Raw genomic sequence first — 144,179 nt, forward strand, 5'->3', positions numbered from 1 at the left:
AATATGAAGAAACAGTGATGACTGCCTATTCCACATCCAGGCAAAATCTACTGCAATATGGTGCCATATTTTGGGGTATTTCAAGTCTAGCAAAACACTCGTATAATATTCAAAAACGAGCAATTAGAAATGTAAAAGGGGTTGCACCTAGGGAGTCCTGTAAGAAAATATTCAAAGAATTGAAAGTTATAACTCTTCCATTTTTGAAATCCCATCCCCAAATTTTTGTTCTGAACAGTGATACCATGACTATGAAACTAGAAACAGAACTGACTTTTACAGAGAAGTACGTAAGAAAGCTCAATATTGTAAAAGTGTAACATGTTGTTGTTGTGGTCTTCAGTCCTGAGACTGGTTTGATGCAGCTCTCCATGCTTCTCTATCCTGTGCAAGCTTCTTCATCTCCCAGTTCCTACCGCAACCTACATCCTTCTGAATCTGCTTAGTGTATTCATCTCTTGGTCTCCTTCTACGATTTTTACCCTCCATGCTCCCCCTCCAACACTAAATTGGTGATCCCTTGATGCCTTGATGCCTCAGAACATGTCCTACCAACCGATCCCTTCTTCTGGTCAAGTTGTGCCACAAACTTCTCTTCTCCTCAATCCTATTCAATACCTCCTCATTAGTTATATGATCTACCCAACTAATCTTCAGCATTCTTCTGTAGCACCACATTTCGAAAGCTTCTATTTTCTTCTTATCGAAACTATTTAGCGTCCATGTTTCACTTCCATACATGGCTACACTCCATACAAATACTTTCAGAAATAACTTCCTGACACTTAAATCTATACTCGATGTTAACAAATTTCTCTTCTTCAGAAACGCTTCCCTTGCCATTGCCAGTCTACATTTTATATCCTCTCTACTTCGACCATCATCAGTTATTTTGCTCCCCAAATAGCAAAACTCCTTTACTACTTTAAGTGTCTCATTTCCTAACCTAATTCCCTCAGCATCACCTGACTTAATCTGATTACATTCCATTATCCTCGTTTTGCTTTTGTTGATGTTCATCTTACATCCTCCTTTCAAGACACTGTCCATTCCATTCAACTGCTCTTCCAAGTCCTTTGCTGTCTCTGACAGAATTACAATGTCATCGGCGAACCTCAACATTTTTATTTCTTCTCCATGGATTTTAATACATACTCTGAATTTTTGTTTCGTTTCCTTTACTGCTTGCTCAATATACAGATTGAATAACATCGGGGAGAGGCTACAACCCTGTCTTACTCCCTTCCCAACCACTGCTTCCCTTTGATGTCCCTCGACACTTATAACTGCCATCTGGTTTCTGTACAAATTGTAAATAGCTTTTCGCTCCCTGTATTTTACCCCTGCCACCTTTAAAATTTGAAAGAGAGTATTATAGTCAACATTGTCAAAAGCTTTCTCTAAGTCTACAAATGCTAGAAACATAGGATTGTCTTTCCTTAATCTTTCTTCTAAGATAAGTCGTAAGGTCAGTATTGCCTCATGTGTTCCACTATTTCTACGGAATCCAAACTGTTCTTCCCTGAGATTGGCTTCTACTAGTTTTTCCATTCGTCTGTAAATAATTCGTGTTAGTATTTTGCAGCTGTGGCTTATTAAACTGATTGCTCAGTAATTTTCACATCTGTCAACACCTGCTTTCTTTGGGATTGGGATTGGGATTATTATATTCTTCTTGAAGTCTGAGGGTATTTCGCCTGTATCATACATATTGCTCACCAGATGGTAGAGTTTTGTCAGGACTGGCTCTCCCAAGGCTGTCATTAGTTCCAATGGAAAGTTGTCTACTCCGGGGGCCTTGTTTCGACTCAGGTCTTTCAGTCCTCTGTCAAACTCTTCACGCAATATCATATCTCCCATTTCATCTTCATCTACATCCTCTTCCATTTCCATAATATTGTCCTCAAGTACATCGCCCTTGTATGGACCCTCTATATACTCCTTCCACCTTTCTGCTTTCCCTTCTTTGCTTAGAACTGGGTTTCCATCTGAGCTCTTGATGTTCATACAAGTGGTTCTTTTATCTCCAAAGGTCTCTTTAATTTTCCTGTAAGCAGTATCTATCTTACTCCTAGTGAGATAACCCTCTTCATCCTTACATATGTCCTCTAGCCATCCCTGCTTAGCCATTTTGCACTACCTGTCGATCTCGTTTTTGAGACGTTTATATTCCTTTTTGTCTCCTTCATTTACTGCATTTTTATATTTTCTCCTTTCATCAATTAAATTCAATATTTCTTCTGTTACCCAAGGATTTCTACTAGCCCTTGCCTTTTTACCTATTTGATCCCCAGCTGCCTTCACTACTTCATCCCTCAAAGCTACCCATTCTTCTTCTACTGTATTTCTTACCCCTCCCCCCATTCCTGTCAATTGTTCCCTTATGCTCTCCCTAAAACTCTGTACAACCTCTGGTTCTTTCAGTTTATCCAGGTCCCATCTCCTTAAATTCCCACCTTTTGCAGTTTCTTCAGTTTTAATCTACAGGTCATAACCAATACATTGTGGTCAGAGTCCATATCTGCCCCTGGAAATGTCTTACAATTTAAAACCTGGTTCCTAAATCTCTGTCTTACCATTATATAATCTATCTGATACCTTTTAGAATCTCCAGGGTTCTTCCATGTATACAACCTTCTTTCATGATTCTTAAACCAAGTGTTAGGTATGATTAAGTTGTGCTCTGCGCAAAATTCGACCAGGAGGCTTCCTCTTTCATTTCTTAGCCCCAATCCATATTCACCTATTACGTTTCCTTCTCTCCCTTTTCCTACTACCGAATTCCAGTCATCCATGACTACTAAATTTTCGTCACCCTTCACTATCTGAATAATTTCTTTTATTTCATCATACATTTCTTCAATTTCTTCATCATCTGCAGACCTAGTTGGCATATAAACTTGTACTACTGTAGTAGGTGTGGGCTTCGTATCTATCTTGGCCACAATAATGCATTCACTATGCTGTTGGTAGTAGCTTACCCGCATTCCTATTTTCCTATTCATTATTAAACCTACTCCTGCATTACCCCTATTTGACTTTGTGTTTATAACCCTGTAGTCACCTGACCAAAAGTCTTGTTCCTCCTGCCACCGAACTTCACTAATTCCCACTATATCTAACTTTAACCTATCCATTTCCCTTTTTAAACGCCAGTTTTCTTTCTCCTGATAACGACATCCTCTTGAGTAGTCCCCACCCAGAGATCCGAATGGGGGACTATTTTACCTCCGAAATATTTTACCCAAGAGGACGCCATCATCATTTAATCATACAGTAAAGCTGCATGCCCTCGGGAAAAATTACGGCCATAGTTTCCCCTTGCTTTCAGCCGTTCGCAGTACCAGCACAGCAAGGCCGTTTTGATTATTTTTACAAGGCCAGATCAGTCAATCATCCAGACTGTTGCCCTTGCAACTACTGAAAAGGCTGCTGCCCCTCTTCAGGAACCACACGTTTGTCTGGCCTCTCAACAAATACCCCTCCATTGTGGTTGCAGCTACAGTACGGCTATCTGTATCGCTGAGGCACGCAAGCCTCCCCACCAACGGCAAGGTCCATGGTTCATGGGAAGGAAGTGTAACATATCATCCTAAAATTCTTTTTAGTGCCCTCCTCTTGAGAATTAAAAAGATACCAAAGCTGTACATTTTTAAAAATGAGCTTAAGAAAATGCTTATAAGTGAAAGCTTTTACAGTGTTGATAAGTACATGAATTTGAGGGCATCCATTATTTAAGTTAAATGTAGCCACATGTCACAGAAACACTGATTTAATGTAAACTTAGAATTTGTTTGGTTTATGTATTTGGTTATCTGCATGATTTGTATACAGACATTATTATTTAAATTTGTTTGTATCAATATGTGGCAAGTTCTGTATTATTGAATGTGATAAAATGGATTATCAATAAATATCAGTCACATCAAGGAACTGGTAGATTAGATTATACATACTTTTCATTCCAAGAAAGCCATATTTGAAAACAACAGCTGACAATAAACTAGTTATAGCATCAGTCAAATAAAATAAATAAAACTGATAAAAATTACCATAATCAGAAGCATAAGTATACAAAAGCAATTAAAGTAAAAATAAAACTTATTTATTTTAGACTGAAAACACCAACATTTAAAAAAGAAGGCAAAAATCTCCCCCCAAATTATTGACCAGTATCCAATATTTCCACAATTTGCAAGATATTTGAAATTCATATAGCAATATCAACTAACTGTAAGTGATCATTATGAAGAAAGTTATCTCCCATCAAAGAATTACTCTCGTGATAGACAGGGAAAAAATACTGCTTCAGCAGTTCTTGATGTTGCTTCATGTGACAAGTAAAACCTTTGCCCTTATTCCTTAGATTGCAATACTTGAGAAACTTGAATTTTGTGGGGTACTGGTACCATATATAATAAATCAATAAAATTATTATTGCTTAATGCTTAAGTAACAGAAATAATAGGGGTTTCGTGAGAAACAGTCATTCTCTGATGAAAATTATTGAGACAGAGGAACCACAGAGATAAGTCCTTGGACCATTCTTTTTTTATAAATGCAATTGTTCCTCTATTTTTATTTTTTATATTGTATTTTAATCATCTCATAAAATACATTCTATAGATCATATGATCGTATTGTACAGGAGACACGTCAATTTTCATGCTATCATGTTCCACATTCTGTGATCTGCTTTGCAGCTGCCACAACAATAATTACCACCCATAAGGATAAGATTATTAAAACAAATATCACTAGAATCAATAATTGCTACAGCAAACAGCAAACTTCTGTGTAGTAACCCAGGTAAAAAAATTGTCTTCTGTTAGGCCTACCTAATGACATATAAAATAAAACAGTTAAACTTCTGGATTTCTTATTGACTTCAAATTGCCTGGGGATAACACGTCAATCACATTTGCAAAATGATATCAATGGTAATGTAACTAAGGTAGAAATTGAGAAATGTTGTAACTTTCAAATATCTAAGACCAACATATTTTGGACTGTTTCTAGTCTCAGAGTTCTTATGGATTGTTGGTATGGAGGCATTCTACACATATGACATACAGTATTGAAAATGAAAAAGTAATGAGAGAAATGGAATGGCTAAACCAAGCGATCACTGTCAGCCTCTGTTTAGAAAGTTTAATACACTCGCAGATGTAATCCTTTACATATATATCTCATCAATAACAGACTTTTTTGATTTGAAGGTTGTGAACATATTATGTTAAAATTGAAAATGTATGTATCTATGTGATCAATAACTGTATATGACTGTAATTATGTAGAAGAGATGAAGCCTGCTCTGGTGTTGGGCCTGTTTGTTGTCAATGACAAATAAAGAATCATACTATATTTGGTAGATTCTTCTGGTGTATAGAGTCAGTGGTTCGGAATCGTGATCAAATATTAGTAACATTTATTTGCTCTTTGAACATTTTGTACAGTGTTATAGCCAAGTCAGTTCTAATACACAGAATGTAGATATTATCACAGGTAAACAAATTTGTGTGTATTAATAATTACTTATACAATCACATACAGACACTATTTCACTTACATCACTTTACTCACACAATCATTACTGCTCATCCCCAAGCTCATTTTGATAACTTGCTGGGTATCCAACTGCAACTGATAGACTCAAAACAGAGAAACAGCAGCAGAAATATTCTTTGTATGGAGGACAAACCTGTACAGATCTGAATACTACGGTATATATATTCTTCATACTGTAGAAACTGTTAGGTATCAGCACCTTTCAACTTTCCATTAAAAATGCGTTATTTCTTTACCTATGCAAGGAATGCACTGAAGACCATTTTAGATTTATGGTGCATACTTTTCGCTATATAATCTAGCTATGTAACTTACTTAGAGTATGAAATTCAGCCTTATTAAATGGATGGGTTGTAATCTTCTTGCATAATATCTTATTTGCACCCACTTTCAATATATTTTGTTCATAATTTGGACTGACACCATACGAATTTCAGAGCTGTGATGATTTATAATCTTTTATTAGTTATGACTTCGCTAAAATCTCCCATGTCTTACTACTGATGACATGTTATTATCTACATTAAGTGTGCCGGTTTGCATTTTACAATACCTGTTTATGATTTCTGTCTATTGTAGGCTCGATTGATTTGATAAATGAGAATGTAAGAGCTAACGGTAATAACAGTAATGGTTATCGAAATGGCAATGGTGTCAGTCAGGCAATGCCACCGCACAGCAGTACGAGGCGCATTTGAAAAGTCCGTGCAAAAATAAAACCTACTTACGTGTTTGGGGTAAACCTTTTTTATTTTTCGACATAGTATCCTTTTAGACTTATACACTTCGTCCAAAGCTGTTGTAATTTGTTGATCCCTTTCAAATAATAGGAACGTCCAAATCTGCAAAATAGCTATTAGTTGCTGCAATCACCTACTTGTTTGAATAAAATCTTTTTCCCACCAGCCATTTCTTCAGATTGGGGAACAAACAGTAGTCCGAGGGAGCCAAGTCAGGACAATAGGGGGGGGGGGGGGGGCTGTGAGACGAGTTGGAATCCTATTTCAATTAATTTTGCGACCCCTACTGCTGAGATGTGTGCTGGTGCACTCTCGCGATGGAAAAGGACCTTTTTGCGGGCCAATTGATGGCGTTTTTCTTGCTGCTCGGTTTTCAAACGGTTCAGTAATGATGAATAATATGCACCTGTAATAGTTTTACCATTTTTCAGATGGTCGATGAGGTTTACCCCTTGTGAATCCCAAAAGACAGTCGCCATGACCTTTCCGGCCGAAGGAATGGTACACAACTTTTTTGGTGCAGATTCTCCATTCGGTAATCCATTCTTTAGATCATTCTTTGGTCTCTGGAGTATAGTAATGTGTCCATGTTTCATCCACAGTGACGATTCTTCTTGAATCCTGCTGATTCTTCCTGAACAGCAGTAAACAATCCTTGCAACACTTCACACGATTCTGTTTTTGGTCAAGCGTGAGCAATTGCGGAACCCACCTTGCGTACAGCTTTCTCATGTCCAAACGTTTATGCAAAATATTATATACCCATTCATTCGAGATGCCCACAACACTATCAATCTCACGCACCTTAACTCTTCTGTCATCCATCACCTTATCATGGTTTTTATCAATGATTTCTGGATTCATAACCTCCACTGGGTGTCTAGAGTGTTCTGCATCAATTGTGCACATATGGCCACTCCAAAAATTTGGAAATCACTTAGAAACTGTTATAATCTAAGGTGCAGAGTCACCGTAATGTTTATCAAGTTTCTCTTTAGTCTCCTGAGGCGTTTTGACTTTCATAAAGAAACGTTTAATCACCACATGAAGTTCTTTTTCGTCCATTTTTTGACAGTACTCGACTTCCTTGATTCACATGAATGCCAAACACAAAGAAATAGAGCAATATGGCTGAATCTGGGTGTGCGTTGTTTCAAAGATGGTACTAACTAAACATGACCTTGATATGCACCGGTGGTGCCATCTCTCAAATTTTGCACAGACTTTTCAAACGCCCCTCGTACAAGAACAGTCATCAGTCATCAGCTATCAGCTGATGCTCGTACCGACTTTGTTGCTCCCTCGCTGGCTCCTCAAATGTCATGTGATGGACTCTCAAATGGTAATTCTCCAAATTATGAAAATACATATACCATCCCGGTTATCAAACTAGTGGAAAACATTCGTGGAGTAACATAATCAATGGTATTTTAAGCAACAGCATCAGCCATGGTTTAATGCAAAATATACCAATTCTAGTAATCAGTAACATTCTAATAAAAGGAATCAGCCACATGAGAGAAATCAAAGTCCTGTGGTCAATGTTATTGAGGTCACAGAGAAGGCATGACATATAACTGAGAGTTTATCAAACTAAACTTGGCCTCATAAGCCCCAGTGATGGCCATGGAATTAAGTGGTGGCAGTTTAAATCCAACAGGTAAAGTTTTTGAGATATAATGATTGTACTGACATCCAAGACAAATTGACAGACTATTCCAACTATTATTTTGCTTGATGCTGGAGCTATGGTTAATATAATGCCTCGATACTTGTTATATGAAATCAGTAATGTTAAAGAATTACATACCTACCTTGTGCAAAACTGCACAGTTGGTGTTGTAGGTGGTAAGTCTAAACGCATCCAAGTATAAACACAGACATAAATGAAAGGAATGTGGTGATGGAGTGTATTTTTTGTGTGGTTAGGGGATAAAATATGTACTATCATTCTTGAGTTTCTTTAGGAGAGAAATGCTAAAACTTACCTACAAATATATGTGAAAATTGTGATGTGGATTTGGTTGGGATGAACAGACATCATGGCAAGTTTCACTGAAATATACAGATAAAGCTTATACAAACCAAAGAGTTGCTAATTAATAACCTCTTTGAAGATGATGTTTCAACATATGAGGATAACAATGTTATTTGTAACAAAGTATTGGAATCTACTGGAATTTCTCAACAACCTCAAGAACTTAAAGAGTTACTATCAAAATACACGTATGTATTTGACAAAAATTCAGTACATTATAGAAAATAAACCCCATGAAACTTACTTTGAGAGTACATCCTCCATTCCATGGTTGAAGCAGGAGGCAGTTAACCTTCACTCTCCCCTCACTGTAGTCTCCTATTAGCATTAGAAATCAGCCACAGGAGAGAAATCGAAGTCCTGTGTCAATGTTACTGAGGTAACAGAAGAGGCATGACATATAATTGAGTTTGTCAAACTAAACTTGACCTCATAATCCCCAATGATGGCCAAAAATTGGGAGGCAGCATGTATGCCTAGTGCTGAGTATTCAAGCTGTCAATCAGATTTTTGTACCTGTGTGATTGCACCCAGAAAACCTGGAATGACAACTGCAAAAATTCCATGAAGTTAAGTTCCTGTCCAGTATTGATCTCGGGTATTAATACTGGCAGTTACCACTTTAGAAGGAATCCAGAAAATATATGGCCTTTATACACCTTTAAAAAAATTGGATGGAAATCATTAAATGTGATGGACGTAACAGAAAAACAAATAGTTACAGTTTCAAAAAAAAAAAAAAAAAGTATGATTTAGTCATGATAAACATCTTTACAAACTTAGCAGGTCAGTAACCCAATGGTCCACTTCTGGCCCTTATGCAAGCTTTTTGTGATGAAGCAAGCTGGGATAGTTTTACTTCCCCTCTTGTTTTGCCATCTACCTCCTTAAAATTCATTTTTTCTTGTCTGCCTAATTAAAATTAACACTAATAGTCTGAAATGATCTATTTTGCTCTCTTCAAAAACATGTTAGCAAAGACAACCCTTAATTAATTCCATAGTAATTAACATTTTAGTCAAAAGTATTGTTTGCATAACGATATTTGTTAATTTTATGATTTAAACAAAAACTCCGCTTAACTTTTGTAGTAGAATAAACTGTTAAAAAGAACCAATTTTTTGATGTATTCAGTTAATTTAATGAATTAAGTTGTAATTGTAATTTCTGTAAATTAAACTTCAAACAATGTTTAGTTTCAGCACCTATTATTGTGAGGATGTATAAGGACCCAATTTTTGGTTCCTAGACTGTCAGTCCACGGCTGAGTTTCAGACGAGAAACATGTGTTGGTCAGAACAACAACAATGCATCAATGTAACTGTGAAGTAAGTGTAACACAATTGGGCTGTGTTAAAACAATGACAGTGTCTGCTCCATACGTACCTTTCTACTATTCAAGAAAAGTGAACTTTGTGGTTAGGTTGTACTGCTTGTAGATGTTCAGTAGTAAACTATTCTAGCAGTTTGTGAAGGTTTGGCTGCAAACTATTAATAAGGCTTATGGAAAGTTAAAACAAATGTGCACTGGCCATATAAAACTGAATATTATTGGAGGGTTGTGAAAAGTGAAATGACTGTGAAACACAAATATGTACTTGTCAGCTACTTCATTTACAAAAGATAGTACTGCACATCTATCCCCAACTTTTTCAGCCAGTATGTTGACACCAAGGACAACAAATGAAGAATAAAAGAAGGCAAAACCACTACGAGTTCTTCAGCTTGCCATTGATTTATAGAGTTGCTGGATGTCCTGAGGGATATCATGCCAAATTCTGTACAATTGGTGTATGAGATTATCAATATCCAGATATAATGGCAGGACCTAGTCAATAATGCTCCAAACATTCTAAATTAGGAGAGACCGGCGATCTTCCAAGTCCTGCGGTCAATGTTATTGAAGTCACATAGGAGGCATGACATGTAATTGCGAGTTTGTCAAACTAAACTTGGCCTCATAAGCCCCAATGATGGCCATGAAATGGGGTGGTGGCAGGTACACCTAGTGTTGGGTGCTAAAGCTGCCAATTAAATTTTTCTACGTATATGAATGCATCGAGTAAACCTGGAATGACAACTACAAAAATGCCATGGAGTTAAGTCACTGTCCAGTATTGATCTCAGTTACTGATACTGGCATGTACCACTTTTCAAGGAATCCAGAAAATATATGGCATTTATATGCCTTAACAAAAATTGGATGGAAATCATTAGATGTGATGGACATAACAGAAAAACAAATAGTTACAATTTCAGAAAAAATGGATGATTTACTCATGATAAACAGCTTTACAAACTGAGCAGGTCAGTAACCCATTGGTCCACCTCTAGCCCTTGTGCAAGCAGTTCTTCTGCTTGGCATTGATTTACAGAGTTGCTGGATGTCCTCCTGAGGGATATCATGCCAAATTCTGTACAATTGGTGTGTCAGATCATCAAAATCCAGAGATGATTGGAGGACCCAGCCAAACTGGAACAAACATATTAATCATGTCTGTAAGAAACTGAGCTCTGTCATATTCTTAATGATGCAGTTATCACAGTATTCAGACAATAACCTTCTGTGTACAGTGTATCATGGACTTTTCGAACCATACTTACAGTATGGAGTGACTGTGTGGGGAAGCTCAAACAAACAAGACCATTTTAAGAAGAAAGACCTCTGAAATGTGCAGAAACAGTTTCAAGAAGTTAGGTATCTTAACTTTTTCATTCTTGTATACATACAAAGCAATAATGTACATCACAAAAGGTAGTGAGGACTGGATTATAAATGCTAGTGTACACATCCACAATACAAGAAGAAAGAATGAAGTACGGAACTTACCCCACCAACTGGCAATGCTGGTATCAGACTACTAAGAAGTTTGCCTAAAAACCTGCAAGACAGTGTACTTGACAATGACTTTCCAAAGAAACTTAAAGACTATCTCATTGAAAAAGAGTTTTACAGTGTTGCAGAATACTTATGCCATTAAATTTGTATATATTGTTATTCATTATCAATGATGTAAAAATGTAAGATAAAGGGGCAGAAAAATAAGTGATAATGAATCCGATATTACATGTACATTTACTGTACACAGTGTAACCTTACAGGATCAAATAAAATTCGATTCAATTCAATTCAATTCAATAACGCTCCAAACACTCTCAATTCAGGAGAGATTGGTGATCCTCCTGGCCAAAGTGGGGCTTGGGAATCAAGAAGACAAGAAGAAGGAACTCTTGCTATGCTACAGGTGGGCATTATTTTGCTGAAATGTAAGTGCAGGTTGGCTTGGCATAAAGAGCAACAAAACAAGGCACATACTGCTGCACTGTAAGCGTGACAGAGATGACAACCAAATGGTTCCTGGAATGAAAATAAAGGGCACTCCAGACCCTCAATCCTCGTCGTCAGGCTGCATGTTGGGTGAGAGTCAGGTTGTATCCTACTGTCATAATGTGCGTTTCCAGACATACCCATGGCCTGGTATCTCATTGACTGGAGTAGAATTATCTTCAACGATGAGTCCAACTTTGAAATGAGGCCCAATGAACAGTAAATTCCAACCTGATTGTCACCCATTACATGGCCCAAAAACCAGGAGTGATGGTCATTTCATTTCACAACAGAGTCCCTTTCATTGTCATCCATGGCACCCATAGCACAGTCATACATTTTATACCCCATGTTATTGCTCTTCATGGCAAGGCATCACAGGCTTAGATTTCACCAAGATAATGCCCACCCATATACAGTGAGAATTTCTACTGCTTGCCTTTGTACTTGCCAAACCTACCGTTGCCAGTAAGGAAACTGGATATCTCCCCAACTGAGATTATGTAGAAGATGGCATTATGGGCAGGGCCCTCCACCCACTCAGTTTATGGTCTAACATGCCATCTGGATAGGATTTGGCACAGTATCTCCTAGGACATCCAACAACTGTATCAATCAATGCCAAGCCAAATAACTGCTTGCATAATGGTCAGAAGTGGAACAATGTGTTATTGACTCGCTCAATTTATGAAGCTATTTCTCTTACATAAATCATATAGTTTTTTCTGAAAGTGTAACTATTTATTTGTCTGTGCATGCGACGTTTATGTACAGATAAATAAATGGTTACACGTACATCACATTTATCAATTTCTATACCATTTGGAAAATTCCTTCTTAGTGAGGCTTTTTTTTTTTTAAGATTGTATCTGCTGAGAGATCTTATCAATACTGTGTGCTACCTTTTGGCCTAAATGTCAGTCCTGGAGTTCTCGTGACTGCTCTTGGACCTGGCTTCTAAAATTACACTATATGCTAATGATATTCTGATATAAACCCATGTGTCGTAGGAACACCTGGAATTGTTAGAATGGACACTGTAGAAATTCCTGCCTGCCATTGTTATTGTCAGCCTACCAAAATCTAAATTTGGTAGAGATGAAATTAAATTTCTGTGGCACAAGATTTCCCGTGAGGGAATAACCCTGAATCCTGATAAAGTAAATGCTATAGGAAATTTTCCAGTTCCTCAAACCAAAAGACAATTAAAAGCTAACTAACTAACTATGCTCATTCTTTAGGCATTTCATTCCATATCCACTGTTGAACAGTGCTCCATTGTCAAGCCTGTTAAGGAAAAATGAGTTATAGTCTTGTATGAAACAGTGTCAAGAAGATTTTGAACCTATGAAATAATACTTTGACACATTCTGACATATTATATCATCCCAATATGACAGAAGATTATTGTATTGTCTCTGATGCCTCATTTTCAGGCCTAGCAGCATGTCTTTTCCAACCTTATGGTAAGAAAGGCGAAAAAGTGAGATTAGGATAATCAGTTTTACTAGTTGAACTTTATCAGAATCTGAACATGGGTGTTCAGGCACCGAATTGGAAACCTTGATTGTGATCCGGACCTTTAAAAAGTTTAATTATCATCTTTTTGGCAGGCATGTGAAGGTCTACTGTGATTACCAAGCTTTAAGTTTATTATTGTCCTGTAAATTTTTGCACCATAGTCTGACATGCTGGAGTTGTTCTTGCAGTTTTATGATTTTTGAAATAATACATTTAAAAGGAAAAGACAAGTAACAGTTGATGCCTTATTACAACTTCCAAAATGTCTGCCAGAATTTGAGTACCTTGTGGAACAAACCTCAAAATTTAAAATCATGTTAATGTAGGACATTAACTACAGGTAATACTCTTAGGATATTGTAGAAATGTGAAAGAATTTCAAGACAGTGATCTCAGATGGGAAAAGTTAACGTTACTCCTCATACAAGAAAACATTAATGAAGTACGACAGCACTATAATCTTCATAAAAAGTGTGTTGTTTCTTAGAAGAAATGTTCTCACTGATATACAGTGTGTTGATATACCTGTTATGTGTCAGGATGCTCTGATTTGGCAAACACACTATGCATGGGGACACTGTGGTACAAGTAAATGTTGCAAGAAGCTTACCTTGTACTGCTAGCATCCTAACATGTTTTTACGTGCTATTCAAATACTAAAAACTTCTCTAATTTGCAAGACATCATTCAATCATACTGCCAACGGCAGATCACTGAAGTTAAGCACTGTTGGGCTGGGCTAACACTTGGATGGGTGACCATCTGGTCTGCTGAGTGCTGTGGGCAAGCAGGGTGCACTCAGCCCTTGTGAGGCAAAATGAGGAGCTACTTGATTGAGAAGTAGCAGCTCCAGTCTCGAAAACTGACATGCGGCTGGGAGAGCGGTGTGCTGACCGCATGCCCCTTCATATCCAAATCCAGTGAAGCCTATGGGCTGAGTATGACACGGTACCCTTGGGCCTTCATGGCGTGTTCTAAGTATGTTACATTTTATGCAGTGAAGTTAACTGCTGCTGCCCCAACAGTTAAATGCATTGTGAATGACTGTGGTTAAGCCTACCATAATATTGTCAGAAATCAAATTCAGCACATCAAATTTTACTTGTAAAAAATGAAAAAAGTTTTGTTAGATCAACAAATTCAGGAAATACTAATCTCAAAATTTAATCCCCAAGCTAATCCCATAGCTGGATTTTTTGATAATTCAACAGGTCTATGAAACTATTTGCAGCTATAAACAAACCAAATGGGTAGAATTCTTGGGCATATTTGATCAAATAGTGAATATTCTTTCTCTGTATTCTAAGCTATACACACAACTCTTTTGTGGATATGTGAGTAGCGAGCACGGGACCATGAGCTAGTGTGGCCCACTGGTAACGGCCAGGCCCAGGGAGGAGTGGTTACCCGAGCTGGTACCTTCTGAAAGTGCCGATTGGTCCCTCCGTCCGTTTCTTGGGGGGTGTGACCTGAGGTGTGAACAATCACCTAAGGCAGGAGTGCACTCAAAGAGGGCCCCCACAAGGTAGGAGCGCGCCATCGGAGACGCCGGTAATCATGGGGGATACTTCTACAATGGTTTCCTCATCACCTATTATGTCTGCTCACAAGTGAAAGTTAAATGAGTCCAGCCATGGACAACCATCAGTTCCACAGTTCCTAGTTGTTTCTCGGTCCGACGAAGGTCAAGACTTCTCCACAGTCAACCCTTTCATTATTCAGAAAGGTGTCGACGCAGTTGCAGGGCCTGTAAAGTCTTGTTCCCGATTACTAAATGGCACCTTGTTGTTAGAAACAGTCAGTGCTCTCCAGGCACAAAAATTGCTGCGTACTTCACTGCGACATACCTTCCCTGTCCAGGTGGAAGCACACCACACTTTAAATTCATCACGTGGGGTGGTGTATACAGGCTCCCTCGACGGATTGTCCGATGAGGAAATTCAAAACTACCTGTCTGAGCAGGGCGTATGGCTGTTCATCGAGTCATGAAAAGGGTTGACAAGGACTTGGTTCCAACCTGTACTGTCTTCCTGACATTTGACAGAGCTCAACTCCATTGAGCATAAAAGCGGACTATGAGATAATTTCCGTTCGCCCTTACATCCCAAACCGTACGCGTTGCTATATCGGTGGCAGCGGTTCAGTCATACCAGCTAGTCATGTTCCAATCCGGCCAAATGCGTTATGTGTGGCAAGGATGCTCATGAGGGTGCTTGTTGTAACATTATGTGATTGCCTTATCATTTTAAATCATTCACTAATCGAGCAGTCGCTCGGCAACAGCTACAGTTAGCAAATAATGTTGCGAGAATGTAAAAGGTGAACGACCTGTGACGTAACTTGTTTATTGTCGAAGCGCCGTCAGAGATGCAGTGAGTTATTGACTTTGAAAACCGCGGCGCGAAAAACGGACAGAAGAAGAACACTTTTACATATTCTCGATGAACAGTTACTCATTCTGCTCTTGTCTCTTGTAACTTGTGTCGGATGCGCATGTATTGGCGCCGTATTATTATTATCGTTAAAAATAATATTATTTTAGTGTAACGTAAAAGTGCAATACTGCATAGCAGTAAATTTATTGTGCGACGTGTATGTGAAAACGTCAAAGGAATTATTGCCATTACGAGAAGAGAAGTGCCAGTCAAAACGGCATCCATGTTAAAGTTCTGCATTGTAGTGTAAGTTCATCTATTAATTGCCATATATTCAGATTTATATGGAATTGGTGTATGGACTATTTATTTAATATAGAATGTATGTCTCATTCCTTCATTAAGTTATTTAATTTTCTTTATGTTTCTGCCAAATAGAGAGTTCACAGTCACGAATTCTTTCGTCGAAATCGGACGGAAGTTGTATGCGGCGAAATATTTTCTCCGCGCCTCATTCTACTAGTAAATGCATGTTAAACTACGGTCCCTTAGGAAATTCATGTTGAGCTATCCAAAAGTAATTATATTTTGAATAGGCATTTACTCTCCTCTGCAATGCAACTTCCGACTGATCAGACGATCCAACAAGAGGCAGCCGCACACGGTCGGCGTTCGCAAATATATTTCCACCGCTGATTATAGCTGTATGTTGCAGCACAAAAGAAACATATTGTTATAATTAGCGACTACGAAAGGGGAAGTTTATAACGTATGTTTATGTATACACATTACGTAAACATATCGTTATATTGTCCACCTCTATCCCATCGTTGCATCAACTGTATAGGTGACCACGCTGCTTCCTCTAGAGATTGCCCCATTTTCAAAGATGAACGGCTCATTCAGGAAATCAGAGTGAAGGAAAATGTGTCGACCTTTGCTGCTCGAATGTTATTCGCCAATCGAAAGGCCACTGTGCCTCACGCAGGTAAATACAGCACTGTCCTTGCCTCTCCTCGGCGTACAAAGGAGGCAGCCATGCAGACTTGTGATCTCATCTTTAGTGCCACGGTCGTCAGATCGGCCAGCGCAAAGATCGCCCGTTCAATCTCCCCACTATCACCTGCTCACTCTATGGCTCACCCTTCATCGGGTTCTGCTAAATCATGAGTCCCAAAATCAGACATCTGGACTTCCAAAAAAGAGCCTACTCCTGAAGATTTTTTACGTACCCCAACTTCACAACCATCGATTCCTCCCTCATCTTAACATCCTGGTTCCAAGAAGGCTAATAAGAAACCCAGTTCCTCTGCTTCTCCACCACGGCGTGTGTCATCTATAGCACCACCCGGTGGTAACTGCCCTCGGCCGTCTTCTGTGTCGCCAAGGCGCACTGCTGGCTGCCGATCAATCGGCCGATAGCTGGTGGCAGGAGCTGCTCCCGAACAACCTATGGATCAGGATCTTCTGCCTTCGGCCGAATGCCGTTCCATGCTGTCGGCCGCCGGCTCTGAGCAGACGTTGAGTTGAGAGCAACCTTGGTCACATTCTTCCCTTTTCTGTCCACCCTATGTCGATTATCCATTGGAATATCTGCGGCAATCGAGCCCAATCCCCTTAAACAGTTCCTTCCAAGCTGCTGTTGTCCGTCTTTCCCTTTCTGGATACACCTTCTCTCTTTGTACTGTATACATTCCATCGTCCACACCGATGGCAAGAGCTGATCTCCTTTCATCTTCTTGGTCAGCTTCCACCCCCCTATTTGCTGGTTGGAGACTGCAATGCCCATCACCCACTTTGGGGATCTCTGCGTTCTTGTCCGCGCGGCTCACTATTGATAGAAGTCTTCCACCAAGCGGATCTTGTTTGCCTCAATGCTTGGGACCCTACATTTTTGTCTGCCTCCACGACAAATTTCTCTCATTTGGACCTTTCGGTCGCTACTGCTCCGCTAGCTCGAAGCTTTGAATGGTTCGCTCTTGCTGATATACACTTGAGTGACCACTTTCCACGTGTCCTTAGTTGCAACACAACTGCTTTATATGCGCCAGAGACGCTGGAAGTTTGCCCAAGCTGACTGGACACTTTCTTCATCTCTAGTGACATTCGATGACCGTCACTTTCCTAGTGTCGACGATGAGGTCACTCATATTACAGAAGTTATGCTTACAGCTGCGGAACGTTCAATACCTCGCACCTCCGATTTGCCCCGGCGCCCCCCCCCCCCCCTCCCCCTCAGTTCCTTGGCGGAACGAGGCATGCCGTGACGCAATACATGAGCGGCGACGTGCTCTTCGTGTTTTCCGCCACCATCCTACTTTGGCCAACTGTATCCGCTATGAGCAGTTCCGTGTGTGATGCCGTCGCGTCATCCGCGATAGCAAAAAGGCAAGCTGGGACTTCTTCACTAGCGCTCTTAACACCTTCACTCCCTCCTCAGAAGTATGGCGTCGAATTCGATGGTTATCTCGCCGATCTCTGGGCTCATTGTCGCGCATGATAGCTTAGTGGACCCCGTCGCAATTTCATTGGGACAACACTTTGCTGAGATTTCGAGCTCTTCAAATTACCCACCAGCTTTTCTCCCGAAGAAACGTGCAGCGGAAGTGCGACCTCTTGCTTTCTCGTCTCAAAATCGCGAAAGCTATAATACTGTTTTCGCTATGCGGGAACTCCAACACGCACTCACTTCTTCTCGCTCTTTCGCCCCAGGACCGGATGGTATCCACATCCAAATGTTGCAGCATTTATCATACCATAGTCTGCGCTATTTCCTTCGCCTTTATAATTGAATTTGGACCGACAGTACTTTTCCCTGAAGATGGCGGGAAGCTATCGTCATTCCTGTTCCGAAACCTGGAAAGGACAAACATCTCCCCTCTAGCTATCGCCCCATTTCTCTCACGAGTAGTGTATGTAAGGTTTTGGAGCGTATGGTGAATTGCCATTTAGCCTGGTGGCTGGTGTCCCGAAGTCTTTTAAAACCTGCCCAATGCAGTTTCCGGAAACATCGTTCTGCCGTTGACCATCTTGTTTCTCTCTCTACTTATATCACGAACAATTTTCACAGGAAGCGGCAAACTGTAGAAATACTTTTTGATCTGGAGAGAGCATACGATACCTGTTGGAGGACAGCCATCCTCCGCACACTGTTGTCTTGGGGTTTTCGAGATCAGCTGCCCCTTTTTCTTCGTGAATTTATGGTAGAACGCACATTTAAAGTGCGGGTGAACACTACTCTCTCCCGTACTTTCTCCCAAGAAAACGGAACACCCCAGAGCTCCATGCTAATTGTTGTACTGTTTGCCATTGCCATAAATCCAATTATGGGTTGTCTCCTTCCCGATGTCTCGGGCTCCCTCTTTGTGGACGATTTTGCGATAAACTACAGCTCTCAACGGACCAGCCTTCTTGAACGACGCCTTCAAGGGTGTCTCAATCACCTCCACTCTTGGAGCATCGAAACCGACTTCCGCTTTTCTCCCAGTAAGACCATTTTTGTCAATTTTTGGCGCTGTACGGAGTATCCTCCACCTTCCTTATAGCTAGGCCCTGTCAACCTTCCATTCTCGGATGTCACTAAATTTTTGGGTCTTATGTTCGACAGAAAACTGTGCTGGTACTCCCACACTTTCTATCTCTCGGCTTGCTGTCTGTGATTCCTCAACACCATCTGTGTCCTGAATGGTACCTCCTGGGGAGCGGACCGAGTGGTCCTTCTCCGCCTCTATCGCATCTTAGTGAGCTCGAAATTGGAGTATGGAAGCACAGTTTACTCCTCTGCTCGGCCGTCTATTCTTCAGCTTCTCGACTCTGTCCACCACCGTGGATTACGCTTAGCGTTTGGAGCTTTTTACACCAGCCCTGTGGAAAGCCTTTATGCTGAGACTGCTGAACCTCCGCTGTCCAGTCGGCGAGCTGTCCTTCTGAGTCATTATGCTAGCTATCAGTCTTCAATGCCTGCTAATCCAGCCCATGACACTTTTTTCGACGCCTCCTTGGATTTAGTGTGTGCAGGCCGCCCTTCCTCTCTGTTACCACTGGGAGTCCACTCTCATCAACTGCTACGTTCACTTTCCTTCCACTTTCCTAAAACTTACTTGACAACTTGAGGTACAGCACCGCCTTGGCTCCGGCCCCGGACATGCCTGCTCCGTGACCTTTGTCAGTTTCCAAAGGATAGTACCCTTTCACTTGTTTATAGTTGGGCATTTGCTGCTCTATGCGCACAAATGAAGGATGCCACATTTATTTACACTTATGACTCAAAAACATCATTTGGTGTTGGGAGTGCCTATATTGTTAATGACACCCCTAATCGATTTCGCCATCCCGACCAGTGTTCGGTTTTTACTGCCCGACCAATGTTCGGTTTTTACTGCGGAACTTTACACTGTTTACACTGCTCTCCAGGCTGTCCAATACATCCGGCGCCATTAGCGGATGCAGTATGTTATATGCTCCGATTCGCTCAGCTCTCTCCTCAGTCTCCAAGCTCTCTACCTTGTCCATCCTCTGGCCCACCGGATTCAGGACTGCCTCCACTTGCTCCACTTGGGGGACGTCTCTGTGGCGTTCCTCTGGATCCTGGAGCATGTTGGTATCTGTGGAAATGAGGTGGCCGATATAGCGGCCAAAGCTTCAGTCTCTCTTCTGCAGCCTGCTGTTCGCATGGTTCCCTTCACTGATCTGCAGAGTGTTTTATGTCATCGTGTTGCTCTTCTATGGCACGCACATTGATCGACACTTCCCAATAATAAAGTGCGGGGCGTGAAATCTCTTGCCTGTGCTTGGACCTCTTCCTCCCGAACTCGTCGTCGGGAGGAGGTAATTTTAACTAGACTCCGGAGAGGGCACTGTCTTTATAGCCACCGACATCTTTTAAGTGGCGATCCTCCCCCACAATGTCCCCACTGCTCTCAACTGTGGACGGTGAAACACCTTTTACTTGAGTGCCCCATTTTACTCCCTTACGCACCTGTCTGCTGCTGTCGCCTGATATATCTTCCATTTTAGCAAATGACACGCGCTCAGCCGATCGCGTTCTCGAGTTTATTAGTCTCAGTGAGATGACGTCAGTCATTTGAAGCTCTTTTTGGGGACAAACAACCCCCGTTTTATAGTGGTTTTTAAGCTTTCCTTCTGTTTTTAATTTCCCCACTTTTTTGAGTTTCGCTCGCTCCCATTGCTGCTGGTTTCCAGTTTGCTTAATGTCCGTAACAGTTTTTCGCCCGAAAACCATAAAAAAACTGATCTAGTAGCTCAGGAAAAAGAAAGGAATGAAGAGGGTGTATGTGACCCGGGACAACCGGGAGTTCAGGGAAAAACCCGGGAATTGTTTCATCCAGGAAAAAACCCGGGAATTTTTTAGAATTCCTGGAATTTTTCATTGTTTTAGTTTTCAGTTAAATTTTTGTAATTTTGACTGGTAAGAACCGTTACTCTAACAAAGAATATTACTTTATCCCGCTACTCCAGAATAATACTTCAACAATAAAACATAAACGAGAGAAAAGAAAGGAAAATAACTTAAATTGTCAAGGAAATGCGTTATATACAACAACGACAGTCAGTCCTCATGCAAAGCGTCTACCAACAGCAAAATGTGTCAAAGGCTTTAGGAAGACTATGCAGTGCTTCAAAACAAATTGCCTCTGAAGAAGCGTGAAGTCAGAACTGTTTACATTGGATTCGTGTTAGCAGTTACGAGCAGACTCATGCGTATACGCAATTGAGTCGCGTTTGAGTCGTAGAGTCTCTCCCGCAACAAGCGGCTAGGTGCTACCGGGAAAAAGGGACGTCAAATTCGTATTCTTGAGGAACAAAACCTTGTTTAACAAAGCGCCTAGCATCCAACGCATGTTGATCTATCGATCATTAAAATGATTTTGAAACGCATCCCTGTTGGTTTTTTTAACATTTTTGAACACATTTTAAAATGATTTCTGAATGAATTATGGAAGAATAAGACGATTCAAAATTTATATAAGAATTTCATAATGCTGCTTTTCGATCTCTTGCTTGAGAACTGGTGTGTATGAATGAAGTGTGAAACTATTTCCTAACGTAAAGCTTTTTGCCTGTAGAAGGCCCTCATAGCGATTTGATATTGGTACGTCATCAATTATATTCTGTCGTGTTATAAAAATTAACATTTGTGCCGAAACAGTCTCGCTTATTTGGTGTTTGATACAAAATTGCTGCAATATTAGAAAGGTCTATTTTGTTTTCTCTAGCAGACAGTGACAAAACAGACGTTATCAGATCGAGAAACCTTACCAGTCTTGGGTGTTATTCGTATTAACAGCTTTTTCAGTATTAGATAACGAAATTCCGATTTTTCATGAAGCAAAATGTTTGCCGAACCTTGGTGAGGTAGTAGATTCTTTCCTAGAAAGGAAAGCACGCCATGTAAAGCTGTAGCAAGATCAGAGAGAAAAAAGTTCTAGGAGCTCAAGATTGAAGAAATGTGTTCTTGCTTGCTTGTCTCCTGTCTATATTGGTTTTATGTATCCTATATTTAATTTTATGTCACACAAAACAGCAAGTTACTAGCTAATAGGTAATAAAGAGTGCAAATTTTCTGAAGAGTTCTTATTCTTCCGATTACAAATAATAGCATCCGCTGTTAATGACGAGATATTTAAAAAAAGAACAAAAGAAAGAAAGAGGGGCATGCTGTCAAACCGACCGACTGAGAGCAGGAGAGGCACCACAGGACATTTCAATCTCCACTGTTCCCCAATGTACTGAATATAGTTTGATGGCATCGAATACAAAATATATACGTTTCAATTCCACAGAGCGAAATACTGTGACGTGCGATAGGAAAATGCTGTATGAAGAGGCGTGGAACTGCACTTTGGCATACTTAAGAGCAAATAACAAGTCTTGCATTTTCTCGAAAACATATGTTTTATGTTTGACTTTTCAGAAAGATGTGCGCTACAAGATGCACTTATTTTTGAAAATTCGTTTTTTTTATATTTTTTTTAAGTATTGACCCGGTTCGCAAATATCGTGAATCCGGAGCTGATGCGCAGAGCATCCTGAGTTATAGTGGGTAGTCTCCACGTGACCTGTGTTTACGTTTGGTGATTTGCTGTTTCCACTTCGTTTACTCTCACTTCAAATTAAAACAAAACGGATATATATGGCCGGGAGTTATCAAGTGAATTAAAATACATTCACATAATTACGGAAGGCTAAAATACGTTATTAGTTTCAGGTTTTATTTTATTTCCACTTTTCTGACAGTCAAGCATTAATCGCCTTGCAAAAACAATGAAGTAATTTTTGTCTGTTTGCTAAAGAAATTTGGCTTTTACTAACCTTTTCCGCAGAGACAGTCAATGTATTTGAAACGAAATGTTTAATTCCACAGCACTAGCTAGTTTCAAGTGTTTGCTGCATTTCACATGCACGTTTTCATCTTCTAGCACGTATGGCATTGTGCCACAATAAAGAACCAAACATGATATAATACAGTACTGGTGCTCCAAGTAATTTACACCCCGAAAACCACACTGAAAAGCTTAATATCAGGTCGAGGTCTACTTCATTGGGAATTTGGACACACGAATGTGCACTTTTATAAGTTGCAGTTGAAATGTGGACATTTTAGTATGGTTCACGAAATTCTGATGTTCTTGGAGTATCCTGTGATGTCTTGCTGCTTTTACGACATAATGTAAGGTCTTTTCAGGTCTTACGTGTACGTACATACGGGCTTCCTACGTCATGGTAGCTGAGCAAGCGGGGGTGTCGCCTGTTACCTGGCGCTCTCTGGCAACTGCTGAAACGAACCTATTTCTAACAGGTCGCGGAAAAATATTGCGAATGCTAGTTTGAAAAGCGTTACTTTCAAAGTAAATATCCTTTTACGTAAGTTGAACTATGCGGGAGAATGTACCATGAATTTTTTAAATCACAGAGCGTTTGACTCTCATTTAAAAATGAACTCTTTCATGACGAGCCATTTAGAAGAATTTCGAACCCTGAAGATCAGACATTTATGTCATTATTAAAAATTTTACTGGCACATTCGTGATATATATCTTAAAGTGTAACTCGCGCCAAAAATATCAACATTATATGCGAAAGATTAGCTTCTCTTGCAGCTTAGTAACCCTAGAGACCAATATTATACGTGAAAGTTTTGCTTTTCTTGTAGTAACACTGTGTATATTAATTTAAACTATTAACTTGTGTGTTACCGCTACTTAACAATGATGTTGCTGTTGGCTGACTACATCACGCGTACTATGCTCTGAATATTCGCTGTCATCGGCTGACGAGATCACATGACATGAGCTATCACTGGCTTACAAAAGCGCATCGTTATTTCGATTTCAATTATTCGGAAAGTAGCATGCGGTGTGTGATGGAATTCCAATGTATACTTTCGTAATACGAAAATACTCAGCGTATATGTTGCTGCACATTAAAGATATTTCCAAAACGTGTCTTTTTCCCTGAGTTTGGTTTTCTAAAGTGCCGGGAAATTCTACGCCTGTGTGTAAAACCATAACCATTCAAAAGACTGAAAAGTGTTGCACTTCCGAGGGAACATATACTGTCACTTAAGACGGAAAAAGTGTGTTTTTACCTGGGAGAAAGTGTATTTTTAACAGGGAAATCCGGTAATTTTTTTCCTTGACCGCGTATACACCTCGTATGCACCGTAATTCAGTACCTCCACATGCTTCGACTTGAAATTTCATCAGTTCTTTAAAGTTAACTTTAAAGCTTATATTAACCAAACGATCAGGCGTACTATGGGAAACGTTGGAAGATATTCCAGTGGGAAATCTTTCCACCACCAGTTCACTACATCTGATAGGTTTTTTTTCCAAACCCAGCCCTTACAGTAATTTCCATCAATATAGAAGTTACTATATTGTCTGTAAATTGCTGCCTATCGGCTATACATGTATGTTATGTTCTGGACACTAGTAAATAAATAAAAAAGCTGATGATATTCTGGGATCTTTTGAGAAAACAGATGCCCTCAAGATATGTTCTGCCTCCCAAAAAATATTATTTGCTAAGAAAATGACAATTTTTTTCGGTTTCGTCTTGCTCTTTTCAATCTGTATGTGTCCATTTGATTTTCAATGGATTTCTTGGGGTTTTTGTAAGGAAGTTGTTAGCACGTTCTAAAGCTTGCTCATATACAGTGTGTTGCTGTGACATTCTAAGCTACCGTCTTTTCCTAGTAACTTACAGAATTTTGTTGGGGATACGATCACTAGTGTGTTTAGCTTCATTCCTCTGTGGTGACCACCCTTAACCCATTAAGTACCAGTGTCCCATTTTGAGGACAGAGCACATATTTATTTATAAATGCACAACAAATTATTAATTTGCAACTATTACTGTTCTACGTCATTTGTTGATGCTTTTTATAGCAAATGTATGCTTACAGGAAATTAAAAGCAGTAAATCCTACCATTAATTGATTATTGAATGCTAAGGCACACTTTTCGTTATTGCAGGTATTTACTTTAGCGACAATTTAGTAGTATTTGAAATATATGGCAAAGAACTTTTTGTGATTATTTATGGTCAACAATGTGTCTTTTAAACTACTTGCTTTATTTGCTCAATTGGAGTTATAGTCATTGTTATACAAGTTGGTGTACTCGAAATAGGACACTGGGACTTGGTGTTATCATTCCAGTTATTTGTATTGGTGCACGTACGAATATGAAACTCTGCAACTGCTTGTCAATTGATGAAATGATAGTCAAATACTATGGACGATGTGGGCTGAAACAGTTTATCCGAGGCGAGCCTATTAGATTTGGCTATAAGTTGTGGTCTCTTTGTGGAGCAAGTGGCTACTATTTCAAATTTTATTTATACTGTGGAAAGGATTCAGAAGATACTGCAAGGGATGACCTACTATTGGGATCAAGAGTAGTCCTAAACATTCTGGCCTGCATTGAAAAACCCGAGAATCATTGTGTGTACTTTGACAATTTCTTCACTAGTAGAGATCTTCTGATTCATCTGAGAAATTTGGGTTTTCGAGCAACTGGGACTGTTAGAGAGAATCGAGTTGGTGACTGTCCACTACTGAGCAGCAACGAACTGAAAAAAGACAATTCGAGGAAACTATGACTACCAGTTCTATAGGAATGGTGAAGTCTTATTTGTTCGATGGCACGACGACAGATGCGTTACATTTGGTACAAATTTTGACGAAGTTGAACTTTTGGGAGCAGCTACGCGGTACAGTAGACAAGCAAGTAAGAAGCCACAAGTGCAAAAATCTGCCGTTTTGAAGTGGTATAACGCGTACATGGGAAGTGTTGACCACCACGACTGTTTAGTTGGGAAATATGCGACGGTAATTAGAGGGAAAAATGCTACTGGATCCTGTTTGCACGTATGTTGCAAATGGCCCTCGTAAATGCCTGGCTCTTCTACAGACTAGTACATGGGAAAAGAGCACTGGATTTACGACGTGTTGTTGCAGTTACATACCTGAAATTGGACACTGGAAGACCGAATAATGGACGTCCAATGGAATACCCATCAAGTCAGTTGAGAGTGATACCAAACATCAGGTTTGATGGAATTGGTCATATGATTGACAAAAGAAGCACGCAAAGAAGATGTGTAAGAGCTAAATGCAACGGGAAACCAAAAACATATTGTGTTAAATGACGTGTAACACTGTGTGTGAAATGTTTTGTACTATTTTACAAGAAATAAATAGTTAAGACTTGAATACAGTTTAGTATCTATATGATACTGTTTGACCCCAGCGTCCCATTTTGAGGACGGCCATTATACCAACATGTATAAATATTCTTTGGCTGTTTTTGTACTTATTGTGGTTCATATACTATGTACATTGTAATTAAGGAATAAAAGATTCAATTTTTAAAAAAAATTAATTTGGGACCTAATGGGTTAAGAGCAAGTGCAAAGGACATACTTTGCAAAATAGGTCTGACCATGATTTGTATTTATCAATGTGGTCTTTTTTCAAATATTGTTTTTCAACCTTCCATCCCTTATTGTGATGAGAATATGGAAATTTATATTCATGAGGTGGTTTCCAGTGATTTTAGTGTCGTGGCAAGTACTCTGGCTGAAGAAGACTTAGCTCCAATATACAGAGTGGTCCAAAAAAATGTATCCACTGTTTAAAAGTCCATAACTGGCAAACTAATTGACGGAGTCGTCTCATTTTTGGTGAAACTGTTGCTTTAAGTCCAACTTAAAGATATCACTGTAGGTGTTCGAAATGGTCACCATTGACATCCACACACAAACGATGCCGCCGAGCTGCAGCACGAACTACTGACTGCACATGAATGTACGATGGATTCTCAAAGTTCATCCAATGTGCGTGGCTTTTGTCGATAAACGACATCCTTTAGTGTTCCATCAGGTAAAAGTCCAGAGGAGTTACGTCTGGGGAACGTGGTGGATACTCCACAGCACCTCTACAGCCTATCCACCTCCCTGGTATATTCTCGTCGAGATACACCCTAACACGATTTTGGTTGTGGGCTGGGGCACCATCTTGTTGAAAGTAAACTCTTCTGTCTCCATACAAGTCTCGGATGGCAGGTAAAATGGATGTCTGAAGCTTCTGAAGGTCCGTCTCACCGGTAACTGTGCCGTCAAAGAAGAATGGCCCAATCAAGCCCCGGTAAGACAATCCACACCACACATTTACTCCTGGAAAATTCACGGCTTTGTCTACATGGACGTTCGGATTTTCGGTGGCCCAGTAGATGCAATTGTAGCGATTTACTGTACCACTGAGTTTGAACTGTGCCTCATCAGACCACACAATCATCTCTGCAAACTCTTCATCGTTGTGCACCATGTTAGTAAACCACTCGCAGTACTCCACTCTACGATCTGGGTCGTCCTCGTTCATTGCGTGTAGCAATCGTGGTATGTAGCACTTCCACTTTGCTGTCTTCGAAATTCGCCGAACATTTGAGCGACTGACTCGTTTCACGGGCACACTTCTGTGGTGAGCGAGTGAATTGTTTTAACACAAGATGGGAGTTAGCTGGACTTGTTACTGTTACAGGTCGTCCAGATCGTTGTTTGTGTACATGTTTCACACTGCCTTCGGCTTAAAAAAAAAAAAAATGGTTCAAATGGCTCTGAGCACTATGGGACTCAACTGCTGTGGTCATTAGTCCCCTAGAACTTAGAACTACTGAAACCTAACTAACCTAAGGACATCACACACATCCATGCCCGAGGCAGGATTCCAACCTGCGACTGTAGCAGTCGCACGGTTCCGGACTGCGCGCCTAGCCTTCGGCTTCAAATTTGTCTCTAATGACTGACTTCCTTTCATCGAATGTTAAGCTTTGCGCCAGCCATGTTTACTCGAGTAATTAGGTGCAACTAAGAACAAAACACTGACTATATGGCGACTGTCATCTGACAAAATAAAACAACGCAATACAACGCTTGTTTGGCGATTGCCGGAACTACAAACTATTACACTACCAAAGATGAGACAACTCTGTCAATTAGTTTGCCAGTTATCGACTTTTAAACAGTGGGTACATTTTTTTTTGGTCCCCTTTGTATAGACCAATATCATTTTCATAATTGTGTGTGTGTGTGTGTGTGTGTGTGTGTGTGTGTGTGTGTGTGTGTGCACTCAATGTCGAGGTCATCAGTGCCCTGACACACATTAAAAGAAATGAATGTGGACAAACTTAGTAAAATGGAAGCATACATGCAAAGGAAGCGGGAAAAGATGAAAAATGCTGTATAAGAAAATAAAAGGTAAGGAAAACGAGGACATGGCGTCAAGGATGCCACGGGAAATTGTCACTGGCTGACCACTTACGTAAAATAATGGTGTGCCAGTCACCCAGTGACAAATTAAGACCCTCTCCCTAAAATCTTGGTAAAAGCAGTGGACAGGGCACAGAACTTCTTCAACCACATTAATTTGAGTATTTCCTAAAAGAGATGGCAGATCCGCTGGCAAGTCATAGTTAATGCTTGATGCTGAAGTATAATACGTCAGTAATGAAGCCGAAGAGCAGCTGATCTGACCATCTTGGTTCTGCGATGTTTTGTTCGTTCAAGACCATGAATCCTCAAATGCTCATCTGGTCTGGAACCTGAGAAGTACAGCATACGTAGCACTAAAATAATAAGTAATGCTTTTAACTCTTTCGCCATACAGGCATATATATATATATATATATATATATATATATATATATATATATAAGAAAAGGAAATTACCAAAAGACCGGAAAAGTTCATGCAAGATACCTCTGTTTTACCAAGTATATGCATCTGTATTTGTGACGCATATGTAAAAAAAATCACATATACAGGTCACACTAAAGGATGCACTGTATTATATATACTGGGATCAGAATAACAAAGTGATTGACATCTAGCGGCTACTGTAGCCAGTTGCAGACGATGCACGCAGCTGGTATCGTATGTAAACAGTTGTGGTCTGTTTCATTGAGTGTTATGTTTCTCTGTGTGGCGAGTTAATTTTGCACTGCAGAATGTCCGAAGCCTGCAGTGGATGTGTGCAACAAAGAACCGACGACGTATCACCGACGCGCAAATCACCCAATGCGGTGTCACCTGCAATAGGACTTGCACCTGGCAGCCGAACTTACCGGACAGGGCCTCCCGGCCAACAATGACATACGATTTCATTTTTATCACCCCGTACCATGATCAACTGTGCTTTGCTGTCGATCAGTTCTGATGCAGGAATAGATGTTCAGATATTCAAGGAAATATAAAGGTATACTATTGTAAAAATATGAGTCAAGATAGATGTAACGGAACTTGAATAGCGTATTTGCCTCTATTGGTTACGGTAGAGAGATCGATCTTTCGGTCCTGTCTGTATATTTATATATATAATATTGCATGAATAAAAGGCTGGGCGAGTGTAAAGCTATCGTTAAAAACGGACGCCGCGCGATTTGTTACGATTTGGTCGGTCATAATGATAATAACATGCTTTTGAATACAATTAAAATATAACGGGGGTACCTGTTTAGTGTTATTGGAAATAGTATGTAGTAAATTAATGAGTAAGGTAGCCGATCCTGGAAAACTGGGCATTTTGAGGTGTTTTGCTTTATATGGACGAAGCCGATGATGCGGCGTCATTTTTTTCGTTTACTCTTAGAAATAAACAAGTAAAGAAGTGCTAATCTGTGCGTAGTGAAAAAATATAGGGGCGAGTTTTAAATAACTACGGTATACAATCAGAGTAAAAAAAGGACATTTACTTACACGAAATCGCGGATAGCGAAGTGTGGTCATTAAATTGAGTACACCTACAGGGCGGTCAATTCCGGGATAAATCTATACGCATCTCACAAGGGACGCGGTATTGGGACCGTTTTTTTTTTAATTATTATTATTATATCGCGGAGAGCGGGTTCCAATTTATGAAAAGGAGAAAAACGTTAACTTTTACGCGAACTCTTAATAATTGCGGATCGGAGAGAAAAGTGTGTAATTGTCTTACGCCTAACAAACATTCGTGGAGGCGGTGGCTAAACTAGAAGAGTCAATTACAAAATACTGTATCATTATCATTGACTGTCGGTGTCATGCAACCAAAACTGTTCATCAAAGGGTTTCGATGGAACTTTTGGGAGTTAGGGTTCAGGCACTCGCGTATACTCCACATCAGAGTATGAATGAGTGGTGAATGCGAAATAAAACTGTGAACAAAGTTACGTTAAATAAAACAGAAGAAACAAGACAGTTTGGTCGTATCTGTTATTATTCCATGAACTGTAACATTTCTTATCGTTATACGAAGCCTTTATAGTCGGTCGTTTTGATAATTTGGTTCGAAGAGATCAGAGTTAAGTTTCGGGGACCTGGTCAAGAGGGGGGTAGCTCGTAGATCCTAACTACTGCAACTATTCTGGAATCAGGTGCTACCGTGGCCGTTGTGTGTTGTCAATGACTTAAGGTTACCATATCTGATGCTCTAAGATCGACGCGCCTTTTCACTTGGTATAACGGTGCCTCACGGCAACAACGACAATGCCGACGACGAAGGAAGATACGGTACACTATTATTCACTCAAGAGGACTCACTACATTAACAAATTTGTCTATCCGCGAAAGATCACTTTTCACTGCCTAAATGAATACAGTAAAACCTAATTTAGTTTCATCAATTAGTTTATCACTGAAAATGGTGGGTGAACATAAAACACTTCGTATTAACCAAGTAAAACGACTGATGCACAACTTCTCTGTAATTTCAAATTTAACTTTACAGTCGCAGCGTCATAAACAGTCCACCATGAAGAACGTGTAAAAATTTGCCGTGCAACACAACACCTTTTGACAGCAATCCTCGGTGTTTGCTTCGAATTGCAGGCTTCAGCCTGGCAGTAAGCATCTCACTGTAACGTACACCGTTTATTGTTGTGCCCCTTTCCCCATAATGTTCCAGTACTGGACCTTGTGCGTCCCAAAAACCATAAGCATCAGTTTTTCTGTGGACGGCTGGGTCTTGAACTTTTTCTTGCACAACGAATTTGGATGTTTCCATTCCATACTATGCCGTTTACTTTCCAGCTCGTAATGGTGGATCCATGTTTCATCACCAGTAATGATCCTGTCTAAGAAGTTGTCCCCTTTGTTACCACAGCTATCCAAATGATTTTTACACATGTCCAAGCGCGTTTGTTTATGCACCTGTGTGAGTTGTGATGGGACCCATCTTGCACAAACCTCATGAAACCCAAGTTTGTCGTGAATGATTTCGTAGGCACAGCCATGACCAATTTGCAGACAATGTGCCACTTCGTCAATAGTTAACCGTCTGTCTAAGAGAACCATTTAATGTGAATGCTCAATGGTTTCTTCATTTGTGGCGGTAAACCGTCGTCCGGCTCCTTCATCGTGCGTAACACTTGTGCGACCATTTCGGAATTTTTCAGTCCATTCGTAGACACTAGACTTGGCAACTGTTTCTATGTTTCAGTACAGTGTATCGATACGTGGAACTGTTTCAGTGTTTCGGAACGGTTGTGGTTCACTGTTTCGAAACAATGGTGTTTCGTTCCGCCCTTGTCTCGGATAACCGGACCAGATTCGATCTCGAGCCAGACACATAAACTGTATCGTTGTTTCAAAATAAAGTTGTTTCAGTCCACCTGTACTCGGAACGGACTAATTGTAGCGAAACAGTGATGTTTCATTCCGCTCTGTGTCGTACGAGATTCGGGCTCGGCACAGGTACTCAAACACAACATAACACTTCATGGAACACTTATAAGAGTGTCGAAATCTTTTTGACAAGCAATAGCATGAAGCTTAAGATATCGGAAAATAAAGCTGACTGTCCTATTACGAAATGGCGTAACATCTGCTTTATAAACACTAACCAAACAATAAAACAACGCCTACTATTCACATCCAAAATAATAAATATGTGAAAATCATTCAGTTAAATTACACTTTTGTATAACATACGCTTCTCTGTTCATGTACAGTAACCATATTAAGAAACGTAAAAAAAGGCGTAGGGTGATAGTTATTAGACATATACATAAATTAGATGTAGGTATAATTGCAAGCAATCTGTTTGACACATCATTGGTAGTGTAATGGTGAACGGAAAGGGCTGGGAAGCAGCGTGAATTTATAGTAACGGTTCAAAATACCTTAAAAGACAATTTTTTTCTGTTATATTTTGTTATTTATTCGAATTATTTGGCGTTATTTGTGAGTCTATAGTCACTGTGCCTATTATCCACAATGATTCCCTTTATGTGAATGGAAATTAGCAGGATGGGTATATTACCCATACTAATGGAATGTGGGAATCCCAGTAGCATATCCGTTGTTTCTGCAGTTTGCTCCCACCTCCAGTTCCGTTCGTGGTGGTTCTTCTGTCTTCAGCTATGGCTGTCCTCAGCCAATTGAAAAGTATGAAAGTAAAAGGACACGAAAGCAGTGAATTTGGTGCAGGAAATACGAAACTGCCAAGACGCCTAAGTGACAGTTTCATACTTTCTGCGATATGATTAGCGCTCTCGCACCTCATTTGTGTTTATATGGACGTACTTGTACAGTAGACATTCAAGACGATAAAATGTGTAGGTTTATTAGATTACAAAAAAAAAAGAAAAAACAGTTTCACTGTTTCGAAACAGCCTATCGAAACATTACATTGTACTGTTTCATTTGTTTCGAAACAGTTACGTGTTTCAGTTTGCCCATCTGTAGTAGACACTATTGTGGCAAATCACTGTTCCCTACTGTACTGAAAGTCTTCGATGAATTTCGGCTCCTGATGCGCCTTCCGACCACAAAAAACGTATCACTGAATGTTGCTCTTTTTTGGTGCAAATGGGCAATTGCGCAGCCGTGATTAATAGCACGGAAGCGAGAACGAAACTAACCTAGCAGCTTGAAAATTGTAAAGATATAACAACAAATAAATAAAGCATGTGTCATCAATGTAAAACGGTAATACTACCAAAATATAACTAAATTTCAGATAATTAACTTACCCTCATAATTTAGGAACAAAAAGCACTGGTCAACATAATATGCAGGGAGTCGCATGTTGCTTCTGTTTTTTACAGAAGAAAGATGTTATTTTAGAAACTCGTTTCGTGTCGCACAAAACTGAAAAACTCCACGCTGCCAAGACAAACGTCCCCTTCTCACTGAGCTATGCCTGGTGAAACTTGTTTCCACTAGTGGCCTTCACGTGACGCCACTCAGTGGCGCATTTGACAGGCCAAGCCTCGGATTGCCTCCTATGAAAAATCGGCACGCGACTTCCGGCACCAACAAAGCTGCTGGCGGTAGCATCAAAAGCTGAGTGCAGCAACAGGGCAACTGTTCTAAATGGCGGCGTACCACGCTTTGCTGTTTGAGCTCTCGGGCGCTGCAGAGAAGCACTTCTTGGTGGTGTCACGTGAAGGCACCCAACTTGTTTGGACATGCTCATGAATTCTGGGCAAGAAGTCTAACAATAGTGCAATGACAACAATAGGGACAAAGCAGATAATTTCCAAGGGAAGCACGAAGCATGCTGCTGTGGGGGAAGCCAATTTGGCAATCGCATTTCGAACAGGAGAGGGATCAAAAGTCACTAGTAGGTAACACAGTCTCTCTACCACACAAAGTAAGGTGGCTTGGGGAATACTGAATTAAATGATAAAATCCACTGACCAAGACTCTAAAATTTTCATGCATGGCGCAGATTACAAAAATTACCGTTTAATTTTAATTTAGTTTCCACTCCCGGGGGGTGGGGGTGGGTGGGTGGGGGGGGGGGGGGGGTGTAGGGGGTCAACCCCTCATCCCTTTAATCTATCCTTGATTTGAGATGGATCACAAGGATGGTGTTGAACTGTATTTCAAGCCTGATGAAGCTTTTATGCAGAAGAATCTGAGAAATCATTTTACATTTTCCAACCACATTAATTTTCCCGAAACAAGTCACTGAAGACAATTATTTGCCACTTTCATCTGTCTCCACTGTACTGTAAAGCTGTAATATTTTGACAGAGATAAACTGAACACTGCTTGGAACCTACAAGGAAATTTAAGAAGACAAGAACATTGCCTGCTTAGCTCCTTTAAAATCACATGTATACCTTTGTCTTACTCCTAGTGTGTGTCATCACCAGAGCTTCAGCAAATAGCAGATCATTTTCGATCACGTGACCAAGTCTTGAAATTTAATGGTTTTTAAGATTTAATAATTTAAAAATTACACATTTTATGAGAATGATTAAAATTGTATTTGAATGTTGTAATCATTCAAAATAACAACAATGAAAACCATGTATTTAACATAGGAAAATTGCATAATTAAGGTGACGTATCATAGGGGGTACAAAGTTGGGCATGAAAGTTCTCTCAGGTGTTATGAAGAAGAAAGGCACACTGGAAAATACAAGTGACTGGTTACATTGTTTTATTGAACAAGTGTGATGATCAGTAATTAAAAACCATTTAAATCCAGCACTTAAACACTTACTGGTATTCAACCACTTATCTGAGTGAAAGGTAAATATATTGTGCAGATAATTACATTACTGGCTGTGCCCATGCACACAAACGTATTTACATCTGACAGCCTCTGAAAAGTAGCACATGTAGTATTCATGGACATGAAGTATTATACACATTTATGCATTGGTACTTCAATTCCACAGTTCAATCTTTCTCTAGCCATCAATGTAAACAAGTCTGCAACCAAGTTCGCACCCCCAGATCTTCAGTGCAGTCTGTTCCTAGTGGAAACATTTGATCGTTTTGACATTATTATTTTAAGCTACATTTTTTTATCATCTGCCAGCACTGCTACTGTCATTCCAATATTTGCATTTTATTGAGGGGCAATAAATAACTTTATGTTTAGCTTTCCATCCATTTTAATGAACAGGTGTTTTAAGTTTGTTTTTGGAACAAAGTGTCAAAACACTCAATGGCACAGTAACAGAAGAAATCGTATGACTGGATGAAAAGTGAATCCCAAGATAAATTCAATGTAATATATCATATCTAAAAAGATACTTCATATTCTGAGACTACAATGAAGAAATTCAAAGGAAATTAATGGCCGATGACAAATATACCTTGCAAAAGATAATAAATAAAAAAAACAGCTGTAGATTACCAGCATGTAGTCATATTTACATGTGTAATGTAAATGTAAAATGACTCATTCCACATAATTACAATTAATTGTGTAAATGTCCAAATGACCCACAGAACATGAAACTAACTACAGCCAATACAGCCACATAGATCAGTTTCATCTGACTGAAACACTGATGAATGAGAAAACAATTGACTGGCCAGTCAGCTGTTAAAACCAGTCACTACTAGAAGAATCACTACTAGAAGAATGCAACTTCTTGTTCTATTTTTGCCACTGTTGACAGCTCCAACCAAACCCAAACTTGAGATATCACATTCTCCACTTGCAATTTTCTGACTTACAAAACAAAAATTTTTGTCATGTAGGAGTAATATGTCATCCCTTCATATTACTGGTTAAAATGGATCATCAGGGAAAAAATAAAAATAAAATAATAACGAATTAATTTATCAATTTTTGGGTATATTTTTTAATCAATACTCATATATACATATCAAAAGGAGATTTATATGAATATATGTTATTTTAGGTTTGTAGCAAAATTACGTAGGCCAGGCGACAATGGAAATCACTCAACTTCAACCAATCCTGCATCTGCTTCTGCCTCATCATCTTCATCAAATTCTGCATCCTCCTCTACTGTTGCCTCTTGGTACTGCTGATACTCACTAATCAGGTCATTCATATTTGATTCAGCCTCTGTAAACTCCATCTCATCCATACCTTCACCTGTGTACCAGTGGAGGAAAGCCTTCCGTTTGAACATAGTTGAAAACTGCTCTCCCACACGTTTGAAAAGTTCTTGAATGGCAGTAGAATTTCCAATAAATGTGGCAGACATTTTTAGTCCGCGAGGTGGTATATCACAAACTGCAGTTTTAACATTGTTTGGGATCCACTCAGCAAAATAGCTGCTATTCTTATTCTGAATGTTCAACATTTGCTCATCCACCTGGAACATAAATTATACGAATGAGTTAATATGCATTGCTTGTCCTAAATACTATGAATTTGTTCTCAACAACTGGAAGAGTACTCAAAATACCATCACATCCTCTGAATTTATTATCAGCATCTCCAGAATCCAAAGAAACCAAAACACTTTGTTAACTGATTCACCAAGAGACTTAATCACAGAAAAGTTTGTCCTTTCCAAAGGCCTCATTTTCAGCTCCAAACAAAATTTGAAATGTGTTGGATGTGTCCACAATTTACTCTGCTTCACACAGTCCACACAGATGAGATCTAGCATGGAACATTGCCTCTTCCAGTTCATACCTCCACCCACCAATGATCGCCTTCCACCCAAGCACTCCTTGTTGCCTTTCAGGAATTTCTTATCACCAACCTGGCCTTAACTTCCCTAGCTACGCCCTTTCGTAATACCCCATATCTGTCAGCAGAGAAAATCATTACTATCCACATTCTTGAAACAGTTGTTTAAAACATCCTTCCTGCAAATAAATGCTCCACAATGAACCACAGTGGCTACTGAAAAAACCTCTGCCATCTGTCTGACTACTACTTATAAGCCTGGCCACAGTGATACCATCTCAGAAGCCAACACAACTTCACTTTCTACGCAAATCTCTAGGCTTGTCCCAGAATCTTCCCCCACCTAATTCATCTCCCTCCTCACTTCAGCCACCACCATCATACATAACCTTTTTTTAACCAGCAAAGCTGCCCCCATTGTACTTTGTTAGTGTGTTCCTTAGAAAGAATTGCAGCCCTCATTAACCAGTACCTCCACAAAACCATTTCCTGCAGCTTAACTTCCTATATCTTGGGTGTGAGCCACTTTCTTCATCACCCCTCTACCATCCACACCCCATATACACACGATTCCTTACTTTTCATAGTTGACGCCATGCAATGTGGCAGACCAAGAGACACAATATTGAAGTGACTGATACCACATATAGTAAATCACCTGATCCATTCTCTTTTGTTTAGATATATGCAATTCATGTTATTTGTTAATTCATTTATGTTAACTGCTTGTTGAAATATCATTAATTGCAAGTATATCTTGTTAGGTATGCAAGAACTAGTTGACAGCTATGTAAACGCTACTGTATTTACTAAATCATGCCTAACTTGTGATGAGGGCCATACTTACCACTCAAAAGTAAATAACGCTGTAACATAAATGTTAGCAAAGCTAAAGTCCAGTAATTATTTCATCAATTAAGAAGTGATATGTGAGTATTGTTAAAGTCATTAATATTTTAAGTTTGAAATGTAAATACCATATTTTCTATTATTATGAGTAATCAGTTTTGTCTCCCACTGTACTCCACTTAAGTACACCCACTCCCTGTTCTGTTAGTGCCCCATTTCTTTCTGATCCAACACCTATAGTTCCTTAGTTTGAAATGTATTAACAATACTGCTCTGGTCTGGAAATTAACTGTTGTATATAAGGTAACTATGTGACCATTTTTGACTGTCAAAATTTATTTTGTTAATGACTATTATTGTGCTCATAGTTCAACAGTTTTATAGGGCAGAACAGGTACAGTATTTCTCTAACTAAAAAGAAAAATTTACTCTTCACCAATGAAAGGGAAAGTAAACAGAAAATCATCAGCAAACCTTGAAATTTGGTGCATTTTTGGTGCAAATTTCAAACTTATGGTTATTCATTGTCTGAAGAATACATCTAACAGAGAAGCCGTCAAAAAGTATGGTTTGGATTAATTTAATGTGTAATGTTTGACAGCATTAGAGAACAAGCTGCTGCAAATTGCTGCTGATCACGTAAATCCTACAGAAGGACAAAAGCTGGGAAATAACCTGAGTTTGAAGTTAAGGTTCTATCCTTCATACATGATAAAAGAAAGATGAAATAGCTAGCTCTTGATAAATAATCCAGTTAAAGTCCTTGAAAGTTGTGAAAACCTTAAACATCCCAGAAAAAGAATTCCATGGGAGTATTGTTAGTTTTATGTTCCCTGGATAATGACTGATCATAAAGATGTGCAACAAGTTGTTTTACATTCACATTATACAATCATATGTAAATGTGGCTGCATTTACATGGTGATAAACTGGTGTTGCAGATTAACACACAGAAGTAAACTCTCTATCCAATTAAATACATCACTAACATAGACTGCCAAAAGGCTTTACCAAAAAACTGATCAACTTCCAGGAGCACATAATCTAAATGTGGAAGCATTCTTATCATCTTTACCAGTCAGGAAACACTGAAAAGACATTACCATTAATCCTCATACTCTGATCAGCTGTTGTCCCACTCTCCATCTGAAATTGAAGATAGATATACAAAAGTTGCCCAGGGTTAGTGATTCACTGCCAGGAAACTGGCTGGATGACAAAAGAGTTAATGATGGGCTAGCTAGTTACTGTTTGGAATCACAGACCTAGTGAACTGCTCACTAAGAGAGTTATGCAAGTGTTGGATGCATTTAAAATTCACCACAAACTGAAGTAAAGAATACAGCTACTGTACTAAAGACAGACCTAGGCATTATAATTGTAGATATGACATCAAAACTGCAGGTATTTGAAGTTGTCGTAAACAAACCATTTAAACCTTCTCCAAAAATGTTGTTCCAACTGGCTTTTAGATCATGCTGTCACTCCACCTGACATGATTAAAAAGCCAGGAGGCAGCGTTGTATGTGAGTGGATTCTCTCGATGTGGTGTACATCAGTTTCAATCATCAAAGGGTTCAATAAGTGATGCATGTCCAACTTCTTGATTGGTAATGAGGCTGACATACTTTGGGAAAAGAATGACAAAAATACTGGCAGTGGTGAAATAAATACAAATAACATTAATAGTGACATCAATAAAGACTGTGATTAGAAGTGTGATTTATCTACATAGTAACATTAAAAAATGTGATTCTGAGTATTCGTATTGTGAACAGTTAATAAATGGGTAATGTGGAAAATTTTCCTCCACTGAGTTTCTCATTTTACCTCCTTCAAAATTTAGAGTGCAGCTTATATTCAAATGCAGCTTTACTTTGTAAGCTCCAAGGGGGGACATTGCCCGAAAGCTTAGCAGTAATTTCAATCCATAATGGAGAATGGGTCAAATGAAGATCAGCGAGAAAATTCTGAAGTGCTGTAGTTCATCAGTGAAAGGAGCATAGTAAAACAAACTTGAGTCTATTTAGATCTGTCTGATTTTGGAAATATTGAGGCACTGAACCATGTGGTGAGCCATTACCTTCACTTCTCCCATGATTTATTACCCACTGGTTTGGGTAATGAGATAATTATACAAGACAAAGTACATAGATAAAAGCTAAACAAAAATCCGAATTCATGCCTTCTCAGGGAATATTTCAATTAAATTATGTCCATAATTGCATTAAGATCACTTTGTCTTCTGCCATAAATTAAGCATGTTTTTTCAAAGATTAACATTTTGTTCTGGAATACTGCATAACACCTAAGGACATTTTTGCAAATGCTAGGAAGACTTAGGTAAATGTACATTTTCTACTGACCAAGACCATCACACAAAAAACTATCAAAACTGTTAATACAGAATGATGAATCCTCCAAGCCATAATAACATAAAATCTAGCATTGAATAACTATGAGATACAAAGGCCTGATCCTTAGTACCCAGAGACCCTGGCCATGTGTGTGTGAATGTGTATGAGTTGTCTATTTCTGAAGGAGAGTTTTGAAAGTAGAAATATTCCTTGTGTTCTATTTCATTGTACCTGTCTGCAACTCAACACCTTCTCTATGTCGTGAGCAGCAATCTATCCTTAGCTATTATTGTTTTCCAAGTTAGTAACATTTATCCAGTGTCTTTAGTTGGTAATTCGTAGAAGTACAGGATTAGCCTAAATGATTCATCGGGTTTCAAAGTACTGTTTGTCTACAAGTATACAATGTGCAAAGATGGGTGATACATGAAAAGTTAGTTATCCAGCTCTCCCAATACATTCAGTAGAATGTTTTCATCAATGTGCAGGGAAACAGGTGGGTGAATGTCTGTCACAGCAGCAGTGATGCATTCCTGCAGTTCTCCAAGTGAGCGTTGGTAGCGGGAGGTTACATAAATTGTCCTTAAAGTGAAGATGTGAAGAAATCACATCAATGTGGTATGGCAACATTCCAAACTGTTTTATGTGCAATGCTTAATCACGGCTTGCACAAACAGTCTGTTTTTGTGAACTGCACACAAAGCTCTTTCTCACACACTCCAGTTTTCTCCGAGGCATATGGGTGCCCTGTGCTTTTACCTTTACATGGAGAGCCAGTGTCACAAAACTGGCAAAACCAACGCAAAATGCTCTGGTGGCCAGGTGCAGCATACGAAAGCACGCTGAACACTCATAAGCAACAAACTCTTCACATATTCTAACACACACAAACTCTTCTCCTGCATTGGCACCATCCTGTACAAGGCCGTCACAGGCCTGGCATCTAGCAGAGGCTGTGTGGCGTGGACTGGGCGTTTTTTAGGTTAGAAGGCCTCGGGAAAGTGCGGGATGGGCTGCAATGTCAAAGGGTGCTTGGCAATTACAGGACGTGCTTGGATCAAGGAACAGTCGGAATTATAGTTGTAAATTGTTGTAGTTGCGCTGGAAAAGTCCCTGAGCTTCAAGCGCTAAGAGAAAGCACAGAAGCTGATATTGTTATAGGTACAGAAAGCTGGCTAAAGCCTGAAATAAGTTCTGCAGAAATTTTTATGAAGTCTCAGACGGTGTTCAGGAAAGATAGATTAGGCAGAATTGGTGGTGGAGTGTTTGTGTCTGTCAGTAGTGGTTTATCTTGTAATGAAGTCGAAGTAGATACTCCGTGCGAATTGGTATGGGTGGAGGTTATACTTAACAGCCGAATTAAGTTAATAATTGGCTCCTTCTACCGACCCCCAGACTCCGATGATACAGTTGCGGAACAGTTCAGAGAAAGTTTGAGTCTTGTAACAAATAAATACCCCACTCATACGGTTATAGTTGGTGGGGACTTCAACCTGCCCTCGGTATGTTGGCAAAAATACTTGTTCAAAACTGGTGGTAGGCAGAAAACGTCTTCCGAGATTGTCCTAAATGCTTTCTCCGAAAATTATTTCGAGCAGTTAGTCCACGAACCCACGCGAATTGTAAATGGCTGCGAAAACACACTTGACCTCTTAGCCACAAACAATCCAGAGCTGATAGAGAGCTTCATGACTGATACAGGGATTAGTGATCACAAGGTCATTGTAGCTAGGCTCAATACCATTTCTTCCAAATCCATCAGAAACAAACGCAAAATAATTTTATTTAAAAAAGCGGATAAAGTGCCACTAGAAGCCTTCTTAAAAGACAATTTCCATTCCTTCCGAACTGACTATGCGAATGTAGACGAGATGTGGCTCAAATTCAAAGATATAGTAGCAACAGCAATTGAGATATTCATACCTCATAAATTGGTAAGAGATGGAACGGATCCCCCGTGGTACACAAAAAAGGTCCGAACGCTGTTGCAGAAGCAACGGAAAAAGCATGCGAAGTTCAGAAGAACGCGAAATCCCGAAGATGGGCTAAAATTTACAGACGCGCGAAATTTGGCTCGTACTTCGATGCGAGATGCCTTTAATAGGTTCCACAACGAAACATTGTCTCGAAATTTGGTGGAAAATCCGAAGAAATTCTGGTCGTATGTAAAGTACACAAGCGGCAAGACGCAGTCAATACCTTCGCTGCGCAGTGCCAATGGTACTGTTATCGACGACTGTGCCGCTAAAGCGGAGTTATTGAACGCAGTTTTCCGAAATTCCTGCACCAGGGAAGACGAATGGAATATTCCAGAATTTGAAACACGAACATCTGCTAGCATGAGTCTCTTAGAAGTAGATACCTTAGGGGTTGCGAAGCAACTCAAATCGCTTGATACGGGCAAGTCTTCAGGTCCAGATTGTATACCGATTAGGTTCCTTTCAGATTACGCTGATACTATAGCTCCCTACTTAGCACTCATATACAACCGCTCGCTCACCGATAGATCTGTACCTACAGATTGGAAAATTGCGCAGGTCGCACCAGTGTTCAAGAAGGGTAGTAGGAGTAATCCATTTAACTACAGACCTATATCATTGACGTTGGTTTGCAGTAGGGTTTTGGAGCATATTCTGTATTCAAACATTATGAATCACCTCGAAGGGAACGATCTATTGACACGTAATCAGCATGGCTTCAGAAAACATCGCTCTTGTGCAACGCAGCTAGCTCTTTATTTGCACGAAGTAATGGCCGCTATCGACAGGGGATCTCAAGTTGATTCCGTATTTCTAGATTTCCGGAAAGCTTTTGACACAGTTCCTCACAAGCGACTTCTAATCAAGCTGCGGAGCTATGGGGTATCGTCTCAGTTGTGCGACTGGATTCGTGATTTCCTGTCAGGAAGGTCGCAGTTCGTAGAAGTAGACGGCAAGTCATCGAGTAAAACTGAAGTGATACCAGGTGTTCCCCAGGGAAGCGTCCTGGGACCTCTGCTGTTCCTGATCTATATAAATGACCTGGGTGACAATCTGAGCAGTTCTCTTAGACTGTTCGCAGATGATGCTGTAATTTACCGTCTAGTAAGGTCATCCGAAGACCAGTATCAGTTGCAAAGCGATTTAGAAAAGATTGCTGTATGGTGTGTCAGGTGGCAGTTGACGCTAAATAACGAAAAGTGTGAGATGATCCACATGAGTTCCAAAAGAAATCCGTTGGAATTCGATTACTCAATAAATAGTACAATTCTCAAGGCTGTCAATTCAACTAAGTACCTGGGTGTTAAAATTACGAACAACTTCAGTTGGAAGGACCACATAGATAATATTGTTGGGAAGGCGAGCCAAAGGTTGCGTTTCATTGGCAGGACACTTAGAAGATGCAACAAGTCCACTAAAGAGACAGCTTACACTACACTCGTTCGTCCTCTGTTAGAATATAGCTGTGCGGTGTGGGATCCTTACCAGGTGGGATTGACGGAGGACATCGAAAGGGTGCAAAACAGGGCAGCTCGTTTTGTATTATCACATTATAGGGGAGAGAGTGTGGCAGATATGGTACATGAGTTGGGATGGAAGTCATTACAGCATAGACGTTTTTCGTCGTGGCGAGACCTTTTTACGAAATTTCAGTCACCAACTTTCTCTTCCGAATGCGAAAATATTTTGTTGAGCCCAACCTACATAGGTAGGAATGATCATCAAAATAAAATAAGAGAAATCAGAGCTCGAACAGAAAGGTTTAGGTGTTCGTTTTTCCCGCTCGCTGTTTGGGAGTGGAATAGTAGAAAGTTAGTATGATTGTGGTTCGATGAACCCTCTGCCAAGCACTTAAATGTGAATTGCAGAGTAGTCATGTAGATGTAGATGTAGATGTAGCATACACGTGAGCCATGAGCCAAGTTTTTTAAACTTGGTGAATGTCTCTATCTTTACGTGTATCACCTGTCTTTGTATATTGTACTGTCAATACACAGTGCTTTGAACCCAATGAATCATTTAAGCTAAATATGTATATGATAGTACAACTGTACAGATTTTGTAATGGGGAGTGTAAGGGTCAAAAGTGGGATCAGAGAGAAAATTCTGATGTGTTGTTTATCAGTGAAAGTGACAATCTATAAAAACTTAGCTCATTCATTTTAAATCCATCTATAGTTGCTTGTAAAGGGGGGTGGGGGGGCAAGAGGGGCACTTTCAACCACCCACCCCAGTGAAATCTGGTGTACAAAGTTTTTATTATGTTAACAGAATCTTCCATTGGTTCTTGGTAGAACAACATCATAATAAATGATAAGCACCCGTTTTCTTTTGTTCTACATTATTAGTTTTGTTATGTAACTCGTTTTTGGCTTACAAGACCATCTTCAGGCATTTACTGAGTATTCTCACCAAAGAAGTTACAATGTTTGCAAGCAACATTGGAAGAGAAGTAATACATTTAGACGGAAGCAGAAAACTTATAGTAAGTAATATCTTTGAGAGTGTGGTGGTAATGCAATGAAGAAGAAAAAAATTGAAGTAAATACACTACAGGGCATTAAAATTGCTACCAAGAAGAAATGCAGATGATAAACGGGTATTCATTGGACAAATATATTATACTGGAACTGACATGTGATTACATTTTCATGCAATTTGGGTGCATAGATCCTGAGAAATCAGTACCCAGAACCACCACCTCGGGCCATAATAACGGTCTTGATAGGCCTGGGCAGTGAGTGAAACAGAGCTTCGATGGCGTGTACAGGTACAGCTGACCATGCAGATTCAACATACCACAGTTCATCAAAAGTAGTGACTGGCATATTGCGACGAGCCAGTTGTTCGGCCACCATTGACCAGACATTTTCAATTGGTGAGAGATCTGGAGAATGTGCTGGCCAGCGCAGCATTTGATAAAGCAAATTTTTATATAGCCACATAACAATAATTTGCCACTCCTTTGTATATTATCTTAGGCAGACCACACCAATGCTCATCACTGAGGTTTGCTGAATAATTTTAATCACTGATTTCATCATATCACAAAGGTCAAAAGAGGCTAGACTGACCACAGAGAATGCAACGTGTTCATCTTTTGTCGAATAGATGAAACTATTGCCAGCAAGTACAGAAACATGACAGAATAGGTAGTAACCTATATGAAAAGCAGCCTTTTCTTAGGTTAAGAAAGATTGCAGCACAAGCAGCATGAAGTACTTGTGCCATTTTTGAAGGAATCATATAAACAAGAAAGTGATAGAACATCTGAAGATGTTATGAAACCTCAAAATGCAAAAAAAATGGTATTTTGTTTTGCATATTATTAATATACAACCTGAATAGCAAGGGTCCAACACATTTCCCTAAGGCATGCCTGAAGTTAGCTCTACATTTGATTAAGGTGATGGTCATTAGAACAGACCAACTTTAGACTGCATGCTTTGCTCAAGTTGTGTCACCTAAATTGCTTATACATTGATTTATCTTTCATACTCACAAGAGAATAACTCTGTGGAAATCCACTGTCATGCACTAATACTAATTATTATTTTGCACTTGAATAATGTTGTGGTCAACAATAAAAAAATGCTTATTTCAGAAGAAAATTTCCTAGTGGAAGAACTCATTTATAAAGCAAAATGTGTACTGTTAGGTGTTCAGATCCTAAAATCAAACTGACATGATGTTTCAGTGTTCCACATGACTGCCATCTTCAAATATTAAGCTGAAACACTGAGACAATGTCCATAACTTGTGTATGCCAGCTGCCGTCAGTGCAGCTCTTCTATAAAGAGCACATGCAGTGCCATTGTTGGTGAATGGTAGAAGAAGTGACATCGCAGCAAGACAGTTGTCACAAAAATCTGCTGCCCACTGCATCATAAGCTTTGTGAAGGGATTCAAGGCCATACTGGGTTCAACACCTTGTTTGATGGGAACCCCTTTGTCTCGTTTTATGAGATTATCTGATACTGGAACTCTCTCACCTTCCTAAGGACACTGTTTCAAAACTGAGATATGTCAGCAACTATCTGTGAGCCATTGTCCTTCATTTAGATGGTTCTCATCTGTGACAGATTTATCTAGTTATTGAAGTCTTGGTTGTTGACTATGCTCTATAAAGAATCTAGGCTTTCATGACCGGATGACATTGCTGCTGGTAAAATTTTCACGGTATAAGGCCATGGTCCATAAAACTCTTCTGTTTCTAATGTTTTATACAGGACTGTGTTGAACATCTTCAGAGCATTGTTCTTTTGTAGAGTCAGTATGACTCAATGGAGGAGCAACACCTCTGAAGATGTAGAGCCCAGTACTGGATGAAATGTTAGGAACAGCAGAGTTTTGTGGACCAAGACCTTATATCCCAAAAGGTTTACTAGCAGCTATGTTCTACACATCCATACTGAACCACATGTCTGTTTCATGAAAGTTTTGCCATAGGAACAAGGAATTTATACACACTGGCTTCCTTAGTTATAAATCATCGTTGAGCAAGGTCTTAGAAACCTCTAAGCTTAGCTGGCATACAGAAAAATGACCTGATGTTTAACTTTTTAAAAATTCTCTCAACTTTGATGGACATGCCTCCAGTATAAGGAAGATAAGCAACTGTGTTACATCCAAGTTCTGGTGATAATCCAACCCCCAAGGCACATCAAATCTGCTTATTAGAGTGACCATTTTACTTGACCACAGATTTCAGGTGTTCAATTTCTTTTGCCAAGTCATTAAGATTTGGAGATAGCATATACTCTTTGTGTCACAAATCTACACACACTGACCAGAATCTACATCCTATGAGTTTTAATGCACTACATCAGTGCAGTGAGCTTGCATGTCCATTTTGCTACTGGAAAGCACTGACAGCTTCTGGTGCAAGTGCCATGGATGTTCTGTGGCATGGATAGGGGCAACGGTTCTGGCATTTCAGTAGTTGAGTTTAGCATCTGAAGATGTGACCAGATGGAATACTGAAATACACCAGCTTGATTTTACGATCTGGCTACAGACTTGACAGGCATACCATTGCTTTTTTTTGTTTTTTGTTTTTTTTTTGTTTTGTTTTGTTTTTTTTTTTTTTTCCACTGATATACATGTGTTTGTGGTAATACTATAAGCTAGAAATAAATTAACTAATGCTAGCTTGAAATTTAAGAAAGAAAATAATTTTCTGGTTAATAGACAACTATTGTATGCTGTGTAAATTAAGTAACAAAAAAGCTGTATTCAGTGAGCAATACACAGATTCTTAAATGGTAAAGTCTATAACCTCAAAGGAAGTCATACAGGAAACATCACTAAAATTTGTCAAATCACTGTTCATGGTCATTATACTTTTGGGGTAACTTATCAGATCTCAATTTACAGAGAATACAGAGATCAAACTTGTTCTTAGTCTTTTGCAAAGTACACCGTGTGATCAAAAGTATACGGAAACTTGGCTACTGGTTCATGGTGCCCTCCATCAGTAATGCTGGAATTCAGCCCATCTTAGCCTTGACGACAGCTTACACTCTCGCAGGTATACATTCAGTCAAGTGCTAGAAGGTTTCTTGGGGAATGGCAGCTCATTCTTCATGAAGTGCTGCACTGAGGAGAGGTACTGATGTCAGTCGGTGAGGCCTAGCATAAAGACAGCGTTCCAAAACATCCCAAATGTGTTCTATAGGATTCAGGTCAGGACTGTTTGCAGATCAGTCCATGACAGGGATGTTATTGTCGTGTAACCACTCCGCCACAGGCCGTGCATTATGAACAGCTACTTGTTCATGTTGGACGATGCAATCACCATCCCCGAATTGCTCTTCAACAGTGAGAAGCAACATCAATGTAGGCCTGTGCTGTGATAGTGCCATGCAAACAACAAGGGGTGCAAGCCCTCTCCATGAAAAACATGACCAAGCCATAACATCACCACCTTCAAATTTTACTGTTGCCACTACATACTCTGGCAGATGATGTTCACCAGGCATTCGCCATACCCACACCTTTCCATCAGATTGCCACATTGTGAACCATGATTCGTCACTCCATACAACGTTTTCTCTTCCAATGTTTACACTCCTTACACCAGGTGAGGTGTCATTTGGCACTTACCAGTGTGATATGTGGCTTATGAGCAGCAGCTCAACCATTTAATCCAAGTTTTCTCACCTCCCACCTATCTGTCATAGCACTTGCAGTGCATCCTGATACAGTTTGTAATTCCTGTGTGATGGTCTGGATAGATGTCTGCCTATTACGCATTACAGCCCTCTTCATCGGTAGTCTGTCAGTCAACAGATGAGGTCGGCCTGTATGCTTTTGTGCTGCGCGTGTCCCTTCATGTTTCCACTTCGCTAACACATCAGAAACAGTGGACCTAGGGATGTTTTAGGAGTGCGAAAATCTCATGTACAGACTATGACACAACTAACACCCAATCAGCTGACCATGTTTGAAGTCCGTGACTACTGCGGAGCACTCCAGTCTGCTCTCTCATGATGTCTAATGACTACTGAGGTGGGTGATACACAGTATCTGGCAGTAGGTGGCAGCACAATGCAACTAATATAAAAAAACGTACATTTTTGGCAGTGTCCGGGTACTCTCCATCACATAGTCTATATGTAACCAGGAGAATTTGTAAAATTTTAACCATCGCAATTGTTGTGATAACTGTTTATTAGCTGTTCACTACTGGCAAGTGTTCTTGAGCCTATTATGGAAAACTGACAAAAAAATTACATCAGTATTCGTCAAATATTACTTTTTATACAAGTGTGTCCTTTCACAAGAAGACCCCAAAATTACTTTGTTTACACAAGGAATTTCCTTCAATTGTATAAAAAACTACCATCTCACATAAAATGTAAGGTATCTTACCTCTTTCATGGACATGCGCCCTCTGAAGATGGCTGCCACTGTAAGATATCGTCCATGTCGAGGATCACAAGCAGTCATCATATTCTTTGAATCAAACATCTGCTGCGTGAGTTCTGGTACAGTAAGAGATCGGTATTGTTGAGACCCACGTGATGTCAATGGAGCAAAGCCAGGAATGAAGAAATGTAAGCGAGGAAATGGCACCATGTTAACAGCTAGTTTGCGAAGGTCAGCATTTAATTGTCCTGGAAACCTAGAGCCAAATGGTAATTAGTTAATAGACAAACATCTAGAAGTAATTTGCCTATACTAACTATAAAATATATGTACAAAAATTCTGTAAGGTTGAAACACTAGAATAAGATTATAATTATCAGCAGACAAACATCCGAAACCAGTATAGCCTACACTAGTTGTAAAATAGGTCTGAAACACTATGATAAAATTAAGTTGATCTGAAATCTTTTATTGCCTAATATCGGAAAGGGAAAGTTGTTATTTGACATTGTCAAATTGGTTAACAGGTGATCTATTATGTTACAATGTGTAGATAAAAAATACCAGGTCAAGATAGCTAAAATTCCTTTTACTGATGATCAGTTTCAGCTCATTAACAAGTCATCTTCAAATCAATAAAAATTACTATTTAATTCAGTGTGTACGAGCCACCAGGTATTACACATAGCCAAAAGCTGTTGAAATGAATCGCTCAAGTTTGGTGACTGATACACACTGAATTAAATAATAATTTTTATTGGTCTGATGATGGCACACCAATGCGCTGAAATTAGTACTCAATAAAGGAATGTGAGTGGCCTTCACAATTTTTATCCACACAGTCAGGGAGATTGCAGGAAAGTGCCAAACTGTGTGCATGACACCAAGAGCAGTTCAGCTCAATAGATTACGACAATGTGTAATGCCCAATGGCTGATACACACTGAAGTACATAATAATTTTCACTGATGTGAAGAAGGCTCATCAATGTCTGAAACTAACAATCAATAAAGGAATTTTAGCAATCTCGACCTATGATTTTTATCCACATATTATAAAGAAAATTTATTGTGAATGTAACAAAGCAAGAAAGTACAGATGTCAAATAGATTCAAAGAATACCTAGGGTTCCATTGATAAATAATAATAGTAACAATAATAATAACAATAATTGGGAACTTCATCATACAGGGTCCTAGAGGTTCCGAGGTTGCCTGTCACAAGCCAGGATAAAGAGGAGTGATGGAGAAATAACATCTCTTAAAAACCCTTGGTTCAGCTGGCCCAGCTGATAGCGCCATGTAAGGGCCCCCTGCCATTGTTACAGTGAATACTTAAAAGGCAACAAATACAGAGAAGATGAACTTCTGGATGACAGAGGAGACAGACTTCTGGACGACGGAGCTGTTGAAAGAGGCAGCCGCTTATCCAAGGTTAAAATGGATTGAGGGCATGAAGGTTCCACGTGTTAGTGGCGGTTTTGTTCCACATGTTAGTGATGGATGAATCAGTAACACTCCAGGCTAACAACATGGTCTTATATCAGGAATTCAGGGATGACTCTGGATTCCATGCTATCAACAATTTGCAACTTCATATCATAAAATGCAAAGTTTTCACAATGGATGTTCTACCTCAGGTGGTAACTCTGATAAGGAAACCATCATTACATCTTGTAATGCATTGGGACCTAGGATTCTGGTAAGTCCCAACATTTGTGGTGGGGATGATCTATATTGAAAAACCTTCAAAGTTCGAGAAGAGATTTCTAGTTTGAAACATAAAATTCTCTTCTGAAAATTAAGAAACAAAAGGAACTAGAATTATTTTCACAAAATAATCATACAGAAATTTTAGCAATGCAGGAAACAAGATTCTTAGATGAGAATGTAGTTGATACACAACATTACAGGATTTATAAAGGGAAACTAGTAGTAAGAATAATGAAAAACAGGCCAGTGTTTGGAACAGCCTTTCATACAAACAAAAAAATGTAGGTAGTATAACAGAATTTATGATGAAATCAGAAAGAATGTCCTTGTTGACAATAAAATGCAATGATAACAGCTATACCCTTGTAAATGCCTTGCACCTATAAATGATGTTAATGGATGAAATCTGCAGAAAATAAATCGATTTTGGGACCTTTTGGAATCTATAATCTCCAACATACTTAAAAACAAAGTTTAAATATTTCTCGGTGACTTCAATGTGAAAGTTGGTAACATAAAGAAAATAAGAATATTGTAGACAAATATCCAGCACACCTTAAAAACAAAGAGAAATGCTGAAAGACTGATCAATACATATAAAATGTTCCAGTTGAAACTGATGTCCACACATTTTCAAAAACTACCAAGTAAATCCAAAACTTAGGAGAATTTCAACTGGGTCTCATAGCTATATCTAAAAGGAATATCATGGAAATTGTAATGTTAATGTTGTATTGTACTGTTTCTTTATTGATCCGCTCAATCATTCAATATACAGATTGTATTACATGATATGGGACAAGTCAAATAGATGTTAGCCGGCCACTGTAGCCGAGCGGTTCTAGGCACTTCAGTCTGGAACCGCGGTGCTGCTATGGTTGCAGGTTCAAATCCTGCCTCGGACATGGATGTGTGTGATGTCCTTGGGTTAGTTAGGTTTAAGTAGTTCTAAGTTCTAGGGGACTGATGACCTCAGGTGTTAAGTCCCATAGTGCTTAGAGCCATTTGAACCATTTTGACCCTTCTGGCTTGTCAGGTCCACCTCGTGGGGCAGGAATTGAGGAACTGTTAGACTCTGGTATTGTGCTAACATCATCAGACAGTGCTATCCACCTGTTACCACGTGGCTCATAAAGATATATGGAGACTGCAGGGCTCTGAACTCTCGTATGACATCAAACAGATACCTCATTCCCAATACTCAAAATGTTACCTACACATTAGCTGGTGCTTCAATTTTCAGTGTGCTTGACTGTCAGAAGGCATAGTTACAGATCCCAATAGCATCAGAAGATATGTCCAAATCTGCCATTATTACACTGTTTGGACAATATGCATTTCTGTTCTTGGCATTTGGGTTGAAGAATGCTGTCCATACTTGGCAGCAGTTCATCAACAGAGCCCTCAGTAAGTTCCCATTCTGCTGTATTTGTATGACATCCGCATTTTCCCCTCTTTGACTGAACTGTACGAAGAGCACCTACAACTGATCTTCAAAGGACTTGAGACATTAGGATTAGTCATCGACAGGGATAAGTGAAAGTTACACAGACACCAAATTGTCTTTCTCAGCCAGTCAGTGAAGCAGGACAGTGTTCATCATCCCACCCAACAATATACAGATTTTATCAAATAGATGCTACAACCAACAATATTTCATGAACTACAGAGATTCCTAGGGATGATAACTTTTACTTTCACTGTACTCCACTGGAAGCCAAGATTCAGCCCTGCTGACTCATGCCTTAGCCGGTGAGAATGCTCATAGCAAAACAACCACTGCAGTCGGCCAACGATACCCAAAATGCTTTTGATTCAATCAAACATTGCCTCCACCAAGTTGTTACATTGGCACACCTACTACCTTCAGTACATTTGTCTGTAAAGGTGGACACCAGCAAAACTACTGTCAGTGCAGTCTTACAACAAATGTTAGGCAACCAACAACAGCTCATTTGATCCCCTTGACATTTCTGTTATCTGAACTACATCAAGCAATTCACAATGGTGCTGAAAATGTAGTTTCTGACCTTGTCTCTCATATCAGCATGCTGAGTACCACCATACACTTTGGTGCAATGGCTTAGGTATATAAGGATAATCAACAGGTCGCAGAATGGCAGCATCACCAACATGATGTTGGACCAAGTACAGACTCCTGGTGCAGATATGCACCTGTGTTGCAGTGCCCCACGATATAAGATATGTCCTCTAGCCCTCCACCAAGTTTCTGCCACACTTTCTTCAAGCATGACAAATTAGCAATACATAAAGAAAGGTTACAGCACATCCACTCAGACTTCGTGGGACCTCTACCCGAAATGAACAGTATCATTGTACAACATCAACCTTAGACAGAGTAACCACTGGTTAGAGGCAGTTCCACTCATGGGTATGACAGCCAGCACTACTGTGCTGACATTCCTACAAATGTGGATCACATGTTTTGACTGCTTACATCAATTTCTATGGAGTAAGGATGCCAAAATGAATCACACCTGTTTACTAAGTTATGCAGATTATGTGGTGTTCAACGATTTAGAACAATGACATACAACCCACAAAGTAATGCCCTTGTTGAATTTTGGCACTGCACTCATAAGGCAGTACGTATGTGCCATTCCGGCCCGTAGATGGAAGCACTCTCTCAAGTTCTGCTTGTTATATGAGCAGCCTACAAAGAGAATTTACAGTCATCCTTGGCAGAAGCTTTGTATGGTAAATGTCTCGCTCTTCATACAGATTTCATGGCTCCAGTTCCACCTCTGGCCAACATACCAAGTTGCCAGCATCAGTTTGATGGGTAAAACAATATATTGCCTATGTCCATATACCTCCATTTCAGACTGACGGTTTGACATGCCCATAGGGCATTGAAGGATTTTGAGCAGATTATAATTTGAAATGACACTATCCAGGCAGCTCTGCAACCACCTTATTCTGCACCACAACGGTCCTATGAGAAGCCTTCCACTATTTCCATCCAATGTTTGAAACTGGTGTGGGAGCTACATGATCCATAGATAGGTGAGGTACTTCCAATCCTTCGAGAATACCCGCGACACGTCAGGTACACCATAAGATGTGTCTCAGTGCTGCTGTTCCCTTGCACAGATAGGTGATTCATCACCACTCTCCCCTACTGTATGATCTCTACTTCTACATCTGTAGTATCCATGTCAGAGGGTACATCCCATTGTACCAGCTATTAGAGTTTCTTCCTGTTCCATTCGCGTATGGAGCAGGGGAAGAATGATTGTTTCAGTGCCTCTGTGCGTGCAGTAATTATTCTATTCTTACCTTTATGAGCCCTATGTGAGCAATACATCCCAAAATCAGGGAATATGTAAGGCAGGCTTCTTAACTTTCACCACTACAAGATAATAAAGGAAGTAAAGAACTATCTTGATCAGAAACTTCCTGGCAGATTAAAACTGTGTGCCCGACCGAGACTCGAACTCGGGATCTTTGCCTTTCGCGGGCAAGTGCTCTACCATCTGAGCTACCGAAGCACGACTCACGCCCGGTACTCACAGCTTTTACTTCTGCCAGTACCTCGTCTCCTACCTTCCAAACTTTACAGAAGCTCTCCTGCGAACCATGCAGAACTAGCACTCCTGAAAGAAAGGATATTGCGGAGACATGGCTTAGCCACAGCCTGGGGGATGTTTCCAGAATGAGATTTTCACTCTGCAGCGGAGTGTGCGCTGATATGAAACTTCCTGGCAGATTAAAACTGTGTGCCCGACCAAGACTCGAACTCGGGACCTTTTCCTTTCGCGGGCAAGTGCTCTACCATCTGAGCTACCAAAGCACGACTCTCGCCCGGTGCTCACAGCTTTTACTTCTGCCAGTACCTCGTCTCCTACCTTCCAAACTTTACAGAAGCTCTCCTACCGGGCGTGAGTCGTGCTTCGGTAGCTCAGATGGTAGAGCACTTGCCCGCGAAAGGCAAAGGTCCCGAGTTCGAGTCTCGGTCGGGCACACAGTTTTAATCTGCCAGGAAGTTTCATATCAGCGCACACTCCACTGCAGAGTGAATATCTCATTCTGGAAACATCCCCCAGGCTGTGGCTAAGCCATGTCTCCGCAATATCCTTTCTTTCAGGAGTGCTAGTTCTGCATGGTTCGCAGGAGAGCTTCTGTAAAGTTTGGAAGGTAGGAGACGAGGTACTGGCAGAAATAAAAGCTGTGAGTACCGGGCGTGAGTCGTGCTTCGGTAGCTCAGATGGTAGAGCACTTGCCTGCGAAAGGCAAAGGTCCCGAGTTCGAGTCTCGGTCGGGCACACAGTTTTAATCTGCCAGGAAGTTTCATATCAGCGCACACTCCGCTGCAGAGTGAAAATCTCATTCTGGAAACATCCCCCAGGCTGTGGGTAAGCCATCTCTCCGCAATATCCTTTCTTTCAGGAGTGCTAGTTCTGCATGGTTCGCAGGAGAGCTTCTGTAAAGTTTGGAAGGTAGGAGACGAGGTACTGGCAGAAGTAAAAGCTGTGAGTACCGGGCGTGAGTCGTGCTTCGGTAGCTCAGATGGTAGAGCACTTGCCCGCGAAAGGCAAAGGTCCCGAGTTCGAGTCTCGGTCGGGCACACAGTTTTAATCTGCCAGGAAGTTTCATATCAGCGCACACTCCGCTGCAGAGTGAAAATCTCATTCTGGAAACATCCCCCAGGCTGTGGCTAAGCCATGTCTCCGCAATATCCTTTCTTTCAGGAGTGCTATTTCTGCATGGTTCGCAGGAGAGCTTCTGTAAAGTTTGGAAGGTAGGAGACGAGGTACTGGCAGAAGTAAAAGCTGTGAGTACCGGGCGTGAGTCGTGCTTCGGTAGCTCAGATGGTAGAGCACATGCCTGCGAAAGGCAAAGGTCCCAAGTTCGAGTCTCGGTCGGGCACACAGTTTTAATCTGCCAGGAAGTTTCATATCAGCGCACACTCCGCTGCAGAGTGAAAATCTCATTCTGGAAACATCCCCCAGGCTGTGGGTAAGCCATCTCTCCGCAATATCCTTTCTTTCAGGAGTGCTAGTTCTGCATGGTTCGCAGGAGAGCTTCTGTAAAGTTTGGAAGGTAGGAGACGAGGTACTGGCAGAAGTAAAAGCTGTGAGTACCGGGCGTGAGTCGTGCTTCGGTAGCTCAGATGGTAGAGCACTTTCCCGCGAAAGGCAAAGGTCCCGAGTTCGAGTCTCGGTCGGGCACACAGTTTTAATCTGCCAGGAAGTTCCATATCAGCGCACACTCCACTGCAGAGTGAAAATCTCATTCTGGAAACATCCCCCAGGCTGTGGCTAAGCCATGTCTCCGCAATATCCTTTCTTTCAGGAGTGCTAGTTCTGCATGGTTCGCAGGAGAGCTTCTGTAAAGTTTGGAAGGTAGGAGACGAGGTACTGGCAGAAATAAAAGCTGTGAGTACCGGGCGTGAGTCGTGCTTCGGTAACTCAGATGGTAGAGCACTTGCCCGTGAAAGGCAAAGGTCCCGAGTTCGAGTCTCGGTCGGGCACACAGTTTTAATCTGCCAGGAAGTTTCATATCAGCGCACACTCCACTGCAGAGTGAAAATCTCATTCTGGTATCTTGATCAGAGTTAAATACGGTAAGGCAAGTGTTGGCAGAATGAAATAATATGTCTGTGTGTTTGTGTGTTTGTGTGTTTTTGTGTGTGTGTGTGTGTGTGTGTGTGTGTGTGTGTGTGTGTGTGTGTGTGTGTGTGTGTTTATGACAGAGACAACAGTAGTTGCTGAAAGTTATTCAGAACTGAGTTGTAGGTTTAATAAAAAGGAACATGTGCTGGCTGATGGCTGCGATGTCCACAGTAATGTACGGAAAACTAAAGTATATTGTGCTCAATATGAAACATGAGCAATTTTGTTCTCTTGTAAGCAGAACGGATACAGGAAGATGCAACAAGGACAAAGACAGCAGAAGACAAAAGAAACAGCAGAAGACAAAAGAAACAGCAGAAGACAAAAAGAAACAACTTCTAACACAAAGAAATGTCAACCTTGAGACCAGAAAAAGATGCATGGGAAGCTATGTTTGGAAACTAACACTATTTGGGTGAGCAATGTAGACAATGAGGAAGACAGATATTGAACAATTAAAAGCCCTAGTAATGTGATGTTACAGGAGACTGTTCATAATCAGATAGACTAACTGAGTAGGATTGTTAACTGAGTAATGAATGAAGAATCCTGTGATATGACAACTAGACAGAATGAATCGAAAGGAGAGAGTGGTGGGAGCACACATTAAGAGATGGATTGTTGCTGAAAAATGAAGTTGTGGGAATTGTGAAAGTGAAATAATCACAGGAAAGGTCTGTATATGAATAAATGAGACAGATAACCGATGGTGCTGAATGCAGTAGTTATGATAAAGGGCCATTCCATGCCAAGTGGTCTAATATCGAGAAATGTTCCCACATGACCATCATGGATTTTGATGAAATTTTGTATGAATATTCACACATGTTCTCAATGAAGCCTGGTAAAGCTTCAGTTTCAGAAATTCAATACTTGCAGAGATATAGTCACTTGTTTGAAACTATAGCACAGCTTCCAATAGTGCATCCTTGAATTTTCAGCAACTTTGAGATGAGATATCTCTGTAAGTATTTGCATGAAAGAAACAAAACTTGGCCATCTTCTACAACTTTTAGAGCTCTTTAAAGTAAAATATTAAGAAAAGGATTTCTGAGCAATTTTCACATACATAATTTAAAGCAAATTTGGGCGAAAAAATAACTGTTTAAAAAAATGGGAACTTTAGTTTTTTATATCTCCAAAAGGAATTGTGAGATGTACATGAAACTTTGCACACCATAACTCACCAACACAAGGTCTTAGAATACAAAATTTCATTCTCCTATTGCTTTCCATTATTTCACAAATCTAGGGTAAATTTGAAAATTTTTCAAAAAGTCCTAAAAATGGGTATTTTTAGTCAATTTTTTCAAAAAAGGTGTTTTCTCCAAACTCTTCTAAACTATGGTCATTAGAAAGAGCATATTCTAATCTAGAAAAGTGGATTTGGTTTTGCAATGCAAGCATATAAGGCCCTAAAAAGTAGCATCATCAAAGAGGCGCACTGGAAGTTTGAACACATTTTTCTGACACTCAAATTATACCTGAAACATTTTATTATGCCTAATAAATTTTTATTAGTGCCTTGAATAATTGAAATAAAAAGATCTGGTAAATAGGCAATGAGACTGTCAGAAAAACTTGAAAACTATGAGAAATAGCCCTTCTGCTTTTATCGCAAGTGTTCATCTGCATAACTCTCTTCTCATTTGTAAAAAAAAAAAAAAAGAAAAAAAGGGGAGAGAGAGAGAGAGAGAGAGAGAGAGAGAGAGAGAGAGAGAGATCATAAAGAATTCAATGAATACTAGCTTCATATTTTTTGTACTTCTCAAAATTATAAATATTTACAAGTAGGAAATGAAGACCTAATTTTTGGATTCAATTGTATAAAACATTTTCCCAAAAAGAATCGGTTTGCTTGAATCATGCATCAAGTGATTTAAATTTTCCAATCAATATTGCACAGATTTTAATACCTAGGTGTTTTAAACTGTGAATTTTTGTCTTAAAATTATTAGGGAAACGTGTGAAATTGGTTGGTTAAACATCTAAGAGCTTTGATTTTGTATTTAATCACTACTAACTTGGTAAATACGTAACCACTAGTTCCACAGAGAAGATTCACAAGATTCTCTGTTTATGGAAAATATAATGGCAACAATTACTTTAACAATCAGATTGTTTCATTATTGTGAGCCTTGTTTGAACAATCAGTATTTCAGTGGTGTGTTTGCAGCATAGTGAGTGAGTTCTCTTGACTGAGTGTGGCTCGTTAAGTGATTCGTAAGACCATCAAAGTTTGTAATCTAATTTACAAAAAACTGTTTTGATTGTGTTTTTATAGCATATATCTCTTATTAGATTTTTTCATTGGTATTATATATCGTGTATAATTTCATTCAGTAGCAATCTGTCTGAAATTTAAGCAGATTATAATTTGCACTTAGAGGCCAAATACATTATTTAGTTAATGATGGATGCAGAAGGGAACAGCATACCTTCCTGCTCAATTGGGCAAGGAGATAGTGGAACAAAGTGTCATGTCACTTTCTTTGCCAAAAAAGTTGCTTTAAAATGGTTTGCAGATTATAGTGATGAGGGAAAAGAGTTGTTGGTCCGACGTTCTGAAGCAAATCTAGACAATACCTCTGAAGGTTGCCTACACCATGAAGCCCTGTTATTGACACAATATGAGAGGTTGCAAAAAAATGCTTCAATCCATTTGAGAAGGTGAATCATAATGTTAAGGTAGGAATTCACACTCTTGATATTGAAACAGCTTATAAGGCTTCTGATACGTTGAAGAAGCAGCTTGTTAATAACATAAAGCAAGGTCAGAAAATTTGCCCGGCTTGCAGGACTACCTTAAATAAACAATTGGACGAAGCTTTATCAGCCTCATCATCACATTCTGATGAGGACTTTACACCAAAAGAAGAATTAAATAATAGCTTATTGTCTATCAATATTTCACCCGTGAAGAGAACAGTAAGCTACAAAGATAAGCCCCAATATGTGAAAAAGAAAATTCAAAGGGCTCAAAATGTGATTAAAAACAGAATTGTAAATGCAATGGGAGTAAACCTACAAATTGAAGATGCTAGTGAAATTAAGGAATGTGAAAACTGTGCAGACTATGCACATTTGCTGACTGAACTGAAAGCCAAGATACAGAATGCAATTCATAAAGAACAGATGCAAATGTTAACCTTGGCACCTGTAAGTTGGACAGTCAGATAAACAGCAGCTCAGTTTGGCATGTGCGAAAGAATGCTCAGAAGTTTAAGGCAGAGAAGGGCATTTTGGCACTTCCCGAAAATAGGCAAAGCAGGAATTTACCAGCAGAAGTTGCTAGTAGAGTGCGAAATTTTTTTGAAGATAATGAGTATAGTAGGGTGTGCCCTGGAAAAAAGATAGTGTTTCAGTTAGACTTTTAGACAGAAAGACATACATGCAGAAAAGATTGTCACTTTGCAATTTACGGGAAATATATATTATCTATAAGAATATAAATGGTCCAGAAATAGGGTTCTCAAAGTTTTGTGAACTTAAGACCCAAATGGTGTGTAACAGTAGGATCAGCTGGAATGCACACAGTTTACATCTGTGCAATTCACCAAAATGTTAAGCTTATGCTTAGTGGAGCTGGTATACGTGAAAATTATGAGATTCTCAGCAAGGCAGTTTGTTGTTTGAACTCTAAAACAGTGCATGCAACATTGCTGTGAAAGGTGTCCTGGGCCTGAAGCTATAGCATCTAAAACTGCCAGCCATTTCCTAGATCATGAGCCACAGGGAGTTATTGTGTTTAAGCAATGGATACATACTGATCGGGCCACACTGGACACGAAGCAAATGGTAGTGGATGAATTTATTGAAGATGTAAAAAATAAAATGTGAAATCTGTCATTACATTACAAAGCATCAAAGCTTGCATCTTAAAGGCCTTAAATCATCACTTTTTACCTATTGATGAAACAACAATTCAGGTCAGCAGAGTTTCAAATGATTGTTCATCTTTTATAGCTAAAATGGGTAACAGTAATGAAGGAGGCATATTAATGTCTGCTCTCCAACCAGGACAATATGTTGCATGCATCTATGAAAACGTGTGGTGGATTGGGAATATCTGTGAGACCTCCACAGGGCAAAGGTATGCATTAATAAACTTTATGCACCCACATGGTCCAGCAAATTCATTTTATTGGCCACCAAGAAATGACAAGTGCTGGGTTCCGGAACACCACATTATTGCAGTTATTCCAGCTCCATTAGTGAATTCATTGGGCCGACAATACACCATTCCTCTTGATATTCATCAGAAAATTAATGTAGCATATCAAAAATAGGTTAGAGGAAACAATCTAAGGAACCCAAGAGTGCCTTCTAATTTTACACAGGGCACTTAAATAATTTTACTATCAGGCTTGGGAACCTGTGTAAAGAAACCCTTAACAGGCTTGGGGTCGTGTGGTAAAGAAACCCACCTGTGGTTGTTGTTGCTAAGCTATCGGGCGTGGCCCCTATGGCAATGGGAATGCTGGTTTTCTCAGGTGAAATAAAACTAGCAGTGGTTAAGCCACCATGGACCATAGCAACTCATTTATACACTTCTTTTCCATTAGTAAGCTGGTGTTGTTCATTAAACAGGCAACTAATAATTAGATGATTATGCAAATAAATTTTACAATTTACATTCATTCTTAATAATTGTGGTGTGTGTGTGTGTGTGTGTGTGTGTGTGTGAGAGAGAGAGAGAGAGAGAGAGAGAGAGAGAGATAGAGAGAGAGGGGGGGGGTAACAATTAAGAAATAACATTGTTTCTATTTTTATTCTTTTGCTATTCGGACTTACGCTAGGTCCTATTCATCATCAGGACTTCTTATTTCACTTATCCCAGACATTAATAAACATGTATAAGGCAAAATAAAAGATTTCAGGTATAATTTGAGTGCTTTCTAGCTAGTTTAGAATATGCTCTTTCTAATGACCATAGTTTAGAAGAGTTTGGAGAAGACACTTTTTTTGAAAAATTTGACTAAAAATACACATTTTTAGCACTTTTTGAAAATCGTCAACTTTACCCTAGATTTGTGAAATAATGGAAAGCAATAGGAGAATGAAATTTTATATTCTAAGACCTGGTGTTGGTGAGTTATGGTGTGCAATGTTTCATGTACATCCCACAAATACTTTTGGAGATATAAAAAACTACATTTCGCATTTTTTTTAAACACACAGCCTTGCTGTTTTGGTACTGCGAATGGCTGAAAGCAAGGGGAAACTACAGCCGTAATTTTTCCTGAGGGCATTCAGCTTTATTGTATGATTAAATGAAAACTTTGAGGTTCACCAATGACATTGTAGTTCTGTCAGAGACAGCAAAGGACTTGGAAGAGCAGTTCAACAGAATGGACAGTGTCTTGAAAGGAGGATATAAGACGAACATCAATAAAAGCAAAACGAGGATAATGGAATGTAGTTGAATTAAATCTGGTGATGCTGAGGGAATTAGATTAGGAAATGAGACACTTAAAGTAGTAAAGGAGTTTTGCTATTTGGGGAGCAAAATAACTGATGATGGTCGAAGTAGAGAGGATATAAAATGTAGACTGGCAATGGCAAGGAAAGCGTTTCTGAAGAAGAGAAATTTGTTAACATCAAGTATCGATTTAAGTGTCAGGAAGTCGGTTCTGAAATATTTCTAAACTAAATTGATGGTGTTACAGGATGTCTTGACGTTAGAAAAGTGGCATAAAAGTATTGAAAAATCTAAACCCCCAGGTGTTCACAGAAAGACGTTTACCCCCGCAAAAGCCTTCTTACAAAATTTCAGGAGGCCAGTTTCAGTGAAAAATGAGGAAAATGTACTGCAGCTACCATACATACATCATCCAGAGAGATCATCAAGTTAAAATTGGATGTATACTATTTTCCTGAGAACTACACTGCAGAGCTAAATAAACTGGTACACCTACCTAATACCATGTAGTGCCCCCACAAACATGCAGAAGTGTGCAACACAATGTTGCATGGACTCGACTAATGTGTGAAGCAATGCCAGAGGGAAATGACTTCATGTATGAGGGGGTGGAGACCTCTTCTCAACTGAATGTTGCAAGGCATCTCATATATGCTCAATAATGTTCATGCCTGGGAAGTTTAGTGGCCAGCCGAAGTGTTTAAACTAAGAAGAGTGTTCCTGGACCCACCCTGTAGCAATACTGGATGTGTGGGGTGTTGCATTGTCCTGCTGGAATTGCCAAAGTCCATCGGAATTCACATTGAGCATGATTAGATGCAGGTGGTCACACAGGATACTTACGTATGTGTCACCTGTCAAAGTCGTATCTAGACGCATCAGGGGTCTCATTTCACTCCAACTCCACACGCCCCACACCATTGCAGAACTTGCACCTGCTTGAACAGTCCCCTGCTGACATACAGGGTCCATGGATTCATGAGGAGGTCTCCAAACATGTACATGTCCATCTGCTCAACACAATTTGAAATGAGACTTGTCCAGTCAGGCAACATGCTTTCAATCAGCAGCAGGCCAATGTCAAGTGTTGACGGGCCCATTCGATACGTAAAGCTTTGTGTCGTGCAGTCATCAAGGGTACATGAGCGGGCCTGGCTCTGAAAGTCCATATCGATGACGTTTCATTGAATTGTTCACATGCTGACACTTGCAGATAGCTCAGCAGTGAAATCTGCAGCAATTTGCCGAAGAGTTGCACTTCTGTCACGTTGAATGATTCTCTTCCATCATCATTGGTCCCATTCTTGCAAGATCTTTTTCCAGCCGCAGCAGTGTCAGAGATTTGATGTTTTACTGGTTTCCTGGTATTCATGGTACACTTGTGAAATGGTCATACAGGAAAATCCCCACTTCATTGCTACCTCAGAGACGATGTGTCCCATCGCTTGTGCGCCGACTATAACACCATGTTCAAACTCAATTACATCTTGATAACCTGTCATCGTAGTAGCAGTAAACATTCTTCCAACTGTGACAGATACTTACCATCTTACTTAGGTGTTGCTGACTACACTGTCATTTTCTGCCTGTTAACATATCTCTGTATTTGAAGAAGCATGCCTATATCAGTTTCTTTGGCCCTTCAGTGTATATAAGCAGTCATGCTTCCCTTGTTTTAGCTGTGAATGGGACATGAAAAAACCTGTACAGAAAAATATTTCAGTTTCTGACTGATTTCAGGATATACAGCATTGAGCTGAAGAGTGAAGACAGGTGTTGGGTAAAAGCTGAATGATGTTATCATGTACAATATGACATGTACAGTGCTACATTTCTCAATACTAATGCATCATTCTACAGCAATAATCAATGTTTGGAGTTCATTCACTTGTCTTGGCTATTATTCCACACAGGCCACCCCAAGATTTATTCATAGAAAGAACTTGCCCCCCTTCTAACAGCCGTGTGTACCACAAGTTTCTAGAGGAACGGAAGGTTCCAAATGTGGAAGAGCGCACAGGTAGTCCCAGTCTTCAAGAAGGTTCATCGAGCAGATGCACAAAACTATAGACCTATATCTCTGATGTTGAGCTGTTGTAGAATTTTAGAACATGTTTTTTGCTCAAGTATCATGTTGTTTTTGGAAACCCAGAGTCTACTCTGTAGGAATCAACATGGATTCCGGAAACAGTGATCATGTGAGACCCAACTCACTTTATTTGTTCATGAGACCCAGAAAATATTAGATACAGGCTCCCAGGTAGATGCTATTTTTCTTGACTTCCGGAAGGCGTTCGATACAGTTCCGCACTGTCGCCTGATAAACAAAGTAAGAGCCTACGGAATATCAGACCAGCTGTGTGGCTGGATTGAAGAGTTTTTAGCAAACAGAACACAGCATGTTGTTATCAATGGAGAGACATCTACAGATGTTAAAGCAACCTCTGGCGTGCCACAGGGGAGTGTTATGGGACCATTGCTCTTCACAATATATATAAATGACCTAGTAGATAATGTCAGAAGTTCCATGCGGCTTTTCATGGATGATGCTGTAGTATACAGAGAAGTTGCAGCATTAGAAAATTGTAGAGAAATGCAGGAAGATCTGCAGCAAATAGGCACTTGGTTCAGGGAGTGGCAACTGACCCTTAACATAGACAAATGTAATGTACTGCGAATACATAGAAAGAAGGATCCTTTATTGTATGATTACATGATAGCAGAACAAACACTGGTAGCAGTTACTTCTGTAAAATATCTGGGAGTATGCATGCGGAATGATTTGAAGTGGAATGATCATATAAAATTAATTGTTGGTAAGGCGGGTACCAGGTTGAGATTCATTGTGAGAGTCCTTAGAAAATGTAGTCCATCAACAAAGGAGGTGGCTTACAAAACACTCGTTCGACCTATACTTGAGTATTGCTCATCAGTGTGGGATCCGTACCAGATCGGGTTGACGGAGGAGATAGAGAAGATCCAAAGAAGAGCGGCGTGTTTCGTCACAGGGTTATTTGGTAACCGTGATGTTACGGAGATGTTTAGCAAACTCAAGTGGCAGACTCTGCAAGAGAGGCGCTCTGCATCACGATGTAGCTTGCTGTCCAGGTTTCGAGAGGGTGCATTTCTGGGTGAGGTATCGAATATATTGCTTCCGCCTACTTATACCTCCTGAGGAGATCACGAATGTAAAATTAGAGAGATTCAAGTGTGCACAGAGGCTTTCAGACAGTCGTTCTTCCCGCGAACCATACGCGACTGGAACAGAAAAGGGAGGTAATGACAGTGGCACGTAAAGTGCCCTCCGCCACACACCGTTGGGTGGCTAGCGGAGTATAAATGTAGATGTAGATGTAGGTGATCATCCCGTAGATAACATTGAAAGGTAGGTGTTCATCCTTTAGATAACACTGGAGTTTTTCTATGTCATTGATTGTATTAGACTTAACTGATTCCTTTCCTGATAGAGAAGCTAGTTTCTCTATCACTGTCAATTTATCATGCTGGAGACCCATACAGTGTGACTGATCATTGTAGAAGCAGTAATACAACCTTTTTTGTGTCATCAGACTGTGAAAAAGTGTTAATAGAAAATGTCACCTACACTTGTCTTCAAGTACTTCGAGTTTCTTCAGAAATTCTGGTCTTTGTGTGGTGCAGTTGCCACCATGACTTGATGTCTGGCATTTCATTAGCAGCAACCTCTCTAACAAGAAATTTATCTCTTCAGGCTTTCCCGGCGAGATCTTGACATGTGGAACAATCGGGTCTACTGCCGGATATTTGTGTCACTGTGGCACAATATTTCGGCCACGTAACTCATTGCCTTCTTCAGGGTGCTACCTGAGACTGCACCTGAAGAAGGCAATGAGTTACGTGGCCGAAATATTGTGCCAGAGCGACACAAACATCCGGCAGTAGACCTGATTTTTCCACATGTCAAGAAATTTATCTGTTTCAAAATTGTAAGAACCATCACGGTGACATCATATAAAGTAAGCAATCTGCCGTGTTTCCTTAATTTCCTTTTTACAATGCCAAAATTCCTGTCACAGGGTAAAAAGCTGTATTCTCTCACTAGATATTAATGTAGAAATTTATTGACTTTCCCAGAATTGGTTAGGTAAAACAGAAATCTGCTGAGAATATGACTGAGAAGAAAGAAAGTATTTGTGTGGTATACTATTGGCAACAGTCGCCTTATTACAAATAATTGTTAAGCACTATTGGCACCCTAAATTGCAATATATGTTTAACAACATGCTTAACAAAGTTAATGCACAGCAGTCAAAACAACTGCAGCATGTTGTTTCGTAGTGAACAGTGATGGTAATGCTACCTATGCTAAATAATATGCAGCATCATCAGTACAGCTTTCTAAGCTTTATTTATAAAGGGTCATGACTAACAACTGAAGCCTCTTTACTTTTAAAAGGAGATGAGTCATCAACTGATGCCTCTATAAAAATAATATTGTTCTTCATAATCCTATAGGATGCACACACTCTGACACACAGATACCTCTTTAATGGAGTTATAAATGTAGTATCCGAAGCAATGCTAAGCTCAAAATCACCAAATAATGGACTAAAGCTCTTTTAAAAATATTCAGTTCATTGATACACACAATGGAAAATCCAGGCTCAAATAACAGTATCATGAACTGGCTAAAGTGCTACTCACCATGTAGAGAAGTAAGTCGTGGACAGGCACAACAAAGAGACTGCTATATGTTTAAGCTTTGTGCCAGAAGGTCTTCTTCTAAAGTAGAAAACACAGATATTCGAACAAGCTCAACTCACACACACACACACACACACACACACACACACACACACACACACACACACACACACACACACACACACACACGACCAGTCTCTGACTACAGAGGCCCGGACTCAGTGGCCAAGGACAGTGGTGTGCTTTTGTGAATATGTATGTGTTTTCTACTTTAATACAAGGCCTTTTAGCCAAAAGCTTAAATGTATAGCAGTCTTTTTGTTGTGCCTACCTGCAATTCATTGTCTCCTGTATATGGTAAGCAGCAATCTGCCCCTTTCATAATATTATCTAATCATTTGTTCTTCACATGTTGTGATATTTTCAGTACTATGAAAAGGAAAGATGCTACTCACCACGTAGCAGACATGCTGAGTCACAGATAGGCACAACTAATATTGTTACATTCCATCCTGGATTTTCCATTGTAGTGATATTTTCTTTGCCTGTAATTGGCTCGTAAGTGTTCTGGCATTATCAAACCATCAGAGTGTAGCTGTGGATCTTCCCCAAAGAATATATGTCTTTTCATGAGTATACATGAACTTGTGCAATTTTCACATCTGAGAACTACTGGAGAGTCAGCATTTCATTGGCTGTGATTCTTCCAGCATTACATTGCATATTGGTTGCTGATAGTATACTCAAAACTTTTTCACAGCATGAGCATACCCACAATCCAAGCCAGTGGGCATTCATGTTACTTTTCTCTTAGGGGTAGAAGAAATTAAGCACAATTTTTTATAAAATAAAACTTGAAACTGTTGAAGAACTCTTTCATAATCACAAAATGAACAACTTCTACCACTTTATAATAGAAATCTACTACCTAAAACGTATTTAACTGAGAGAGTACTACAGTTTCTCTGCACCAAAATGCCAACAGCCTGTCCAATATATAAACAAAAAAATTACACAGATAAAGTTACACTGGTGCATTACTGTGCATCGTGTACGAACAAAACAAATTTGAATTCATATCAACGCCATCTCTGTGCCACTCATTTGCTTTCTTGTGGAGCAGTCCAAAATGTGTTAGGATTGAACTATTTCCACAAGACCGAGACTTTTGTTTCTTAGGCTGCACCGTGAGGGAAGCCACTATCCTCAAGTTTATCCTGATACATTGAGACACGCTAGATGCTACCTAGTTTCAGCAATGGTGTGACAGTGAACTTGGAGAGGATGAAAAAATCAGCCAACCAGTTGCAAATAAACCTTTATTGGAATTCTTGACATTGGACCTTATTACATTGGATGCTCATTAAGTACATTGAATAAAGACAAAAAGCTCGTCATGTTTGACAACCTTCTTATGAACACAAATAACCATAAACCGTGAATAGGACTGCAACGCTATTATATTATTTGTGTGCATATAAAAGTGTAGGGGTCACAAGTCATGGCTTATTATTATGTGTCCTCAAGATGAATGATGAATATGACATGACCCATTTGGCTTTATTCAGTATATTTAATCAGCAACTGACGAACAAGGTCCATTACACCTTCTGAAGCAGACAATTTTAAAATTGTTGAAACCTAGATCAAGCATTCCAATAAAAATTTATTTACAACTTACTGATTTTTTTCAACCTTTCCAAATGAGCTATTTTATTTTGTGATATTTGAACTTATTTTATTTTGTGACATTTGAAGAATCTTTTGTTAAAAGTAATTGCAGGGGAAGAACAGTGTCAATGGGAAGTACTAAACTACAGGTGAAATGACAGGGATGGGACCAGCTGGTCAGTCACAGCAGGTGTATTAAATTATGCTTATCTGCAGTGTGGTGCTCAGTCCTGTCCTACAAGGGTTTCTGTAGATGTCTCAGGATCATACTTAGAGTCTGAGCAGGTGGTGCTCAGGGAAGGAATATCAGGTGCTCCCTTGAATGCCCGGAGCTTTGGCAATTTGTGCCATTTATGCATTACTTAGGATGACAGGCAACCCAAAATCTTGAGTATCAATATATGCTTGTTTCCTATCCAGTGGCAGATCCAAATACGCAAGTTCATTCGTTTTCTGCTTGGCTCCTGTGGAGAGGTGAGGGGACCTGCCAGTGCTGGTAGTAACTATGACTCCCTTCAGTTGGCCACAACAGTATTTATTAGGTAAAATTGGAAAAAAATAGTTCACAAAAAAGCAGTGCTGTTAGACCTTGTGATGTACATCCTCAGAAGTTTTTCTAGTATATAGGATAACATTTTGTAAATACATACCTTAGGCATGTAGTAACACCAGACATTGCAGCAGATACTAAATGGTTTAAATCTCCATACGTTGGTGTCGTCAGTTTTAATGTACGGAAACAGATGTCGTAGAGGGCCTCATTATCTATGCAGTATGTCTCGTCTGAATTCTCAACCAGCTGGTGAACTGAGAGAGTAGCATTGTAAGGTTCCACAACCGTGTCAGACACCTGCAGAGCAATAACAATGAACCTCATTAGTTGCAACACTGAATGACACTTGGACTCCTGTAAGGCTCAAGAAGTAGTAGTAGTAGTGGTGGCAGTAGTATAGTAGTAGCTTCTTCATCCATAGATCTCTTTTTACAAGGATATAGGACATCTCAAAGTGTTTACAAGATTAGACCAATCTAAAATAAGCTAATTTGTATAAACATACATTTATAGTCATCTAGGTGGACACACTCATTAGATTTACTCCTGGTATACAATACTTTTTTTTTACAAATAACTTATTAAATAATTTAATGCCACACTGTTCACTCATATCTCACTGTCAGTCACTGCACACACTATACACACATCATTTCATAACACTTAACTTAAATGTTAAAATGTTTTAGAATGTAAAATAAATAACTAAAATTTACCAGTCTTGGAACCATTATTACAATATTATTATGCTGAGTGAGTCAGCAAAGCGGTTTACTATTATTTGTGAAGAGAGTTTTAAATTTTCAGTCCACCATTTTAAAATAATTTTTTGGCATATTAAGTCGCTGCAGTAGAATGACGACATGCTTCACACAAAAACAGTCACAGACATTTCCCTCCTCCATTGTTGTCCAAGTCTCAAATACCGTCCATTTCGACTAGACAATAAACTCAACATTTACATAGATACTCAGGAAATCAACATAATGCATGGTAGAGGCTACGTTTAACACTATTTGTCCACTTCCAAATGAATACATTATTAACACACAATTTGTACACTCCCCATCTCTCTGGTGTGCTTCTCGCTGAGATTTGATTTGATTTGATTTTGTGTTCCATAGGTCCAACTGTGTTGGGTTCACAAGGACATGGAATGAGTCAGTTTTATACTAATATAATGTGATACTCTTATAGCACATATAGACATGTGAGCACATAATTATATAAAAATTTATACAGTAAATTCTTTGAGCAGCAATACAGGAAAAAGACGATACATATTTTCTTATGATCATTGAAGCACTGTGGAAAAACATATAGAGTACACACAGATACAGAGCTCAAGTTAAATAACATTCTTAGTGGTGTTATGTCAACTTGTATCATATTAAAATTTTACAATTTATTAATTTAAAAATTCATATAGACTGTACAAAGCTTTTTCTAGCATAAATATTTTTAGTGCTTTCTTAAACTTATGCTTGCTATGAATCTCTGACTTTATATCAGGAGGAAGAGCGTTGAAGAGTTCTGTTCCAGTGTAGTGGACACCATTTTGCGTCAAGCTCAAATTTCTATGCTCGCTGTATATGTCATTCTTCCTCACTCATGATAATTACTGTTTGGTTGAAATATCTCTATATTTTTACACACAAAACACATGAGAGAAAAAATATATTGGCATGTAGTTGTGTATATTTTAAGTTTTCAAAAGCTATTTCTACACGAGTCTCTTGGGCGCAATCCACATATAACTCGTAAAGCTCGCTTCTGAGCAATGAACATTAAGTTTGCTTCTGAGCAATGAACACTTTCCTTGCTAATGGCTAGTTACCACAAAAAATAATACCATACTCAACAAGTGAGTGAAAATAGCCATAGTATGCCACTTTTGCAGTGTTAGGTTCAACATGTGTAGTGACAAACCGTAAAGCATACATAGCAGAGCTAAGCCTCTTGCAGACATCTATAATACGAAGGTCACTCCAAAAGAAATGCGCACTATTTTTTTTTAAATCCATCTTTCATTCTACATGTTTGAAAGTCTTACAGTGTGTAGATACATCCTTGGAAAAATATTTTCATTTCTCCAAATAATTTCTATCCCTCTCAACTGCCTTACGCCATCTTGGAACCAGAGCCTGTATACCCGCACGCTAAAATTCTGGACCAACCTGTTGGAGCCACTGTTTGGCAGCGTGCACAAGGGAGTCATCATCTTCAAACCTTGTTCCACGAAGAGAGTGTTTCAGTTTCCCAGAGAGATGATAGTCACATGGAGCCAGGTCAGGACTGTAAGGCAGGTGTTTCAGTGTTGTCCATCCAAGTTTTGCAATCGCTTCCATGGTTTTTTGACTGACATGTGGCCATGCCCATGCATTATCATGCAACAGCAAAACAGCCTGCTTTTGCCGATGTGGTCGAACATGACACAGTCAAGCTTGAAGTTTCTTCAGTGTCATCACATACACATCAGAATTTATGGTGGTTCCAGTTGGCATGATGTCCACAAGCAAGAGTTCTTTGGAATCGAAAAACACCATAGCCATAACTTTTCCAGCAGAAGCTATGTTCTTGAATCCTTTTTTTTTTTTTTTTTTTTTTTTTTTTTTTTTTTTTTTTTTTTTTTTTTTTTTTTTTGATGAATTTACATGATGCCACTCGATTGACTGCCCCTTTGTCTCTTCCCTCTTCATCTCTGGTGAAAAATTATGGAGCCATGTTTCATCACCTGTCACAATTCATCCAAACTTTTTTTAACACCAACACTTCCGTCCCCTATTCCAACATAGCGTGACAATTCACTCACTGTGATGCGTTTGTCAGCAGTCACCAATTCGTTAACTCTTTGCACATTGTCTGGAGTGTGTGCAGTACGAAGCCTGCCACTGCGAGGACAATCCTCAATATTGCCGTGCCCGCTTTCATTACATAACCTGCTTGCCCACCAACTAACTGTACTGTGATCGACAGCAGCATCTCCATACATCTTTTCCAACCTCTTGTGGATGTTTCCCACTGTCTCATTTTCACAGCACAGAAATTCTATGACAGCACGTTGCTTCTGACGAACGTCAAGTGTAGCAGCCATCTCTAACACGTGCTTTGACGGTGCCAGTCACGGGACAGGTTGAACTAAGTTTGAAAACAAGCAGGAAGGATGTATCTACACACTGTAAAACTTTCACACATGCAGAATGAAAACTGTATTTTTACAAAAATAGTGGGCATTTCTTTTGGAGTGACCCTTGAATGTTAAGACCAGTTTATTTTCTTATCAATGTGCACTGCAAGAAACTTTGTTGTTTCCATTCTTTCTATTGGCTGATTACCACATCACACACTTATCACTCTCACTTTTTCTGTTTTTGTACAGAACTAAATAAAGCTGGTCATACTGGAATTTAATGAGAGACCATTCACCTTGAACCATTTAACCACGAGAGACCATTCACCTTGAAGCAATTAACCACATCTGAGAGTATGTTATTAATGGATTCCTCAAGATTACTATCTGTTCTACTGCTCATAAAAATTGTGGTATCATCAGCAAATAAAGTAAATTTATACAACAGGCTTGTATATGATGGTAGATCATTTATAAAAATCAGGAATAATAATGGCCCAAGAATTGAGCTCCGAGGCACTCCACATGTAATGGAACTCGATTCAGAATGTGAGGAAATTTCACATACTCCATCTGAGCTATTGAAGACAACTTTTTGTTTTCTGTCTTGGAGATACGACTGAAGCCAATTGCCTGTAACACCACTTATTCCTACTAATTTTGCTTTTTGCAAGAGAATATGGTGATCAACACAGTCAAACACTTTAGACAAATCACAGAAGACACCAAGTGCTAGCATTTTTTTCATTAAGGGTTTCTAGGACTTCATTTGCAAGTGCATCTTCTGTTGAACAGCCCTTTTGAAAGCCAAACTGGCTCTTGCTGAGATCTCCATTCTTCATGAGATGATCAGTAATTCTTACATGTATTAGCTTTTATAGAATTTTATAGAAAGCTGTCAGCAAAGAGATAGGTCGACAGTTAGTTCTGTTTTATCATCCTTTTTGTGCAGGGGCTTCACAATGGCATACCTAAGTCTACTGGGAACAACACCTTTCTGAAGGGAAGCATTGAAAATATGACAGAGAATGCCCATTATCCACACACAAGACTATTTCAGTAAATGACTAGAAATATTATCAACCCCTGCAGTGTTCTTACTTTTTAGAGAGATGATGATTTTTTTGAATGTCATCTACAGTGACAGGATTAAGGTACATTTCTGAAATTGTGTTTGAAGATACAGCTCGACAAAGCTGACCACATTTGAAGTCCGTCAGGTCTGCGGAGTGCCCCATTCTGCTCTCTCACCATGTCAATGACTACTGAAAAAACCTATGTTTTTGGAGGTGTCCGGATACTTTTGATCACATAGTGTACATTTTTTAAATTGATGACTTAATTTCAGATTTTTAAATACAAACTGTCACTTTTCGGAAGTGTTTTGTCACAAGAAATATTGATCGCCATTTGTTGCTTTTCTTGGAATTAATGTAATGTAGTTTCAGAGTATGAATCATTCTTGTATATGCTGTGTATTGCACTGAATTAATCTTGATCACCTTTTACCCAGTCATATGATTGATTCTATCCCCACGCCACAATGAACATATCGATACAGACACAAAGTTCACTTTTAAGTAAACACTTGTTCATATACATGGATGAAAAACATAACTGAAAGCTACTTATTGGCTCTAAATAAAAAACAGATATCGGAAAGACAAGAAGGGTGATTACTGGAGATACCAAGAGTGCAGTCAACAATAAAAATTTAACAGTGCCTAAATGAGTGAATGTTTCCACTCAGGACTGAATACTCCAAGGATCGAGCGACTCCAGTTATCGCTTCCAGTGGTTGGCAGTGTTAGAACGTGGGCTCAGAGTATCTACAGTGATGGCTGGAGAGAGATGGCCTTAATTATGAAATTGAAGTATGAATGTGTGAATGTCAGTTGTGCATCTTCTTGCTCGTTAAATGGTATACCTGCTAATTTTCAGAGTTATAAAATGCAAACAGTTTTGTGTGCTTGGGTATGATTTCAAATGGCTCCAAGCACTATGGGACTTATCTAAGATTATCAGTCCCCTAGACTTAGAACTACTTAAATCTAAGGACATCACACACATCCATGCCCAACGCAGGATTCGAACCTGGGACCACAGCAGCAGCGCGGTTCCTGACTGAAGCACCTAGAACCACTTGGCACAGTGGCCTGCAGGTATGATTTGTACATACTTAGCTGGTAACGTAATTTCTTACTCGCTGCATTAGCTTCCACAAGAATACATACCTGAATAAGTGTTTAAGGGTTAAATTCAAATGATTTTTAATTATCAGACACCTTCGTCTCTGTTACGGCGTATCGACAAGCGACGGCACGAAGACAAGAATGCAAGAGCAGAGAAGGCTGTGAGACGACGTTAGCCAATAGCCTGCTACCTAGGACGGCGCCACGACAGGAGTGGCCCCTGTCCGAAGAGAATATAAGCGCTGCTCCTGCCAGCCTCGGCCGCACAGTACTAGAAGTACTATACGGACACTAGCTTTGTTTGAATTGTTGTATAGCTATCTAAGAAGGCAGCATCCTTACGGCACCCTATAGCTGGCGAGTGGGCAGGACCCCACAGTACCCTTTCAACAAAACGAAATGTAAACAGTTTCAAAAATTTGGCAATGTTCCCTTCTTTTTTCATGCACGTGAACTTTGTGCTCAGCTTTGACCCTGAACGACACATCAGCATCATTAATTACATCATAGCGAATAGAAAAGACATTGCTCACATCGCCATCGAAAGGCGTCCTCAATATTCTTATGCAGGTGGAAAATATAGTCGAGGTAAAACTCCGTGAGGACGTTTTATGGGGCGACATTTTTTATGATTGCCTCAATAGTTTGGACCACATAAATGTTGAAATATCTAACGTCGGATGCTCCGAATGTCATGTGATGGACGTCGTTCCAAAGCTGATTCTTCATCATATGAAATGCTGGTTTTTCACTGGTATTAAACAAATTCGAAGTCATCAAAAACTTCCAAGACTGCCCGGAAACTTTCCAAACTAGCTGACAACTGATGTCTACTGAGGTAATTTAATTAAATCCATCTAATTTTCATATGATTACTTGAATTTTATGAATGAATAAGTTCGTGTGCAGCGTTTGGCGTAATAACATGTATTTACGTGGGTCACAAGCGGAGCAACTGACATCTCGCGGCGGAACCTGTGAACTAGCGGAGGCAACAAACTTTTTCTTCTAGTCGCTATGGTCACATATTAATTGAATGTGGAGCAAATTAATATGCAGCATTATATTAGCCAGTTTTAATAAATGAAAAGGATAATTAGTCTAATCAACACATAATAATTAAATGAATCTGTAAGATGCTTATTTCAACTTTGGCGTACGCCGTAAGACATCTTCACCCATGCCTAGGTTAGATAAACCCTCTTGGGATATGTGTACCCAGTGTCCTTAGCACTGCTTTAGCTCACCTAATTAAAGCGCTACAGACTGATTTCACTCAGAAGAATAAAGGAATGGATAGCTGGAAACACTACAGAGTGAAAGCCATGACTTCGAATGAGACAGAACTGTAGACCGAGGGGAAATAGGTTAGTCTTATCCACGGCCGGTTTAAGGTCCAAGCTGAGAGGGGCGTTAGAGGCTCCGTAACTGGAAGGTTTCTACACAAATGTATAGCAGTAACGACTGCTGAGATGGGCGTCCACTTGCAAGATTTGTATACAGTGCGTATCAATTAGTAGCGAAAACGGGGTTTCGACGTGTTACAGGTATGTGATTGCTGCACTTGAGAAACCATTAGGCAGCGGGTGGTCAGCCACGCAACCATCACTCCTAAAGCCGGCCGCGGTGGTCTCGCGGTTCTAGGCGCGCAGTCCGGAACCGTGCGACTGCTACGGTCGCAGGTTCGAATCCTGCCTCGGGCATGGATGTGTGTGATGTCCTTAGGTTAGTTAGGTTTAAGTAGTTCTAGGGGACTAATGACCACAGCAGTTGAGTCCCATAGTGCTCAGAACCATTTGAACCATCACTCCTGAATCCGATTTTCGTAAACCGTGTTCCAAGTATCGCTAGTGGTTGGTCATGCACTTTAATTCTGAAGTGCGGCCTGAATTCCTCTTCCACAGTCTGTTATTCCCTGCCATGTAAACGCTATACTGTTTTTGAAACGTCCTTGCTTTAAAAAATGTCGGGTAATCTCGGCGGAATGAGTTTGTGCAACCAAGAAGAAGAACTACAGTATAACTTGCTCAAATCGGCACGTGTATAATTCGGAGATCTGCTCGAATTGTACAAGTATTTCAGTACCGACGCATTCAGTGCACTTTTATATGCTAACTTTTTGTACAAAGCGGAACGTGGAAACGGAAAGCAAATCTTAGAACATACTTAATAATTCATTGTATAATGTGGAAAAGAGCCTATGCAGTACTACTGTATTACAATTCATGAGTTATTCAATTCATTAGTTATTCACGACTCTACAAGGACGTTACTTTTAATACATCTGTTAAGACGCACAAAACCAGGAAAAGAGGTCCAGCGCAGCGCTGCGCTACTGGTGTGGACCTAAAACCTAAAATCGCGCCGCTCTGTGCAACAACGAATAAGTTACGCTCAGTGTCGGTACAGTACATCAGTTCGTTTCGTTCGCCAGCGCCCTATTTGTCGGCTTTCTTGTTTTCTTCATTATTGACGCATCTCGTTTTCCTAATTATTGGAAATTGTTGCGTCTCCACCAACAATCTACTCCAACGTGCGCAGTGAAAAAGGTGGTATTGTTCCGTTAAACAATGGGTTTACCCGGCAATGCCATTATTTTCTGCCAGTTTCAGTTGACTAGCAGTTTAACCTTTAACTGGGGAGGTGAACATTCATAACGTAACTAGGGACGTGGGGTGTTCACAGCACCCTACATGAATACGATACTGAGGTTTCGATTTTTTTCTTAAATTGTTTATTATACAGTAAACATTGCATTTAGTCTTTTATTAATTCATTTAAGTACAGTTTTAATCACTAAGGTACACGAATAATTATCCGTAACTGATAAATCAATAACCTGTGTGAAATGGTTTCAAAAGTTCGTATACATACTGTTTTTCAAATTAATCAAACAAGAAAAGCTTCAACCATTTTAAAATTATAGAGAGATATTAACAGACAAAGCAACAGACGTATTTATATAACTTAAAACAATCATTCTTGTCAAAAGCCTAGAGAAAAATCACGTTTCAACGCTGAACATTTTCATCATCACTGAAAGAAGATTCTGAATTGATACATTTACTGCAGATGTTCTTCATATGATTTAAAAACCAAAATTGGTTACAGTTGCAACAGAAGAACTTGATTTTTGTCAGCATTTCTTGGACAAACTGTGCATCTTCCTGATGTGGGTTTATTACTTTGAACTGCTGGAATAAACTCTTCCATATTTGAGATCTTAGCCGCCTTCAGCCGGATGGATCTTGGTACAACCCAGTTTGAAGCTCTTTTTAAAACCTGAGGATGCACAAGCTCCTGCCCCACCTGTCTTATAAATTGCCTTCTTTCCGCAGCAAAACTGGGGATGTTGCTCTTCATTATAATTTGAGCATTAATGCAAGCAGTATCTACCATCCGAAAGAACACTGCTAATGACCATCGTTTTGTTCTTCTTACTACGGTGTATGTTGCAGACATCTTGTCAACTGCATCATCTCCGCCTTTTGTAAGGTTTTAGAAGGTAATGATCTCAAGTTTCTTTCTGTCTCCTGTTGTAGTGTCAATACTCTTGGAATTTGGATACATTGTCGACATCAGTATAACATTTTTACCTTTTTTAGGAACACAAGTCCCCTTTGTAAGCAAAAATTGTATTTGCAGTTTCTCTCCCTTTTATGACAGTCAATTCAGTAGAGGCTGAGGCTTATTTTTGCTTATTGTGCCAACAAGTGTTAGCCGCTTTTTCAGTAATTCTTCAGCGAGCAAGATAGTAGAGTACCAGTTATCTGTGGGTATATTTCGTCCAGTTCCTTGAAGCCCCTCAGTAAGCCTCAAAACGACGTCTTTACCTGAATTAGTAACTTGGAAAGGCCCTTCAGACTGTTTTCCCTCATACACTTCCATCTGAGATGGATACCAAGTCCTTGCATCACGTAATGTCTGCATTTTTATTCCGTATTTAGCTGGTTTGCTACGAAATTACACCAAAAAGGGATATTTACCTCTAAAGGGAACCTGTTATTCATCAAGTATGGCATAAGGCTGTATGCATTTCACTGTTTTCGTTGAATAAGGTGAATACTTGCCGTACTGCAGCTCTTTCATCCAGTTCCTTACGTTGCCCTCTATCATGAATATTATCAAATCTCTAACACCTCATAAGGAACAAAAATCTGTCCAGTGACATAGTAGTGTGAAATATTTCTACTCCTAGTCCTTGCGAAGAAAACAGATCTTGTAAAATCATTTTAACTGCTCTATAAGAACCAGCAATTATAAATAGTCTAATGAAAGATCAAATTTCTATTACATCTGTTTTCCGGCATCTATTTTTGTTCTTGTAGAAGGCCTCAAAGCGATCAATATAAATGTTGGTGCACTCTTCTATTGAGCGAATTATTTGCTCATTTATGAACACATCAAAGCATTCTACAGCAGTCTTGTAGTCTTTAGCAATTAGCTTGGTACCAGGATGCTGAGTTACTATATTTTTCTTCCTTGTTCTGACATTATTAGGCTTGAGGGTGTTGTGAACACCACACATCACCAGTTAAAGGTTAAGATGCTGTAACATGATGTGGAACAAACGGTATGTGTCGTTAACACTAGCGAAACGATTAATGTAATCGAGGCGAGTGAAAAAGACAAACTCTCTGTGCGCGAAATTATGTTGCGTTCCAAATGCGGTAAAACACAAATTTATGAAAACTTTAAGAAACAAGGATAAGATTCGGGATGAATGGATGAAAGAGAACGGGCAGATGAAAAGAAAGACGAAGATGACCGGAAATGAAGAAATTAACGAAATAGTGTGGGAATGGTTCGTAAGTGCGCGGGTAAAAATCTTACCTCAACCTGGACAAATGTTGCAGAGTGAGGCTCTGAAAGTCGCTAAAGAGCTTGGAATTATGGAGTTTATGGCATCCACAGGATGGCTGGATAGCTTCAATTCTAGGCACAACATCGTGAGGAATGAAGTGTTTGGGGAAGCTAAGGATGTGCTAGAAAGTGTAGCAACAGAATGGGAGAGAATACTGCCTAACTTATTAGTGAATTATGACCCGAAAGACTTGTTCAGTGCCAATGAAAAGGGACTGTTTTATCGTGCGCTGCCTTCAATATCGCTAGCAGCTCAAGGTGATAAGTGCAACGGCGGAAAAATGTCCGATGACTCACTGTACTGCTGTGTGCAAACATGTTAAGTGAAATGGAGAAGCCACTGGTGACTGGAAAGGCGGCAAAACCGCGTTGTTTCAAATACATAGACGCCAATACGCTTCCAGCTACATGGCGAAGTTATAAAAAGTCATGGATGGTGAGTGGTCTTATGGAAAAATGGCTGTGCTCTTTCAATGCCAAAACGAAAAAAGGAAATCGCCAAGTTCTCCTTTTCCTAGACAATGCAACCTACCACCCGAAAGTAACGTTATCAAACGTGAAATTGGCTTCGTTCCCTCCATGTTCAACCAGCCTCACATAACCCATGGACCAGGGGGTTATTTACACATCTAAGTGAAATTATAGGCTATTACTGATGCAATCTCTTATTCTTAATTGTTGAAGAAGCCGAAAGTGCGTTAGCTCTTGCACGGTCGGTTCCTGTCCTGGGTGCAGTAAATTGGATTGGCTTGGCTGTAAAGGAAATAAAACTCGAAACTGTCACTAAGTGCTTCAACAAAGCGGGGTTTGGGGGTCAAGAACAAGACTTCTGTGACCATCGAAGTTCAAGAAAATGCAGGAGCAATTGCTGACTTAATGAAAATGCGAAACATTTCATGTACTGCAAATAATTACATTCGATGTGATGTCTTTCTGTCAACTCACTCCACTTTCACTTGAGCAACAGGTTTAATAGAAAGCCGCAACAAAGAGGATGATGAAGAAACAAAGGAAGAAGAGGAGCAAAATGATGTCCCTAGAAAAACTAATACGCCTGAAGAATCTATTGCATGCATAAACGATGTTATGCAATTTGCAGCAGATACAAATTCTCCCAACTCGTTGGGACTATTGTATGGTGCAAAAAATTGCCTAGAAAATAAAAATTAACATCGGCTGACCGCTTGGTAAGAGTGCGTCCGAGCCCCCTTTTTTTTGCGGTATCAAGGAGGTTACGTTAGGTTAGAATCTGTCAGGGTGGTAAGTAACCTTTTTGGGCGGGATGGATGCCACGACGCCTCTATGCCTGGAGATAGAGTGCTGCACTGTGGCCTTCGCCCGTAAGTAGACGCCGAATGCATCTGAATGAGCTGTATCTATCTCGAAAAGAACGTAGCGAGTGCTGTGCACTTTTCCCCAGTTATTGGAATAACCAGACAAATTTTAATATACACTGAAGAGTCAAAGAAACTGTTACACCTGCCTAATATCGTGTAGGGTTCCGCGAGCTCGCAGAAGTGCCACAGCACGATATGGCATAGACTCGACTAATGTCTGAAGTAGTGCTAGATGGAACTGACACCATGAATCCTGCAGGCTGTCCATAAATCCGTAAGAGTACGAGGGGGTGGAGATCTCTTCTGAACAGCACGTTGGAAATCATCCCAGGTATGCTCAATAATGTCTGGGGTGCTCGATGGCCAGCAGAAGTGTTTAAACTCAGAAGAGTGTTTCTGGAGCCACTCTGTAGCAATTCTGGACGAGTGAGTTGGTCGCATTGTCCTGCTGGAATTGCCCGAGTCCGTCGGAATGCACAATACGCATGAGTGGATGCAGGTGATCAGACAGGATGCTTACGTATGTATCTAGACGCATCAGGGGTCCCATATCATTCAACTCCATACGCCCCACACCATTACAGAACCTGTACCTGCTTGAACAGTCCCCTGCTGACATGCAGGGTCCATGGATTCATGAGGTTTTCTCCATACCCGTGCACGTCCATCCGCTCGATACAATTGGGAACAAGACTCTTCCGACAAGGCAACATGTTTTCAGTCATGAACAGTCCAATGTCAGTGTTCACAGGTCCAGGCGAGGCGTAAAGCTTTGTGTCGTGCAGTCATCAAGGATACACGAGTGCTCTTTGGCTCCGAAAGCTCATATCGATAATGTTTCGTTGAATGATTCGCACACTGACACCTGTTGATGGCGCAGCCTTGAAATCTGCAGCAGTCTGCGGCAGGGTTGCACTTCTGTCACATTTTTTTGGGTATGGATTCAGGGCGCAAAACTGTTACGATCATAAGCGCCCATTCCATTAGCAATGGAAGAGAAACTCAGAAAAGAGGGAAACTAAAAACGGAAGGAAATCTTAGAAGACTACTATTGAAGAAGGGGGGGGGGGGGTTGTTGTCCCCCAAAAAGAGCTTCAAATGACCGATGTCATCTCACTGATACTGATAAACTCAAGGACGTGATCAGCTGAGCGCGTGTCATCTGCAGGAAGGGAAGATATATCAGGCGACAGCTGTAACCGGGCGCGTAGATTAAAATAGGGGTGCTGAAGTTAAAGGTGTCTCACCGTCCACGGTTGAGACCAGTGGAGACAAAGTGAGGGAGGATCGTCACTTAAAAGATGTAGATGGCTAAAAAGACAGTACCCTATCTGGAGTCTAGTTAAAATTACCTCCTCCCGGCGACGAACTCGGGAGGAAGAGGTCCAAGCACAGGGAAAAGGTTTTACGTCCCGTAATTTATTATCGGGAAGCGTAGAACAATATGTGTGCCATAAAAGAGCGCAGATGGAGGAACTGCTGGAACTAGATGATATTTGGTGAATGGACTGGTCTGACCGTTCCCCCGATTTTAATTCCATCGAGCATCTATGGGATGCGGTAGAGACGTACTGCTGAACGTCCACATACACTAACGACCATTCTGCAGTTGACCGCACTGGTGGAGAAATGGCACGCCATACCACAAGAACTCCTTACCAACCTTGTGCCAGCATGGGTGCACGTTGCAGACCACACACACGCACTGCTGTCCTGTCTGTGGTGATCGCACACGCATTAAGAACCATGTACCGCCTTTTGTAATGACTGGGGGAGCATCATTAATTGCGGTGACTTAGTGCTGTTATTGTCTTTGAATACGAGGGGCCCGTGGAAAGTCCGAGAGATGGCATCACCGGCGCATATCGAGGTCATGTTTAGTTAGCAGCATCTTTGGAAAGAACGCACACCAAGTTACAGCCATATTGGTCTATTTCTTTGTTTATGGCGTTCGTGTGAATCGAGGACGTCGAGTGATTGTCAAAAAATGGACGAAAAAGGATTTCGTGTGGTGATTAAACATTACTTTATGAAAGTCAAAACGCCTCAGGAGACTAAATAGAAGTGATGAAAATTACGGTGACTTTGCACCTTCGAATAGAACAGTTTTTAGTGGTTTCAAAATTTTCGGAGTGGCCATATGGGCACAAGTGAAGCTGAACCTTGTGGACGCCCTGTGGAGGTTACGACTCCAGAAATCACTGATAAAATGGATGACAGAAGAGTTAAAGTGCGTGACATTGCTAGTGCTGTGGGCACCTGGAATGAACGGGTACATAATATTTTGCATAAACATTTGGACATGAGAAAGCTGTCCGCAAGGTGGGTTCCGCGATTGCTCACGCTTGACCAAAAAAGGAATTGTGTGAAGTGTTGCAAGGATTGTTCAGGAAGAATCCGCAGGATTCAAGAAGAATCGTCACTGTGGATGAAACATGGACACATTACTATACTCCTGAGACCAAACAACAATCTAAACAATGGGTTACCAAGGGAGAATCTGCACTGAAAAAGGCAAAGACCATTCCTTCAGCCAGAAAGGTTATAGCGACTGTCTTTTGGGATTCGCAAGAGACAACCCTCATCGACTATCTGGAAAAGAATAAAACTATTACAAGTGCAAATTATTCATCCTTATTGGACCGTTTGAAAACCGAGCTGCAAGAAAACCGCCGGTTATTGGACAGCAAAAACGTCCTTTTCCACCACGACAATGCACCAGCACACACCTCAGCAGTTTTGGTCGCAAAATTAATGGAACTAAGATTCCAACTCGTTTCACATCCACCCTATTCTCCAGACTTTGTTCCCCAATTTGAAGAAATGGCTGGCGGGACAAAGAATTTAATCAAACGAGGAGGTGATTGCAGCAGCTAATAGTTATTTAGCAGACTTAGACAATTCCTATTATTCGGAAGGGATCAACAAATTAGAACAGCGTTGGACGAAGTGTATAAGTCTAAAAGGAGACTACGTCGAAAAATAAAAACGGTTTACCCCAAACACGTAAGTAGTTGTTATTTTTGCACGGACTTTTAAAACGCCCCTCGTAAAAGTGTCATCTGTAGCCGCGTTTAGCGGCCGCGCGTTTTGAGGTGCCACGTCACGGATTGCGCGGCCCCTCCCGCCGGAGGTTAGAATCCTCCCTCAGGCATGGGTGTGTGTGTTGTTCTTAGCGTAAGTTAGTTTAAATAGTGTGTAAGTCTAGGGATTTGGTCCCTTAGGAATTCACACACATTTGAACACTATTTTTTTGCATCTCTATTTGTCTCCTCGCGTATTTCTGTCAATTACCTTCCATCAATTACTTTCTGTAACATACTGTAGCAGTTTTTTCTATGTATGGCTCGAGTTTCATCGAAGCAAGTTGCAAACATGTTTTACAAACCAGTGCAGATTCAAGCTATAGTTGAGGAGAAACACAGGCGGTAAAAAAATTTAAAAAATGGAAGTTATCATTACGATGTAGTCTGAACTAAAGTTTTGTGCATCATAGTTGTGAATACTTAGTACTTGACGGTTATAACTGACATCACTGCTAATGTAGGAACACTAGCCTCTTCACAATAGAATGACAAGACCTCATCGGCTTGATTGTGAGCAAGTCAAGCAATCTCGTGCTATTCCTGCAGCTCCTGAGGCTGACGGTTGTGATCCATAGCTTGATGATTAGTCCTAGATTAGATTGAACGCATCATTCCTTCTTTATATGTTTGTGGCGAGGTTGATTAACACTAGCCTCTTCATGTTACAGTTGCCACCAAGGTAATGGTGAAGCTGCCATCAACACGAAGGTTGGTTTTAACACCACATTGATTCACTAGGCTTGCTTCTATTAGACGTGGTATGCACGTTGCCTTCCTCTAATCTTTGAGCTGACTTGCCGTCCGATGGTGGCCGAGCGGTTCTGGCGCTACAGTCTGGAACCGCGCGATCGCTACGGTCGCAGTTTCGAATCCTACCTCGGGCATGGATGTGTGTGATGTCCTGAGGTTTAAGTAGTTCTAAGTTCTAGGGGACTGATGGCCTCAGCAGTTGAGTCCCGTAGTGCTCAGAGCTATAGTTGTTGTTGTCTTCAGTCCTGAGACTGGTTTGATGCAGCTCTCCATGCTACTCCATCCTGTGCAAGCTTCTTCATCTCCCAGTACCTACTGCAACCTACATGCTTTTGAATCTGCTTAGTGTATCCATCTCTTGGTCTCCCTCTACGATTTTTACCCTCCACGCTGCCCTCCAATACTAAATTGGTGATCCCTTGATGCCTCAGAACATGTCCTACGAACCGATCCCTTCTTCTGGTCAAGTTGTGCCACAAAGATTCTCTTCTCCCCAATCCTATTCAATACTTCCTCATTAGTTATGTGATCTACCCATCTAATCTTCAGCATTCTTCTGTAGCACCACATTTCGAAAGCTTCTATTCTCTTCTTGTCCAAACTATTTATCGTCCATGTTTCACTTCCATACATGGCTACACTCCATACAAATACTTTGAGAAATGGCTTCTTGACAATTAAATCTATACTCAATGTTAACAAATTCCTCTTCTTCAGAAACGCTTTCCTTGCCATTGCCAGTCTACATTTTATATCCTCTCTACTTCGACCATCATCAGTTATTTTGCTTCCCAAATAGCAAAACTCCTTTACTACTTTAAGAGTCTCATTTCCTAATCTAATTCCCTCAGCATCACCCGACTTAATTCGACTACATTCCATTATCCTCGTTTCGCTTTTGTTGATGTTCATCTTACATCCTCCTTTCAAGACACTGTCCATTCCATTCAACTGCTCTCCCAAGTCCTTTGCTGTCTCTGACAGAATTACAATGTCATCGGCGAACCTCAAAGTTTTTATTTCTTCTCCATGGATTTTAATACCTACTCCGAATTTTTCTTTTGTTTCGTTTACTGCTTGCTCAATATACAGATTGAATAACATCGGGGAGAGGCTGCAACCCTGTCTTATTCCCTTCCCAACCATTGCTTCCCTTTCATGTCCCTCGACTCTTATAACTGCCATCTGGTTTCTGTACAAATTGTAAATAGCCTTTCGCTCCCTGTATTTTATTCCTGCCACCTTTAGAATTTGAAAGAGAGTATTCCAGTCAACATTGTCAAAAGTTTTCTCTAAGTCTACAAATGCTAGAAACGTAGGTCTGCCTTTCCTTAATCTTTCTTCTAAGATAAGTCGTAAGGTCAGTATTCCCTCACGTGTTCCAGTATTTCTACGGAATCCAAACTGATCTTCCCCGAGGTCGGCTTCCACTAGTTTTTTTTTTTTTTTTTTTTTTTTTTTTTTTTTTTTTTTTTAGCTGACTTACCCATTTAGTTGTATGAGGACCTACAGTTTAACGCGGATTCCGAACTACGGTTAAGTTGGCATTTTCCACATCAACAAACGCTGCCAGAAGTGAAAAGTTGCAGATTATAGTCCTTGGACTGACTAGGGTATTACCGAAGACCTCTGGATCAGTAGCCTGGAACTTTAAAAGAGCCACCGACTGACATGTGCTATTAAGTAGTGAAAAATGCTACCGTCTAAACAGAAACCTTCGGTGAGGGTGGGTGTGGGATTGGTTGGGGACGTTTCCGACAGTTTGGGCCGCCGTGAATGTAGAGCTTAACTTGAAATGGTCTTAGGAGCTGACCTTAGGCGATGGCACGACGCTGAAGGTGTTCATAATGCGGTCGGGGTACTCCTCCCTGATCTTGGCAATGAGCAGCGTCCCCATGCCGGAGCCGGTGCCGCCGCCCAGAGAGTGGGTCAGCTGGAAGCCCTGGAGGCAGTCGCAGTTCTCCGCCTCCTTCCGGACCACTTCCAGCACGGACTCCAGCAGCTCGGCGCCTTCTGTGTAGTGACCCTTCGCCCAGTTGTTGCCCGCGCCGCTCTGTCCGAACACGAAGTTGTCCGGACGGAAGAGCTGGCCGAAGGGGCCAGACCGTACTGAGTCCATCGTTCCAGGTTCCAAGTCCACAAGAATGGCACGTGGCACGTACTTTCCTCCTGCGGTAACACAGGCAAAAATGCTGTATAGTGAAAAAGAATTCTCTTACCAATAGTAGTATATCTTTAACGAGCTAAAATTATATTTCGTTCAGAACTGAATTATCATTAGCCAACTACGTAAAGAGAAATTTTACTAAATATTCACAAAAGGTTGGCACTACATTTTACGTCGAAGATTCCCCTTGGCTTAATAATGCTTTGACAAGCGGTAAACTAAAACGTCCTACCGCCGCCTAGGGGAAGTAAATGCTCGTCTTAGTAAAGTACACTCCTGGAAATTGAAATAAGAACACCGTGAATTCATTGTCCCAGGAAGGGGAAACTTTATTGACACATTCCTGGGGTCAGATACACCACATGATCACACTGACAGAACCACAGGCACATAGACACAGGCAACAGAGCATGCACAGAGCATGCACAATGTCGGCACTAATACTGTGTATATCCACCATTCGCAGCAATGCAGGCTGCTATTCTCCCATGGAGACGATCGTACAGATGCTGGATGTAGTCCTGTGGAATGGCTTGCCCTGCCATTTCCACCTGGCGCCTCAGTTGGACCAGCGTTCGTGCTGGACGTGCAGACCGCGTGAGACGACGCTTCATCCAGTCCCAAACATGCTCAATGGGGGACAGATCCGGAGATCTTGCTGGCCAGGGTAGTTGACTTACACCTTCTAGAGCACGTTGGGTGGCACGGGATACATGCGGACGTGCATTGTCCTGTTGGAACAGCAAGTTCCCTTGCCGGTCTAGGAATGGTAGAACGATGGGTTCGATGACGGTTTGGATGTACCGTGCACTATTCAGTGTCCCCTCGACGATGGAGACCTCACGCCCCACGTGTTGAGCAATTCGGCGGTACGTCCACCCGGCCTCCCGCATGCCCACCATACGCCCTCGCTCAAAGTCCGTCAACTGCACATACGGTTCACGTCCACGCTGTCGCGCCATGCTACCAGTGTTAAAGACTGCGATGGAGCTCCGTATGTCACGGCAAACTGGCTGACACTGACGGCGGCGCTGCACAAATCCTGTGCAGCTAGCGCCATTCGACGGCCAACACCGCGGTTCCTGGTGTGTCCGCTGTGCCGTGCGTGTGATCATTGCTTGTACAGCCCTCTCGCAATGTCCGGAGCAAGTATGGTGGGTCTGACACACCGGTGTCAATGTGTTCTTTTTTCCATTTCCAGGAGTGTATAAGGGGGGAACTCAGTCGTGTCCTTCTAAAAGGTAATGGGGTCTAGGAGGATGTTCGATACGAGTTGTTGGCTTTGTTGAGTGCCGTAATTCCATGGTGTCACGTCACCGTTTGGTGTATATCTTCACAGTTTAGAGAAGAAGGAAGGTCAGCGTTGGTCGTAACATTGATGGTTTATTGACAGCAAAATCGATTTTCAATCACATAATGATCATCTTGAGTGCTGTGGTGTACAAATTAAACTCATAGGCACAGGTATCGAGTTATTATCAGTAATCAAAGCTAAGAAACGATCACGGTTTGTTGAGTGTTGCAAAGCCAGATAACGTGAAAGAAAAAAAGGAAGAAAAACTGGGTGTTGTGACACTATTCTGTAGCTTAGCCCGACCTCTAGATAGCAGTTTGGTAGTGATAATTGAAAAACCTGGTTGTGGTCACAATCTGATCTGATCTGAAGTTTCGGCCGAGATCTAGGTTAGGTTGCAAGGTAACAATTTGATCGTGAGTTGGCGAACCCAAAGAAGTTGATACTGAGAAAACCTGGTTTTGGTGACAGACTAACCTGTAGCTTAGCACATTTGAGGCGGAAAAACCGACGACTCATATCGAACGTTCCTCTATATCCAGGAATTATGCCTACTTTTGTCTTGATCACTTTAAGTGAACTAGAGGAAGACTAAATTTGTTCTTGGATGCTAGTTTAGCGGGCTTGCAGCTGCATTATATAGCAAACTTACAGAGCAGCGCGATTGTTAAATCGTCTATTATATAAATTAAGGGCAATAATTTAATCCTTAATGATAGTGTCGTGCATGTTGAAGCAAACTACAGAAAAATGTATTCCATATAAAAATTGTTCGGGTTTTGAGATTGGCATGTATTTATGCTTCATAATATTTCTCTGGCTTTAGAGGCCAAATCTGTCAAATGCAATAGCTCCGGAAACATTATAAGTCCTAAACAAGACGCTGTGTGCAATTTTAATAAAGCACTATAACCAAAGGAATACTCAACGAAGGGCTGAAGACGGAAGCTGCCCCCTCCCCCTAAAAAGAGAAAATGTTCGCAAATCAAACTCGCTTCTTGCCCTGCCGAACAACCAGACCTATAATTTCCGTACCACTTGAAAACCAAGGCATATAATGGATGCTGAATAGCCATACCCTGAGCCATCTCTCGTGAAATCATATACTTATTACATCACAAATGAAAAATAATATTGTCCATACTCATACTCACTATTCATGTCCCAAAAGAACCTGGAGCTAACAAACAATCGAATAAGCAAACTTTCAATAATAAAATTTCTGAAGTTCAATTTTTTTGTGAAATATCAAAATCCATCGAAATTAGGCCAAAATCAGGCGCTCAGGCAGGGAAATGGACTATCTCGATTTTCATTCAATTGCGTTTTGGAGAAAGTAAAACGAGTGGAGAAAAAGAGCAGAACAAGAGGGAATAAATAAAGTGAAACTTGGAAGAAAGAATTTGGGAACCTTCAATCTGACTGCTTAATTTTCGCTCATCGTTTAGCAATCTTAGATGAGGACCTACCATAAGTAACAAAGTGATAAACATACTCCAAGTAGCAGAAAAAAGTAGCAGGAACAGCTAGCTCACAAATTTCGTTTGACAAAATTGTACACATGACCAACGGGTTAAGGCTGCACCAAAGTATGTGGAATCATAATATATAGACTAATAATCCAGCCAAACTGTCTAGACAAAGCAGCTACCATAAATAGAGACATAAAAGACTGAAATTTCATTTCACTTAACAAAGCACATTTACAACAGATATTCCTCGTCTACTAAAACAAAACTGAGGAACTACAATGTGATGATTAAAACGGGTGTCTAAGTCTCCGAATGCCTTACCATGAACAAAGCCTACATATGGAGAAGAAATAGAAAAGAATAATTCGAAAATGTTTGGGTCCAAAGTACGAAAATGGGATTTGACAACTGAGAAGCACCAACGGAGTGTATGAAAAACTGGGAATAGATACTCTGAGAGGGTGGAGAATTACATTTAAGGGTCACTGAAAAAGAATGGATAACAAGCGACTGACAAACAAATCCAAATTCTTTCACAAAATCCGAATTTCATGGTTTATAGAAATTAAGAAAGATATACAGGAGTTGGAAATAACAGACAGACTAAGAAATAGAAAACAAACATAAATTCAGGAAGAAGAAACAAAAAAATCAAGGGTTTCCAGGAGAAGAAACAAAAGAACAGAAGAAATACATGGGCAGAAGAAAGAACAACAGAGAGCAAGAGTGGCAGAAATATTGGCATGCCAGAAAAAGGAAAAGAATATGGTGTCATAACTCAGTTGTTTCACATCGTCCTGAGTTAGACAAATTCGAATAATAACAATAATGATGATAATGATAATCGTCCATGAATATACACTACTTAAGTGCTATTTAGATGCAAATCTAGATTTTTTTTGGGGAGGGGGGTATAATTGATACTCTTTTACACCCACTCGTTCCTCAAGAATGTGATTTTGGAAGGATTCATCAGTTTCTTGTGGTGAGAAAATCGCTGTCCACGGATATTTTCTTTGTCATAAGAAACAAAAAGTAGTCGTTAGGCCATGTATAAGGTAATGTGATACTGACTTGATATTCTTTGATACGCCGTGTGGCGGATGGCATTGTCATGGGCTGAACGATGTGAGGTTTTCCGATGTTGTTTCTAATTTCGTGGATGAATGGGGAAAAACATATTATACACTACTGAGCACTAACTGTTCTACCCTATAATACAATGGTCGCGACACGTCTAGCGCATCCAAAGAAATAAGCGGTCATTTCCAAACACCAAAACAGTTGATTGCTGCTTAGTTTCCTGCTTGTAAGAATATGTGCAAGTTTTCTCTCCTGAAACGGCATTTTTTTTCCAAACAGCGAAATGTACATGCAGAATCGAATGTACTGTAATCTTCGATATCCGTATGAATGTCCCAATGGCCTTGTTTAGTAGATATTAACGAAATTCATTGCTGAAGTAAACACGACGAAATTCTGCAAACCAATTACAAACTGTATATTTCTTAAGTTGGCTGATAATCTAAGGTTTAACGAAGCGATTCGAAGCATTGTCATCCAGCGGTAACTTTTTTGAGAAATTCCGGTAACGGTGTCTTTCAACACATACGCTACACAGGCTTCTCGGCCAATAAATATTTTGGGCTCCCATTGTTTTAATAATATTAAATGAGAAATTTTAAAACTTCAGTAGCATAGCATCACAATTGCACCATCTACTGCTGTGCTTCAGCACGACTCGAACGGGTCCAGAAGCGTACGTCACACAGCTTGAGAAATCTCGGGTTGTAATCGATCTTTCGGTGGCCTCACAACCTAGTGACATCTGTTGGTATATCTGCACGATGGGACTTGTCACTCTATTTTATTCTTGTGATCGCAATTTCAGGCAGTATAATGTGGTTTATTTCGTTTATTAGCCATTTAATTCTTGATTAAATTTCTTTGATATTTCATCTTAAATGTTACCATCACTTCTTCAAGCTGATTAAAAGCTTAACATATGAGCCTACTTGGCAAAACATGAGTCTCTAATAATAGAATAAAATATTGCACTGAGTCCGCATCCAAGCAATATTTTTTTTAAGGACAACGTTTTTGCCACTGATTGCTGGCGTAACATAAAAATCAGCCTAAACGTTTGTATATCGTCCGTAATACCGCCTAAGAATTCTTTTTGCAGATTTGCTGATCAAACGCAACAGGAGTTTCTACGGTAGTAGGATTTAATGCTAATTCCTCCTGTGTTTCACTAGAGCAATAGCCTGGCGTAGCGAGTTCGTAGTTTATCGCCTATGGTTTTGCGCTCGTGTCGCGCGAGACAAATATTGTTCGAGCAGGCTCGATACGGTATCGACTGCTGCGGCATATCGGGAAATCTCGAGCCTGTTCGAACGCGAGTATCGTCTGTCCAGCCTTAATGCTATTTGTTGGTTCTTTGTAAAAACTTGGAAACTATCAGACTCCCTCCACCACAGTATTCGCCGGAAGACTGTATGCCGTTCCGAAATGTTGCGGATACACTGCGAACTGACGCAAAAAGAAATTCTGCTAAGAAAAAACAAAAAATCTCTCGCCAGTTGTTGACTATACATGCTGTTTCCTTTCAGTTAGATGCTGAGGAGGTTTTCACACGAAGGTCTCCGGATCTTGTACCTTGAAGCGTTTGAAATACATTTTGGGGAAACGTTATGCGGAAAAGTACTTTTTACAGCAAAATTCCACTGAAATGCGCCAGTGTAACTTTAGGAAATGGCATTAGTGTTGGAGAGAATACGTATTTCAACTGCCCAGTGGTAGGCACAAAAAACACACTTCAGTTGCTGCAAAACCTATTTGATATGCTAGAAACTGCGATACGTAATAAACAGCCCTGTCACTGTTGTGCTCCTTAAATAAGCTCAAGTGTTCTTAGCTGAGATGCTCGAGAACTGTCAAAAAAAAAAAAAAAAAAGTACCAACAGTGTCGCGCTCGCTGACATCCGTGTGAATCAACCATACATCCTAGTCTCTTACAGCAAGACGAATTTTGACTCGACAAATAAAGTTCATTTATAAGGTAAAAACGAAAGTGTGTTTACTTTCAAAGCAGAACTCTTCAAATATCTTCTCAAGGTAACATCTATACAGTTCAGTCGATCGATTAAGAAACGAGACACTAAAAGGAGTGCATGAGTGTCACTGAACTATGTGAAACGCAGACTGGCAGTAGGCAGTAGCAGGGAAAGCATTTCTGAAAGAAAAAAAATCTTAGCATCGGATATAAACTGAAATGTCAGGAAGTCTTTTTCGAATGTATATGTCTGGATTGTAGGCTTGTAGGTAAGTTAAACGTGGACGATGAGCAGTTCAGATAAGAGGAGAACAGAAGCTTTTGAAATACGGTGCTGCCGTAAATATGCTGAAGATTAGGTGGATGGAGAGAATAACTAGTAAGAAGGTGCTAGATCGAATTGGGCAAAAAAAAAAAAAAAGGAATTTACGGCATAGCTTGAGTAAAAGAAGGGACTGGTAGATAGGACGCAACGTGAAGCACAAAGTAATAGCCAACACGGTAGTGGAAGGAAGTGTGGGCGGTAAAAACTGCAGAGGCAGATCAGGAGTAGAGCACAGTAAACAGCGTCAAATGGACGCAGATTGTGGTAACTATGCAGAGATCAGAGGGCTTTAGTAGGATAGATTAGCATGCAGAGTTGCATCAAAGTAGTCTTCGGACTGAAGATCACAACACAACAAACATATTTTAAGTTAGTATGCATTGCAAACGAATTTTAAATTGTGAGAGATTCAGAGCTTATTCAGCTTTCCCCGTCGGTCTACATTGGCAGAAAATAAACATGATTTGTAAATCTTACTTTTTTTTGAGCGCTCGACGCCCTAATTCTAAGGCAACACTAGCGGGAACACTTAAAGTTGTTAGGCTGACTGCTGTTAATTTTAGTGATCTGACATAGCTGGGTGTAACACTGTAGGAACATTTGCGTAATGATTGTCTTAGATTACTTCCTCCGCACTCTACTCTCTATTATACGCAGGTTGGAACTTAAATAGTGGCAACACTGTTGTGGAGACACTATGCAATGGAATCTACTATTGTCGCTTATAGCGCACGTTGTTGGCATACCTAACCTTACCTCCGAGCAAATGGACTCGCCCGTCCAATGTCACCGGCGTGCACACAATCGAGGGAAACAGTCACTTGTGAGCGAGCAGTCTAAGGTAACGGTACCATTAAGTTTTCGAAACAGGAACAGAGTTGGATCAAGATTGAATGTGCCAGCACGACAGTGTCAGACCATCAATGCACAGTATTAATGTTTGTTTTTGGAGCATCACCTGTGACCAGCTTTTCGAAAGAAGTGGCGACACTTTCTGCCAACCCATCTAATCATCTTGCACGACAATGCGCGGGCGCGTACAGCGCAAGCTGTGGCTATGTTCGGTCGATGGGACTGGGAAGTACTGTATCATCCACCATACTCCCCGGACTAAGTCCTTGTGACTTTGATTTGATTCCGTAGATGAAGGAACCACTTCGCGGCATTCGCCTCAGAACTGTTCCAGAGATTCGACAGGCACTAGACAGCTCCATTCGCACCATCAACAGAATAGGCGGTATACTACGCGTTCCACATCGCTGGCAGCGGGTTCTGCACAACGCTAGTGATTCCTTTGAAGGGCAGTAACAGGTGCAAACATGTAACTCTTTTGTATCGGTTGTGAATAAATAGTTGCCACTATTTATGTTCCAACCCTCTTAAATCAAGAAAAGTTAACTTGTAGTACAGATGCCCCGCTATTTAAGACGGTAGCATTTGAAGTTCCGTATCCAAGGTATGGATTCACGTAAGACCATGGCCATTTTCTCGAACGACGTATCCACCTATTTCGGGCACTTTCTTCTTTCTGAGAAGGGGAACATAATTTAAATCAGTATACCTTTCAAAGGATGTCCCTTGTTTTAGGAATACATAACTGAATGTTTTGTCTGAGCTGCATTGCTGAAGTGCTGCACGGCTTTTGAAATTCCATTACTTGTTACCTTGTTGAATTTTAAATGCTTTTTGAGAGTTTTGCAACGTTCGGAAGCTTTTTCTTGCCTATATTGCGACAAATATCGCCTCCATCCTCTCTGAATTATCACCAGCCGAACTGCTTTCGTTTTCGTAGATTCATAATGCGATTAGAGCTACTCACTGAATTTAAACAGTATCTGAACTGTTATTTATAATTTGCAATAAATGGAAAACACGGAACTGTGATAAGTAATACACTTAAATTAACAGTAAAAGCTCGGAGACACTAATATAGGTTTTTACAAATAGTTCAAATGGCTCTGAGCACTATGGGACTTAACATCTGAGGTCATCAGTCCCCTAGAACTTAGAACTACTGAAACCTAACTAACCTTTCACACACATCCATGCCCGAGGCAGGATTCGAACTTGCAATCGCAGCAGTCGTGCGGTTGCGGACTGGAGCGCCTAGAACCGCTCGGCCACCGCGGCCGGCAGGTTGTTACAACTTAGAGACAAAAGCAACCCAATCTGGAATAACCAGTGACACGGCTATCATACGATAACTCTGACGTTGACAAATAGCAGCAGGCGACACTGGAGCTATTTCAATGTTATCATGAGACTTACGACTATAAAAAAATTATGATTGCATGTGACGCCACTCTTGCTTACTGATCAGACAACCACAATCGTACAAATCGGCAATGCCGCAGTGAAACTTCCTGCCTTGTAAAAACAGCTAATAGCTGACTAGCAGTATGAGGTATATGGTAACTAGCAAAGATAACGTCACTGGCAAATTTCTCAACAGTAGAAGCATTTTTCCTGTGTATACTAAATCACCTAAAAAGGGACGTAGTAAAACAATTTTTGATTAATGCACAGTCAGCTTCACTTTAGCCACCATCGGTTAAATTTCATAATTTGGTAAGACAGGACTGTGCCTCCGACGTAAATGAGTCTATGCAATTCGGACCACACATGCTATTCTAGACAGAACGTGCCTCGACTTTGCGTAACATGCAGTGTGGCTGTATGTTTTCTAAATGTAACTAAAAAGCAGAATATAAACGAACTTATCAATATCTACCGATTAATTTTGGAAATTTACCTGCTGCTTCATTGTAGTAGACATTTATGCGTTCCAGCTGTAAATCGGAGTCGCCGTTGTAAGTGCCGGTGGAATCTATCCCATGTTCGTCAGATATTACCTCCCAAAACTGAAACAAATCAACAAAATTACTTCTTTAATTAACGACACACTGGAGATGTATCTTAAAGTGAGTAAGTGGAAGCCGAGTTTATTACCTTTGCACCAATCTGATTTCCGCATTGCCCGGCCTGGATATGTACAATTTCACGCATTTTTTTTGGTGGTTTAGAGTTCGAAAAAAGTAATAAATTTAAATGGGGGAGATGTGATTGGGAGTAATGCACTAGGGAAAATTTTGATCTGATGTGGGCCAGGTCTGACGATGATTTAACACATTAAACAATAGAAGCGCCGCAAGAATTATTGGCGCTTGAGTACAAATGAAAATGTATTACAGGAATCTCAGCCATTCTGCCGAAACAGAGTACAGAGAGAGGTTTGATTATTCATTTTGAGGAATTTTGTACAGGTTTTTAAAATGCTAAACATATTTAACATCCAAATTAAGGGGATAATGACGGAACTATTTTATGACGTCATTAATTGCGGATAAATTCTGGTCCCAATTGTTAGAATAACGTCAAAGAATAGATATAACGCAGAATTTTCTTAGGACTGTCGATAGCATTAGTTAAATTTGCATAATTGCCTCTTAAAAATATTTACATCAGTGTTGACTCATTTGTTCAACATTTTTAATAAATGTTAATAGGTTATTTCTGCGTGCATATTATATTTCATACATTTTATACATGCCTAAAGTGCCGTATATAGGCGAACCGCGAGCATTACCAGGAAGCTAAGTGGATAAAATTGTTTTGGGTGCTTATCTGTTCAGTAATGATTCTAATGCAGACTTGTTCTTACATGATGGTACATTTGATGATATGTTCATGCAAGAATAACATATGCGTTGATACACTGCTCGCGATTATTGCTATAATTTTTCTCCTCCGGAAAGAAACGTGGGATCAACAGTTGTTAGAATTTACGCCCTTCTTGCTTGTTAAGAACGATAGGCACAAGTAATATCTGAATATGGGAAGTTTGTTTGCAAGTCACTATTTAGCGCGTAACGGTAAGCATTAAAACCGCGGATTTTACTGAGAGTCCTTTTCAAACTGACAAATAAGAAACAAAATATCTCAAAGGCTCCTCGTCATAACAATGTTTTTCTATTAGCTTCATTCCCGAGATTTTTTATTTCAGCGTTGTCACATTGTTCGGATGAGAAAACAATTTCTTACGAAGCATTTAGCCATTACGAAGAGATGCTTTAGGGAAGAAGAGCTAGAGTTTTCTCATACTTCGACGGCCTGGTCGTTATGAGACGAAGTTCTTATTCGCTCAATAAGAAAAATTATTTCTCTGGCATTTGTCGAAAGTGATTTAGAGAAAAGAGGGAAGAAATTGTTTCAGGGTGTTGGACGACGAGTGGAAATCTTGGCCATAACAGTTCTCAATAAGAAGAAGGGATATTCTCTTAGAGAGGTTATCTTAGATATAATACCGTGACGGCCACTGCCCTGTAGAAAAGTGCATTGGTTTTCTACATGGCTTAGCGAAAAAAAAATTGTTTATTGCTTTAGGCATTTCTCAGATAATGTAGTAACATATGTATTGTTTGTGAAGAGGGGTGGGTGGTGGTTATGTCCAGAGAATAAAAAAGAAGATCCTGGCAAAGTTGTGCAGGGAGAAATAAATGTAAGAATTTAAAAACGTAAATAACAGTAGAACTACAGTTGCTGTAGTATCGAGAGATTCGTGGTAATCACAGCGGTAGCATAATATTAGGATGAGGAATAGAATTACCTGACAGATACGAAAGTCCGTTATTAGCAGCATGCATTCGTAAGATTCGTTCCTGGTCGGCAGGGACAGTGGTTTCTCTTGCAGTGATAGGAGTGGCAACTTTTTGTGTATCTCTATAACAATTCCACAAAAACATTGATCGTTCTAGGTCTGGACTTACCTTATAGATGTTTTACTTCTTTTCTGTTTCTTATAACTTTGATCAAGGCAGAGTTCAAAAGTCCTTTCCAGCTTAGTTTATAGTTTGTAATTTTAGTTCACGTAAATTAGTCCCGCGCTACAAGTTTATGACACTTGCTTCTTTGCGATAACTAAAGCAGGAGCAGTTCGATGGTTATATGCAGGGTGTCCCACGCGTTTAGGGACAAAATTACGCAGACAGTTGAGGATCATCAACTGAATTTTTGAAGTAAGATATCAATGATCAGAAAATATATTTGAGGCGGTACGAGGTCTTGAATGTGCAGTGCTGCTTTTATTTCAAAACAAGAACATCTGGTTGGCAACCGTGAAAAAACGATACAGATTCGTCTGTGATGTGTCTGCGGTGGAAGCCCTGTTTACACTTCACAACGCGCTATTATAGACGGAGCATCAGCGGTTCCAGAAGCTTACAGACATGCATTTAGTGCGTGATGCAGCAGGTTTTAATACGCGGAAAGCTGAACGAATCTACAGAGAGAAAGGTTTTTAAGTAGGGCTCTCATTAGAACAAATGTATTGAGAGCTGTCCAGGGTTATTTCGAGTTCTTCTCACAGTATAATTTGAGGAAAACTGTGTGGGGGATTCGTCAATAAGCACTCGTAAGCGCGCCTATAAAGTGGAGCAGCAAATACACTCCATCATTAACAACAGGTACAAGCAACGGGACCGATTGATTTTGAGCCCAGAGTTCAATTCCGTCAATGGACTTTGTTGCACTGCTTGCTCTGTGACTGGTTGTTGTAAATTTGAACATTTACTATGATCCTAAGTTGCTGCTATCAGGTGTAAGTTGTTTATCAAAACGAAAAGCTGACTATACCGTATATTAGTTTACAATCCTCTATTAGCTGTAAAATTTTGAAGTGAAAGTCTGGGGCACCATATAGAACAGTCTCTCCTCGTACAGCAGCCGCGCTTCCCACATAATATATAACAATACTTAAATCGTGGTTTACCTTGGTGCCCGAATGTGAAACACGTAAAACGTTGCTAACAAGCCTCATTTATCACAACAGTGTACATGAGCTCCTTTTAGGAACGCAATACAGCAGTGAGGATAATTAAGTGTAACGGAATTACGATATAATTGCATAAAAGAGTCTACTTTCGAGCTGGCATTAAATTTTTGTCATTGGTCGCTGTGTGTGCGCGAAAACTTGATGTTTCGTACTTGTGCATATGTAATGATGCAGTTACAAATTATAATTCTCGAAAAACACGAAGATTAAGCAAGTGAATTGTTTGGTGGAGGATAACGATAGCCTTACCGAGTCCGCACACGAGTTGATGGACATTAATAAGGAGTGTGTCCACCTACCGTGCTTATGACGGTTTGAACTCTACTAGAGACATCAACCTGGACAGCTCTAGAGGGGTATTGGTTACTCATGTGACTTCCAGTCGATATTCGAAGTTACGAGTTCCCCTGATCGCCCCATTCTCCTGTTAATGGTCCTGTACCAACAACACAGTAATCCTCGCCTGTTTTTATACTGGCGAGTCCGCCTCTCGCAACATCTTAATTCCGCATTATATAGGGTGCCGGATAATTTTGATCAGATAGTGTTTGCTGGTAGTCGGCTACACAGGGTAAAACGAAGAATATAGAAAATCGCAGTGTTGACCATCATAGTTGACTGAAAACATAGAAGCGACATAGATGTAACGGAAATCATATGTACTATAATTTATCGTGTAAAGCTGACAGACCCATGTACAACGTAAATATAATTCTTGTTGCTTCGCACATCTAATTGTTCCTTTCACGTAGTTGTAATAGTTCTGCCTGACTACCTTGGCTCCTGTGCGCCTTATAGTTTAAAATGCGTCGTTGTTGCTGAGTACACATACCGCTCTTGGTAACACTGTACCATGATTTGAGAGTAATAAACAATGTTTGGAAAGTAGTCCTGCAGAAAACACCCATGCCGACGGACGAAGTTCCTACGGCGCACGGCAGATGGCACTACATGCCTGGATGTTGATTCCCGGCAACGTGACTGTCAGTACTTTCGTGAAAAAGCAGCAGGATAAGATAAAAATGAGATGCAGCGAATCAGTGCAGATCATGAAGGGTTAAGTTGATAACAATTCTTTTGTTGTTTCATTATTTCGCTTCAGAGGCAGACAGCGAATTCTTGTGCTGTGAAAAACCAATTGACGGATTCGGAAAAGTAATAGTTTTGGGGATTCCTGCCATAAGCGGTGACGATTTGCGAGTTACTTTTGTAACGTAACGGAGATGTTTTGTCTATAAGTGTCAGCCGGCTAACATTTAGTATGATATCAAAGATAAGATTTAAAAACTGAAACAAACAGTACTAATGAAGATTTATTTTTATAAATAAATATCATTGTGGAACATTAATAATGTGAGTTCCAATTTTTATTGCAACTGTGTTCCTTTAAGTACCGACGGTGTATTCCACAAATGACAGGGTTTAGCAAATGAGTCGAATTTTCTGCCGGATGTTTCATTGCGGAAGTAAGATGCCTAGGTACAAGTTTTTAAGAAAACTGGGAGCACAAACGATCAAAGCCGCCTAGATGGCTATGTTAAAGATACGTTTACACAGGCCGTAGAAATTACATATTACCGACAATATAGTCCGCCAACATTGTCGGTCACACGCATCGCAGCCATATGTTCGGCAACACATTTCGCGGCCGGAATTTCAAAATGCTGAAACACGATTTTCAATATATCGTTTAAAAGCAAATCGTCCGAGAACTGGCGAGATCAATACGAATTCGAAAGAATGTACTCCAGTTACAACCAAATTGGAGATCATTCTTTTAAGCTGTGGCTACTGGCGCCTATTTATCTGTGATATACCCCTTCGTACCAGGCGTTTGCAACCTTTTGGTGGAAAGACTCAAGTAAATCTTTAAAGTTGTTTGAAATAACACTCATAGGTTTATGTTAATATTTTATTGTGGTTCACTAGTATAGGGACAGAACTATGAATTTCGTAAAGGCGTTACATCTACTACCAGAGCTACCGGGATGTAAGAAGTAATAACGCAAAGACTGTTATAACAAAAATTGTTTACATCTCTTTAAAATGTTTGTGAGGCACAATTACAATTAAAAAGACATTGTCTCAGATCTTGTATTGGTTGTAGGGCACCATCACACCATGGAAATTTCATTAGTTGGGAAAACAAAAAGCGAAAACTAATGTAAAATATAGCTTAACTTGAACTAGCCGTCTGAAGTGAACCTGTTGGTTCGAAACCATAACGGCGCTATTTAAATAAATAAACAGCATTGTAAAAATTGGCTGCTGTTATCTTCTATTTAAGAGTCAACCTACAAAATTAGAGACATTTGGCACGTTATTGCCCATAAACACTGAAACGTATGTGATGGAGCTACAAAAAAGTTTAGAATTCTTAATAATTTATGTATCAGATTTATGTGATTCACTACTGCAGATCTACTGAGGAAGCAGCAGTGAGAATTGCCTTTTTCAGACTTCGATCACAGTACACCGAATGATTCAGAAGTCATGTCCCATAGGACAGACACTACAATTCCGATTCAATTACCTTGGCCCATAGCAAAAAGTCCTATTAAGGGATATGACAGGAACGATCATTCGAAGCAAAAAAAAGTCTAGTAAACGTGAGCTCTAAAACGCATAGCTTAAGAGCTGTGAGCACTTCTTCATCTTCGATACCGTAAAAACAAATCTCTTCTACTGTAAGCTCCTTGCTTTTCGGATTGTGAGAAGGAGTGCTATGGACCACAGCAAGACAAAACTCCAATAAACATGAACTAGAGCCCAATAAGTGCATATCTTAAGGGCTATGAGCACATGTTCATTTTCGCTACTGCCTAAGTCCTCATAGCTCTTAAGGTATGCATTTTAGACCTCATGTGTACTAGACTATTTTTTCTTGTTGGGGTGCAAAATATCTCCTCCCAAAGTATGGAAAGCAAAGAGCTTGCAGTAGAAGCGAAAACACATGGAATGTATTCGCAGCTGCGAATACGAACAACCGTCGGCTATAAAGCGGAATGACGACAATGAGAATTTGTGCCAGATCGGGATTGGACTCCGGATATCCCGCTTTATGCGAGCGGTTACCTTAACCGTGTTGGCTGTCGTCGTTCATGCATCATCACCTACATCGTACACATTATGTAATTCCCCTGCAGGGGAGGAAGAGCCCGCCCGGTTAGCCGATCGGTCCTACGCACGGCTTTCCGGAGCGGGAAGGAGCGCCTGGTCCCCGGCACGAATCCGCCTGGCTGCTGCAGTTTCGAAGCCTGCCTCGGGAATTGATGTGTGTGATGTCCTTAGGTTGACTGGGTTTAAGTAGTTCTAAGTCTAGGGAACTGATGATCTCAGATGAACCGAGAGAGAAATTAATACACACGGATTTCGCCTTTCACAATCCCCTCTCTTCGCCAAATCTCTTACTACTTTTTTCTTACCCGCACCCCCCCCCCCCCCCTTTCCCAAGAGAATGAGCTAATCGGTTACATTTTCAGGTGCTTGCTGTTGTAATGCAGTATTATTATTGTGAAGGGCGGCGAGAAGATTTCATTTCTGGCAGCACAGAGGCGATACCAACAGAAATTTAGAACGCACGGTGTAGAGCATCCCTCTAAAAATCCATTTAAGACATTTAATTTCGACCATTTGCGTTTCATTGAGGGAGATTTTAACCATTAATCCCCAGATCGTAATGACATAGAGTAGCTTCGATAGTGCCGTATTCTTCAATAGCCTAAATTTAGACTTTGAACTCACTACTCAGGAAAGGGGAAGAGTTTCTTTGCCGTTGCTAGCGATTTAGTTCGTAATTTTTCACCAATGTTGTGGATGTTCCTGTTTTGTAGTCGTAACGTGTCATATAATACAGGCCTCTTCTTTTTGTAGAGCGCAATTGTCTTCTCAGCGTTCAATTTGACTTTGTTCTTTTGGCACCAATCGCTAGTAAGATCTAACTGGCGTTGGAGACGGGGAATGTTTGCCTCTTGTCTCCATCCGGCCGTGGAAACCGCCGTCCCATTCACGAACTGGGCAATTTGCTCAAATGAAGCGCTGGGAGTGTCGTTGACGTGTGGGACGTCGCCTCTGCTCCACCTACATACTTAGCTTTCCGCCTCACGTGTCCACAACGCCATCAGAGGGTTCAGTCCCGCGGTGCCCGGTGGTTATAATGTTTGACACATCAGTGTATAACAGCAACAATCTCTCACAACTTCGCCAACACCAAAATTAAGACATCATAAAATGGAACTGTACTCTCACTATTATCAGCACTTAACTAAACGCCACGATTATGAATTCAGGTGCACAGACTACGACTATGAAAGCCTGTAAATAGGAGAAAGGCTGTTTCTTTCCGCCTGGCCCGCATCCCGTGGTCGTGCGGTAGCGCTCTCGCTTCCCACGCACGGGTTCCCGGGTTCGATTCCCGGCGGGGTCAGAGATTTTCTCTGCCTCGTGATGGCTGGGTGTTGTGTGCTGTCCTTAGGTTAGTTAGGTTTAAGTAGTTCTAAGTTCTAGTGGACTGATGACCATTGATGTTAAGTCCCATAGTGCTCAGAGCCTTTCCGCCTGCTCTCATGAAAATCACTCTACCTGTTTGTTACGTCCAGCCTCGTCGTCAGTCTTGTAGTGTATAGAAGCCTGCATACTATTCGGTAGACAAACAGTCAAACATGTATTAATGTGAACGATAAATAGTTTGGACAAGAAGAGAACAGAAGCTTTTGAAATGCGGTGCTACAGAAGAATGCTGGAGATTAGATGGGTAGATCACATAACTAATGAGGAAGTACTGAATAGGATTGGGGAGAAGCGACGTTTGTGACACAACTTGACTAGAAGAAGGGATCAATTGGTAGGACATGTTCTGAGGTATCAAGGGATCATCAATTTGGTATTGGAGGGCAGCGTGGAGGGTAAAAATCGTAGAGGGAGACCAAGAGATGAATGCACCAAACAGGTGTATCACACAAAACAACAACAACTACAATAAGAAAACATACAATACTTAACTTTGGCAATTACTCAAATGTGTTGCAAGCAAAGAGCGACATACAAAATAATCAATCTTCCTCAGTATAGACAATCCTAAGTCTGTGCTACATGGAGAGTACAAGCGAGGTGACTAGCGTTGTTTGTAGAAGTCGCTAAACTGCAAGCTGCCATTGAACTGGGTCGTCACCAGTCGGTTGCGGCGAGTATGCCCTCTTCACACAGGGGCCGCTACAGTCGCGTTGTCGTCCTGGAAGGGATGTCGGTCAGCGTGTGACTAGCCGACCTCTTCCCACAGCCTTCTCTTCCTTGTCGTTCCCGAATGGCGTGCCGGCACTTTAACATTACACCATTTTTTGTTGTTGTGGTCTTCAGTCCAGAGACTGGTTTGATGCAGCTCTCCATGCTACTCTATCCTGTGCAAGCTTCTTCATCTCCCAGTACCTAATGCAGCCTACATCCTTCTGAATCTGCTTGGTGTATTCATCTCTTGGTCTCCCTCTACGATTTTTACCCTCCACGCTGCCCTCCAATACTAAATTGGTGATCCCTTGATGCCTCAGAACATGTCCTACCAACTGATCCCTTCTTCTGGTCAAGTTGTGCCACAAACGTCTCTTCTCCCCAATCCTATTCAACATCTCCTCATTAGTTATGTGCTCTACCCATCTAATCTCCAGCATTCTCCTGTAGCACCACATTTCGATAACTTCTATTCTCTTCTTGTCCAAACTATTTATCGTCCATGTTTCACTTCCATACATGGCTACACTCCATACAAATACTCTCAGAAACGAATTCCTGATACATACATCTATACTCGATGTTAACAAATTTCTCTTCTTCAGAAACGCTTTCCTTGCCATTGCCAGTCTACATTTTATATCCTCTCTACTTCGACCATCATCAGTTATTTTACTTCCTAAATAGCAAAACTCCTTTACTACTTGAAGTGTCTCATTTCCTAATCTAATTCCCTCAGCATCACCCGATTTAATTTGACTATATTCCATTATCCTCGTGTTGCTTTTGTTGATGTTCATCTTATATCCTCCTTTCAAGACACTGTCCATTCCGTTGAACTGCTCTTCAAGTCCTTTGCTGTCTCTGACAGAATTACAATGTCATCGGCTAACCTCAAAGTTTTTAATTCTTCTCCATGAATTTTCATACCTACTCCGAATTTTTCTTTTGTTTCCTTTATTGCTTGCTCAACATACATATTAAATAACATCGGGGATAGGCTACAACTCTGTCTCACTCCGTTCCCAACCACTGCTTCCCTTTCGTGTCCCTCGACTCTTATAACTGCCATCTGGTTTCTGTACAAATTGTAAATAGCCTTTCGCTACTTGTATTTTACCCCTGCCACCTTCAGGATTTGAAAGAGAGTATTCCAGTCAACATTGTCAAAAGTTTTCTCTACAATTTAAAACCTGATTCCTAAATCTCCGTCTTACCACTATATAATCTATCTGATACCTTTTAGTATCTCCAGGATTCTTCCATGTATACAACCTTCTTTTATGATTCTTGAACCAAGTGTTAGCTATGATTAAGTTATGCTCTGTGCAAAATTCTACCAGACGGCTTCGTCTTTCATTTCTTAGCCCCAGTCCATATTCACCCACTATGTTTCCTTCTCTCCCTTTTCCTACTGACGAAATCCAGTCACCCATGACTATTAAATTTTCGTCTTCCTTCACTACCTGAATAATTTCTTTTATCTCATCATATATTTCTTCAATTTCTTCGTCATCTGCAGAGTTAGTTGGCATATAAACTTGTACTACTGTAGTAGGCATGGGCTTCGTGTCTATCTTGGCCAGTATAATACGTTCACTATGCTGTTTGTAGTAGCTTAGCCGCACTCCTACTTTTTTTATTCATTATTAAACCTACTCCTGCATTACCCCTATTTGATTTTGTATTTATAACTCTGTATTCACCTGACCAAAAGTCTTGTTCCTCCTGCCACCGAACTTCACTAATTCCCACTATATCTAACTTTAACCTATCCATTTCCCTTTTTAAATTTTGTAACCTACCTGCCCGATTAAGAGATCTGACATTCCACGCTCCGATACGTAGAACGCCAGTTTTCTCTCTTTTAATAACGACGTCCTCCTGAGTAGTTCCCGCCCGGAGGTCCGAATGGGGGACTATTTTACCTCCGGAATATTTTACCCAAGAGGACGCCATCATTATTTAATCATACAGTAAAGCTGCATGTCTTCGGGAAAAATTATGGCCACAGTTTCCCCTTGCTCTCAGCCGTTCGCAGTACCAGCACAGCAAGGCAGTTTTGGTTAATGTTGCAAGGCCAGATCAGTCAATCATCCAGACTGTTGCCCCTGCAACTACTGAATAGGCTGCTGCCCCTCTTCAGGAACCACATGTTTGTCTGGTCTCTCAAGAGATACCCCTCCGTTGTGGTTGCACCTACGGTACGGCTATCTGTATCGCTGAGGCACGCAAGCCTCCCCACCAACGGCAAGGTCCATGGTTCATGGGGGGGGGGGGGCATTATCAGTTATAATTAGCAAAACTTTACTACTTTAAGTATCTCATTTCCTAATCTAATTCCCTCAGCATCACCCGATTTAATTCGACTACACTCCATTATCCTCGTTTTGCTTTTGTTGATGTTCATCTTATATCCTCCTTTTAAGACACTGTCCATTCCGTTCAACTGCTCTTCCAAGCCCTTTGTCGTCTCTGACAGAATTACAATGTCATCGGCAAACCTCAACGTTTTTTATTTGTTTTCCATGGATTTTAATTCCTACTCCGAATTTTTCTTTTGTTTCCTTTATTGCTTGCTCAACATACATATTAAATAACATCGGGGATAGGCTACAACTCTGTCTCACTCCGTTCCCAACCACTGCTTCCCTTTCATGCCTCTCGACTCTTATAACTGCCATCTGGTTTCTGTAAAATTGTAAATAGCCTTTCGCTCCCTGTATTTTACCCCTGCCACATTCAGAATTTGAAAGAGAGTATTCCAGTCAACATTGTCACAAGCTTTCTCTAAGTCTACAAATGTTAGAAACGTAGGTTTGCCTTCCCTTAATCTATTTTCTAAGGTAAGTCGTAGGGTCAGTTCCAACTTTTCTATGTAACCCAAACTAATCTCCCCCGATGTCGGCTTCTACCAGTTTTTCCATTCGCCTGTAAACACCGTAATTTTTGTCCTTGTGTACGGTCTTTCTCTCGTACCTTGCTCGACATGATGTGGTTTATTGGTCCAAATATGGGCACACAAAAAGAGACGAATTTGTTACTGGAGGCAATTCAAGCAAGTTGCCTTTTCCTGGATGGAATCTTTTATGCAGCTGTTCATGTAGCAAGCGTATTCTCAGGTAAGCAACTGGAAAGTATATTTTTTCTAACATAGTGTGTTATTTTTTAGGTTTTTTTGACATTTTTGAGATTTTTAGTTTTCATAGTGCTTTATTCTCCGAAAGTTAGCAGAGAAATTTGGAAATTGATACATGTAACAATATAAACACTTTTACAAAAAAATGATATTTCTGGATGGGATAGGCCATCATGAGACTCATAACAGAGAAACCCCCTGGAAATGTACATGTACATAGGGTGGCCCGAATTTTATGACAACGAAATGCTTAATCCATCCATAGATTGACTGATAGATGAAAAACTTTTTGGATCTTCAACACGATGGAGCAACCACACACACTCTGTCACGAGTTCATGGTCCGGTGAAGACAATCGGCACAGACAATAATATCCACAGATCGCCAAAATCTCCAGGTTTCCAAGGTCACCTGATCTCTGTGATTTTTACCTGAGGATACGATGAAGCATAAATGTACTCAACCAATCCCCACACACAGCAGGAGCTACAGCGGAATGTTGAAAATGCCAATGCTGCTTTCCCTAAGACAGTACGAGCGAGGTGGCGCAGCTGTACGACTCTGGAATCACATTCAGAAGGACAGCATTTTAAAGACCCATTTGGCCATTCAGATTTAGGACGTCCGTCGTTTCCCTAAATCTCTTAACGCAGATACCGGCATGGTTTCATTGAACAAGCCCTCAATACGAGTCTGCGCTACGCGCCTCACTGTTAATTGAATCGGTAGTTTCAAGCAGGGAATGAATCAAAATATTTTTTTCCATTGGGGCGAACACAAACTTTCCCCATTCTTATTAAATTTTTTATTAATCAAACAGTTATATTGGGGTTCTTTCTTTACATTAACGTCCTACCTCACTGCCTCGGAAAGATGAATTCGATTGTCCAGAAGGAAGCATCACGATATTAAAAACTGAAGATTTCTTCCCTTTTTCAAACTGTTTAGGAATTAGGCATTAAAACTTATTTTACGATGTCAGAAGTAATTATATTTCCACAAAACATTCGTAATACGACATATACAGGAAATATCTATACTTCTCATACGTTTTGAAAGCATCATCTACAAAATTTACTCTGACGGTCATTACTATCCTTCACTTTTACCGTTTTCTGCAATAGCTGTTGTTGGTCACATTTACACCTCATCATAAACTGGTCTGTACTCAAATGGAACATTTGTAACGATCTTGTGTACATCCCGGATCTTTTTGTCTTACACCGGAATTTTTCCAATGTCCGCCATTTCTGTTCAAATTTGCAGCGCTTCTGCGTTGTTCTTTTGCAGCGAGAAAGTGTTTCCGCCACACCATCAATGGACTCAGATACGGTTAAATAAAAATCTAAAATCACGATTTTTCCTTGAACTTTGTAGCGGTTTTGTAGGACTTAGGCCACCAATTCTTGAAATCCAGGATACTTTCAGTGGAGATTTGATTAACGTTGATCAGCATTGGGTCAAATCAGTGTATTGTTGCGGTGCTTAAATTCTATGTAGTCATCTAATTCTCGTTTTCGCAGTTCCAAAATTGGGATCACATTGAAGAAAGGAGTGCCCTCTCCATGAGAAGTACTAACATATCTTTGTAGATAGCCCAATGGCAACCAGTGCGAAGAGAAGTGGCACTAACCACCGTAGGCGCCTCTGAAGAGGTGAAGCACTTTAATCTAAAGATCGACATTGTTTATTTTCACCAACAGCATGCCTACAACAAAATATCTGACATCATATTAAGAACGCCAGCCTGACAAGCTTTTAAACCGTCTAGAGTAGCTACTAAAACTCAGGCGTCCGACATTAAGCACAAAACAATACTCTAATGTCATGAAAACTAAGGTTTTAGTCAACTGAAAAGTATAAACGACCACCAGCGTTGAGGGTGAACGAACTTGAAACTGGGATTTGTTTCCTCCTTCAAATTAACGAATATTAAGTGCTATTACACCGGCATATGAGTGGTTTTTGTTCCCTTTTTATATCTCACAATGTGCATCTGTATGCAGACACACGTTTGGTGAAAATAAAAAGAAAATCGACTTTTTGATCTTGTTCCTTTCTTCGAATATTGATTCAGTTTGCCCGCACGTTGTGTCGGCATCAAAGGTGGCGATTTGCTGCATCCTCTGTGAAGAGCAGTCTTTCTATTCATTAATAGGGATTTATTTCATGTCAGATTTATAAACATTTTACACATTATTGCTATTCTGGACCACCGTGTAGAATGATGTTGATTTCATGCTGCGCAGTAACATTCGGAAAACGTCTTTTCAATATTTTGTGATGCTAATGTTAATTTTTGTATGATACACACTGCAGATGTTATTAACTAAAATACTGCCACCGGTTACATATATCAGCTGATCCGACCGGATAGCCACGCCCTTTAAAGCGCCACTAGTGCGATTCGGGGAGGTGCACGAAATGAAGGACATCTAGTCAGCGTCTACCAGGAACGTTTCTAATCCAATAATTAATCTGTCGATCCCGTACAGATACGGGACTAAGGCAGCGAAAAAGAACTAAAAACATAAATTACAGCGGATTTTAGTTATCACATAGATTCTGTGTGAATGTTACACTTCGTCAGTAGTCCCTGTATAAGTGAAAGTCTGCATTTGTTGTCTCCCAAGTACGCAGGAAACAGTTTAGTCATTTTTCTGTGCTTTACCTTCATACTGAATACGTTCTTTTACCTTTGATACTTGACTTTTTGTGATGAAAGAAGCAGAGTATTACCGACTGTTATTGCAATTTCGTGTTTGTCTGGTTATGAACGTTGCAACTTCGTATCAGCGTCGAAAGAGCATTCCTACATGCTACATTTGAGATTACATTGCCAGCATTAGAAAGATAACCTCACAGTTGGCAACACTGCAAAGTCATTAGACGTCTAAATCTAAACGGTTCATCGTTGTATGAGCGTTAGAACATCAGTTACTACTTGCTGTATTTTAGATAAAAACGGCCATATTGCACATGATTAGACAGATAAGACCCAACGGTTGGCAACACTGGAAAGCCATTAGGTTTCGGCCTCAGCGACAGATAGCGCCACAGTCTCTGTTGCTGCTATCTGCTCTCTGTATGCAGAATGAGACAGCTAAATGTACAAACGTAGTTAATGCACCACAGATGTGACTTAAATCGTCACTTTTTCAAATTTAGAAGAGGAGATAATACTTTGAGTTATCTGTATTTCTATAAAACATGAGTGGCACTGAGTAAAGTACCACAAAAAGCAGATAAGGAAAAATCTTAAATTTTTTACATACAAGGGGAGTTATTTTGTACTGAATGCTGCTATTCTAAATAATACTTTTTTTTTAGAAGACAGTTTTCTTGCTATACTGTGATGGCTTTTGGCTGCACTGATCATTTGTGACAAGCTTCTGTTCTGTTCCACACCGTGTCTTGAAACTGGATAACTGCGAATCCGAGTACTGCTCAGGACATGCTGGTGTGTCATGGTTCGATGCCCAGTGACTCTGAAAAACAAAAGTGTTTTACAACCGTGTGAGCAAGACATCATGCAACTTGAAATTTCTCTATCTAACTGAAGACTTCATAACAAAAAAACTTTCAGGAGAGCGATAAAAACGTTCGTTTAACGTCTTGCTGTGTATTATATTTTTATGTGACCTCTTGGGTATTTCTAAAACATTTTCATGACACAGTGCTACCTTAGCCTTCAGTGTAGCTATTAAGAATTTTTTTCAAATTACAGTCCTCTCTGACATAGCCTTTTGTGTCAGAAAATGTAGCTGGGAATATGAAGGAATGACTCGATATGTGCAGTGTCAAAAGATTAAGTTAGATTAAAGATACACAGAACTGATCGAATAGACGTCCACTGGTCCTCTCCACTACCGTTGTCAGAGTCGAACATATCCTAGTTTGGTCCGTTTATCTCTCCACAGCCAATCGGTGTTTTGAAAAAAACAAAAATAAATAAATAAAATTGGCTGACACTCGTCAAATAAATAAAAAGCGCCTTGAGGTCATGAGCTTTCGACTGCTTAATATTGCGTCCACTGCTGTAAATCTGACTGGAAGTTAACTCATGTGGAAGTTTACTGGTTCCGAACTGCAACCGTACACCAAGGTCCTGTATAACTGTCCAGCACAAAAATGTAGCTCGTGGATGCTTCAATTTTTTATATCCTTAGCCCTTTCAATTTAACCTTTTTTTTACATTTGGTTTGAAGTAGTAGTTAACAGCTTCTTTCATGCTGAAATTGACTGGTCTACTATGCAGACGCGGCAAGATGTTGGATGTTTCCGAGGTGAGGTAATGACTGTGTTCCAACCACTAGGTACTTCAGTGACTTGAGTCTATTTCTTATGTGAATGAAGGAGGGATCTTGATCATTGGGCACAAATGAATGACCTCTCATGGAAAGATTTAAGTTATTTTGTAGAAAACTACACAGAAAATACGTATCCTATACAGAAAATACATCCTGACAAAATTATTACTCTGCGGCACATCCATTTGAAATCAAAGCTAAATTTATCTCCAGACGTTGCCTACTTTTCAAGTAATGAAACAATAAAGCGTAAAGCTATCACTTCGTTCTGCCTGCCCCCTTGACAACCCCTGCATGATATGTAAACATCACTGCTTCATCACTGGCACGGTTGTGAACACCAGGAGCATAATACCATAGGTAAGCCGCATAAAAAAATTGCATTAGCTGTTAGCTGAGGTACAGGAAAGTTATGCATACAATAGTAAGCTACAACTGTCACTAACCCCTGTCGAGAACTCTGCTTGAAGCGTCTTTTTAGTTCATAAAAAACTTCCACTTTTTTTAAAAGTGTACTTCTTTTTGAACAGTCAATCCGGATTTGTCACTGGCGTCAGCAGCGAATACCTGATTCTCTAAAGCGTCGCAGGTAGAACAGACTGAGGATATCCTAGTGATATATCCAAGGTATTGAAAACTTCCCGGCCGGAGTGGCCGCGCGGTTCTAGGCGTTTCAGTCCGGAACTGCGTGACCGCTACGGTCGCAGGTTCGAATCCTGCCTCGGGCATGGACGTGTGTGACGTCCTTAGGTTAGTTAGGTTTAACTAGTTCTAAGTTCTAGGGGACTGATGACCTCAGCTGTTAAGCTCCATAGTGCTCAGAACCATTTGAACCTTTTTTTTTTTTTTTTTAAACTTCGCCGTAGAGTTTGCAGGGCACTTTAAATTGATATTCGTCCAGAAAAAAACTTTGTACATTTTCTTCACAGTTGTCTTGGACAAATTCTTACGGAATGAGTGATAAGAAACCCTTGGTTTAAATAAAAATACGCGATGTTCAACAAGCTCTTTGTGTGGCCGAGGACTTGCACGAGGTGTTTTATTGTTGTTGCCTCCCGTATCGTTTGGAGAACCGTTGTCTGAGATCAGATGCTGTCGGACATTGCGTAGTCGACCTCGAGAGATTGCGTGAAAAGCCAGGAATACCCCTCTAGAAGCAGGTGCGTCTGTTGTAGCTTCAACAATCACTCGATTTTATGATTTTAAAAAAATTGTGTGCAGAAGGTGTACTGGACAGTGAACCGGTGCCATCAGCATCAGTTGCTCCACCTTCACGCGCTACTTTGCGCGACCTTTTTTCACATCAACAGTGATAAGACCAGCTAAAGAGGAGTCCCGTACATTTTTTGAGTCCATTCCACAGAACTCTGAAAAAAGCTGTTGCCTTTGTTCAGCCGTTATCGTTTGAAAGCACCGTAGTCTTTTGCTTTTGCAACCAAATGGAGTGGAGGTAAACTAACCTACATACCTACCCACCAAGAAAAGCAGATGAGAAAATTTACTGCTGGAAATAAAGAATGCAAACAGTGCTTACCTGCAGTCATCTCCAACACGTTTGTCGGGAACACTTTTGCCGACGTAATCCGTGTATACCTCACCCATCAGCTTCTTTTTCTTCATTACATTTTCCTTTCTTTCCTCACCTTTCTGTTTTTCAGATCACTGAACACTGTCTTCGGAATTCATTACAGACCCACAGACACAGAACCTTCAAAATGGTTCATATGGCTCTGAGCACTATAGGACTTAGCATCTGAGGTCATCAGTCCCCTAGAACTTAGAACTACTTAAACCTAACTAACCTAAGGACATCACACACATAGATGCTCGAGGCATGATCCGAACATGCGACCCTAGCCGTCGCGCTGTTCCAGACTGAACCGCCTAGAACCGCTCGACCACAACGGCCGGTAGAGAACCTTCACTTACCAGTGAATAGACTGAAATAATACAAGTACTACGTAGGCGACAATGAGCACTGAGGTTGCACTGTCGCCTACTTTCACCAAAAATAGCCCTTGTCAAATGACAAAGGATGCTTTTGTCATTTTTGAGCTGCAATAACTCAGGACAAGGGACGTTTCTGCCATATGTGATTAGGACAATTAGTGAGTCTCGGGGATGGCTAAAAGAATGCGCGGAAATCGCGAAAATGAAAAAGAAAAATATGGCAAGCGTTGTTTTTGTTATGAAGTCTTCAGTTGATCCGAAAATATTTACTCGAAATCGAAGATTTCACCATAACTCCATTAGGTGCATTAAACGTTTTGCTTGCAGCAAGGAATTTGGTAACGTCAAAGATGACAAAATTGTTTTCACCATGCAGGATTCTTTGAAGTACCACATTCTTTGACTCTTCAGGAATCGGTGAATAGTACTGAAACCGAGCCGGAATTTAATGAAATATTTGGATAAGTTTCTGCATTGTTTGACTACCCTATAGTGTCACTGGATGAAGTTTTTCTGTTGATGCATATAGGACCTACGGCACCGATTTTGACAGTCTAAGACATTTTGGAGATCGTTCAGAGCTCAAATGATCGCATTGATTCACTATAAAATTTGACAAGATGAAAAATAACTTTTTTCGCGTGCATCGTTTGGGGTGGAATTCTTATCAACGAAAAAAATATTACTTTTGTCCTAGATTCTTGTAAACATCTTTCACTGTATTGTGCAGCGAATGCGTTGTCTGTTAAATCCATCTGTTTTATGTAGAAACATTCTGAGCCGACTACGTGAAAGGCAAAAGAGAGGAAACAAGTTCTGATAGTCGGGCGGCACTCAGCATTGGGCGTATTTCCAACATAAAAAAACTAGCAGTGGTCCATACAATATACAACTGAGCAATAAAATGCTTGAACGTTAATAAAACAAACATATCAAAGTAATTCTGAAGTAACTGGCGACCATTTAAAAATATTTCAACAATTTAAATTTTAACCAACTAACCGTCTCTTGTTAGTGGTTCCGAATGATTCGCCCGTATGAGGCCGCGAAAACTTCCCAAGTCTTGTAAATCAGGACATTACTTTGCTTCCGTGCTTAACGAGCTCACAATTTAGACTGGGGAGTGTGGTTCACCAGGACGCTTCCCTGGAGCAATCTAAAATGTTTGCGTCTATTTGCACTCACCTTTGTAGGTGACAGACATCCGCCGTCTCACGGGTGTCGGAAGATTAGATGAATCAGTGATGGTCAATTTACAAACCAACACAGATTAAACGCCGATATACACAAACAAAACACAGTACCCCAACCTAAAGACTGGTTCCGCGACAGTGTTTCCTAGCTATCGTTGGCGGCTCTCGGAGAAAAGCGAACATCTTCCGTCTTGGGGCATTTTCCCTGCCACTGGCAGCTCCACTAAGAGCCTTCTTAATGTGTTGTCTAAGGGACCTATCCATGAGCGTCGGGTCGCAGCACTCCGTCACAAGGTCGTGCGAGCTATCAGTAGATCACACGTGTGTGGACAAATCGTAGATCGCTCAAGGATCGATCGGTAACGCTCGTAATTCTCAAGAAATTTGATGAATGGCTTGCGATGTGTTGCAATGCACCGGCGATTCATTTGTTTAGCCGTAATCATGGTTATAGAGTTTTATTTCGTTTCGTTACCCCCACGTGGAGTAACATACCTTACGTTCAAATTAATTGTAATTAAGAGAATACAGGTCCAAGCGACGCAAGCCGCTGAAGTGCGGCCCTACTGGGAGATTTCTTTTTTCTTTTGACTGGTTTGATGCGGCCCGCCACGAATTTATCTCCTGGCCAACCTCTTCATCACAGAGTAGCATTTGCAGCCTACGACCTTAGTTATTTGCTGCTTGCAATCCAATTTCTGTCTTCCTCTACAGTTTTTGCCCTCTACAGCTCCCTGTAGTACCATGAAAGTCATTCCTTCATGTCTCAACAAATGTCCTATCACCCTGTCCCTTCTCCTTATCAGTGCTTTCCACACATTGCTTTTCTCTCCGATTCTGCGCAGAACCTCCTCATTCCTTACCTTATCAGTTAACCTAATTTTCAACCTTCGTCTGTAGCACCACATCTCAAATGCTTCGATTCTCTTCTGTTCCGGTCCATGTATCACTACCATACAGTGATGTACTCCAGACGTACATTTTCACAAATTTCTTCCTCAAATTAAGACCTTTGTTTGATACTAGTAAACTTCTCTTGGCCAGGAAGCTCTTTTTGCCATTGCTAGTCTGCTTTTGGTGTCCTCCGCACTCCGTCCGTATTGGTTATTTTACCGCCTAGGTAGCAGAATCCCTAAACTTCATCTCCTTCGTGGCCATCAATCCTGATGTTAAATTTCTCGCTGTTCTCATATCTGCTACTTCTCGTTACTTTCGTCTTTCTTCGGTTTACTCTCTATCCACCTTCTGTACTCATGAAATTGTTCTTTTTATTCAGCAGATCACGTCTTCTTCACTTTCACTCAGGTTAGCAACGTCATCAGCAAATCATATCATTGATATCCTTTCACCTTGAATTTTAATTACACTCCTAAACCTTTCTTTTATTTCCATCATTGCTTTCTCGATGTACAGATTTAACAGTAGAGGCGAGAAAACTACATCCCTGTCTTACACTCTTTTTAATCCGAGCACTTCTTTCTTGGTCGTCCACTCTCATTATTCCGTCTTGGCTCTTGTACATAATGTATATTATCCGTCTCTCCCTATACCCTACCCCCATTTTTCTCAGAATTTTGAACATCTTGCTCCATTTTACATTGTCGAATGCTTTTCCCAGGTTGACAAATCCTATGAACGTGCCTTAATTTTTCATTAGTCTTGCTTCCATTATCAACTGCAATGCCCCTCTTGTGCCTTTACTTTTTCTGAAGCCAAACTGATCGTCATCTAGCACATTCTCAATTTTCTTTTCCATTCTTCTGTATATTATTCTTGTCAGCAACTTGGACGAATGAGCTGCTAAGCTGATTGTGCGATAATTCTCGCTCTTGTCAGCTCTCGCAGTCTTCGGAACTGCGTGGATGATACTTTTCCGAAAGTCAGACGTTATCTCGCCAGACTCACACATTCTACACACCAAAGCGAATAGTCGTTTGTTGCCACTTCCCCCAATGATTTTAGAAATTCTGATGGAATGTTTTCTATCCCTTCTGCCATATTTGATCTTAAGTCATCCAAAGCTCTTTTCAATTATGATTCTCATACTAGATCCCCTATTTCCTCTATATCGACTAATGTTTCTTCTTTTATCACATCAGACAAATCTTCCCCCTCAAAGAGGCTTTCAATGTATTCTTTCCACCTATCTGGACATTTCTCTGCATTTAACAGTGAAATTCCCGTTGCACCCTTTCCCGTATGCTGAGTTTGTCCTTCTGACAATAATTTCCTTTTCGATTTTTTAACATTTTTAATGCAGCCATTTCGTCTTAGCTTCTCTGTACTTCCTGTTTATTTCATTCCTCAGCGACTTTTACACGGTGACACATAATAATGGGAATGTTTGAAATGAGTAGTGGCAGCCATGGGCAGCTTGCTGCACTGCGCGTTCGTGACAGCGAGTAAACAGTCCGCCATTTCGGTAATCATGTATCAGTGGAAAGTACAACAGCGTGCGTTAAGCCATAAAAATGTTTTATAAAAACAATGATAGTTTGGTAGCGGCGCACAGGGAGTTTCGACGTTTTTATAATTTATGTCGTCATGATGCCGTTCCGTCGAAACACGCGATAAAATGTTGGATTAATAACTCTGAAAAGACTGGATCTGCCCTCAAGAAGAAATCAACAGGACGACCTAGAAGTGTGCGTTCCCCAGCGAACACTGATGTACGCGGGTCTGTCTTACGGTGCCCACGGCGTTCAATTCGTAAGCAAGCAGCAGTGGTCGGAACGTCCCGGGAGGGTTTTAGCACAAATCTTCATCTTGATTTAAAATTTCATCCGTTCAAACTATAGATGGTGCAACAATTGAAGGACAACGATTACCGGTTACGATTAGGATTCTGTCAACAAATGATAAAAAATAAGCAATGACGATGAATTTCTAACCAAGTTGTGGATGTCGGATGAGACACATTTTTATCTCACAGGTTATGTAAAGAAACAGAACTGCCGTTAATGGGCAAACACAAACCCTAATGACGTTCATAATCGTCCTTTACACGCTCTTAAAGTGACAGTATGACGTGGCGTTTCGCTACATGGGGTTATGGGACAGTATTTTTTCGCAAATGAACAGGGAAACGCAACAACTGTCAATGCCGATGACACGTGGAGATGACACGAACTTCCGTTACACGTGCATTGAACAACTTTCCAAACGTTTAAGAAGCCTGGTTTCAACAGAACGGAGCGACATCACACACTGCATGGCAATCAATGGCATAAGTGCGAGAACTGTTTGGCAACTGTGTGATCTCACGATTGGGTAACATTCCCTAGCCCCCTAGATCGCCAAATTTATCCGTTTGTTGTTTTTTTCTTGTGGGGCTGCCTTAAGAGCAATATCTACACTCCTCGACCAACAACCCTGGATAAGATAAAACAGAGAATTCTGGATGCAATTCACAGTATCCCAGTTGATATGTTGCAGCGGCCAATGAGGAATCTCAACAGCAGATTTCACGAATGCATTCGTACAGGAGAACGGCATCTAAAGGACGTAATTTTTTTAAAAAAATGGTAAATGCCATCAGTGTGTCGTAAATGGCAAAGTTGTAAGGTTTCAGTTACTATAATGCAATTTCTTTCCTTCATCACTTCTAGTTTTATTGGATTGTGGAAATGTTCCCGTTTTTCTGTATTCCTGAGTTTCCTGGAACATTTTTGTACTTCCGCCTTTCATCGATCAACTGAAATATTTCTCCTGTTACCCGTGATTTCTTCGCAGTTACCTTCTCTGTGCCTGTTTTTTTGTTTCCAAGTTTTGTGATGACCATTTTTAGAGATGACCTTTCTGTTTCAACTGTACTGCCTACGAGCTATTCCTTATTTCTGTACCTATAGCCTTACAGAACTTCAATCGTATCACATCATTCCTTAGTACTTCGGTATCCCACTTCTTTGTGTATTGATTATTCCTGACTAATGTCTTAAACTTCAGCGTACTCTTCATCACTAGTATATCATGATCTGACAATGAGTCTGTATCTGCTCTTGAGTACGCCTTACAATCCAGTATCTGATTTCTGATTCTCTGTCTGACCATGATGTAATCTATCTGAAATCTTCGCGTGTCACCTGAGCTTCTCCAACTATACCTCCTCCCCTTGTGATTCTTGAACAGAGAATTCGCTATTACTAGCTGAAATTTATTACAGAACTTAATTAGTCTTTTTCTTCTCTTATTCCTTGTCCCACGCCCATATTCTCCTGTACCCTCTTCCTCTATTCGCTCCCCTAAAACTGCAGTCCAGTATCCCATGACTATTAGGTTTTCGTCTCCCTTTACGTACTGTGTTACTCTTTCAATATCCTCCTACACTTTCTCTCTCTCTTCATCTTCATCTTGCGACGTCGGCATGTATACCTGAACTATCGTTGTCAGTGTCGGCTTGCTGTCGATTCTGATAAGAAAAACCCTACCACTCAATTGTTCACAGTAACACTCTTTCTGCCCTATCTTCCTATTAATAAAGAGTCCTACTCCCGTTTACCATTTCCAGCTGCTGTTGATGTTATCTGATCAGAAATCCTTGTCTTCTTTCCGTTTCACTTCAATAACCCCTACTGTATCTAGATTGAGAGTCTGCATGTCCCTTTTCAGATTTTCTAGTTTTCCTTCCAAGTTCAAGCTTCTGACGTTCCCGCCCCAACTCGTAGAACGTTATGCTTACGTTGATTATTCAGTCTTTTTCTCATGGTCACCTCCCCCTTAGCAGTCCCCTCCTGGAGAAAAGTTGAATTTACTCGTCAGTATGCAAACAAAAAAGAGGAATCCAAAGAGGGAGGCATAAACGTATCTGCAGAAAACCAACATTTGAAGATAAGAAAGAAGATAAGATTTTGAAGTAGAAGAAGAAAAAAAGGAAAGATGGACTAGAAGAAGAAAAAAGAAATGATTTTGAAGTAGAAGTGTAAAAAAAGGAAAGATGAACCAGAACAAGTAAAAAGAGAAGCACCAGAAGAAGATCAAAAAACGTATCAGAAACCAAGATGTCAAATAAATTTGCCAAAGAGATATGATGATTATGTCATGCTCAGATGCATTGAAGGAGAAGAAGAGAAAAATTGGTTGAAGGCTGTGGACGAAGAGAGAGAATCATTAAAGAAAAATGTAGCATGGACTCTGGGGGATAAAGAAAATGTCGTCGAAAATAAATAATTTCAACAAAACGGATACTCAAGATAAAAAATAATGGAAAGTACGCAGCTAGGAAAGCTGCAAGAGGATCTCAACAGGAGCAGAGAAAATTTGGTTTTAAAGAAGTTTTAGTTCTGTTATACAGAGTAATTTCCTGAGATTCCTATTTGCACTTGCTGGCCAAGAAAATTGGATGATTATGACAATTGATGTCAAAACAGACTTTCTTAATGGTCATCTGAAAGAAAGAGTTTTCATGGAATGTGCAGAGGGACACAGTGCACCTGGGAAAATTTGTCTGCTCAAAAAGGAACTGTATGGATTGAAATAAGCACATTTGGAATGGAATAAGAAACTGAACGAACTTTTCAAGAATGAAAAACTCATTCAGTAGGAATCTGACCAATATGTTAACAAATCAGGTACTGAGAAGAAAATGTATCTTACTCTACATGTTGACAACGGGTTCTGTTCAGAGAAGACATGTTAAGTGAAGAATCTCCTGCAAAAACTGAAGAAAATTTTGACATTGCAAGTGATGAAGAACCAACAATGTATCTTGGACTTTAAATAAAAAGAAGAAAAGAAAGTACTATATTAATCAAGAAAAACATGCAAACTAAGTGACAAAAAGATAGAGAATGAAAAAATAAAAAACTGCAACAATACCAAGTTCACCACAAGAAGAAACTGAAGGAATCAATGCAGCAGAATCGGACTTCTTTATCGTGAAACGAGACTAGAGCTGTCATATGCAGTGAACTATGAATGCAGATCAATGAGTAATCCTAATCACACAGGCATCCAAAATCTGAAGAGGAGTTTAAGATACCTGAATTGAACGTCAGGGAGTGGAATATTCTGCTTATCAGAAATACAAAAACAGGAGTAGTGGCTTACTGTGATACAGATTTCGCATGTGACAAGAAAAATAGAAAAAGGACTACAGGATGTATACAATATTTTTGTACAATAATGCTCCGGTCACTCGATGTTGCAAGAAACAATGTGTGGTTGCGCTATCTACTACTGAAGCAGAATGCGTATCTGCTGCTGAGTGTTGTCAAGAGTTTAAGGTTTTTAAGACTTTTATAGAAGAAATGATGAATATAAACATTAAAATGACACTTTGTGTGGATAACCACAGTGCAATAGCAATGATCACACCAGGTCAAATACCAAGAAGGGCAAACACACTGAAGTGACGTATCATTTCATCAGTGAGGAATCGAATCATGGCTGGTTCAACATACAACCCTCTCAAGCTCAAGAAGAACTTACAAACATTCTAACTAAATTTCTTCAAAGTATTGCTTTTAAAAACTGAAATAAAACATGATTTTAAACTTAAATTAAAATATTTTGTTTGATAGATGTATTTTCAGAGATATGATACAAATGTTTTGTGAGATAATGACATATTGTTTTATTTATGGGAGTGTGCTGAGATTTGAAGAAAGCGATCGTAGTGAAAAAAAGAATATATGCCTGTTAATGTCAGGCCACAGTTGGTATGCATTATTAGCAATAAGAGCTGCTAATAAAAAAAAAGAAGCAAGTCGTTTCTTGTAGCCTTGTGCTTTAGTGTACTATTTTAAATAAAAGGGAGTTCCCATATTTACGAATTGTTGACATAGAAAGACCCACCGTAGGTAGAAAGTTGCTACGAAACGCCGCTGAATTCGTGTCTGTTGGAACTACGATGCTAGCAGCAGAAATTGTTGTAGAGTAGTTCTCTTTGAAAAATCGGAGTTGATACCGACAACCCTATAATTAATATAACTACGAAAACTTTTAGTGAGGAGCTTATCACAGTTAATTTGCTTGAAAAGAGAATTACGATACCTGAAACCTTTCGGGAAGTATCTGAGGTGAACATTATGTAGCTTATACACTCCTGGAAATGGAAAAAGGAACACATTGACACCGGTGTGTCAGACCCACCATACTTGCTCCGGACACTGCGAGAGGGCTGTACAAGCAATGATCACACGCACGGCACAGCGGACACACCAAGAACCGCGGTGTTGGCCGTCGAATGGCGCTAGCTGCGCAGCATTTGTGCACCGCTGCCGTCAGTATCAGCCAGTTTGCCGTGGCATACGGAGCTCCATCGCAGTCTTTAACACTGGTAGCATGCCGCGACAGCGTGGACGTGAACCGTATGTGCAGTTGACGGACTTTGAGCGAGGGCGTTCGTACTCAAGAGTAGCGGCGTTCAAATTCTCGTCTGGCCAACCAGAATTACGTTTTCGTCATTGCTCAAAATCACTTAGACGAAAGCCGAAATGATTTTTTTTTTTGAAAATACGACTATTTTCCATCTCCGTTGTTGTCCAGTCCAGTCCGAAATCGAGCATTCTCTCTAATGACTTTTACGTCGACAGGACGTTCGGCATTGTCTTCCATTACCCGTCCTTCTACACCTATACTCTGTAAAACACCGTGAGGTGCATGGCAAGGCGTGAATCCCATTGTGGCAGTTATTGAGGATTTCCTCCTTTTACATTCACGTATGGAGCACGGGAAGAATGATTGTCTGAGTGCCTCTGTGCGTGCAGTAATTATTCTAATCTTATTCTCGCAATCCCTATGTGAGGGACTCGAAGGAGGTTGTAGAATATTCCTAGAGTCACCATTTAAAGTCGGTTCTTGAAATATTGTTAACAGACTTTCTGGGGACAGTTTACGCCTGTGTTGAAGAGTCTTCCAGTTCAGTTCCTTCAGTATCTCCGTGACACTCTTCCACAGATTAAACAAACCTGTAACCATCCGTGCTGCCCTTCTCTGTATATAAGTTCAATATCCCATGTTAGTTCTATTTGGTGTTTCCACACTCTTGAGCAATATAATAGCACCGGTCGGACGAGTGATTTGTAAGCAGTCTCCATTGTAGACTGATTGCACTTCCCATTGTACAAATAAACCGCAATCTACCTCCTGCTTCACTCACGAGTGGGCCTGTTATCATTCCATATCATATCCCTAGAGAGTTTTACACCCACGTATTTGTTGAGTTGCCCGATTCCAACGGCGACTCATTGATATTATAGCCATAGGATACCATGTTTTTCGTTTTCTGAAGTGCACCATTTTACATTTCTGAACATTTAAGCCAAGCTGCCAAACTTTGCACCACTTTTAAATCTTATTCAGATCTGATTGAATATTTATGCAGCTTCTTTCAGATAGTACTTCAGTTTAGATAAAGGTATTAATATAGTCTGCGAGGTCACCATATACAACATGAGCAGCAAGGACTCCAACACACTTCCTTGGGGCACACCCAAAGTTACTTCTACAACTGATGATGACTCTCCATCCAAGATAACGTGCTATGCCCTCCTCACCAAAAAGTCCTGAATCTAGTCACAAATTTCAATTGGTTACCCATATGATCAATGTTCTGAGGATAAGTGTAGATGTGATACTCGATCAAATGCTTCATGGAAATCAAGAAGTACTGCATCTACCTGACTGCCTTGATCCAAAGCTTTCAGTACCTCATATGAGAAAAGTGCAAGTTTGGTTTCATATGATCGATTTTTTCGGAATCATGCTGGTTGGCATTGAGGAGGTCATTCTATTCACGATATCTCATTGCGTTTGAGCTCGGAATACGTTCTAAAATTCTACAACGAATTGATGTCAAGGATACTGGACGGTAGTTGTGGGTCACTTCTACTACCCTTCTCGTAGACGGGTGTAGCCTGTGCCTTTTTCCAAGAACAGGACATGGTTTCTTGTTCAAGAGCTTTACGATGGCAACCGCTCTGTACTCTCTGTTACATCAACGTCTTTTGTTTAATTAGTACCAAACCGACTAAGACGTAATTCCTATCGGTTATCATCCAGAAGTCAGCCAGACATCTATTCCGAGAAGATAAAAATTCTGCGTGTTGTCTTACGTTATTGCATAAAATATTTTAATTATAAACTTAAAACCAATGTATTGCCCCGAGCAAGGCCATTGTAAAACGGTCAAAATGTTGGTTTTAAGTTCAAAATTAAACTATTTTATACGATGACGCGGTACAACACCCAGCAGAATTTCAGTCATAATGACATCGGCCGCGAATGCCTACGTAGTTATACCAATTCCGAGAACATCCTACTTCTAGAATTAATATTTACTTTTCGTGTCTGGGTTACGCAACGTGCAGCGATCATTTGTCGCTTCCAGTAACCTCGTCATTTGCTGTCAGCATGTCCTACTTTGTGCAGGTTTCCCTCATCTTTGAAAACAACAGCAGAGGCTGGGAAATATACAGTTTTCTACAGGAGCTTATTGAATATCGTCCTTCGGGAAGTATTTCTGGAAGGTCTAGAATTACCTTGCATTTAGCGATTCCAGTTTGAAACAAATTCAGAGTGAAATCATGGGGTATTCACGCTCTACTCTCCTTCATTTAAAAGTCTTTCAGCTTCTTAATTTCTCTCAAGAAATTTTGTCCTGAGAAAGAGCAGCATGAACAGACTCTGGGCCTAGCTCTTTGATTACTGCTTGTAAGATATCTTACTTGTGTCGTTAGTTTCTTTACTTCCCTTTTAGCAGAAACTAATCTAGATATATTGGTGTGATGCAGTGTAGCATAATACGACGATATTTCTGGAAGAAGCTCTTGGTCTCTCCAAGATATTCTCAGCGTTACGTTTACGTCAAGATTATGCCCTTGGCAGTGTACCACTCTGGTGGTATCATGAATGGTGCTGAGTTTTCGTGGTGGGTTAACAATGCTTGTCGGATCTGTATCTGAACCAGCAGCGAATTACTGACTCGTTGAAGAATATCTCAATGGCCGACGAAACATGTAGAATACCACTGCCGCTTTCCTCCTGCCGGACAAAACATATTTTTCTGTAGAATGAAGACATTCAGGTGTTGAAAAAAAATGTGAACATACCTCTAGAAATGCGTACGTGAAGATAAATGCAGATTTAAGCCAAGCCTGCTGGTTGTGCTGTTGCATTTGACAACGAACGGCACCTGTCCAATGTTCTCAGTACGATACGTCAATCAAGGTCAGAACAGTGTTCCGTACAGTTACGAATGAATTATTTTACGTGAATTTGAACGTGAGCTAATTGTTCGTGCTCGTATGATGGAGGCCGAATTATCTGATGCCTCAATAGGCACCAAATCAAAGGTATTGTGGAAAAAACGTTAAGTCACAGCGCGGACGAGAGTTTGTGTTGGTTGATCGCGACAGACTGTAACTGAAGAGAATTGCGACAAAAAAAGAGAGAAAGGCAACTATTAAGGCCACTGTAGAACTGAACATCGCATTCTCGAACTCTGTAAGCACCAAATCGATACGAAGAGAGCTCCACAAATAGAGCAATGCAGGGCGAACTGGAATTCTAGAACCATTCGTCAGTGATGCAAATGTCCGGAACAAGAAACGTGGAGTATGGAGCAAAGAAAAAAAGTCATTTGGTCGGATGAGTCTTGTTCCACCCCTGTTTCCTGCTTCTGGCTGAATTTATGCCCCAAGAATGATATATGGCGGCGGTTAGGTGATGATTTGGTCATCCATAACATGTTATTCCATGAGCTCCGTGGTTACTCTGCAAGGTTGCATTACTGAAAATCATTATGTGACCCTTCTGGTCCGGCCGCTGTGGCCGAGCGGTTCTAGGCGCTTCAGTCCGGAATCGCTTTTGCTGCGGTCGCAGGTTCGAATTCTGCCTCGGGCATGGATGTGTGTGATGTCCTCAGGTTAGTTCAGTTTAAGTGGTTCTAAGTCTAGAGGACGGATGACCTCAGATGTTAAGTCCCATAGTGCTTAGAGCCATTTGAATCATTTTGACCCTTCTGGCTGCTCAGGTCCACCTCGTAGTGCAATGTTTCTTCCCCAGTGGTGATGCTGCGTTTCTAGGGGACAGGGTCCCTGTCCACATTGTCCAGGGTTGGTTTTTTTAGTACGAGAGTGAATGTCGCTTCTCCCCTGGCCACCAGAATCACCAGATCTCGACGTTATTAAACCCTTGTTGTCTACTCTGGGTAGAAGGGCGCGTGATCACTAGCCATCTCAACCATCATTACCGGCACTTGCTACTATTTTGCAGGAAGGACCGTATAATATTCTCTTGAAAACCATACAGGACCTGTATCTATCCATTTCAAGACGACAGGGAGCTATTCTGTCAATGTTCTGTGGTGTGTTTTTTGTATCTCCATATTTTTGTCCGGACCCTGTACGAGCCTAAGCGTCCTGAGAAAATGTGATCCTAGTTAGTGTACAAATCTTCCTTTCGTATATGATGACTCGTGTAGACAAATAAGAATTCCTTCTTTCTGCAGGCGAAGAAGACGCTAAATTGATCCATTCAGATCTCAGTGTGGGAAGTTGACAGAAAAAGGAGTGGCTTCCTACTGCCCACCCTTTTGCCGAATTTCCTCACGTAATCCTTTTTACTATACTCTTTCGTAACTTAGCCAGCAGTGAAACCACGCAAAGAACTACGATACTACAGTGTCTGTGTTGTCCTGAAATACGGTGCAATGTTCCTTCGGCACTGCTGCGACTACAGCCGTGATTAAATGCAATAAACGCATTCGCATCTGCGAGTATGGACATCCATCAGCTGTGTAATTGGATGAAAGCAGTGAAAATTCGTGCCGCACCGGGACTCGAACCCGGATTTCCTGCGAGCTGACGCCTTACCATTTTTTTCTTCCTTTTTTTGCTTTTCTATTTTTATTTTCATTTTTGTTACCACTTTTTTAATGCCACTTTTTCCCCAAAAGAAATCATTTAGCCAAGAAGTTAAATTAAACTCTTTTTAAGTCCAAGAGTCGCAAGTTCGAATCCTGCCTCGGGCATGGATGTGTGTCACGTCCTTAGGTTAGTTAGGTTTAAGTAGTTCTAAGTTCTAGGGGACTAATGACCACAGCATTTGAGTCCCATAGTGCTCAGAGCCATTTGAACCATTTTTTAAGTCCAAGAGGAATTTGAATAAAAAAAGAGAGGTTTTGTTTGTTTGTTGGCAAAAATGATTACTACATTTTTTCTACCTCTTGTTTAGGGAAACGCAACATTAAATTTTTTAAAAATGCATCGCCTGGGAATCGAACATTAGGCTACACCTATCTTCCATTTGTCGTCAGCTATGTGTCTACAACCTGCGCTCGTACATTAGTTACATGTATTCCCGTACAGAGGAGACATTTTAATTGTTAAGTCGGTTGCCAGGCGTCGATGGAGAATTACGATAATACGGTGCCTATGTAGTTCAGACGTGCGATGAAATTAAAATGTGTCCCCTGTTCGGGAATATACACTACTGGCCATTGAAATTGCTACTCCACGAAGACGTCGTGCTACAGACGCGAAATTTAACCGACAGGAAGAAGATGCTATGACATGCAAATGATTAGCTTTTCAGAGCATTCACACAAGGTTGGCGCCGGTGGTGACACCTACAACGTGCTGACATGAGGAAAGTTTCCAGCCGATTTCTCATACACAAACAGCAGCTGACCGGCGTTGCCTGATGACAAGTAGTTGCGATGCCTCGTGTAAGGAGGAGAAATGCGTACCACCACGTTTCCGAATTTGATAAAGGTCGGATTTTAGCCCATCGCGATTGCGATTTATCGTATCGCGACATTGCTGCTCGCGTTGGTCGAGATCCAATGACTGTTAGCAGAATATGGAATCGGTGGCTTCAGGAGGGTAATATAGAACGCCGTGCTGGATTCCAACAGCCTCGTATCACTAGCAGTCGAGATGACAAGCATCTGATCCGCATGGCTGTAACGGATCGTGCAGCCACGTCTCGATCCCTGAGTCAACAGATGGGGACGTTTGCAAGACAACAACCATCTGCACGAACAGTTCGACGACATTTGTAGCATCATGGACTATCAGCTTGGAGACCACGGCTGCGGTTACCCTTGACGCTGCATCACAGACAGGAGCGCCTGCCATGGTGTACTCGACGACGAACCTGGGTGCACGAATAGCAAAACGCCTATTTTCGGATGAATCCAGGTTCACTTTACAGCATCATTGTGGTCGCATCCGTGTTTGGCGTCATCGCGGTGAACGCACATTAGACGCGTGTATTCGTCATCGCCATATTGGCGTATCACCCGGCATGATGGTATGGGGTGCCATTGGTTACACGTCTCGGTCACCTCCTGTTCGCATTGACGGCACTTAGAACAGTGGACGTTACATTTCAGATGTGTTACGATCCGTGGCTCTACCCTTCATTCGATCCCTGCGAAAAACTACCTTTTCGCAGGATAATGCACGACCGCATGTTGCAGGTCCTGTACGGGCCTTTCTGGATACAGAAAATGTTCGACTGCTACCCTGGCGCACATTCTCCAGATCTTTCACCAATTGAAAACGTCTGGTCAATGGTGGCCGAGCAACTGGCTCGTCACAATACTCCAGTCACTACTCTTGATGAACTGGTATCGTGTTGAAGCTGCATGGGCAGTTGTACTTGTACACGCCACCCAAGCTCTGGTTGCCTCAATGCCCAGGCATATCAAGGTCGTTATTACGGCCAGAGATATTTGTTCTGGGTACTGATTTCTCAGGATCTATGCACCCAAACTGCCTGAAAATATAATCACATGTTAGTTCTAGTATAATATACACTCCTGGAAATGGAAAAAAGAACACATTGACACCGGTGTGTCAGACCCACCATACTTGCTCCGGACACTGCGAGAGGGCTGTACAAGCAATGATCACACGCACGGCACAGCGGACACACCAGGAACCGCGGTGTTGGTCGTCGAATGGCGCTAGCTGCGCACCATTTGTGCACCGCCGCCGTCAGTGTCAGCCAGTTTGCCGTGGCATACGGAGCTCCATCGCAGTCTTTAACACTGGTAGCATGCCGCGACAGCGTGGACGTGAACCGTATGTGCATTTGACGGACTTTTAGGGAGGGCGTATAGTGGGCATGCGGGAGGCCGGGTGGACGTACCGCCGAATTGCTCAACACGTGGGGCGTGAGGTCTCCACAGTACATCGATGTTGTCGCCAGTGGTCGGCGGAAGGTGCACGTGCCCGTCGACCTGGGACCGGACCGCAGCGACGCACGGATGCACGCCAAGACCGTAGGATCCTACGCAGTGCCGTAGGGGACCGCACCGCCACTTCCCAGCAAATTAGGGACACTGTTGCTCCTGGGGTATCGGCGAGGACCATTCGCAACCGTCTCCATGAAGCTGGGCTACGGTCCCGCACACCGTTAGGCCGTCTTCCGCTCACGCCCCAACATCGTGCAGCCCGCGTCCAGTGGTGTCGCGACAGGCGTGAATGGAGGGACGAATGGAGACGTGTCGTCTTCAGCGATGAGAGTCGCTTCTGGCTTGGTGCCAATGATGGTCGTATGCGTGTTTGGCGCCGTGCAGGTGAGCGCCACAGTCAGGACTGCATACAACCGAGGCACACAGGGCCAACACCCGGCATAATGGTGTGGGGAGCGATCTCCTACACTGGCCGTACACCTATGGTGATCGTCGAGGGGACACTGAATAGTGCACGGTACATCCAAACCGTCATCGAACCCATCGTTCTACCATTCCTAGACCGGCAAGGGAACTTGCTGTTCCAACAGGACAATGCACGTCCGCATGTATCCCGTGCCACCCAACGTGCTCTAGAAGGTGTAAGTCAACTACCCTGGCCAGCAAGATCTCCGGATCTGTCCCCCATTCAGCATGTTTGGGACTGGATGAAGCGTCGTCTCACGCGGTCTGCACGTCCAGCACGAACGCTGGTCCAACTGAGGCGCCAGGTGGAAATGGCATGGCAAGCCGTTCCACAGGACTACATCCAGCATCCCTACGATCGTCTCCATGGGAGAATAGCAGCCTGCATTGCTGCGAAAGGTGGATATACTCTGTACTAGTGCCGACATTGTGCATGCTCTGTTGCCTGTGTCTATGTGCCTGTGGTTCTGTCAGTGTGATCATGTGATGTATCTGACCCCAGGAATTTGTCAATAAAGTTTCCCCTTCCTGGGACAATGAATTCACGGTGTTCTTATTTCAATTTCTAGGAGTGTATTTGCGAATGAATACCCATTTATCATCTGCATTTCTTCTTGGTGTAGCAATTTTAATGGCCAGCAGTGTACATAATGAATGCACGATTACTGGCTGTAGACACATGGTTGACGACATATGGAAGTTTGGGCCTGGGCGTGAGTCGTGCTGGGATTGTCTAATCGCAAGACGACCACTCGCTGTAATCGTGAAATCTGGATTCGAATCCCGGTCCGGCACGAATGTTCATTGTCGTCATTTCATTATACAGCTGATGGCTGTCTGTAACCGCAACTGCGAAAACATTTCATGTATGTAAAGAACTCGTTCAAGTTTAGTACGTGTTGCGTGGACATCCGGCTCGCATTGCTAACATTGCCGTATTGGAGCAGCGGCTTTGCTTTCCGACCGCCCTCATTACGGCAGTGATTGATGAGCAGAGTGGGGGCGCGTAATTGGGAGCCACCCGCCGTAACCGGTTCTGGCCCATATCGGGCCGGCCTGGGAACTCCCCCGCCGATCGTGGGTGTGTCCGCGACCTGTTACTGCGCGTCTGCCGCGATACTGTACCCAGCTGCAGCCCACTAACCGCTTCCTGGTTTCCAGTTTCGTCCGGAAGGCTGCGTGGGCGTGGCCTCTGATAACCTGACGCTCGGTTGACGCAAAGTGTGTCAGACTTCTCGGTAAACCCGTCAAAATGTGTCGGGAAATGCGGTGATTTTCCTGATATTGATTTGCCACCTTGAGTGAGGTGTTATTTCTTCACATCAACTGGTTTGGAGAGTAAGCACTGTAAGAATCTTTCACTCAGTGGTTAGAACCTGTAACCAAGATTCGTCTTCCTTGAGCAAGTGTAAATTCTACTTACGAAACGAATGCAAACCAATTTCGCTGTTCTGCACACATTATAGTATTATAGTGTTTGCTAACTGTGGCCTGGAAAAGCCGGCCGGAGTGGCCGTGCGGTTCTAGGCGCTACAGTCTGGAACCGAGCGACCGCTACGGTCACAGGTTCGAATCCTGCCTTGGGCATGGATGTGTGTGATGTCCTTAGGTTTAGTTAGGTTTAATTAGTTCTAAGTTATAGGCGACTGATGACCTCAGAAATTAAGTCGCATAGTGCTCAGAGCCATTTTTTGTGGCCTGAAATAAATGTTTCATTGCACCAAAAAGTTTGCTCTGACGTTCAGTAGACATATTAGACAGTTGTTACAAAAGCAAATAGTACTTCATTACAAATTTAAGCGGAGTCAAAGTATGATTGTCAAACAGAAGATGATAGTAGCAAAAATGAACCGAAGGGATGCTATGAGAGAAGAGTTCAGAGAATTCACTGAATTATGCCATCAGCACTGACAAAAAATTCGAGGTATTGGTAGTATGTAAAGTCAGTAAGCGTGAGACACTATAGTGTAGACGTATCGCCTAACTTATTTTTGCCAGTTATTTTTATTATAACTTTGATGTACTTGTTTTTTCTCTAATTTTTTAAATACTAGATGTTAATTAGAAATGTAATGTGTATTGTATCTTGTATAAATTATTCTGTATTACGACGTAATTATTCTGGGTTAATGCCGCTAGGTAAAGTTAGGAAGAACAATATCGTAGTTACAGAGCAAAAACTTGTGCATGAGCGCTGTCTGTGGACGCGTGTGTGACGTCATAGCAGAGCGCGCGGAACCCTTACTTGAATACTTGGTTGTGAGACGTGAGAGCCAACACATGCAACTGGCGTGTAGTGGTGTACTGTAGAAAGTTGGGGCTGTGTGAGTCGTTATTAGCGATGCACCAAGTGTATGACAAGTTTGGGTAGGTGTAAGAGGCTCCAATAACGTTAAGAGCCTGTCCTGTAATAGGTCGTTGCTAATGGTCTGCCCGCAGTACTAGGCCGAGCAACAGGGGCATTGTCGACGACGCCGAAGACGACGGCTTTACATCTCTAACGAACTGTGAGATTGTTTCAGTTTCGTTCACGATTTAATCTTTGTGAGGCGTTACCTAGTGACACAAGTTGAGTTACTTTAACTGATTAATAAATAATATGTAAAATCTGTAGGTACCTAATCTTGTCATTATCGTCAGTCAATGTCACCAACTTAGGCTCCAGTTCCTTTCCAGTCACTGAACACGCGAGAGTCGTAGTTTAAAGCTAAAACAATATTAATAAAGGATTATCATTGACATCATTGTTTGCTTGCTCGAAAGGTAACTGAAAGTAATTAATAATGACGTCTCAGTAAGTTAACTGTGTTGTTCAATAACATTCAGCGGCAAGCTTATACTTTTTAATTAAATGAAAACAAAATAAACTAAACAAAGTAACTTAATCTAAGTCTGGCAATCTCAAACCTAATAAAAGAATTCTTAAGGTTTTTGTAAATTACTTATCTGTGTGTGTTGTATTGATCTTGTTATGTGGCAGCTAGGTTGCTGTGTCGCCTTTGTCAAAGAAAGGCAACACTTGCTTATTAAAGCCAGTAAATTTTCACAGTAATTACAATCCATTCAAAGTACGTAGCCTGCATTATCCAGAAATCTAGTGAATGTAAGTAAACCTTGATCTGAGGCTGCATAGATTATTGTCGTAATAAAAGAGCTACCTCTGGTCAGTCGTTACAGTAACGAGTTGAAATATCTTTTCCAAATTAACATATCTGAGCACTGACAGTATAAGACAATTCCTTTCTTTGTTCATTATTATTTCGTAGCCTGTTGTGTTGTCAGAAACGTATGTCGACCTCCGGCTTTCACACGTACAGTCCAACAGTTACGTATTCATTGTTGTTCCCATTATACCTTATAGACACATGAAAAAAATTTGCATCACCTCGGTTCCGAGAGTTCCGGGACCTGTACAGAAAATTGAAATAGAGATCAACATAAACATCATTTCCGCCATTTTTATTACTTATCAAAACTACACAGTGCATGATGTAGCACGGTACAGCGAGATCTTCAGATGTGGTGTTCCACATGGCTGTACACGCCGTTGCCACTAGTACCCAGTAGCACGTCCTCTTGCGTTGATCATGCCTGTATTCGTCGTGGCATACTATCCACAAATTCGTCAAGGCACTGTTGGTCCAGATTGTCCCACTCAACAACGGCGATTTGGCGTAAATCCTTCAGAGTGGTTGGTGGGTCACGTCGTCCATAAACAGCTCTTTTCAGTCTATCCCAGATATGTTCGATAAGGTTCATGTCTGGAGAACATGCTGGCCACTCTAGTCGAGAGATGTCGCTATCCTGAAGGAAGTCATTTACAAGATGTGCACGATGGTGGCGCGAATTGTCATCCATGAAGACGAATGCCTAGCCAATATGATGCCGATATGGTTGCACTATCGGTCTGTGGATGGCATTCACGTATCGTATAGCCGTTACGGCGCCGTCCATGACTACCAGCGGCGTACGTCGGCCCCCACAAATGCCACCGCAAAGCAGCATAGAACGTACACTCGCTGGACAGTGTGTCTAAGGCGTTCAGCCTGACCGGGTTGCCTCCAAACACATCTTCTACGATTGTCTGCTTGAAGGCATATGTGACATCGGTGAAGAGAACGTGATGCCAATTCTGAGAGGTCCATTCGGCATGCTGTTGGGCCCATTTGTACCGCGCTGCATGGTGTCGTGGTTGCAAAGATAGACCTCACCATGGACGGCGGGAGTGAAGTTGCACATCATGCAGTATATTGCGCACAGTTTGAGTCGTAACACTACGTACTGTGGCTGCACGAAAAGCATTATTCGGCATGGTGGCGTTGCTGTCAGGGTTCCTCTGAGCCATAATCCGTAGGTAGCGGTCATCCACTGCAGCAGTATCTCTTGGGCAGCCTGGGCGAGGCATGTCATTGATAGTTCCTGTCTCTCTGTATCTCCTCCTTGTCCGAACAACATCGCTTTGGTTCATTCCGAGACGCCTGGACACTTCCCTTGTCGAGAGCCCTTCCTGGCACAAAGTAACAATGCCGATGCGACCTAACCGCGGTATTGACCGTCTAGGCATGGTTGAACTACAGATGAGCCGTGTACCTCCTTCCTGGTGGAATAACTGGAACTGATCGGCTGTCCGACCCCCTCATGCATGGTTGTTTACATCTTTGGGCGGGTTTAGTGACATATCTGAACAGTCAAAGGGACTGTGTCTGTGATACAATATCCACAGTCAACGTCTATCTCTAGGAGTTCTGGGAACCGGGATGATGCAAAGCGTTTTTTTATGTGTGTATATTGGTTGGTTGATTTGCGGGAGGGTCATCGGTTTCATCGGATTAGAGAAGGACGGGGAAGGACGTCGGTCTTGCCATTTCAAAAGAACCATCCCGGCACTTGCGTGAAGCGATTTATCGAAATCACAGAAAACCTTAATCAGGATGGTTGGAAGCGGATTTGAACCGTTGTCCTCTCGAATACGCCCAGTGTGCTAACCATTGCGCCACCTCGCTCGGTATAGACTATATATTGGACTGTGGCCACTTGGGCTGGCGACTGTATCAATTAATTTCTGTATTACTTCAATTAGATTTGGTGTGGACTGTTTGAGCCACGTGATACCGTTTTTGGTTTGGTACTGTACGTGAGTGATGGAACAGTATTAAGTACTGAACAAAATGCATATAAGTAGAACGTGCTGGAGTAGAATAGGTTGTTCATTGTACACTTCTCTCCACTTACATGTAAATTTTTTTTTGTTTTGTTTTGGTGACGATACTCTTGTCCAAAATCACATTTGACGTACGCGAACACGGCTATATTATCGTTTGACTCGTTTAGTGACGGAGGAAGTTACAAACGAATTGAAATCATCATAGTAATGCCGAAAGGAAAGATAACAAAGAGAATCTCGAAATACCGAACCCGGTGTTCTGATACTGTTTAACCGCGGAATGTCGAACGTTTGCTCCTTTCCATAATCACACAATCCCATAATGCCTAATATTGAAATAAGTGATCACATTAAACGAAATCAAGTAACTGATCAGTGAAAAGACAACAGGGTAGCATGAGATACCTTTGAGATTCTACAGATTATGCAAAAGAACTTGTTCTTCTTCTAGAGGTCGATTCAACAAAGAAAACTAGTTGACAATTGGATAAAACCGCCGGTCATTTCCGTTTTGAAAAAGGGTTGTGAGAAAGAACAGATAATTATAGGCCTATATCGTTGACTTCAACCTGTTGTAGAATTATGGAACGTGTTTTATACTGACTCATTACAACGTTTTCGGAGAATGAAAATCTCTTCTGTAAAAATCAACATGGATTCCGTGGATTTTGGGAAACACAGCTTGCTCTGTTCGTCCGTAAAGCCCAGAGTCCTATAGGACAGATGTGGGCAAATAGCGGCCCACGGTCTCCATGCGGCCCACTAGTGGTTTCTGTACGGCCTGCCAATACAGATTTTTATGTAACAATTTATACCTTTTCTGAAATGCGAAGTTAACTAATACAAGCAATCACTTTAACAGGTGCGGCTCTCCTCTAAACTCTGCTTCCACGAAGTGGCTTCCGAGCCAAAACTATTGCCCACTCCTGCCAGAGACCAATGCACCCAGGTTGATGCCGCGTCCGGCCACTATGGCCGAGTGGTTCTAGGCGCTTCAGTCCGGAACCGCGCTGCTGTTGTGGTCGCAGGTTCGAATCCTGCCTTGGGTATGGATGTGTGTGATGTCCTTATGTTAGTTAGGTTTAAGTAGTTCTAAGTCTAGGGCACTGATGACCTCAGATGGTAAGTCCCATAGTGCTTAGAGCCATTTGAACCATTTTGTTGATGCCGCGTCCGCGACTTCCGGAATGTCTTCGACACAGCTCCTCACTATGATTTAGTAAACAATATACGAGCTTACCAAACATGGGGCCGAGTTCAGGTCTTCCTAGCGGACAGAACTCCACACGCTGTTCTTAACGGGAAAAGGTCAACAAAGGCAAAGGTAATTTTGGAAGTATCCCAAGGAAGTGTTGTGGGGCCGTTACCGATAATTATGTGTAGAGATAATGTAGTGGATAACTTTGAGGCAGTTTGCAGACTATCCTGTTGCTCACCTGCAACACCAGAAGGATATAGAGAAATATAGGAAGGCCGGCAGGAGATAATGATTGGTGCAGATACTGGCAGTTAAAAAAAATGGTTCGAAAGAGTCTGAGCACTATGGGACAACATCTGAGATCATCAGTCCCCTAGAACGTAGAACTACTTAAACCTAACTAACCTAAGGACATCACACACATCCATGCCCGAGGCAGGATTGAACCTGATACCGTAGCTGTCGGGCGGTTCCAGACTGAAGCGCCTAGAATCTCTCGGCCACACCGGCCGGTTACTAGCTGTTAAACCCGAACATAAATAAGTGTAACAGACCCGTTACTGTTCGATTGCACTCTTGGTGTAAACAACTGCAAACAGTAATAGCCGTTAGATAGCTAGGAACGCGTGTATTGTGTTCTAGAGGTGTCGTATCTCAGTTTGAGGGATGGAGTGCCATGCGTCTTGCACTTGGTCGGTCAATACAGGGTCGGTTAATTCTGTTTGTTTATGACGCTGGTGTTGGCGTCAGATGATGTTCCATATGTGCTTGATTGGAGACAGATGTGGTGATCGAGCAGGCCAAGGCAACATCTCGACACACTATAGAACACGTTGGGGTACAGCAGCGGTACGGGGACGAGCGTTATCGTGTTGGAAAACACCCCGTGGAATGCTGTTCATGAATTGCAGCGCAAGAGATTGAATTACGAATTGACGTACACTTTTTGCAGTCAGGGTGCGTGGGATAGCACCGTGAGTGCTCCTGCTCTCACACGAACTCGCAACCCAGACCATAGCTCCACGTGTAAATCCAGTGCGTCCAGCAGACAGACAGTACGGTCGCAGGTCCTCAACTGGCCTCCTTCTGACCAACACACGGCCATCACTGGCACCGAGGCAGAACCCGCTTTCATCAGAAAACATAACAGATCTCCACTCTGCCCTCCAATGAGCTCTCGCTTGACACTACTGAAGTCTAAAATGGCAGTTGTTTTGTTGCGGTCAGTAGAATGCGGACTACAAGGCATCTGGATCGGAGCTGTCCTTGAAGTGATCCATTTGTAACAGTTCGTTGTGCCACTGTGATGCCAACTGCTGCTCAAATTACTGCTGCAGATGCATTACGATGTCCAAGGGCTGTACGCCGAACACGATGGCCTTCCTTCTCAGTAGTGCCAAGTGACAGACCACAGCCTGGTCTTCTTGTGACCATGCTTTCTAGTGACCACCGCCGCCAGCAGTAATGTATAGTGGCTACATGCCTGCCAAGTTTTTCTGCGATGCTGCAGAAGGAACAACTAGCTTCTCATAGCCCTATTACGCGACTTCGTTCAAACTCTGTGAGGTGTTGATAATGGTGTCTTTGTCGCCTTAAAGAGATTCGTGAGTAAGATCAACTCATCACGTCCTATCTTAAAGGTAACTAACGCTCACGACCGTTACAGAGATTGTACTTTAAGCAATCTTCATAGTGCCGGTACTAGCATCATTCTTATACGACAGGCCCGTAATTTGAATAAACATTATCTTCCAGGTGCAGAAACACGCTTACCAACTTCCGTTTACGTCGCACAACACCTTCTTGATGTTGCCATTTTTTTTACACCAGTGTAAGACGTTCTCTCCCGTATATCGTCATAATACAAAATATATTGCCCTTTTTTGAATTTTTACAGTGTTCTCCGCCTGGTGGGGATCCCATACTGTGCTGCAGTAACAAATGTTGTTTATTTGTCGCTCAGTCTGGAAATATAGACAGGATGCATCTTTAAATATTTGTGAATAAAGTCAGTTATGTATTTTTCGTACAGAGTTGTTCTTATTGTTTCCTGTCCTTGTCACTATATAATTTTATTTCCTCGTTACCAATTACACCGCTGTCCGACGAAGGTTCTACAGTCAGTTGGAAATTTTGAAGTCTACAGAATTTCAGAACTAATTTGTCAAAACCAGAAATGCTTTTGTCTGCTGCAGTGCAGACCGTACGATCCTGTGCACATGTTTTCTTCTGCAAGCAGCAACCTGTCTTACAGAAGATACTGAGGAGAGCATGCGGCTGCTTGTTATTGAGGCTGCGCCGTTATCTAAGTCAGTGACAACTGCGAGGAAACACACTAAGCTACAGCAGGGCGCGCAATCGCCTGTTTTCTTATTCGTTGCGAAACTACGGGAGATTAGTTCATATATTTCGTTTGAGGAATGGCACGGGAAGAAACATCGCCGAGATTTCGGTCGACAAATTTCCTGGTTTCTGAGTGCAGTTTGGAAAAACTTAAATTCTTAAAGTCGACCCAGATCGTGCTGGTGTATGTGTGAAAGATCTGTCTCTTTTGCAAGAGGCAACTAACTAAGCAAAAGCTGGAGGGTTGTTCCAGTATGATTGTCGAAGCAATTTGAGCCACTTCCAGTGTGACAAAAAGGGAGAACCGGATATAACCTCTTCTAACAGTGACTTTCTCCTTGCCGAATTCTTAATTACTTTCCAGTAGATCTCCAGTACGCTCTGCACGTCACACAGTGCCCGAGTCAGAACTCCTAATTCGGAACGTGGAATATTTTTGTGCTGTACCCGTACGGACAGTACGAAGTGTTTTGTTTTCCGTGAAAACCAGTGTAGACGTAGGCGGGAGAGAAGTCTGAATGAGTTAGCGAGCGTCCCCCATGCAACATTATGTGCTCAAAAGTATCCGCAAACCCATTAAAAAATGGCTCTGAGCACTATGGGACTCAACTGCTGAGGTCATAAGTCCCCTAGAACTTAGAACTACTTAAACCTAACTAACCTAAGGACATCACACACATCCATGCCCGAGGCAGGATTCGAACCTGTGACCGTAGCGGTCGCGCGGTTCCAGACTAGCACCAGAACCGCTAGGCCACCAGCGGCCGGCGCACCCCTAAAAACATACGTCTTTCATACTAGGTACGTTGCTCTGCCACCTGCTGCCAGGTACTCCATAACAGCGACCTCAGTAGTCATTAGACATCGTGAGAGAACAAAATGGGGCGTTCCGCAGAATTCACGGACTTCGAACGTGGTCAGGTGATTGGGTGTCACTTGTGTCACACGCCTGTGCGCGAGATTTCCACACTCTTAAACATCCTTGCGTCCACTCTTTCCGATGTGGTAGTGAAGTGGAAACGTGAAGGGACACGTACAGCTCAAAAGTGTACAGGCCGACCTCGTCTGTTGACTGACAGAGACCGCCGACAGATGAAGAGAGTCGTAATGTGTAATAGGCAGACATCTATCCAGACCATCACACAGGAATTCCAAACTGCATCAGGATCCACTGCAAGTACTATGACGGTTAGACGAGAGGTGAGAAAACATGGATTTCATGGCCGAAATGTTCAAATCTGTGTGAAATGTTATGGGACTTAAATGCTAAGGTCATCAGTCTCTAAGCTTACACACTACTTAACCTAAATTATCCTGAGGACGAACACACACACCTCCGCCGGGACCAGCCGCATTCACGGTCGAGCGACTGCTCATAAGCCACACATCACGCTAGTAAATGCCAAACGACGCCTTGCTTGGTGTAAGAAGCGTAAATATTGGATGATTGAACAGTGGAAAAACGTTGTGTGGACTGACGAATCACGGTACGCAATATGGCGATCCGATGGCAGGGTATGGGTATGGCGAATGCCCAGTGAACGTCACTGCAAGCGTATGTAGTGCCAACAGTAACATTTGGAGGCGGTGGTGTTACGGTGTGATCGTGTTTTTCATGGAGGGGGCTTGCACCTCTTGTTGTTTTGCGTGGCTCTATCACAGCACATGCCTACATTGATGTTTTAAGCACCTTCTTGCTTCCCACTGTTGAAGAGCAATTCGGGGATGGCGATTGCATCTTTCAACACGATCGAGCACCTGTTCATAATGCACAGCCTGTGGTGGAGTGGTTACACGACAGTAATATTCCTGTAATGGACTGGCCTGCACAGAACCCTGACCTGAATCCTACAGAACACCTTTGGGATATTTTGAAACGCCGACTTCGTGCCAGGCTTCACCGATCGACATTGGTAGCTCTCTTCAGTGCAGCACTCCGCGAGGAATGGGCTGCCATTCCCCCAAGAAACCCTCCAGCACCTGTTTGAACGTATGCCTGCGAGAGTGGAAGGTGTCATCAAGGCCAAGGGTGGGCCAACACCATATTGAATTCTAGCATTACCGATGGAGGGCGCCACGAACTTGTAAGTTATTTTCAACCAGGTGTCCGGATACTTTTGATCACATAGTGTATCTATCCATGTGTTTACTCCGAGTCTCTTCATATCGACAAAAGAGACAGATTATACAGTTTCACATTTTTGTCTTGTGAAGGGAATATTGCATCAATTATGTGATTATATCGAAGTTTTTGTACCAGAAAATGCGTCTTTATAACTAGAAGAAATCGTCAGAGTTGTTAGTAGCTATGAATGGAACGGCAAGAGTCTGTTACAGGACCGTTACTCTTCACGATGTGAAGATAAACGTGATAATCATCGGGGGAGAGATCAGGACTGTAGGGTGGGTGCTGGAGTGTCTCCCGCGTGAGTTGTAAGTTCTGCGTTAAGATATTTGTGATGTGGGGACATGCGTTTTTATCAAACAGCAGCACCTCTTGTCGCAATTTTCCCGATTCTCACAGACATGGTGTCTCATACACATTCATAATCCTCCGATGAATGTCTACTGCCGTCTGTTCCTCGGGCAGCCACGAAAAGAATAGCAGAACGTTGGTCTTGTTTGAACACATTTGGTAGCAACGCCGCCAAAGTTCATGTTTCCATATTTATCACACGCGCGTCGGAAAGAGCTGTGAGTCATACTGATCCCTTGTCTCAGGTCCGGAAACCATGGTATCACCGATACGAGGTATGCACAAGTGCAGGTATCCCAATGTCACAAAACCGTTAATGCCTAAGCCGGCCGGGATGCCGAGCGGCTCTAGGCGCTACGGTCTGCTGTACCAGGTTCGAATCCTGCCACGGGCATGGATGTGCATGATGTCCTTAGGTTAGTTAGGTTTAAGTAGTTCTAAGTTCTAGGGGACTGGTGACCTCAGAAGTTAAGTCCCATAGTGCTCAGAGCCATTTGTTAATGCCTAAGACTACGTTTATTTCGGAACACAGCTAGAGAGACGTAAATTACAAAGTATTAAACTGCTCTCGTTTGATTTTATCATAATTGTGGGTATCCAAGTGCTGGTAATTAGCGTTTCGAGAAGAAGTGTATCGGTCGTGGCTCTCTAGTAGCATGGCCTCCCAGGTCGCCCGATTGGAAATGGTTGAGTTTTTTTTGGGGGGGTGGGGGGGAGCGTTTAAAAGATTTGGTGTGTGTCAGCCGTGTTGATAGTATCGGTGAACTACGAAATCTCATTGTGGATGCTTGTCAGTGCATTCGGAACGTACGTTGGTGTTTAGAACGTGTACGGGACACATGCTGAAATCTGCCATTTGGAACACTCGTTGTAATGTGCATATCTATATTTTGGAGTCTTGGGTTGTTCTATTACAGCCATAATACGTCGTATCGGAGAAACTCCCAGGAGGAGTGATCAGTACCCAGGTATATGACAGGAACGATCATTGGAAGAAAAAAGGTCTAGCACAGACATGCTCTAAAGCGCCTACATTCATAACTATGAGGACTTCGTCATCTTCTATACTGTGAAACAATTCTCTTCTACTGCAAGCTCTTTGCTTCCCTCATTTTGAGAGGCGGAACTACGGACCAAAACAATAAAAAGTTGTCCAGTAGAAATGGTCTCTAAACTGCATACCTTGAGAGGTACGAGCACTTGTTGAGCAGAATCCATGTGTTCACTGTAGGGAATGTGAACACTTCCATATAGCTTCTAAAGGTGTACGCCTTAGAGTCCATGTTTACTGGAATTTTTGGTCTGGTTTTGGTCCATTCTACCACCTCTCTAAACATGGAAAGCAAAGAATTTGCAATAGAAGAGATTTATTTCACAGTATCGGTCGTGGCTCTCTAGTAGCATGGCCTCCCAGGTCGCCCGATTGGAAATGGTTGAGTTTTTTTGGGGGGGTGGGGGGGAGCGTTTAAAAGATTTGGTGTGTTTCAGCCGTGTTGATAGTATCGGTGAACTACGAAATCTCATTGTGGATGCTTGTCAGTGCATTCGGAACGTACGTTGGTGTTTAGAACGTGTACGGGACACATGCTGAAATCTGCCATTTGGAACACTCGTTGTAATGTGCATATCTATATTTTGGAGTCTTGGGTTGTTCTATTACAGCCATAATACGTCGTATCGGAGAAACTCCCAGGAGGAGTGATCAGTACCCAGGTATATGACAGGAACGATCATTGGAAGAAAAAAGGTCTAGCACAGACATGCTCTAAAGCGCCTACATTCATAACTATGAGGACTTCGTCATCTTCTATACTGTGAAACAATTCTCTTCTACTGCAAGCTCTTTGCTTCCCTCATTTTGAGAGGCGGAACTACGGACCAAAACAATAAAAAGTTGTCCAGTAGAAATGGTCTCTAAACTGCATACCTTGAGAGGTACGAGCACTTGTTGAGCAGAATCCATGTGTTCACTGTAGGGAATGTGAACACTTCCATATAGCTTCTAAAGGTGTACGCCTTAGAGTCCATGTTTACTGGAATTTTTGGTCTGGTTTTGGTCCATTCTACCACCTCTCTAAACATGGAAAGCAAAGAATTTGCAATAGAAGAGATTTATTTCACAGTATCGGTCGTGGCTCTCTAGTAGCATGGCCTCCCAGGTCGCCCGATTGGAAATGGTTGAGTTTTTTTTGGGGGGGTGGGGGGGAGCGTTTAAAAGATTTGGTGTGTTTCAGCCGTGTTGATAGTATCGGTGAACTACGAAATCTCATTGTGGATGCTTGTCAGTGCATTCGGAACGTACGTTGGTGTTTAGAACGTGTACGGGACACATGCTGAAATCTGCCATTTGGAACACTCGTTGTAATGTGCATATCTATATTTTGGAGTCTTGGGTTGTTCTATTACAGCCATAATACGTCGTATCGGAGAAACTCCCAGGAGGAGTGATCAGTACCCAGGTATATGACAGGAACGATCATTGGAAGAAAAAAGGTCTAGCACAGACATGCTCTAAAGCGCCTACATTCATAACTATGAGGACTTCGTCATCTTCTATACTGTGAAACAATTCTCTTCTACTGCAAGCTCTTTGCTTCCCTCATTTTGAGAGGCGGTACTACGGACCAAAACAATAAAAAGTTGTCCAGTAGAAATGGTCTCTAAACTGCATACCTTGAGAGGTACGAGCACTTGTTGAGCAGAATCCATGTGTTCACTGTAGGGAATGTGAACACTTCCATATAGCTTCTAAAGGTGTACGCCTTAGAGTCCATGTTTACTGGAATTTTTGGTCTGGTTTTGGTCCATTCTACCAGCTCTCTAAACATGGAAAGCAAAGAATTTGCAATAGAAGAGATTTATTTCACAGTATCGGTCGTGGCTCTCTAGTAGCATGGCCTCCCAGGTCGCCCGATTGGAAATGGTTGAGTTTTTTTGGGGGGTGGGGGGGAGCGTTTAAAAGATTTGGTGTGTTTCAGCCGTGTTGATAGTATCGGTGAACTACGAAATCTCATTGTGGATGCTTGTCAGTGCATTCGGAACGTACGTTGGTGTTTAGAACGTGTACGGGACACATGCTGAAATCTGCCATTTGGAACACTCGTTGTAATGTGCATATCTATATTTTGGAGTCTTGGGTTGTTCTATTACAGCCATAATACGTCGTATCGGAGAAACTCCCAGGAGGAGTGATCAGTACCCAGGTATATGACAGGAACGATCATTGGAAGAAAAAAGGTCTAGCACAGACATGCTCTAAAGCGCCTACATTCATAACTATGAGGACTTCGTCATCTTCTATACTGTGAAACAATTCTCTTCTACTGCAAGCTCTTTGCTTCCCTCATTTTGAGAGGCGGTACTACGGACCAAAACAATAAAAAGTTGTCCAGTAGAAATGGTCTCTAAACTGCATACCTTGAGAGGTACGAGCACTTGTTGAGCAGAATCCATGTGTTCACTGTAGGGAATGTGAACACTTCCATATAGCTTCTAAAGGTGTACGCCTTAGAGTCCATGTTTACTGGAATTTTTGGTCTGGTTTTGGTCCATTCTACCACCTCTCTAAACATGGAAAGCAAAGAATTTGCAATAGAAGAGATTTATTTCACAGTATCGGTCGTGGCTCTCTAGTAGCATGGCCTCCCAGGTCGCCCGATTGGAAATGGTTGAGTTTTTTGGGGGGGTGGGGGGGAGCGTTTAAAAGATTTGGTGTGTTTCAGCCGTGTTGATAGTATCGGTGAACTACGAAATCTCATTGTGGATGCTTGTCAGTGCATTCGGAACGTACGTTGGTGTTTAGAACGTGTACGGGACACATGCTGAAATCTGCCATTTGGAACACTCGTTGTAATGTGCATATCTATATTTTGGAGTCTTGGGTTGTTCTATTACAGCCATAATACGTCGTATCGGAGAAACTCCCAGGAGGAGTGATCAGTACCCAGGTATATGACAGGAACGATCATTGGAAGAAAAAAGGTCTAGCACAGACATGCTCTAAAGCGCCTACATTCATAACTATGAGGACTTCGTCATCTTCTATACTGTGAAACAATTCTCTTCTACTGCAAGCTCTTTGCTTCCCTCATTTTGAGAGGCGGTACTACGGACCAAAACAATAAAAAGTTGTCCAGTAGAAATGGTCTCTAAACTGCATACCTTGAGAGGTACGAGCACTTGTTGAGCAGAATCCATGTGTTCACTGTAGGGAATGTGAACACTTCCATATAGCTTCTAAAGGTGTACGCCTTAGAGTCCATGTTTACTGGAATTTTTGGTCTGGTTTTGGTCCATTCTACCAGCTCTCTAAACATGGAAAGCAAAGAATTTGCAATAGAAGAGATTTATTTCACAGTATCGGTCGTGGCTCTCTAGTAGCATGGCCTCCCAGGTCGCCCGATTGGAAATGGTTGAGTTTTTTTGGGGGGTGGGGGGGAGCGTTTAAAAGATTTGGTGTGTTTCAGCCGTGTTGATAGTATCGGTGAACTACGAAATCTCATTGTGGATGCTTGTCAGTGCATTCGGAACGTACGTTGGTGTTTAGAACGTGTACGGGACACATGCTGAAATCTGCCATTTGGAACACTCGTTGTAATGTGCATATCTATATTTTGGAGTCTTGGGTTGTTCTATTACAGCCATAATACGTCGTATCGGAGAAACTCCCAGGAGGAGTGATCAGTACCCAGGTATATGACAGGAACGATCATTGGAAGAAAAAAGGTCTAGCACAGACATGCTCTAAAGCGCCTACATTCATAACTATGAGGACTTCGTCATCTTCTATACTGTGAAACAATTCTCTTCTACTGCAAGCTCTTTGCTTCCCTCATTTTGAGAGGCGGTACTACG

General features: G+C 41.1%; 1 protein-coding gene across 1 annotated transcript; it reads right to left on the reverse strand.

The window, feature by feature from the left end:
• Positions 1-35,653: 35,653 nt before the first annotated feature.
• LOC126272822 (tubulin beta chain-like) lies at positions 35,654-95,277 on the reverse strand. The gene is made up of 6 exons (XM_049976018.1): positions 94,840-95,277; positions 94,643-94,751; positions 85,391-85,746; positions 68,317-68,516; positions 48,546-48,798; positions 35,654-36,164 (listed from the first exon to the last, which is right to left on the reverse strand). Exons 1-6 carry the CDS (start codon positions 94,894-94,896, stop codon positions 35,781-35,783), a joined length of 1,359 nt encoding a protein of 452 aa, XP_049831975.1. The 5' UTR covers positions 94,897-95,277; the 3' UTR covers positions 35,654-35,780.
• Positions 95,278-144,179: the final 48,902 nt, after the last annotated feature.

This window comes from Schistocerca gregaria, chromosome 5 (genome assembly GCF_023897955.1).
Source record: "Schistocerca gregaria isolate iqSchGreg1 chromosome 5, iqSchGreg1.2, whole genome shotgun sequence".
In the NCBI taxonomy this organism is placed as follows: domain Eukaryota; kingdom Metazoa; phylum Arthropoda; class Insecta; order Orthoptera; family Acrididae; genus Schistocerca; species Schistocerca gregaria.

Bases quoted from the DNA above. Each gene is read 5' to 3' on its own strand.
- LOC126272822 (XM_049976018.1), bottom strand. From the start codon at position 94,896: ATGCGTGAAATTGTACATATCCAGGCCGGGCAATGCGGAAATCAGATT. The intron at 85,747-94,642 runs GTAAATTTCCAA...GTGTTACCGCAG, and splicing joins CTACTACAATGAAGCAGCAG to GAGGAAAGTACGTGCCACGT. The intron at 48,799-68,316 runs GTATGTATTTAC...ATTTGGCTCTAG, and splicing joins GGTGTTACTACATGCCTAAG to GTTTCCAGGACAATTAAATG.